The following is a 144,179-nucleotide window of genomic DNA, read 5'->3' on the forward strand; positions in this document are numbered from 1 at the left end:
ACCTGCAAAAACAGGATAAGCACCAACAAACTGACAAATCGGCTGCAAACATAATGTGCGTTAATTTGAACAAGTGGCTATAGAGAAGCAATTTATGGTAGATGTGTCTAAATGGGGAGCAGTACACAACAAGCATGACCACAAAAAAAACCAGGATTACATGTAGCACCCACACTGACAAGTCAGCTGCAAACATGTGGGTTAATTTGTGCACCCGGCTATAGAGAAACAGTTTATGGTTGATGTTTTTAAATGGGGAGCAATACATGTCAAGCATAGCCTCAAAAAACAGGATTAGCACCCACACTGACAAGTCAGCTGCAAACATTATGTGGGTTAATTTGTGCACCCAACTATAGAGAAACAATTTATGGTTGATGTGTCTAAATGGGGAGCAATACATGCCAAGCATGACCTCCAAAACGGGATTAGCACCCACACTGACAAGTCAGCTGCACAAACATTGTGCAGGTTAATTTGTACACCTGGCTACAGAGAAGCAATTTATGGTTGATGTGTTTAAAGGCAGTGCACACTATTGGTAATTACTCAAAATAATTATCAGCATAAAACCTCACTTGGTAACAAGTAATTGGGAGAGGTTGATGGTATAAAACATTGTAAGAAACAGCTCCCTCTGAAGTGGCATAGTTTTCGAGAAAGAAGTAATTTTCCACGAATTTGATTTTGAGACCTCAAGTTTAGAATTTGATGTCTCTAAATCAAGCATCTAAACGCACACAACTTCGAGTGACAAGGGTGTTTTGTTCTTTCATAGTTATCGCGCAACTCCGACGACCGATCGAGCTCAAATTTTCACAGGGTTGTTATTTTATGCATATGTTGATACAATAAGTGAGAAGACTAGTATTTGACAATTACCAATAGTGTCCACTGTCCTTAATTGGAAAACAGTTCACGCAAAGCACGACCTCCAAATACAGGATTTATTCCCCTTGGAGAAGAGAAGCAATTATAGTCAAGCATCTTTCTCAAAGACACAAGTGTCACAACCAGGAATCGAACCCACACTCTGAAGACTTAACCACCGGAAATTTGATGCTCTAGACCACTCAACCATCACACCCTGACCAATCTGAAAATCCAACTTAAATGTTACATACAATTCTATCAACAAAGCCATTTCTGATGAAAGTAATTTTGAAGGATGATAACTCAATCTTTAAATATCGCAAGCTTTCCGATAGAAAGATTAAAGAACAATCTCGTTGGGGTAATTTCCAAAGATAGTACAACCTTACCTTCAAGACAGGAATGATATAGACTTTGAACTATAAGACTCATTCTACACAAAGAACACTATTGTTAACAATGTCTTCTTACCATCTTAATCAATTTATTTCAAATCATCAGTACATTTGTTTTGATACTGACAGTATAGTAAATGGTTAAAGAAATGGACATTATACTAAACTTTCTGGTTTTAAACGCCAGACTGGTCAAAAGTGTAAACAGTACATTCCTCTCACAATGTAAAACAATGTTTACATTTTTTATACTAGTATCAAGAATCAGTCAATGAACTTTGGCTGAAGTTTAATTCATCGGAAAGTTATATCTACATGCCAAACCAGTGAACGTACATGTCCCAACAATACATGACTTACACATGTATGTGTAGTCGCTTGTGGCATTGGAAAATCCAGCAATGCAATTGAAGTGTTGTAAAAAACAAAAATCAAGGGCTTTTAATTACCCTTAAAGATGCAGGAGAGTTTCTAACAATCATGACTTATCCAGTACCATTCAGGTTTGTAAACGTTGGTACATTAGGCCCAACACATCTTAAACACAAACTATGCAGAAGTCATAACAGCAATGATGAGAGGCCATCACCAAGAGGACCACAGGTCCAATATGATCAGAGGTCATTTCCAAGATGATTGGAGGTCAAGTCATTACCAAGATGATCACAGGTTCAAGATAATCAGAGGTTAATCTTACCAATAAGATCAGAGGTCATGACCATGTTGAACACAGGCTATTACTACACTGTACATGTTCATGATCAGAGGTCATTACCTAGACGATCACGGGTCATTTTCTGCAGATGTCATTACCGAGATGACCTTTCTGCTCCAGACAAACGTGTGCATATTATGTACAGTATTTTAACACTTCCACTTTGTTTGAAGAGGCCATAACAAACATGACGACATTTCCACTCCAGACAGACAGTAATTAAACATTTTCACTGTTTTGCAGAGGTTATTACCAGGGAAGACCTCTTTAATTTTGCAGAGGTCCTGTCCGAGCAAGATGATACTTCCACTTCCGCTCCAGACATATAATAAAGCATCTGCAGTACCTGCGCTGTTTTGTGAAGAGGTCATTACCAAGATGACCTCTTCAGTTTTGCAGAGGTCAAGTCCAAGCAAGATGAATATTCAACTCCAGACATATGATTAGCATCTGCAGCACTGTTTTTTGAAGAGGTCATTACCAGGATGACCTCTGCACTCCGGACATATGATTGGCATCAGCAACTTGGCGCCACACGATACGACTGAGTCTCCAGCGGGGCAACACGGAGCGAGGCCTGGAGGTGATAGCACAGCGGTTGCGTTGTCGTATCCAGCAACTGTCCCTCGGAAAGGCCGCAATCTCACGGTCTGCTATCTCCTAGTGGGGTAGGAAAATCATTTGTGGATGAGTATTTTATGTCGCAGAGCAGAGATCTGCATGAAACACTGAAGCAGAAATGCATCCCCAAATATTGGTGGGATTAAATCTATTGTGTTTTTTTTTCTTTTCACAGGACTCGAAAAAGTACAGAGTATACAGTGTTTTAAACACACATCGGTATATGGGTTCAAACAAAAATTAATATTCTTTATCCCCGATGCAAATTTAACATCTCTTATGCAGTACCCACTGCCAAAACATAGGATTCGAACTGCCTCTAACTATCGGGCAACCTCGGTAGTCTAGTTGGTAAGACACTGCTCTAGAATTGCAAGGGTCGTGGGTTCGAATCCCACCCAAGTAACATGCCTGTGATATTTGTTCACAGGACTCGGGAAAGTACTGAGTATACATTGCTAACACACATCGTTGTATGGGTAAAAAAAAAAAAAAAAAATTAATATTGTGTTTTACACAAAATGTATTGTCGTTTTGTGTCTGCTTTGTTATTGTTTACATGTAAATGCTTATCAGGAGGCCTACTTATAATGCAGATGTAACGACTTTTTTATTTTGAGTAACAGTTAAGTCATGTTTGTTTTTCGCAGAGCAAGGTAAATTGGTTTGTGTAAAGCACGGTTTTGTAGTTATAAAGTAGTTTTACTTTATCTTTGAAATCAGCTCAGATTTGTATTTTGTTGTTTTATATTGACAAATAGAGGCACATATTTTTTACAAAGGCACATATTTTTTACAAGGGCCTATTAAACAATTCCTTGAGCTAGGCTTCCCAAACCACTGTTTCATTTATTTTTAACTTGGTGTTTACTATTTCTAGTAATATTATTACTTAGTCGGCAACAAAAAAGTTGAAATACAAACACATACAATGTAAGACATGTCATACATGAAGGACAGTCAAGATGAAAGATAAACTGTAAAACAAGTACCAATCAACATGAATCTTGGAGGTCCCAGTATTTGTAGGTACGAACAAATGGGTGAAGAGAATAAGGTGGGGGTGGGGATGAGGTATGTCAGGAAGAAGGGGAGTGCCGGATGAAAACCCTTAAGTTCAAACAAATCCAAATAATATATCCTACAAGCACATTTTGTTTATTAAACTACGCCAAGGAAAATTCCTTGTACATCTTTAAACTGAAATGTGACCGTACATTTGTATCCTGCACAAAATTGTAGTTTTCCCCTGGCTAACGAACTGAGCATGGATGGTGTACAAACTAAAACTTACAACTGAAGCCAAACTTAGGCAGACAATTTAAAACAGAGCTCTCACAATAATATACGCAATATTCGAACTACACCCAAATTGTGAGCACTTGATCAAAAGGCAGAGGGAAGAGCAAATTAAATGACACTAAATTCACACTTTTTCCAGGCTCAAATTGGAGGGGAAAGACCTCAAGATGACCTGGCTTTGTGGCTCAAAACATTTCAACAAGTTTCATCTCTACCAAAACGGAATCAAACAAGAAACCAATTTACGACACAGTCTAACACCTGAGTTGCTTTTATAGAAAAGACAAGCCCTAGAAAAGACCTCATTACTACTCAACAGAATGTAACGATATTTGTAAGACTCAAAGTCAACAATTAGGCCTAAAGATCATTTTTATTTGTCACGATTTGCTCAAATGAAAAACACAAGACTGTCGAACTTGTCCGTTTTTAAATTTAAAATCACTGGTCTCAGGCCTGCGCTCCAGTGTTTAAGTTTTGAGTCTGCTTTTCCATTTTTGTTTCCATTTTTTAACAGATCTTTACAGCTAGTGAGGTGTGATTTGACAAAAATATGAACCATGTGGTCACTGAGAGTAGCGAGGCAAGCCACCTTATGTTTGAAGGGGACAGGAAAACACCAACATAAGAAAACATGCATCCTGTTTGTACACTGTAATAGTCATTGCTACAAAAGGTTGCTTTTGCATCTCAACATACATGTATGCCTACATTTCTACCTGCATGATACAACATTATGACAGACAGGCAGGTTTCGATTGTTTACAAATTCAAACAAATTGGACCCAGTTGTTACCGATTAACAACATGGTCTTTGGGTGTGTGGCCGCGCGCCGTAGCAAATACTGTTTTACGATTTAAAACAAGTTTGGAGAATAATTGCACATAAATGATAATACATGTGATCTTATCTGTATCACCACCAATACTGCAATATCATAAAATCATTTTTGCTGATTACCACCCAGATAAATACAATCTTTATCTTCCTGGGCCACACTTCAAAAAAACTGTAAGCACAAAAACAAGTTGCTAAACACAAAAAAAGCATTGCTTAACATAAACAGGATACCAGCCAAAATTCCATTAAATTTAGACTGTTGTGACTGGTACCCCGACTCAAATATTGCTTAGAAGTCTGTAATGAAATTTGGTCCTAAACATACACATACCTTAAGCTCATCTGGTAGGATGGTGTTCTTCCGTATGCAGTTGATTCGTCTCCTCTCGACGCCATACTCCTTGAAGAGCCTCCGTCGCTTGACATCGCGGAGCATCTTCCAGTCTGCATAGTAAGGTCTGGATGGCACTCTGTCTGGTTGGGAGAACACACTCAAGACGGGAAGCTGTGAACACTAAGATGTAAACGACAACAACGACATTGAACAGTTAAATGGTTATACCCCTGCAAGCCAGTAGCTTTTTTTAACAACTCAGACACCCTCATCATTTATCAAAATTTTTAATTTTAACTTTGGATAACATTTATTTTGATATTACAGAATGTGAATTGATGTCTCTGTTGCCCCTTGTCTTAGTGCCAGATTCTCTCGTTTTGATTTGTCATAACTTCCACCGCTAGAGAGGGCGCTGTAATTTATCGAAATGAACCGCTCAGAACTTTACCATTAACACCATGCCCTTTTTTTGGCAGAAGTGTAAAAGTGACAAACTAAACAGAGAAGCGCAACAGGACCACCTGACAACACTTGTTTGTGGAAGTCAGTTGAGTTGCTTTATAATGCCTTTGGCGCATGCTCATGTGGTCACAATGTCTAAAACGGAATCACCTGCAATTTGTTTTCCAGAATGATGGATTAAAAAAAAATATATTTTTTACTTTTGGTACATTGAAGGTTGGTCTATTTCACTCCATCTGTCGATGGTTAAACTTTCTAAATTGTCTGCACGTGCCACTGAATTAGGCTACTGATCATGCTACTTTGTAGTTAGAAAATAAACTTTATACCCAGCATGCCCAGCAGCTGATTTCACGAAACGCTATGATTAATCATATCTCGAGTTTGGACGAGTAACTCGTCCTAACTTGTATGATGGGTTCAATGCATCCTACGTCTATGGATACAGAACTTAACTCGTCCTAAGTCCTATTAGAATAAGATTAATCCTAAGTAAGAAAAATTTGGTGAAATCGACGCCAGAACGTCAGGTGGTCAGTGCAGAGAGTGCATGCAACAGACACTGACACCATACATGTACAACCGCAGGGCAAGCCCTGCCCTGGGACTAGCTAGCAATTTTAGTGGAGTTCAACCTGGGCTAGTTATTGGCATGGGCTGCCGCCTTGCCAGCATGCCATTGGTCCTACTAAAAGCCGACAACACACCAACAACAAGTTTTAAACACCTAATAACTAGCAAATAAACCAAGGACTTATTAGAACTAAGTGTGCTTTGTATTAAAATATATAAACAGATATGTAATGTCAAAACTACGCGAAAAGTCTGAATTTTTAACCAGAAAAAAACTTGGCTTTTTTAAATCCACCTTTGCAAAAGGACTGGCTGAGGAGCTTTTCCCAAATCTAATGTGATGCTCTCGGACACTTGTAACCATCTGTTTCATAAAACAGTATTAGTGAATGCGTATACCAGCAAATCTTGTTAGTGTTATCCGACCCTGTTTTTAGTGTTGGCGTTAGTGTTAACACAGGTCCTCATGCAACTAAAAACGGTATAAAATAAGTTTGCGGTTGATTCAAACTGAAGAATTGGTGGCCTGTTTGATTTAAAATACTAAGCAGTGTGCTAAGCGGCAATCTTGAAAAAAAATAGTAAATAGTAAATAATAAGGCCCTCATTCTCCTCTTTTTTTTTTTTATTTGGACAATCAACTGGTATTTTTTTTTGGATAACATTCCGTATGGCGCCACCACTTTTTCACTAATTTTTACAAAAAAGGATATCTCATTGAGGTAAATTAGATACTATATTATTTCATATCGAATGAAAAAGTGGTGGCGCCATACGGAAACTTTTCCTTTTTTTTTATTTGGCCTTATGATGCGGGCAAGATGGACTGGCGCTTACAACTCAATAGAGGGCCGGCATCAACTGTGCACACAGTGTGGTGAAGGTCTTCACATGACGCCCGCCCTCTGTTGTTGGTAAGTGCTAAATCTACCCGTATCGATATTTTATGGACTGGTCGAAAACCGTTTTTTAAGCCAAGATGGCGTCTGAGTTTGGTTTTTTTTTTCTGGTTCAGAATTCAGACTTTTCGTAAGGTTTTGCCATTTTATTTCTGCATAATTTCTGTTTATATAAAGCTTAGTTCTAAAAAATAAAATACTCATTTGGTTTATTTGATTTTGAGGTATTTGAAAGAGAAACTTATGTTTATGACATGTCATATGATATTATAGGATGATAGTGTGTGTTGTTGGCACTCTGGATGGACTTGTTGTCGTCGGCGTGTTGTCGGCACTCTGGATTTACGTTTACGTTGTCGGCTTTTAGTAGTACCCAATGCCATATTGCTTGCCTGTAACAAAAATTGAGCACCGTATGCGTACCACACCAGTCCACAACAACAGCACATGTTCAGCAACTTTTCATTGAGTTGACCAAATCAAAATAAGAAATAATGGTTGCTGCTTGGTCAAAAAAATAATGATTACACAACTTTGAAATGTGCTCAACCCTAAGCTATTGATACACATACATCGACAAACATTGTGTTTAGTTACTAACAACTTAATGAGAGAGAAAAACAATACCTTCTGGCCACTTTCATGGATGATAGACGTTACTTTCCTCAAAAGAGTTGCACAAATTCCGGACGCCATGTTTGCAAGATGAGCTCAGTAAACAACGCCCTCAAGTGTTTGGATTAAATAGTGCATGAGTGCACTTTTGATGAATAGCGCCACCGCTGAACTTTTCATCCTCCATTATTTTGTTTTATTTTTTTATGCAGATCATGTTGGTTCGCCTCATCATAATAGGTTTACCGACTGGCAGAGTGGAATTTAATAAGAGCTAAAAATTTCGTACCGACTGCCATTTTATTCTTTTAATTAAGGTCAACAATTAGTATCCTCGCTGTCTGGAAGTAATTCTGTCTTGCTGCTTAGAATTGCCATCCTCAAAAAAGAAATCTTGGATTTTTTTAAGGGTTCCCTTTTTTATTAAGAAGGAAAAAGACAAATTAATTTCCCCGTTGACTGAGCACAACGAAAGTGCCATTTTTTTAAAATAATGTATAGGTTTTCTTGGTCAATTTCGGAAAATGAGCAGCCAATTAAAATCCATCAAGCTATTCTATTTCGCGCGAAATCGAATGCTAGTGAAAAGGGTCATTCGATTTCGTTTTATGATTAGTCAAAATGTAATGTTGCGTCATTCGATTAAAAAAAAATGTTTTGTTAGTAATTCATCAAAGCAGCGTTCAAATTCGCAGACGCTTCTTGAGGCGTCTGTGTCTTAAAAAAATGTTGATACGCTAAATTGAACAGAGTGCTAAAGGAATTTGTCTCGACTCTAGTCTAAACGAAACTGAATGGCCAAATTCTAAATTTGAAACGCAGTGTCAACTGGAGAAGCAAAACACCTTTAATTCGAACGCATGGAAATGAAATTGACTGCTAATTTGCCGAATTTGACCGAGAAAACCTACACTAAATAGGCCTACAGCCAGAAAACAAGTATTTTGGTGACAATCATGACCTACACCTGGCGTGTGCCTAGTACTTTTAGTAGAAGATGTGGTTGGTCGTGGGTGAGTAGGGCACGGTAATAGTTTGGAATAACAGTAACCTCGTAGTTGTAAAGTGAACAAAGACTCGTCACCTATAGTTTCCTCGAGTGGTCATCAGGAACACTGACATCTAAGTGAGATAGGCCTACTGTGTGCCACCATCCTTGTTGGTCAAAGATAAGAAGAAAAACAAAAAACAAGTGTTTTGAAGGGGGGGGGGGGGGCCGGGGGAATAGTGAGCACTATTGGTAATTACTCAAAATAATTATTAGCATAAAACCTTACTTGATTCTGAGTATAGCTCAATGTGAGAAACAGCTCCCTTTGAAGTAACATAGTTTTCGAGAAAGAAGTAATTTTCCACGAATTTGATTTTGAGACCTCAGAATTTAGAACTTGAGGTCTCGAAATAAGCATCTGAAAGCACACAACTTCGAGTGACAGGGGTGTTTTTTCTTTCGTTATTATCTCGCAACTTCGACGACCGATTGAGCTCAAGTTTTCACAGGGTGTTATTTTGTGCATTATGTTGAGATACACCAAGTGAGAAGACTGTACATTGACAATTACCAACAGTGTCCAATGTCTCAAAACAATAAATACACAATAATGAACTGGACATACCAATTGTTTTTACGTCATTCATTGTGCGATTGATTCATTTTTATTGTGCATGTTTGTGTGCATAGGCTTACTTAAATTCACACACTATTTACAGAAAAGTCTGAGTAAACTCAGGATTTCACAGAAATAAAGTATTATTCAAATTTAAAAAACATTCGAACTCTAAACACTTCCGGGTCACTGGTTGAACCGGATCCATCGGATGTCCAAGGGAAATCTGTCACCGTGGAGATTCCGTCCCCTATAATGGGAAATTAAAACGGGCTGAAGGAGGAAGATCTGGAGGCCTAACAGAAGAAGTTTGTAGGCCTACACAGTTTGGGGGACAGAATCTCCTGCTACACCGGGGCCCGTGGGCGGGGCCTGACCCCAATCTTGGGTCAGAATGAACCGGAATCATCGGTGTGTCAAAAATGACCAAGAAATTGGTCAACTCTGACCCGCGGGTTTTCAGAGTGAAACACAGGTGACCTTTACACAAGATCAACCGTACACATTTCAGAACATTTACAGAAAAAAAAATATTTTGAGTAGTTTATTGAAATTTGTTAAACTCAACAATACATTATTGACTTATCTCACTTAGGTACAATATCAAAAAGCTTCTACGCAATTTTTGTTACACACACCGTTCACACACCATTTTGCACAAAAATTGTGACTTCTGAACTAACAGTGCTCTTATTTAAATGAAACCCGCATTATGTTATAACGAATTGCATCATATCACTGCAATTATCTAATCATAAACAAAACTTGCTAATGAAAACTACGGAGCGAGTACCGAAACTACTTGTCCATATTACAAGATTATCTGAGCCCAAAACAGTGAACCAATACCTAGGAATAAGTTTACTTGCCATGATACATTTTTTCACCAAGACATCTTTCTGATGCTATAGGTCTAGTAGAAGTCGACTTGACCAATACTTTCTTTGCCAAGGTAACCTTATCATTTTAGAAGGTCGACTTGTCTCAATCATTTCTACGAACGGATAAGAGAAACATGGTGCAATTTTTGCCAAAAATGATTCGTTCAGCCTGTTCAACTGTGTGTGAATTCTGATGTTGTTTAACATTAAGTTTACACATTGCTTATTTATACAGGCGTTTGTTATGAAATGAATGGTTGAAAAGAAAAACCCCCAAAACCTAAACGCTAACACCAATACAAGTCCCAAATTTTCACTCTCATAACCATCTGAAAATACGTTATTGTCGTGAAAATAGCATTATTTTCACTGCGGCTTGATTAATTGGCAAAATAGAAAAAGAAAATAAACCAAGACAAAATGTACACAATAGTTCAAAGTTAAATTTAAACAAGGATCAAATTTTCCTTGTTTTCATTTAAAATTTAAATGAAATTGTCACGATTTAGTTGAAAAATGTACAAGAAGATTTAAATGCATTTACTCTTCCGATTTGATTTACTTTAGTAGGCCTATACGTTATTTAGTATTGTGTGTACCGATTTTAGCACGAACTCCTTTAGGGGCAAGTTTACCTTTGGTTCTTGAAACCCTTCGATTGTTTTACTCCAATACAATAAAACTATACTGTTAAAAATTACTTTCAAAAGGTGGTAGCTTGTTTTACATAACCCGCCGAAAATCTGGAGCGGTTATGTCCACGCAAGAATAATAATCGGTAGGTATTCGGAATGAGAAACATTTCTGACGATTATTTATGAATCCCTCTCTCTAAAACCAAATTTCTTTCCATTAAATTGTTTCTAAAAAACTGCCGTGCTTCTTATACGCGTATAAGATTTGTTGTTTGTTTAGATTAGCAAAATGTATACCCTGCCTTTCAGGTCGTATCTGGCTGAAGTTCGGCTACGGCTGCGACTTATGGCTACAGCAACTATTAATACCGTTGGAGAAAATGCCATTTTCAGCAATCTAGAACATTGCATGTCAAAGCCCATGGTTTGGAAACGCAAATTAGATTGCATAATCAACTTTGTTAACAGTGAACGAAATGGTAAAACTATAGAGAGGTAAATGATTAACGGTGTCCCAACTTGACAAATTTAAACCGGAAATAAAATGTGTACACAGACATCCGGACATCTGTGACATCTTTCATTTGTCAGGCTAAATATTACTCTTCTACCGCGAAGGCACCGGACACCTTTGGTAATTATAAAGACAAGTATTCTCACTTGATGTATATCCAAGCATACATGCATAAAATAACAAATCTGTAAACATTATTCGGCTCTATAATTACTCATCGAAGTTGCCAGAGAATAATGAAAGAAAAAAACAACCCTTGCTTGCACATTGTGTGCTTTCAGATGCATATTTTTTAGTGGGAAAATACCCCTTTCTCAAAAACTATGTTACTTCCGAGGTAGCCGTTTCTCACAATGTTTTACACTATCAACAGCTCTCCATTGCTCGCTACCAAGTAAGGTTTTGCTGACAAATCATTGTTTAGGGTAATTACCAATAGTGTCCAGTGCCTCAAGGTGCCACACCGTCGTAACTTTCCTGAGCAATACTTTGAATTGGCAGACAGGTTGATACCGGATGCTCGTGGGGCACGGAGCGCCGCTTGCCCCCACGGGCACTCTGCAACGAGTGGTATCTTGCCTTGCTTGCCTTCTACCTCTCTCTCTCTAGGAACCGGGTTCAAATCCCGCCGGGTTCAAAACCAACTCCACTATGTGGATTGGGTTGTCATGCCCCGACTGAATGCGTGGGTTTCTCATAGATTAATTATCTGTGTGTTCCTCCCACATCCAGAACCGAAACTTCCTTCTTTATTTTCTCTCCTATAAGTTAAGTTCGCTTTTCTGAGCAACCAGAATGCATATGACAGATTTTAATCATTAACGTTTATTTCTGATTTTAATTCATGTGTGCTGTTTTTATCTTTCGTATTTCGCCTGTAAATTGTAATACTTTTCATAAATGTTTATTTATGCGATGTATTTTTGTATAATGGTAAATTTTTAGTGTGTATTTTTATATAACATTATTTTTAGACACGCAAAACCAAAGGGTATTTCACTGTACAAATATTTGTATTTTTACAAATGACAATAAAACATAATTCATATTCATAAATGAAATGAAATACATCAAAGCGACATCTGATGGTCATAATCATGGTCAGAAAGGCAAACTAAAAAAATTGCCTTCAAGTGGCGCAATTTTAAACAACTTTTAAAAATGATAGTAAACATAACTGCACAGCAGTGATATAACCCGAACATTTGACGTCACACTTCGGGTTCGTGAGAAGTACGCCAGAGATCTGTCATTGAGCCCTCGTGATCGTCCATAATCACATTTGACCTTGCGTCATTTCACGGTTCGGGAGATTCCCAGTTAAATTCGACGTACATGGTGTATGCATAGTGAAGCCAACACCTGTCCTTATCCTTATAGGGACCAATCCAGTGATGAGTGACGTCATTAAGTGAGTGAAGTCAAAGGTGTGGCGCCCTTGGCCAGCTTGCTAATTATTTTGTTCAGGGGAAACACAATAATGGGGTGGCCTTTTCGAAACCACGACTTCAGCTCCAGATTCGGCTCAGAGGCAAGCATGGCCCCGCAGTTGTTTTGACAATTGCGTGTGCTTTTCGTACGTGCTCAGGGCTTCAGACGAGAGAACGGAACCTGAAGCCGAATTCAAACCCGAAGCCGTTCGTAACGATAAAAAACTAAGGGGCTTCAATAAACTGTTCATACTTCGGTCTCTCTGTCCTCAGGAACTATTCTCTTCTCATACAGCATGTCATAGTAAGGCTGCGACACCTTTATCGCGTGTTGGAAGTCCGCAGGCAAGGAAAGCACATCAACTGGCTTGGGCTTCCTGTAGCTGAAACAGCTGCTCTTTAGAGCCTTCTCGTAGACCCCGATATGTTGCATCAGTTTCAAGCTGCTGGCCCACGACTGGGTCACATTGACCTGTGGATCCCAGTCGAGCATGCTTGTCTTGAAGGGCACACCGACGGCCTCGCAGTAACGCCTGATCATCTGTTCCGGGTATTTCAGGATGTCCTCAGAGTCCAGCACGACAGGTTCTTTCCCGGTGGTCTCCAGGAGGTACTGGTAGAGATCGTAGAGCTGTTTGAAGGCATAGCCTTCCGGTAGAATGTACTTCAGCATGCTGTAGTGTCTCAGAATCGGCATGTTACAGACGTCGTAGAACGAGGCCATGGATCTCGCCGGGTCCCGGATAAGAATCGTATGGGTGAAGCCAGCGGGTAGCGAGTCGTAGCGCTCGTCGAGAGAGTAAGCATGGTCCTTCCCAAAGACGTACTCTTTCTCGTAGAACTCTCCTTCCATCATCTCCTTGATCTTAGCGTAAGAGTAGTCGTGCTCGACAGGCATGAAGGGTGTGTTGAGGAACACGCGGTCCGGGCCGAAGTAGTAGGCGGCCGTGTACGGCTCGTGGACTAGGGCCACGTTGCCGAGCCCGCTCATGCATCGCTCGAAGGCCGTCGAGACGGAGCGTGGGACGGTCCAGAGGAAAAATCGCTTGGGCTGCGTTGTTTCGGACTCCATTGTTAACCGATGCTTGGTGACGATTTCAATTTGAAGGCAAGAGTTTTACTGGCGATCGAAAAAGAAACAAAACAAAAAACAGGCTATTAATTTTGGTTGTATCCTTCATATTCGGTACCTTCTGGTACCTTCTGCAGGAGACCACGAACAAAACACAAATGGGAAAATAAAGGGACTCCATGTAGGGAAATTCTAAAGACCGGGGTGCTCCATCAAGAGGAATTTTGTGTTAATAATAATAATAATAATATAATCGTATTTATAACGCGCCTTTTGCCAAAGGATACAAAACGCCACTTCAAGGAGTGGGAAGAAGTTTGAGACAAGTGTCATGGTCTATGGGACAATCTTGAGTCCAGTGACAATAGAAGTCTCTAAGGAATGCAAAAAGGGGATGTGTGTGTTTTAATCAGTATTTTCCCGAGTTTTGTAAACAACAAAATCACAGGCATGTTACTCGTGTGGGATTTTGGCCCATTTCCTTTGCAATTATAGAGCAATGTCTTACCAACTACAGACAGACATGCAACCAAAATTGCACAGAAGCTAATCTCTAAAAGCAAACGAGTGAAAATGCACTCTTTGAAGAGCCGTGAACGACAACTCTTTTTCGGGCGGTCTTCCACTCTTTAAAATTGAACTTTGCATCTTTTTGAGTGATTTTTCACTCTGTCCTGGAGTGAAACCCCTCACAAAGAGTGAAATAAACACCACTCCTTTTAAAGGCAGTGGACACCATTGGTAAGTACTCAAAATAATTATTAGCATAAAACCTTACTTTGTAACGAGTAATGGGGAGAGGTTGGTGGTACAAAACATTGTGAGAAACAGCTCCCTCTGAAGTGGAGTAGTTTTCGAGAAAGAAGTAATTTCCCACGAATTTGATTTCGAGACCTCAAGTTTAGAATTAATTTGAGGTCTCGAAATCAAGTATAATCTGAAAGCACACAACTTCGTGTGACAAGGGTGATTTTTTTCTTTCATAGTTATCTCGCAACTCCGACCAATCGAGCTCAAATTTTTACAGGTTTGTTATTATATGCATGTTGAGATACTTTATAAGTGAGAAGACTGGTCTTTGACTTTAACCAATAGAGCCATTTGAGGGATAACTCGAAGAGTATTGTTTTCACTCTTTTACATTTAAAGAGAGAGGCAGTTAATATTCGCTAAGCAAAACAAACTTATGCTAATCAGAATAAGGCTATAACAACCCCCCCCCCCCAAAAAAAAAAAAAAAAAAAAAAAAAAAACATGTCACATGGGCAATTTGTGACTGGTATCTTTTAGTTCATGTCTAATAGTAATAACACGAGTTTTTTTGTTACGGTATATATTCAGCTTCAAGCAGCTCTACGAAACTGAAAGCGTAATCATCATAGTCATCAAATTTATCACTGCATCTCTTTGGAACTCCTTGCCGGGTTCATGTTTCTCTCCATCCTACAATCTAGACTGTTTTGAGAGCAATATCAATTCCTGCCTTCAGCTCCCCTGAGTTCTTTCCACTTGAAATAATTTGTCTTCTATAGCCCCATACCATGAAGAGTGACTTTTAGCCTTGTTTGGGGCGAATTTGTATAAAATAAAAATTCAAAAAATTGAAATGCCCAATGTTGGAAGATTCGTTTATTTGTTGTTCAAAAGTTCACATCAGTATCAATCAATGATTGAAACATATCCCCCACCCCCCCCCCTCAAAAAAAGGAGTCAAAGTTGAGAATTATGGAAACACAAGTCACAATGTACGTACTTTGTCCCACAAAACCAACCAACAAGTTCCCGTGGCGTTGTTTGTTAAAAGGTACCAAAATATAAAGCCAAGTAAACAAAAATACCAGTTGATCGTCTAGTTTTTTTCTCAAAAAGAGGAGAATGAGGGCCTTTTTATTTTTTATTTCGTTCAAAGTGTGGCTGCGAAGCATTTTGATTCAAACTGGCCACCAATGCTTCAGTTTAAATTGTGTGTAGTTACAGGTTCTTAAAATGATAAGTTTACTCCTACAAGTTTATCGAGGGATTCAGAGAATATGTCTTTAATAAAAAGTTAAATAAATAAAAAATATATAAAGGATACGGCCTCAAAAAATGATGAGGAAGGGGACGATTAACTGTTTTTTTTTATTTGGCCTAAGATTTGCATAGTGATAACACTCACGGGCAACACAATACAAAGTTCAACTGCATTGTCAAAAAGTCGTGGTGCGGTACGAAACATCACCATGCTCTAGTCGTGAATAGCATTGTGGCAGTGATCCAGTGAGCTTACTGAACCTTCAACCCCATGCATTTAATGAAGAACAAAGCATACTCAGCAAACAAACATTTCAGAAACAACAACAACATGATTGCAAAGTTTGCTAAAGACATACAAAAAACCTCCTGACATTTAGAAAATCTAAACAACAATGAACGATAATTTTCTGATAACGGCAGCAATAAAGACATCACTGTTCAGAAACAACACCAACATGGTTGCAAAAAAACTCCTATCATAGAAAAACTAAAAAACAATACACAATGAACAAGAAATTTCTGATAACGGCAGCAAAATAAAGGTCACAAGTTCAAATCCCGTTTTAGTAAATTTATCTTTATTCGCCATCTCCCATAAAAATGCATAATTGCCAAATTTCCTATTGTAGCTTTGGCCCTTTTACTTGTTTCTGTTCAGCTAGTGGTCTAAAACAACCTCCTTTCACAGGAAGCAATTAATTGCGAGCTTTCCCTCGAGGTAAATCCGTGTCTACTGGACCTGTTCAAAAAACTTTGAACTAAGTGTTAAAGGCAGCCATAATGTCTAGCCCACACGCCACTGTAGGACGCAACACCGAAAAGGTGTGGCCCTGATATGGGTTTACTACACTAATAAAAACAAACAAAGGGACCAAAATTATTGTTTGTTTTCCAGCCGGTCAGCCCCGATTGCGTAATGCAATTTATAGATGAGTAATGTTATTACAAAATGGCTGCATAGAGATAATAAGAGTCCCTTGTTTAAACCCCTCGTTTACAAATTTGACCCATAAAACGAAAACCACGCAATTTCGAGGCAAATTAATGTGTGGATCATTGTATTCTACTTTTCACAACATCTTTCTAACCAATATGCATTTTATAACTAACGGTTATAAACGCTTTTCAAAGACCAACTCGGCCGATCCAAGGCAACGTGTTCCTTTAAAGTCTGTAAAAAAAGGCGTTGCTAAAAAATGCATCGGGTAGCCTATCCGACAGTGACACGGAGAAAAATGTAAAACGAATATTTTAGGCAAGAGATTTTGGCTACAGTTGCAGAGTTAAAAAATGCATTCAGCGACAAATGGCAATTATTTCATAAACAAAAGTATCTCAGCACAACAAAATGCTTATCAGAATAAGGCTACCGGCTAAACTGCCATGTCACATGATTTTTTTTTTGTGACTGGCATCCTGCTCGTTTCCGCTTGGCAAACAATATCAATGAGCATTATTATCGTCTAAAAATCGCTAAATATTGTGCCATGTGCACAATTTCATAAAGCCTGTAAGCACAAAAACTTGCTAGGTACAGAAAAAATATAGGAAATTTGTCGAGCAGTATTTTAATAACAGTTTTATAAAACTGGGCCCTGGTCATAACAACAGCTCAAGCCATAAATTCTGACAAATCCCTACCTGTTTTATGTAGACTGATGATGACCGGCGGTCCAACCCGAAAAAAAAAAACCTGTGCAGAACGTGTCAGTGATGGCAGCTATAGCCCCGTAATAAAGCCCAACTCGACACACTGATATAGACCCCAGCACTCCCGTCGCAAGCCCATGCAGTAAATGACTCTGGCTTCAAACATCGGCTGTGGGTAAATGTAGCGCATTGATCATTTTAACCGAACAAACATAACAAAAAATGCCACAAATGGGTTTTGCTTTACCCTGTGAGCTCTTGGCAATGTCAGTGTTTTTTTTTAAATTCACGTATAAGTACCCTTTTGTGGTACTTAGCCAATAGCAGTATATGAGCATATCACACCACCTGTGAACTAACCTGAAATGTAGACTTGATTCAAGTCCCGTTTTCGTGTGAGAGGTCCCTATAAGCATGTCGCGCCAACTAACAAGCAGGCCGCACGGTGGGAATTGGGACTTGAAACAAGTCTACATGAAATGCAGAGAGCATGCACAGTGTAAAGGAAGCATGCAAGGACACTGGAGGGACAAGGTCCACGGTATTGTCAGTCTAATATTAATTCTGGCGATGTATTGAACAAACGTCGTCGTGCAGTGCTCTAGCCTTGAGGTTTTAGTGGGAAATACGGCACTGGATGGAATATTATTATCCGAATTAGGCCTACTCTGTAAAAAAAACAAAAAAACAAAAAAAAAACTCCTCACTATTATAGTTCAGTGTAGAGTTGTAAACGTTTGGTTTTGGAGCCCTGAAGTCGGGGCCCCGTGCCGGGCCCCCACTGCAGCCGGGCGAGAGCCCCGCAGCCCTCATCGGCCCTAATTTCAATCCTATATAAATGTATACACATGTTACCGCAAACAAACTGTATTTATAAATTATAGATATACAATAGAAAGAAAAAAAACTACAAAATTTAATTTCAAAAGGTAGTCGTGTTTTTTAGATATCGCCGAAAATCCGGAGTGAATATAGGTTTTCTCGGTCAATTTCGGAAAATGAGCAGCCAATTTTATTTTCAGACGTTCGAATTAAAGCTATTTTGCCTCTCCGGTTTTTACTGCGTTTCAAATTCAGAATTCGGTCATTCAATTTCGTTTTGAGGCATTCAAATCGGCTGCTCATTTTCCGAAATTGATCGAGAACCTATTATTTTGTCCACGCAGGAAGAATGATAACGAATCCGTCCGGCATGGCGCCCATAAAGGCGCATTAAATAATAGAAACTACGGAGTTTTTGAGAATCAGATTTGTCGACATAATATAATAAATAATAAATAATAATAAAGAACACTTAATAGAGTGCCGGTATCCGCCTCAGGAGGGCGCTCATGGCGCTTGAGGAGAGAAAGACAAATTAGGACTGAGGATTGTGTGAGTATGCTTGTTTGAACAGGTGAGATTTTAAGTTTGTCTTGAATGTTGTGATGGATGGAGATGATTTGACAGTCAGTGGGAGTTGGTTCCACACCCGGGCTGATGCTACAGAAAATGATCTATTGCCCCAAAGAGTGGAAGTTCTGGGCTGATGAAGCACCAAGAGCTCATTAGAACGCAGTCCGGTGTGTGATTAGGTACTTCACATGATTCTTTACCAGGTTTATAACATGGAGGTTTTTGAGTAGAAATAAAAACAACGGCAGCCGATTTCACGAAACGCTAGGATTAGTCTTATCTCGAGTTCAACGCGTCGTAAAGTCTTTTGGAACTTAACTCGTTCAAGGTCCTGCCACCATTGGGCCATCCTCTATGCAATATTATCTGGAGGACATTATTGCATGTGCAATAATGTCCGCCGGACGGTTTTGCATATGCAATCGTGTCCGCCCGGACGCTGCTGCATAATGCAATTGTGTCCGCCCGGACACATTCGCATATGCAGTTGTGTCCGCATCCGTGGAAAAACCGTCCTCGCAGGTCGACGGAACACGTTCGCCATTTTTTTTACAAGCATAAGTGCATGTCATGAATGACATGGGAAATGTTCGGCCGTTGGGTATTCGCTGCAATCATAAAATACGTGAATATACATGCTGCGTATACGTAGGTTCAGTGCATGCATGCACGCTCGCTGACGTGCATGTATGTACAGTAATGTACCAGCCCTATGTAGGACTCTACCTCTGTATGTACACTGTAGTACAATACGAAAGTGTAAGGCCGCCAGGGCCAAGTCATGTACATGTACTTGTCGATCCCCGGACGGTTGGTTTACATAGCCCCGGACACGATGCATACGCAAAAGTGTCCGGAGCGGACAGTATTGCATGGCGGACACAATTGCAGCTGACACCGGCAGCCGATTTCACGGGCGGCTAAAAGATTAATTCTTTCTTGGTCGAGTTAGGACGAGGAACTCGTCCTCGTCCTAAAGGATGGGTTCAATGCATCCTAAACGGAACTTACCTCGCCCTAAGTCCTAAGATTAATCCAAAGTTTGGTGAAATCAACGGCTGACCCGTTTCGGGTCAGGGTGACCCGGAACCAGTGTCATTGACCAGAAATGGGTCAAACTGACGTATACAATCGGAGCTGTGGGACATTTTGAAACTGCAGTGCATTTAAACGTTAAGGTGTCAACTGGACACTATTTGTAATCACTCAAAATAATTGTTAGCATAAAAACTTACTTGTTAACGAGCAGTGGAGAGCTGTTGATAGTATAAAACATTGCGATAAACAGCTCCCGCTGAAGTAAAAGTAGTTTTGGAGAAAGTGGTTATTTCTCACTCAAATAATAAACGATTATCAGCTAGCCTTTAAAAGCACACACAGTATATGCAACAAGGGTGTTTTTTCTTCTTTTAGTATTCTCTTTCAGTTACGATGACCAATTGAGCCAAACTTTTCAAAGGTTTGTTACTTAATGCATGTTTAGGGATATATACACCAAGTGAGAACACTGGTCTTTGCCAAGAATACCAAACGTGTCAACTGCCTTTAAATGGGACTGTATACATTCTTAAATGCCCGCCCCACCACCACCCCGAATCGGTGGCCGATACAACTTAATGGTATCTCGTGCATATGCCTTTACCTGCATTGTAAGTTGCAAACGCTTTACTCTGTCATTTTAAAAGGTGACACATTCGATCTGTTTCGATCCTTTATCAGAAAGGAGTAAACAAACATTGAGTACGAAACGAAACCACTGATGCTTCCCAGCTCATTCATGTTGTATAAACACAATATGCCACCATGTTCATGCATGTTTTGAATGCATTGTGTAGTGTGAATATAGTCAATTTTAAGTAAGTACAAAGGACTTTGTATACGCTGTCAAATGATGCACGTTTCACCTCTCAAACTATGGGTGCGTTCGTTCCTGGGTCGACCCCGGTGTGTAGCGGGTTTTTTTCCCAGGACAAATGTGGGTAATTATCTGCACGCGTTCGTCCTTGAAAAAAGACACGCCACACACCGGGGTCGACCAGGGGAAGCTAAACGAACGCACCCAATATCAACAAAACATTTTGAGCTACAAAGAAAAAGAAACAATCCTGGTAACGGTTACGGATAACTCCAAATCGTTTCAAACGTTTGAAACCAGGCTCTTGAGTGAGTTAACAAAACACTCCCTTGGAGTGAGAAAAATTTATCAACCAGACACTGTGTACAAACTCGGGGAAACTGAAGGTATGAGTTGATACTCAGGTTTGGATTCTTTGTGTTACAGATTAAGATAATAGTCGTGAATATATGTTTTATGGTTGCAGAGTTTGTGTTTGGATGACAATAATGGGTAAACATTGCAAAAGGGGCAATATTCCGACCGTGCAAGTGATAAAATGCTTTGAAGGTATTACGTGATGGATCACCTGCTGTCATCATGCACCTGATTCAACAGTTAGCGCTTGCGCAATAGAAATTAACGAAAGAATGTCTATAATTATAAGCTATTTTCAAAAAATTGACCTGGTTTAGACTCACTTACGGACCCAGATATTAGTATAGAACTCTAGCCCTGCCTTGAGCAATGTCAAACATAGCCTCGTTCGAACCGATCAATCTTCCCCCTCCCACAGGACTCATTTAAACTGTGCCATATTTCGGCACATCTAAACCTTAGGTAAAAACAGTTTCAATGGGTTACGCTATGGTATTGCACATTGAGATTGCTACACCCATGTAAACAGTTACGGGAACGAGGTTGTGTCCATTCTGCCCATAGAGCTAGCTCTATGATTCTGCCCCAGTAATATAACGAGCAGACCTATACACACTTATATTGCTTGATATACAAAAAGTATATTTTGGACCACTGAGGTAGGGTTGCCTTGGATAAGACGAGTTGATTTATAAAAAGCGTTTGAAACCGTTTGTTATGAAATGCATATGGTTAGGAAGATGTTTTAATGTAGAATATTATAATGATCCACACAAGTATCACTCAAAATTTCACTGTTTTCCTATACGTCGCGAACTAACAGTAACGCGGTCGGCGCCGTGTTATTCGACGAGGTAAAAAGAAAACCACGCAATTTCGAGGCATATTTGTGTAGATCATTATATTCTAGTTTTACAACATCTTTCTACCCTATGCATTTTATAACAAACGATAACAGAACGTTTTTCAAAGACCAACTCGACCAATCCAAGGCAACGTGTCACAGTGTTTTCTCTTTAATTTTATGCCCACAATGCAGATACAACAGAGGGGGTACCACCACACCCCATATCGAGCATCACCAAATACTACTGTTGGTACATCAAACTGATGGACAAAATTAATATAAAAACATAATTCATGCCACATAATTAGGGGTTCCCTGATGAATAGTACTACTAGAGGGTACAAAACAGTACATACCAGAATTATGAAAAGCACAGACGTGTTTGCAGTGTATTATAAAATCAACTATAATATGCATTATCCGTACCTATAAGTGCACGATCTCATTGCCTAGGGCCGAGTGCGACATCAGCTCTTCCTGTGTGAAATCCACTCCAACGTTTGCAACTGAACTGAGCATAATGAGAACCTATTTATAACCCATGACAACAACAGCGGTTCCACTGTGGCTGCATATCTGGATTAAATATCAATTTAAAGAGCAAATACTTGCAGGTTTTTTAAGTACAGTTTCAGACGTTAAAGGGAATGTACACGTTTGGTAATTGTGAAAGACCAGTCTTCTCACTTGGTGTATCCCAACATAGGCATAAAATAACAAACCTGTTAAAAAATTTGAGCTAAATTGGTCATTGAAGTTGTGAGAAAGAGAGAAAAAGCACCCTTGTTGGACGAATTTGTGTGCTTTCAGATAGAAATAAAAGACTTCTGGCTAGAAGTATTTTATTATTTTAGTGAGAAATAACCCCTCTCTTAAAATCTATGCTACCTCAGGTTCAGAGGGAGTTGCTTCCCAAAATGTTGTATACCATCAACAGCTCTTCAATGCTCGTTACCAAGCAAGTTTTTAAGTTAATGTTTGTTTTGAGTAATTACCAAACGTGTACCTTCCCTTTGAAGAGTAAACACCTAAAGTGCCGGTTGGAGAAAATACTTTTGACAAAAATAGGATGGCCAGCCTGACATTACGCAGACCCCTCATAGCAGATTCGAAATCAAATTCGCGGAAAATTACTTCTTTCTCGAAAACTAAGTCACTTCAGAGGGAGCCGTTTCTCACAATGTTTTATACTTTTAACCTCTCCACATTACTCGTTACCAAGTGAGGTTTCATGCTTATAATTATTTTGAGTCCACGGTCTTTAAAGGAGCTGCTTATACAGCGCAGCGCAGACATATCATTACATCATTGAAAAAAGAGCATAGACAAACTCCCATAATCATTTTTATGGCCACGCCGAACACGCGTGGTTCATTATGATGCACGATTTGCGCCAAGCATAAATTTCACAGTCACAATGGTCGGCCGTGTGCCTGCCGGGAAAAATAAAATATTCCAACATCTGCTATTCTATCAATGTGTGTTATCAATTTATCTATATTATACTCTACCCGTGTTGTTTATGTCAAAAAATAACAATATTGTAGACACACTGCAGAGCCGGCATTGAGAGAAATGGAAATTACAGATTAAATGTAGATATATACAGTCACAATCTAAACCAAACAAAACTATTTGGAATTGCGCTAATAATCTGCATCTTGAGCCATAGTTACTGGACAATGTGTATGTAATTATCAATTTATCTCTATTTAGACTCTGTCCTTTGTTGTGTTCATAAACAGTAATTGTAGAAACACTGCAGCGCCAACATCGAAAGACAATTTGAAACTGCAGAGCAAAGTGTGGATAAGTATTGGTAGTCGCCATTTAATTGCTACGCGAACGTATTTGGAATTGCAGATATGCATTTGCATGTAAATAATGATAAGTGTTCAAATTCTGAAACAATTGTTTATATATGCCAAAGCATAAACCATTTGTAGTTATACTAATGGAATGCATCAAACAATCCGAAGCACTTAAACACTAAAATCAAACTGGCAATCAAAATTGGCAATTAAAAAAAATATAAATTCCATATCATACAAAATCCAACGTCTCAATCAGATATACTTGTAGCCTTATAGCTAACAAGCAAAGACAGTTATTTAGACAAAATTAGCATTAATGTTTCAGTTGGTTGTGTGTTTGTGTTTTTCTCTAATATGCTCCAACGCATTTACCCCGCTAGATACTTAATTTTTCCCATCGTTTATATTATTCGCAATTAATGCATGGCGCCCACTCATCATGTCACTAGCGAACCATGACACATGTCAATACTGGAACAATAAATTTTGATGAGGCATGTTGTGTTTAAAGGCAGTGGACACAATTGGTAATTGTCAAAGTCTAGCCTTCACAGTTGGTGTATCTCAACATATGCATACAAAACAAACCTGTGAATATTTGAGCTCAATTGGTCGTCAAACTTGCGAGATAATAATGAAAGAAAAAAAACACCATTGTCACACAAAGTTGTGTGCGTTTAGATGGTTGATTTCGAGACCTCAAGTTCTAAATATGAGGTCTTGAAATCAAATTCGTGGAAAATTACTTCTTTCTCAAAAACTATGGCACTTCAGAGGGAGCCGTTTCTCACAATGTTTTATACCATCAATCTATCCCCATTACTCGTCACCAAGAAAGGTTTTATGCTAATAATTATTTTGAGTAATTACCAATAGTGTCCACTGCCTTTGAAGGAACTGTACAGCACGTTTGGTAATTATTAAGATCAGTATTCTCAATATTGTATGTGCATAAAATAACAAACCTGAGAAAATAAGGACTCAATTGGTCATTAAAATTGCAAGAGGATAATGAAAGAAAAAAAAAACTTGTTGCATAAATGTGTGTGCTTTCAGATGCCTAATAAAAAGGCTTCAGGCCCGAAGTATTTTGTTGTTTGGGTGAGAAATGACATGATCTTTCTCAAAAACTACGTCACTCCAGAGAGCTGTTCTTCACAATGTTATTTACTCCCAACAGCTACCCATTACTCGTTACCAAGTAAGTTTTTATGCTAACCATTGTTTCGAGTAATTACCAGTAGTGTGAGGAACTTTTATAAAATTCATAAGTAACAGCGTAAATTTTTTCTTAAATGTCTTTATTCATCACTGTTTAAAAAAAAAACATTGAGAGCACAACACCTCTTTTTTTTTTCTATAAACTACGCACATTTTAACAAAGGACTTAGAAATACGGCAAACAAACAGTTATTGTGCAGCTTGTATCATATACTTTAATTTCAATTTACAATACACTGTACATTTTCTCAATAATTATGCAACTATTAAACTAGTCATTTCAATTTAAAAATCTCTCTCTCAAAATATCTCTTTTGAACCGAAGATCCAGGCATTTGTTTTATGAATTAAGCCACAAATTAATATTACATAAAATTACTCGTACTACATTATTTATTTATTTTTCCTTTGGATTTTTTTTTTCGTTGGTACAAATATCAGCTTTACACATTCTTCACATGTAAATTTAAGCCTTTTACATTAATACAATACAGAAAATGCGTTACACGCGCTACCTTGGCTTCACAATCTCTTACTGTCACACAATTTTACCTAAAAACACACTAAGGTCATTTTGAAAGGGCCTTTATGTATAGGATAATGCCCGATGTGCGCGCCATTCGTGGGTACGAGTGGGCCCGAGGGCAAGAAAACTTCTGCAGGCATTTTAAGGCAACCAACTGCAGTGCATGCTACAATACCACTTTGGTAGCACATGAGTCAAACAATATAATTTTTTTTTTATCAACAGGAAAGAAAAAAAGAAAAAGAAAAAAACATAGCATTCGAATGTGAATTCGTTTTCTTCTTGGAGATTGCCCGTAACTGGTTGCATGTAATGGCCTCGCCCGACATGTCTCTTGTGTCTCAAAAATGAGAACAAATTACGAAAGTTTATGGCTGTGTTCTACAAGTTTTCACAATTCCCGGTGCTTTTGTTTATCCCCTAAATGGTTTCAGAGGTCTTCCTTTGGATATACTGTCTCTCTCTTTAAAACGAACTTGTTAACGTCAGGTTTGGCAGTAAAATGTATCTACTTTTTTTTTTTCTTCTTGAAAAGCTTGACTTACTGTGTAAGATTGACGATTAAAATTTGTTAATACTATTGGCAATATACAAGTTGAATTAAAGGCACTGGACACTTGTTGTATCTCATTATATGCATAACAATAACAAACCTGTGAAAATTTTGAATCAATTGGCCATCAGGGTGTAAAAGAAAGATGTGTTCTTTCAGATGGCAAAAAAATTATACCTTTGAGAGAGAAATACCACTTTCTCAAAAGCCGTTTACATTGTTGTATACCATCAACAGCTCTCCATTGCTCGTTACCAAGGTTTTATGCTAACAATTATTTTGAGTAATTACCAATGGTGGCCAGTGGCCTTTAAGTCTTGAAAAAATAAAACTTTACAAAAACAATATTATGGCTGTGTGTTGTACCATGGATGTTTGGTTGTACAGGAGTTTCATGACAAGGCCACAGTTAATGTAGGCCAACATGTTCAAAGACAGATGGTCTACACTGACATTCATTATATTTAAAGCATTGGACACTATTGGTAATTACTCAAAATAATTATTGGCATAAAACCTTACTTGGTAACAAGTAATGGGGAGAGGTTGATAGTATACAACATTGTGAGAAACCGCTCCCTCTGAAGTGACGTAGTTTTCGGGAAAGAAGTAAATTTCCACGAACTTGATTTCGAGACCTCAGATTTAGAACTTGAGGTCTCATAATCAACCATCTAAACGCACACAAATTCGTGTGACAAGGGTTATTTTTCTTTCATTTTAATTATTGTCTTGCAACTTCGATGACTGATTGAGCTCAAATTTTCACAGGGTTGTTATTTTATGCATATATGTTGAGATACACCAACTGTGAAGGCTAGTCTTTGACAGTTACCAATAGTGTCCACTGCCTTAAATGGGCTTTCCCTTTCCAATTTAATATGGCGTCGTCTAGCTGTCCTTATCATTCAATGACCCATGGCAACTCTTTGAGAATATTGCCAATGTTTCTTTCTTCTTAATAGTAAAATATAGTTACAAAATGGCAAGTGATTAAAATGTCTCATTATCAAACAAGAGGCAGTAACAAAAAATATAGCCCATTTACTTTCTATTTGCAGTCATGTGCAGGCTTTACACTTCGTTAACAAAACACTATAAAAAAAGGAAAGAAAATAACACGGAAAGTCTTAAGGTTTGTGCAATATTTTGAACTTCAAGAAAATCTCCACTGCAAAAATTAACTACTTAACTAGTCACACCTCAAACACCTTCGAAACTAGTCGTGCTTAGTTTTTAACCCGTCGCAGGCTCAAAATAGTAAAATTCACGCTAAATGGATTGAAGAATTGTGTCACTGATATCCGATTGTGTTTTGTATGTAAATTATGTTGTCATGAGCGGCACAATAATTGGTTCGCCAAGCAGGTAGTCGCGACTATTTGTGTAGTAGTCGTGGCACACAATTTAATCGAGTAGTTGAAAAACGGTAGTTGCAACTCGATCAAGCAAGTCATGGTCGAGACTTTTGACACTAAGTATCACTAGTCGCACAGGCTTAACCACAAGCATGGCGGTTCAGTTACACTTGATTTATCACTATTCTTACAGATCCGACAGATATCACTATTCGTGTACATGCTAACAGTAACATACATAAGCCTTCCTAAATAATTAAACTATGTCAATTTCAAAGCCCTTGGTTCTTTACATGCAGTCAATTTATGTTTTCAATATATAATCCCTAGTCTGGTTTATAGACTACAATTATTAGACTACAATTAATCGCATATGTTTTTCTAGCTGTCATTTCCCCCCAAAAGTTTTACTGTAAAAGATACTTTCTACTTTCGTACAATCATTCCTTGTTTCCAAAGCAAGACAACTTCACAGTGACATGCAGACTTGTACAGAAAGACAAACACAGCATACACAAAAGCTAATGATTATTAGCATGCGTTTATTTCAAGAGCATGTTCCTGTGGTTTTTGGAATCGAAAAATAACCTGTGAATTTTTGTATTTCAAAAGATGATGTTTTTGAGGTATCGTCAAAAATCCAGAGCTGTTTAGTTCATGTAGGAATTGGGAAAAAACACTGACAGTATCGTTTCTCACATTCAAATCGTGATGCATAAAAGTGATGCATAACCCCATTACTTGGAATGTGAAATATTTCTCAAAGTGCTTTGAGGACGTGTCACACTGCAGCGATAACGAAAACGATAACGATGACAGCGCAAAGAGAACGCATTCTATTGCTTGAATTGCTCCACGCAGAATACACACACGCTCATTCAACCCAAAAAATGGGTTCACTGTGTGTCGTTATCGTTATCGTTTTCGCTATCGTTTTCGCTAGTGTGTGACTCAGACTTTATACTGTTGAAAGCTGCTGCTAGTAAGTAAAGTTGTTTGTTGCCATTGATTTTTAAGAGTGATTACCAAACAATAACTTCCCTAAGAGGGCGTACAACATCTTGTTCAAAAATTTAGGTGATACTCAAAAATCAGACCAATTGTTTAATTTGGAAGGATACCATTTAAAAAGATACTTTCGTAAGGATTCTATCATAACAAAATGAGTGATGCACAAAACTGAATTTGGCGAAAGAGCCCCTCTTTAATCAGTCTGGAATGGTGTACCCAATTATGTTCTACCAATCTCAGGCCTGTATGCTTCGTTTTGGAAACGACAAGGGCACCAAGGCACTGTTTCCCTGGTTGAGGGCACCCTACGAGAAAATTGTAAATTTCTACTGGAGCATTTCAAGGGCACCAAGGCAATGACCAGGGGGCATGGAGCGATCTCCTTTGTTACCTCCGTGAAGTATCTGGCCTGCAATCTTTAAGCTTCTGATTCCCTATAAACCTACAATCAATCAAACTACATGAAACTACAACATCACAACTACCTACATGTAGATCTATCTTTACTGTACAAATACAAAATCTAAACAATGAGTTAATTAAGAGACAATGACTGCATACATTGTACAATAGAACACATGCATAACATGGATTATGATGTTTTAACCTTACAATCATGAGAGGGCAGAAAAATAGATTCATCTTCATTGGAAAATAAATTGACAAGATGCTCCGTTTATAACGAACACAAGCCATTCTACTTGTGGGGGAAAAAATTTATGGTCATGTTCATAAGCCAGCATACATTGTTTGTTAAATTGTTTAAAGGAACACGTTGCCTTAAATCGGTCGAGTTGGTCTTTGAAAAGCGTTTGTAACCGTTTGTTATAAAATGCATATGATTAGAAAGATGATTCAAAAGTAGAATACAATAATCCACACACATTTGCCTCGAAATTGCAGGGTTTTCATTTTACTTTGCCAACTAACACGGTCGGCCATTTATGGGAGTCAAAAATTTTACTCCCATAAATGGCGGACCGTGTTTGTCGACGAGGTAAAAGGAAAACCACGCAATTTCAAGTGATACTTGTGTGGATCATTATATTCTACTTTTAAAATATCTTTCTAGTCATATGCATTTTATAACAAACGGTTACAAACGCTTTTCAAAGACCAACTCGACCGATCCAAGGCAACGTGTTCCTTTAAGTTGTAAGAAAAAGGTATTCATCCATATCTGCCTGACTGGTAAAAGCATTTCACAGTAAACACTATCCCATGCTCATAGTTTTCTTGGTGCAACACATTTTTACGATACTGTTTTCTTTAAAAAAAGACTTATACAATGTACATGTATGTATTCTCGAATGAAATCCTCAGTTAGGCAGAAAGGAGTTTAAACTTTCTCAAACTCAAAAGGTTTGATGAACATAAAATTTTCTATAATTTCTTCATAATTTCATTATGGGAGATTTGTAATACCTTTAATGTTAAACACTGCACCGAGTTGAAAAGCCACAGAGGAATTCAGTCATCTCGGCCCATTTCACTAAACAATCAAAAAGAAAAAGGAAAAGATTTACCCTGTTGTTGATGAATAATATTGAAAGAGTTTTAAATGTACTGGATACTATTGCTAATTACTCAAAATAACTGTTCGCATAAAACCTTACTTGGTAACGAGCAATTGAGAGCGGTTGATAGTATAAAACACTGGGAGAAACTGCTCCCTCTGAAGTAGCGTAGTTTTTGAGAAAGAAGTAATTTCTCTCTAAAATATTTGAATTGAATTTGTGAGGTCCCAGTCCCAAATTCAAAGCATCTTAAAGCACATAATTTGTGCAACAAGGTTTTTTATATATTTTTTATTGAAATGAAGTCTTCCGAGTGGTATCGTGGTTTTAAAAGGAAGGTACTATATTGGTAATTGTCAAAGACCAGTGTTCTCACTTGGTGTATCTCAACAAATGCATAAAATAACAAACCTGTGAAAATTTGAGCTCAATTGGTCATCGGAGTTGGGAGAAAATGAAAAGAAAAAAAACACCCTTGTTACACGAGTTTGTGTGCTTTCAGATAGGAATAAAAGATTCTAGCTAGAAGTCTTTTATTATTTTAGTGAGAAATTACCCCTTTTTTCAAAATCTATGCTAATTCAGAGGGAGCCGTTTCTCACAATGTTTTATACTATAAACAGCTCTCCAATGCTCGTTACCAAGTCATGTTTTAATTTAATAGTAGTTTTGAGTAATTACAAAACGTGTACCTTCCCTTTAAAGGCAGTGGACACTAGTGGTAATTACTCAAAATAATTATTAGCGTAAACTCTTTCTTGGTGGCGAGTAATGGGGAGAGGTTAATGGTATAAAACATTGTGAGAAAGGGCTCCCTCTGAAGTGCCATAGTTTTCGAGAAAGAAGTAATTTTCCACGAACTTGACTTCAAGACCTAAAGTTTAGAAGTTGAGGTCTCGAAGTCAACCGTCTAAACGCACACAACTTCGTGTGATGAGGGTATTTTTCTCTTTCATTATTATCTCGCAAGTTCGATGACCAATTTAGCTCAACTTTTCACAGGTTTGTTATTTTATGCATACGTTGAGATACACAAACTGTGAAGGCTAGTCTTTGACAATTACCAACAGTGTCCACTGCCTTTAAGTACACTGATGTGCATTTTTGAGCATTATAAATGGTTTTTAGCTTGCGCATGGGAGAACCCTTTCTATACTGCCATCGTTATCTTTAATCCATGTAAGTTTAATGTAAATCTGTGGACATGTGTGTGTTTAGTGTCATACAAAGTGTACAAAAACCCTCTAAGTGGATTAAAATCAAAGGGACAGGTTCAAGATAAAATAGTCCAAAGGTTAAGCCGCCATAACGAGACACTAGTTTTCTAATCTTCAGAGCCAGATGACAAAGATTAGCTTAAAGCATGTGTACAACATTGGTAATTATTGTGAAAGACCAGTATCCACATTTGAATGTGGCCAAATATTTACATGAGTTCTAATAAGATTACGTGCAAGGCGGCCTTCTATGGAAAATCATCAACAAACTTTGTTCTGTTTATAAGATCACTTGTGGGTAAAGTGAGGGCGCTTTTTCCATTTCAAAATATCAAAGGCATACTATGTATGGATGTGAATATATCAGGTTCTATCAGCTTCTTTTAACACTTTCGTCAACTTGACTTTTGTTCCGTTGTATGGCAAAAACAACTTGCCCATTCTCAAAATGTAATTTTTTGAGTTATGCTGTTTTGCCACGGAAGGGCCCCAAGGTGTCTGATTGTGAGCTAAAGCATTTCTTTCAAAAGGGGTTCAGGGCATGACAAATTCAAAGATCACTCAATGGCAGACATCACCATAAACTGTTTTAAAACAGTGTTGGTTTTAGAACAAGAAACCTGAATAAAGTACCAATTTAACTGCCTCTGTCTGGGTTGTAATCATTTGGGTCAGTTTCCAGACGGACGTGCCGACTGCCGCTCTGGAACTCTGCTTCGATCTCTTCCAGAGTCTTCCCCTTGGTCTCGGGGACAAAGAGCAGCACGAAGATGATGCTTAAGACGCAGACACCAGAGTACAGCCAGAAGACTCCCTGATCTGTGAGTGCATTCTGAGAGGGCAAGATAACATGTTAATTTAAGAAATTAGCATAATATACTTCCGCCAATCATTTTGATCTGTTTTGTTTGTTTTACTCCTAGGCCTCGTTGATAGTAAATAATAATAATCAATATTTATATTGCGCAATATCCACCTAATAAGGTGATCTGTGAGTGCAGGAAGAAAGGGTAATTACATACTGAACAAAGTAGCAGATTTAAGGAGTAGCGTCAGCAGCGTCATATATTTCCATCAATCATTTTAATTTTGTTTTGTTTGTTTTACTTCTAGGCCTCATTGTGTCCATCTTCGGACTCTATAATAATAAATAATAATAACGAATATATATTTTTATTACACTGTCCACCTAATATGGTGATCTGTCAGTGCGTGCTGAAAGGGCAAAATTAAACAAAGATTAAGATTTAAGATGAATCCGTTAATCGTTTTTTTTTCTTTTTTTACTCCTAGGCCTAACTGTGTCCTTTTATAATCTAGAGGACTCTATGTTGTCTTGTAGGTAATTAATGACTGCTTTTATATTGTATTCTTGTGTACTTTCTTGTTATAAATGTATCCAGCGGTGGATTTCACAAAGAGTAAAGACTAGTCTTATCTAGAGTTAGGACGAGTTACTCGTTCTAACTTAGGACTAGTCTAAAGTCTTTAAGGACGAGTCCCAACTCTTTGTAAAATCGATGCCAGGGCCCACAGGGAGATGATTAATTAACAACTGATTGGGCTAGCGTTTCATGTGAAAAAGAAAGAAACAAAGAAGACGCAATAAACATTAGACGTATGGCTTGACATCCCATCTGAAGGACGCTGCAAAAATAGTCAAGTGTCTTGCTTAAGGACACAAGTATCATGACCGGGACTCGAACCCACACTCTGCCGAACACAAACCCTAGAGCTTGAGTCCTGTCATTTAATCAGCTCAGCCATGAAACGCACATGGCTGATCATGAGCACCGCACGTACCTAGCTGTTTTTTTTCCATTGTTTCATCATCATTTGATCTCTATAAAGATGGCAGTGTGATTGTATCAATGCATAAAAATAAGGCCTATGCACAGTTTCAAAAATAGGGCAATTCAATTGGCCAAGGATACTCCTGTGCTAGTTTAGTTTAGTTTATCCCCTTTATTGCCAAACATACAAATTTGATTCCACGTACATCAAAGAACTTCATCATGGTATAAAAGTGAAACCCTGAACAGGCACCCCGGTAAGCTTGGGCGGTTCCTTCGGTTACCCGGTTCTACCCGGTTCCAAATTGAAAACCGGACCGGCAGTTCCACTCTTCTGTGGAACCCGGTACCCGCTTTTGTCGGTTCCGATTTTAAAAGACCGAGTCCCAACTATAAAAGGCTCTGTGGAGCCGATCCTGCGACGAACTGGCTCTAGAAATTGAGGCTTGATGTTGAAAGCGGTGACCGCAGATACAGTGTGCAAAGGCTTCAAGCCGACATGAGTATCAACTATCACGTGTGGCTGCATACACAGTGCACAGCCCCCTCCAATGCATAGGCATCTATACATGTATATCTCATGCATATACATGTACATGTACAGAGTCCAAAGTCCAAATAGACAGCACGTTGTGATTGGCTGCTGATATATCCATATTCATAAAAGCTTGCCCCATGCACAAAACACACAGTACTGTATGCATGTACAGGCATGTACAGGCATGTACACTTGTATGTACAGAGACGACACACTGCATGCACTACGGACCGACTGCACTACGGACGTACTGCACAACGGACGTACTGCACTACGGACGTACTGCACTACGGACGTACTGCTACACAACGGACGTACTGCCGGCTAAATCAAAGACTTGTTTAAATGCAGGGAGAATAGGTGCTCGGTGGCACGATGTCTGATTGACTTGGGGTGGGTATTCTGGTATTTTCGTTAAAAATAGATCGGCTCCAATTGTGTGTGTGTGAGCTCGGGACTGATGTCTGATTAACTTGGTTATTTTCAGTTAAAATAGATCGGCTCAATTGTGTGTGTGTGAGCTCGGGACGGGCGGCTTATGTTTTATATTGAATTGGAACCGGGTATGTCTCAGAACCGAGCTTTTTTTCGGAACCGGAACCGAGCCCCAAATTTCTGGAACGCCCAAGCTTACACCCCGGCCCACTAAATGGGGACCCTCGATCACACAATAGAATAAAACAAACAGACAGAGACAACATCAAAAATGGAAACACAGCTGTAGAAAATAATGAAGTTTATGAATAGTGAAAAAGGAGAAAAAAGATCACAACCAAAACATACATTGTGTTAACATTATTTATACTGTAAATTTGCTAGACAATTTAAAAATGATAAATAAATAGTTACTTTTTGATAGATTTTAAATTGTTGCAGTACCTGCCGCGCTGCTAACAAAATATAGCTGCCGGGCAATCTCGGTGGTCTAGTTAGTAAGACACTGCTCTAAAATTGCAAAGGTCATGGGTTCGAATCCCACCTGAGTAATATGCCTGTGATTTTGCTTTCAACGAACTCAGGAAATTACTGAACACAGTATGCTCACTACTTTCCCGAGTTCTGTGAAAACAAATCACAGCAAGTTACTGGGCTGGGATTAATGTCAATAATTATAAATAGTTACTGTTGGGTTTTTGCTTTTATTGAAAGCTAACGACGGTCACACTCTTACCTCCATCGACTTAAACGACACGGTGACGATAAAAGCAAACATCCAGTTGGTTGCCGTAGCGATGGCGCTGGCCGCGCCTCTAGCCTTTGACGGGAATATCTCCGACATTAGGAGCCAAGGGATCGGGCCCCAGCCGATGGAGAACCCGATGATGTATACGACGAGGCTGATCAGGGAGAGCCAGCTGAGGTTGGGCTCGTTGCTGCCGCCGTCGAGCATCCCGTCGATGAAGTCACCAGTGAGGTTCGTCCCGTTGTTATGGTTTCCTTGTTTGAGTTGGAAGTAGAGTCCGAATGTTGCGGAACTTATCGCCATGCTGACTCCTGTGAAGATAAGGCAGATGGAAAAGTTTGATTTTACACTTTGTTCAGGCAGAGGTTTCCCTTTACTTTTTGTTTCACACACTGGCCGGACGAGGTAACCAAAATTTTTGCCCAACCGCAAGTTTTTTAACTAGCCAAAATGTAGAAGTGCACACAATTTTTTTGAAGCAGACAGTAACAAAAACACTCTAAAAAACACAAAAACAGAAATGAGTTTTGCAAACTTGCCTTTCTGTGCGAACTTATCACCTTAATTTCTGCCCTTTGGTTGGAAAAAAATTATGGCGCCACAGTGATTGTGTTAACGAGTTTGAGGTTATAATTTAGCATGAAATATAATCGGAAGGAAATTGAGATTAGATTTCGAAACCCATATTCAAATTCGGGAAATTTGAGATGTGTGTTTCCTCATTCGCCAATAATATTGTCAACATGTATAATGAGGAGGAGAGAGAGCCAGACTAATATGTGCATGCATGTTTTAAATGTTTGACCCGCCCGGGGGACTATAACAGAAGGGTCTTGACTTGCCTGTCGCTGTTTTCACTCACATTTGACGATCGCTTATTTTCAACCCTCCCGGTAATAAGAGTGAATGAATCCATAGAACCGTGGTGGAGGCTGTCAAAACCCTGCACCATCAGACACACATCATATCTTTCTTCAGCCATCGATTTCACCAAACTCTTCCTAACTTAGGATTAATCTTAGGACTTATCCAAATATGTAGGACGCATTAAACCCATCCTAAGTTAGGACAGGTTACTCGTCCTAGCTCGAGTTAGGATTAATCCTTGTGTTTTGTGAAATCGGCTGCAGGGGTGCCAGTCAGATGCCATTCAATGCCATGTCTAACCAGAAGTTGTGATTACGCTCCAGTAAATTTAAATTTATTACACACCTAAGTATTAAAAATTTAAGCAGTCAGTGTCTCTTGTGGTCTTTTACTTTTAACACATAAATCATAATGAGCGCTTTAACATTTATAAGAGCTACCATTTTTTTTTCATGAAATGAACCCCCTACCTGCAACAGTCAGCAGAATTCTGCGTCCAGCCACGTCCATGAGCACCACGCTCAGGAAGGTGGCTCCCACCTGCACCGCGGCCAAGATGACGGTGGCCACGTCAGCCGAGATCCCCGTCACTGCCGCGGCCATGATGTCCTTGGCGTTGAACATGACGGCATTGATGCCGCTGCACTGCTGGAAGATCATCAGCGCTATTGAGATGAGTAGGGGCTTGAAGAGCGACGGGTTGGTGAACTCCTTCATGGAAAATTTCTCCTGGAATTACATTTAAAAAAAATTAAAATGGTGTTGGTGACACTTGTTTCCTTAAAGGAACACGTTGCCTTAGATCAGACGAGTTGGTCTATTTTTTAAAGTGCATGTGGTTGGAAAGATGTTTTAAAAGTAGAATACAATGATCCACACAAATTTGCCTCAAAATTGCATGGTTTTCCTGTTACTGTGCGAACTAACAAGGTCGGCCCTTTTGGGGAGTCAAACATTTGACTCCCATAAATGGCCGACTGTGTTAGTCGACGAGGTAAAAGGAAAACCGTCCAATTTTGAGGCATGTTTGTGTGGATCATTGTATTTTACTTTTACAACATCTTTCTACCCATGTGCATTTTATAACAAACCGTTTCAACCGCTTTTCAAAGAACAGCTCGACCGATCCAAGGCAACATGTTTCTTTAAGCAAGAAACTTAACCACTATTGATGCATCCTTCAGATGGGACGTAAAGCAACCAGTCCAGTGTTGTGAAGTGCATGTTAAAGTAACGCGTGCACTTATCGTGAAGACAAGGGGCTTGGCAATTGTTCCTGGCTGAATTGGCAGCATATTGCGCAACAGCACCATATAAACCATTCCTTAGTTATACATGTTTAAGGAGTTGGTCTAATAGCTCCAGAGTGTACCGAGCAGGCAAATACTGAATGTCAATGTCAGCTGAACTGAAAAAAAGATTCTTTAATTTTCATTAAAGAATGTGAACTGCTTTGTTGTTATATAAGAACTGAACCCCCAGCTAAAGGGTGTCACAATTCAGAAAATTGATCTAGGGCATCTTCAACTTCAAAAGATTTTGGGTTCAAATTCCACCGACGCCTTGACTTTTTCCAAAGAACTCTGGAAAGTACAGAGTATACAGTGCTTACACACATCGATATAAAACCAACAATTGCTACTTACATTTGAGTTGTCCAAGGCATCTTCTACTTCACGGCATTCCGCGTCGATGTCAGCGGAAGGTCCTCTCAGCCATCGCAGTATCTCCAATGCTTTCTCTCTCTGATGCCTGATGAGATAGAAGCGAGGAGATTCGGGCATCGGCAACATCAGGACCACCAGTAGAGCCGCAAGGCAGCCCCCAGTGATGGCAAGCCACACGTGGTTAAATGCTATCCCTGTAATGAACAAACATGTCAATTGGTGGTGATTTTCTCAAGTGGTCTGGTATTTGTCAAAGTTGTATGCTATTACCTAGTACATACTTCAGAAATAGATCATTGGTAGAACACCCGCAAGTGTGACATTTTGTTGGTATTTCTGGCATGTCTAGTATATTTATCATTGTTAACAAATTAAACAGAAACATGAAGCCCGTAGGCAAAAATCACTTCAATATCCAAAGTTAAAAGAAAAAAATTGCAATAAAAATTACAAATTTAGATTCCAAAATACGACAAACACAAGTGCACCTGACCCCCTAAGCCACCACACACTATTCTATGCCCCCGAGTCATCGTGCCAAAGTACTGCATCCGGTTTCAAGTAAAACGTCCTCTTACTCACCGAGAGCGTAGACAATCAGTATCCCTGCAGTGATGATGAGCTGAAAGCTGGCACCAAGTAAACCACGAAGTTGAGGACTTGACATCTCAGCAATGTAAACCTATATTTAGAGGGAAGGTAAGCGCTTGGTTATCACTGCTTAAATATAAATGGCAATAATAACTTAGGTTAAGAAAAAAAAAAATTATTCCGGTTTGCAGTTTTCAAGGGCCCGCAAAAGCAATAAAGTTAATCGTAAGACAAATGCTTTCTCCAGAAGACGATCAGAGCACACTGATCGAATCGTCAAGTTGAAACCAACGGTTCTTTTCAGAACCATCCCCAACTCATTAGAGATAGTCATTACATGGTGTTACCACAAACCTTTCTATATCGTACTTCCACCATGCAAAGTTTCAAATCCTACGTAAGACAAATTGTTAGTGATTTGTATTGGGACACAACACTTTGCCTGGCAACTACAATATTGAGTTGCAATTGAAGGGAAGGTACACGATTGGTAATTACTAAAAACAAATATAACTTAAAAACTGACTTTGTAACTAGCATTGGAGAGCTGTTGATAGTATAAAACATTGTGAGAAACAACTCCCTCTGAAGTAACGTAGTTTTTGAGAAAGACTAATACTCACTAAAATAATAAAAGACTTCTAGCTAGAAGTCTTTTATTCCTATCTGAAAGCACAAAAATTCGTCCAACAAGGGTGTTTTTTCTTTCATCATTTTCTAGCAACTTCGATGACCGATTGAGCACAAATTTTCACAGGCTTGTTATTTTATGCTTATGATGGGATACACCAAGTGAGAAGACTGGTCTTTGACAATTCATAAACTTGTACCTTCCCTTTAAGACGCATCTTAGCTTTTTGTGAAAAACAGCCCCGGGGCTTCTGTACTTACCGGAGTGATCAACGATGCCATACCAGCTCCGATACCAGTCAGAATGCGTCCAATGTACAGCGGAGCAACCGTCTCGCAAGCCGCTAGCAACACCCAGCCAGCAACAAACGGCAAAGACACCATCATCAAAGTGATCTTGCGTCCCATCTTGCCAAGGAGGTACCCGGCAATTGGTCCACCCATGACGGCCCCGATGTTCAAAAGAGACTGAAAAGTACATGTCAAAATATTAGAGAGGTTTCGCAAGCGTGCGGATACAGATACATTAAAGATACACTGTCACTTGAACGGGCTCACATTCATGAGTGTTTTCCGACAAACCTGACCTATAGACACTCGTGTTTTATACACTGCATTCTCTCATCATTCTGCTCACAAATGACTCACAATCTTCTATCTACAATGTATATCAAGCACGATACCAGTGAGAGCAATTCCGTTTTTTAAATTTTTTTATCTGGGACATAAAGACGTTTGTACAGTATGACCAGGGGTGGATTTCACAAAGAGTTAAGACTAGTCTTATCTAGAGTTAGAATTCATGAGTTACTCATCCTAACTTAGGACTAGCCATACAGGTTTAACTAGGACTAGTCCTAAGCTAGGACTCGTCCTAACTCTTTCCTGAAATTGACCCCAGGGCCCATTTTCATAGAGGGCTGTTTAAGGGTAAGCAATTTTCGTGCTAAGTTCAGCAAACAGAATTGCACTTCCATGACTTTGATTCCCTTTAATTCAAAACCACAGTGAATGATATTGAATGGTTAAAAAGTAGGAAAATTAAGGTCTATTAAATATGTAGGACTTGAACTACCCTCTAGAGCATGTTGAAGGGGCACAGCAATTTTCCTCTGCTAAGGGGCACTTCTTTTGGGAAAATGTAAGTTTTGAAACCTTGGAGAGGGCACCACAGCAAAAGCACAGGGCACCACGACAATAGACCGTATTGACCATTCAAATACGTGCCCTACAACATGGTGTCTGTAAGCATGTGCGTGAAGTGTACAGGGGTGTGCGTGAAGTGTACAGGGGTGTGCATGTGCTGTAGAAATCAAACCAGGAACATTGTCTGCTGCATATTTCATTGATGTCATGCCTTTAGACGCGGCACACGTCCTGCCCTACAAGATGGCCACTTTCGTAGCAACAAAGGGGTTATTCACCATTCAAATACCTGCCCTACAACAAGGCGTCTGCAAGTGTGCGCGCATGTGCTGTGGAAATCAAACCAAGCGCTGTGTGCTGCGTGCTTCATAATAAATGCGTTTAGACGTGCATACAGACTGCCCTACAAAATGGCCACTTTCATACAATGTAGCAACAAAGGGGTTATTTACAAAAAAGTGAAATTGTCTTACCGAGAACCAAGATGCTTCACTTTCATTCAGTATACCACTCTTTGTTAAATCCACATCAGCAGGAGATGAATAGCCCAGAGCAAAGCCCATACTCAGTGCAGCCAAGAGAGCCACTCCACAACACAAAAACAACGTGCCATTGCTGTTCTGTGGACTAAGGTAAAGAAAGAAAAAGAAACAGGGGGACTTTCGTAAATCAGAGAGTTGCAATTTCTGAGTGATGTAGAATAGTAATTTTACAACCTGAGTGCCGGCCTTGAACTTGCTCTTGAAGGGGCAAATAAATTTTCCTCCAATAAGGAGGGGGCATACATGTATGAGGAAAATGATAGTTTGTATGGGGACTTTGCAAAGGGCACCACAGCAAAAACACAGGGCACCATGACAATTGCTGTGGGTGCCTAATGGTTATTGCAAGGCCTGAGTGTGACTTGAAACTTCACAAGGTGGGGAAACAGTTCATACTCAGGTTGCATGGTGCAGTGACACAATACAGAAATTTCCGATGATCTTTGGGGTCATAACAATTCATACATTTCATTTCTTAATACAAGAGCTTACTTTTATATGAAAATCTTCCTAAGAATATTAGTTTGAAAAACTGCATCAAGTAAGATTTCCTAGTCAGCAAATTAAAAGTCCAGGGACTAAGGACTACATGGTATTTGGTTTGCAATGATAACAAAAGCTAAAATTGAAGGCTACACAAGTAGGCCTACAAGGCAAAATACAAGAAAGTTAAGAGTAAGGAAGTTACATTTTGTATCTGTTTGCATTTCTCTGAAAAATTCTGAATTATTCTGCAAGCTGAAGACAGTGTCGTTCGGCAACTAACCTTCCGAAGGTGAAATGCCATTACAATGTTTATACATGGTTTACACAGACATGCCAGAGGTTGCAAAAGCTTGGCCTTCCTGCAACTGCAAGCCTGGATTCAGAACCACTAAAAGGCTGTCTGAAAATCTCCAGATAAATTGACTGAGGACTTTACATGTCTACTGGCATACGTTAAAGGCAGTAGACACTATTGGTAATTACTCAAAATAGCATAAAACCTCACTTGGTGACGAGTAATGGAGAGAGCTGGATGGTCTAAACCATTGTGAGAAATGGCTCCGTCTAAATTGATGTAGTTTTCGAGAAAGAAGTAATTTTTCATTTTTTAAGAATTTGAGGTCTCGAAATCAACCATCTACATTTGTAAACGCACACAACTTCGTGTGACAAGGGTGTTTTTTCTTTCATTATTATCTCGCAACTTCGACGACCAATTGGTTTGGTTATTTTATGCATACGTGTATGTTGAGATATCACCAAGTGAGAAGACTAGTCTTTGACAATGGACCCTTCCCATGAAATATGCTAATTACATTCACGCATGCATACAGACCCTGTTGGTTGGCAAACACCATTGAGTTGTGCACTAAGCAGACGCGCAATCGCGTCTGCGTCACGCACCCATTAGCCGTGTACTAAACAGAGCGATGTTCCCGCATTTTGCCAACCAAATCGTTAGTGCGCACGCGCTATGTGCAATTAACATATTTCATGGGAAGGGTCTATTACCAATAGTGTCCACTGTCTTTAAAGCCATTGGACCCTTTCGGTTCAGAAAAAAAAAAAAATTTCACAGATTTACAAATAACTTACAGGGTTTACAGAAGGCAATGGTGAAAGACTTCTCTTGAAATATTATTCCATGAAATGCTTTACTTTTTGAGAAAACAGTAAAACAACATCAATTCTCGTTAACGAGAATTACAGATTTATTTTAAACACATGTCATGACACGGCGCAACGCCCGGACACAAGGGTGGGTTTTCCCGTTATTTTCTCCCGACTTCGATGACCGATTAAGCCCAATTTTTCACAGGTTTGTTATTTGATATAGAAGTTGTGATACACGAAGTGTGGGCCTTGGACAATACTGTTTACCGAAAGGGTCCAATGGCTTTAATCATACTATTTTATGGACTCAAATATAATTTTGAGGTAAAAAAATAGTAATTATTTTTTGGGAAATGAAACATCACTCTGAGAGAATAAACTAAGTTTTTGAGGGAATGAACTCAGAGGCCTACATGTACTATGTACATGTATTTTGTGGGACCAAGTTTTCTTTGAGGTATCACGTTGTATTTGAAAGGAACAACATTTAATTTCTAGAGAACTATGAAATGATGTTTCCAGGGCACAAAACATTATTTTTGCTGTTTACAAACTCAACTTTTTATTAATGTATTTTTTTAAATGTTTTGAAAAAGGCCTAATATTTCAAAAATCTTAACAAATAAAAACAAATTGTTAATCTGTCTCTTTAGGGGCTTCATATGACTGACCATTTTTTGGCCAATTACAATGACCTTGATTAAGAAATAAAACCAATGCTAAATTGTTTATATTGCACTGCCAATGTCTAAATTATGCTGGTATAGTGCTGGCACTGTTGTACAATACAACAAATAATATTGCTTGTTGTTGTCACTATTTTCATGATCTGTTCTGTAACGCAGGGTTTTGCCCAGGAATTCTATAGTGGTGGAAAAATGTTTCCCTGGAAACCATTGCATGATGGATCAGTTGGGCCTAAACACACGTACATGGTAGACCAATGTAATGGACTGAAATCGAAGAAGTGCTCAAAATTAATGCCTTCTGATACCATTTTTTGCTGGTAAATACCCACTTTGAAATTTAGATAAAAACTTCTGAAAGGAAATTACAAACTGGAATTTAAATTTGTTTATGTAGGAAACAGAGGAAATTCTTCCAGTGGTGGTTTGGGAATCCTGAGTGTCGCAGGTTTCCCCGGGACCTGAGTAATTTAACATTTTTCGTGACATTGTTTTTTTTTATTTCTCAATAACTACAGCACCTCAGCAAGTAATACTTTAAGGGAGGCCTTCTAATATCACTATCTTCAAACTGTATAGCTATAACTTTTTTTTATAAGATCAATATGTTAAGTAAATCTATGGACATTGGATTTGTTTTGTGTGCAAAAACACGGCATGGATGGGTAGCATGTAGCCCACCTTGTTGAGCTGTAAATGGCTCCGCTTTTAACATCGGTCTCATCACTGTCGCCACTCCAGTGATGAGACCGATGTAAAAAAAAAATAAAAAAGGCTCAACAAGCTGGGCTAGGTAGCATGGAATTTTCAGAATAGTATTTAACAACTTACAGAGTTTCCATTTGGGTGTAATGCATTGCGCCAGATAAAAGTTTCAGTATGCACTCTCAGGCTCACAGTGGATGTACAAAATAGTCCCCAAGAAAGTCAGAAATACATGGAGTACGTAATAGAGCTTCGCGAGTGCAAACCCCAATGTGTTTATTTCCGCTCTAATTTCCCCCGCCAGTGCGGAGAAAGCACCCGTCAAATCAGTGTTGTTGTCGGCTCATAAATGATGAAAGGACGGTCATAAATGGAGTGTAAACGACACTTGACATGAGTTGAATTATTACATTAATTGTAAATGCCGAGTTGAGGAAGGAAATACAATCTAGTTGAACTTTCCTGCAACTGCTCGAACCTTTAATTTCCACTGTGATGGACTGTCAGCGTCACGTGAAACTGAAACTACAAAAACAAGCGCATGCTCTGTATGTTCGCTTTTTGGTGCACGGCTAGCAAGCGATGCATACGGCATGCAGTCTAGTCCAGAGGGGCGAAAATGAAACCAAGAGTGAAAGATTGTATGACAAAAACCCGTGTTACTGGGAGTTTGTCAATAAATATTTGATCATTCACCGTCACCTAGTTAAGAGAACACAATTATTTACCTTCGTGCTCCACTGGCCACGAGTAAACCGCCTTTTTCTCCATCCAGCTGGACGCTTCCCTTCACCATTTTCGCTGCATGCTCGATGAACACATAAATAAAAGTGGATTGTGTGTGTTTTGTATTAGGCCTAAATCTGTGTATATTGACGAAGTCGTCCGATTCGTGTCGACATGTCCAAAAACTCGGGTACTGGATCACAGGTTAACGCCCTCTGTCTGTCACACTCTGCATTGAACCCGTATAATCGCAAGTTGCGAAAAATAATACGGTCGGCTGCTGGTTGTAAACAAAAATAATAAAAAAATTCTGACGTTGACACCTAGTCAGCACAGTATACATGTACAAATAATCAAACAAACAATAAACAACAAAAACAACAACAACAACAGAAGGGAATTAGCCACGTGTAACTTTGGGATGGGGGACACGCCCCCGATTTGAGTCCGGGCCGGCATGAGAGTGCGTGAATATTAATTTAACTTTTTTGATTTGTTTTCCATAGTAGGCGCTTCGAGTTTGTATTCGCTCTATGTGACAATGTCAATGTTTCAAAAACCATTATTCTATTTAACACGCAGAATATACTGTGTTAGTTCATACAAGACAAACGGAAACTTCACAAAAGTGCTAAACCCAGATAAAAATGCACTCCCTTTCTATTGTGCTGAGTAGAGCCGAGTCCTATGCTGAAGTGGGATATGGGCTTGAGCCTACCCGAATTTTGTGGGCGAATGAACAAGTTCGAGGACATCGCGACTTACCAGTCCAGGATTTGAACCCACAATCGAAGTGGAGTCTACCACCCTCTACGGCAGTTTTATGACTCCTGCTTGAGGCCCGGAAATCGGCATTTTACGGAATTAGCATTTCTTTTACAAATCATTCAATATTTATTGTGCTTAGCACGTAACTCAGAAACTCAACGCTCACCCTGCCTGCCTGTCTCAGCAAAGATAAGTTACCGCGGTTTAGGGCAAACATTCCAAAGCAGTCATGACGTTTGGTCGAGACTTTTTTTTACATTTTCCGGAGGTTCTCTGCACCAACAAAGTTAGGCCTCTGTCATGTTTCCCAATGCGAATGTGTTAAAACTCTAAATTTGGTTAAATACCAAGCATTGCTAAGGCCTACTCAGTGTTTTTCGAGTCGTGTGAAAATCCCGCGGCCATCACAGTGATCTAAAGATTGACAACGGTCGTTGGTTCGAATCCACCCAACTAATATGCTTGTGGTTTTTTACTCGCCAAGTACCGATGATACAGAGCCGACTTGTTTATGGATAAAACCAAATAAGATTCAATTAAAGTGTGTTTTTAATTACGAAAAACTTAACTCACACGGCGGAGCTTTTTTGTGGTAAAACCAAAAAATAATTCATTGAATTTTTTAATTTTTTTTGTGCTTAATTTGAGCCTTCTGAGTGACGACCATACAGATGTGACAGCACCTGTATCAAGTTCAGTTCCCTTTTCATTTCTGTCGATACTATTGCCTTTTATAGAGCAATAAATTCCACCTCGGTGTGGAAAGACAGCGTCCTTTCGTTTGGCTTTTCATAGTTGAAGAGAAAACGTAAAAATAAAAGCCTCCACTCCAGTGAACGATTTCTCTTGTATAGCAGAGCAAAATGCAAGTGCGCAAAATGTGTCAGTTCCTCACTTAAAATCACCACTATTTTACTCCACTATTCAATGTGCACACAATATTTGTTCAGTCGAAATGTATTGACATTTTTTTTATACAAAAGTGCTTGCTAAAACCGTTCCCAACTGCAAGCCCTGTCTAGCGCTGTTGATCGAATGATTAATATGGGGGGTGGGGGGGGGGGGGGGGGCGGCTATTAGTAAACTGAGAGTTGTTTGTTTTCTCTGCAAATTCGGAAGGGGCGCAGTTTCATCAACTTTTTTTTCTATTCTTCGCAGAGTGGTTCTACCATGAGAACAATTGATTTTTCGAAGGGTTCTTTTTTACCACATTAAAGGGGAGGTACACGTTTGGTAATTGTCAAAGACCAGTCTTCTCACTTGGTGTATCCCATCATAACCATAAAATAACAAGCCTGTGAAAATTTGGGCTCAATTGGTCATCGAAGTTGCAAGAAAATGATGAAAAAAAAAACACCCTCTTTGGACGAAATTGTGTGCTTTCAGATAAGAATAAAAGACTTCTAAGCTAGGATTATTATATTTTATTACTTTTATTATTTTAGTGAGAAATTATCTCTTTCTCAAAAACTACGTTACTTCAGAGGGAGTCGTTTCCCACAATGTTTTATACTATCTATAGCTATCCAATGCTCGTTATATACCAAGTCAGTTTTTAAGTTAATATTTGTTTTGAGTAATTACCAAACGTGTACCTTCCCTTTAATGACGGTTATAGAGAATTAGATTAATTTAGGCCTATTGAAGGCAGTGGACACTATTGGTAATTGTCAACGACTAGCCTTCACAGTTGGTGTATCTCAACATATGCATAAAATAACAAACCTGTGAAAATTTGAGCTCAATCGGTCATCGAACTTGCGATAATAATGAAAGAAAAAACACCCTTGTCACACGAAATTGTGTGCGTTTAGATGGTTGATTTCGAGACCTCAAGTTCTAAATCTGAGGTCTCGAAATCAAATTCGCGGAAAGAAACTTCTTTCTCGAAAACTATGGCACTTCAGAGGGAGCCGTTTCTCACAATGTTTTATACCATCAACCTGTCCCCATTACTCGTCACCAAGTAAGGTTTTATGATAATAATTATTTTGAGTAATTACCAATAGTGTCCACTGACTTTAACCAGGATCATTACATGAAGAGCTCCTCGACAGTGCAAAACAAGCCAATCATTTTAAAGTATTGGTCACTGTCACCCAGTAGGCACATGGCGACCGACACGTGTCTATATAAGATCATCTTTGCATGCTTTGGACACGAGCGACGCATGCACTAAAAAATGCACACATGAAATTAATGCTTTCCGGACTTTTGATTGACCCAATTAACACCAGTTATACCAGTTATAAAATAGTAATAGATTAGACTTCATAGAACTGTGTTATAACTTGTATCCCATAGTTATGATGTGGTATAAGGCATAATGACATTAAAGACAATGGACACTCTATTGGTAATTGTCTAAGACCAGTCTTCTCACTTACTGTATCTCAACATTTATGCAAAATATAACAAACCTGTGCAAATTTGAGCTCAATTGGTAGTCGAAGCTAGTTGCGAGATAATAATGAAAGAAAAAAACAATTCATAATTTTTTGAGGCAAAGTATACTTCTTTCTGAAACCGTTTGTGTTTTAATCCGATATAAATGTAGATGTATACAATCAAACTATCAACACGTGGAAATTTCATGTAGACGCTTTCTTTAGATAACCGCCGAAAATCTGGAGAGGCCCATTTAAACCAGAAAGAAAAAAAAAATCCACACGGGGAAAACACAATCAGAAAACCTTTCTTAGCCTCAAATTTTGGGCCATAAAAACTGGTATCTTTTTACATAACCACATATACTTCAGTCGACTCCCGTTATAACGAGGTCCGCCGGACTGGCCCATTTTCCTCGTATTATCCGAACCTCGTCTTAAACGCAGCGCGCTAAATATAGATACACACGTCATCATTGTGCATGCACACAACACGTGTACGTGCATATACATTGTACACAACACGTGTACGTGCATATACACTTGTGTTAGCCTGCACGGAGCTGTTTGCTTATCAGAACAGCTATTACGAGCATCTTGTACACAAGAATATCATTGCTAAATGTCTTTTATTGAGTGATTAATCAGGGAAATGTAATATTTTGTACAATTTATGATAACAATATAGCAAAGAGATGTCAACTTGCCGTTTAGAGCGAGTGGATTCTGCCGCGTAGCGCATGGTATGAACATGATGCATGCACTGAACGTTCATTTTCGTTGGTGATCGACATGGAGTATCATGATAACAGCATGTCAAGCGTGGGACACCAGGGAGATGTTTCTGGAGTTCCGTTGCACATGGACTGAAGGGAGTGATGATTGTATAAAGGAGCTTGTTTCAGTTACTTTGCCGTTTCCTTTTTTTAATAATATTATTGTACATGTATTGTTTCATTTTTCAATTTCTCCTTTTAATTCTTATTACAGTATTTAATTCATTAAATCTTTGTGTATCTGTGTCTTTTAAAATAATTTTCTTTTTGATTGATATTATTGATTTAATAAAATTTTTGCGTATCTGTGTCTTTTAAATCATCTTTATCTTTTCATTTGATTGAATTAATTATTCCGGAAGGGCAACCTTTGTTTTTCTCTTGGGGAAGGGCAACCTTTGTTTTTTTCCTTTCTTTTCTTTTTGGAAACGGGGAATCTTTATTCATTTAATCAGGACACGACATTGCATGGAATAAATCTCTTTTGTGTTGTGGTGGCTCTGAAAAGAGCCGGTTTGGTTAAATTTTTCTCCTCTACTTCTGGAAGAAATCGGTGATCTTGCGCTGCGACTTGACTTTATCCATCTTCTGTGCGAGGAAGGCACTCAGAACAGCCTGGGCAGCAAAGACTTCGCTGCTGGTGTCTTTCAGGCTGTACAGGAGGTCTTGCAGTTTGGGCATGGTGGCATGTGCCTCTCGAAGGGACATTGATGGCTGTTGGGCACCATCATCTTGCTCCTTTATCTCCATCTCCTCTTCCTCTTCTTCTCCATTCATCTCCACTGCTACTTGCTCCGCGATTTCAGCATCCGTCGGCTCATCCGTACACATCTCGGCCAGCCGCTCTGCTTTTTCGCGAAGGAGAGGTCCATTGACGGGAAGATTTTTGGCGCGCATCCCTTTAAACCAACGCAGGAGTGCCTCCTCAACATCTTCAAGCAACGCAGTGCGGAATCTTTTTCTTGACGGTTGAAACTTCGACGACTCAAATCTTGACTGGATGTCATCTCGGTTCTTCAAAATGGTTGACAGTGTACTGGAGACGATGGCGTACTGGCGACCGACCTCTGCTTTCTTTGCCCCCGCATCCACAGCCCGGATGATCTCCATCTTGGTATCGAGGGTAAGACACTTACGCTTGATTTTGATGCTAGCCATTTTCTTTTTCGAATGTGGCAGTTACAGTTACGATGAACGTATGAGAGATGGTCCCAAAATGTACCCCTTTTTATAATCACTTGATGCGGTAAATTGTTTGAAGTGCAACTCACCCAGGAGGGGGTTTTAGAAAATCTTTTGTTGGGGCTATTTTTAATTGAAAAAGTGGCTCTACTAAAAAAAAACTCGAACAGCGGTGACGTTTTTGAAGTTTTGCATGGATGATACGAGCAAGGATTAATCATTAGAACCCCCCAAATACTGCCGAGTGCGTTCGCCGACATGAATTTATTAAGTAAGCGGCATGTTTTTGAAATTGAGAAGGATTGTCAGTGACTAAACCGTTGGTGGTTTTGAGCCACGCGCGTGATTTAAGCCCTCTATTGTCTGCTTGGGTAAACCAGTCCGTTGAATAGACTGGTGGCACTCTACGAGCACCATGCAATTATCACCTCTATTGTATTGATCATGGGGTTTAAGGGCTTCATGTCATTTCTCAACCTTGACGAAGGTAAGCTTTTTTTTACTTATTCCAGGCCCTCGCTACAAACGTCTGAAAACAATACATTTTGTCTCCAAGGGACCGCAAAATTACCTCGTTATAACCGTGTTCTCGCTACTTCCGTGCTCGTATAATCCTTATTTAATGCATTGAAACACGCACGGGGCAGTTCGGGACCGGCAAAAAACCTCGTAATAACCGGAACCTCGTAACATGCGAGCTCGTAATAACGGGAGTCGACTGTATTTTTCCCATTGAGCTTCATTGTAGGCTTGTTAACCAAAGTTTTGATTGCCGTTAATTTTAAGAGTGTTTACCAACTGTGAACATTCCCTTTAAAGACACTGGACACTATTGGTAATTGTCAAAGACCAGTCTTCTCACTTGGTGTATCTCAACATATACATAAAATAACCAACCTGTGAACATTTGAGCCCAATCGGTCGTCTAAGTTGCGAGATAATAATGAAAGAAAAAATCACCCTTGTCACACGAAGTTGTGTGCTTTCATAATGCTTGATTTCGAGACCTCAAGTTCTAAACTTGAGGAAATCAAATTCGTGGAAACTTACTTCTTTCTCGAAAACTACGTCACTTCAGAGGGAGCCGTTTCTCACAATGTTTTATACCATCAACCTCTCCCCATTACTCGTTACCAAGTGAGGTTTTATGCTAATAGTTATTTTGAGTAATTACCAATAGTAGCCACTGCCTTTAAAGGCACCGGACACACCTTTGGTAATATTGTCAACGACAAAAATTATATGCCAAGAATTATTTTGAGAAATTACCAATAGTATCCAGTGCCTTTCAAATATCTATAACACACCTCTTGCTTGTTCAGTATTCTGGTTGGCTGAAACACAGTCACGTGGGATGAACTAGTATAGGCTAGTGATCGCGCTCTCTTGTTTTGCGGTAATAGTACCAGAGCGAGCAATAGTCTTTGAATATAGACCTTTTCGCAAATACTGGGGCGCGCGCGTAAAGCTTGGAATAGGTGCATTGTGGTCTAGCTGGTATCCAAATTTGATCCATATCTATCCCACAATGCACCTCATTCAACAGCCTGCGCTTGCGCATTGGTATTTGCGATAAGGTCTATAGTGCCCGCGGTAACAGCGCCCTCTCTTGACTTGAACCATGAACAACAACTACAAAACTCCTTTTCCTGTTCTTATTTGACATTTAAGACCGAGTTGTGTTATAAAACACATATTGACTGGCATAATTCGATAACTATAGTGTGCGTCTATTCCCCCTCGGGCCTGTGAGTGACCAGAAGAGGGGCCTATTTCCCTCGGCGCCTCGATATAGGTCGCTCTTCTGGTCACTCAAAGTCCCTTGTGGGAATAGACGTATATACTAGTTACCTCGTTGCCGGTCAATATGTGTATAATAAGTCATGACTTGAATTACGTTTCTCTCTCAATATCCCTTTGACGCCACCAAAAATAACTCCCTTGTTTTGTGTTCAAAACAAAGCTAGTGATTTTATTAAACTATACTCTGTTGGAAGGTCTTTCCGAAACAAGAATATAATGGTGAGAAAAACGACGTTTGGTCAACCTGAGTCATTTTGACACCCAGGCCCGTCTACCCTCCGCCCTGCCCTGCCCTCTTCCCCTTCTCTCATTTTCTTTGACCTAGAAAAGGGTATGGCATCTGGGAACTGGTTCTACATGTAGGTAATTTCTGACCTAGTTGATTAGATTATGCCATGACATTATACAACAACGTTACGGAAACATACAAGGTTGAGGAAAATAAAAAATAGAATTTAAAAATGCAAAGTAAAAACACCATGACAATGAACAAAATAGAGCCCCCCAAAAATGGAAAACTAAGAAATTGTTTCTTTTTTTGAGAAAATAGAATTAAACTGTTGCAAACTGCTTACCGACCAAAATGACCTATGGATTTTCAATTGGAGTTAGCTTCGTTTTGACCGTTGTGGGTCGTTTCGAAACAGAATCCGGGTTAAACAAATCCCCACTGGACTTGAGTCCGGATCAATTCTCATTCGAATTCCAAATTCATTTCAAGACAAAAAAGGCTTTGAAATACTTTTTTTCTTCAACCTATTAGGCCTATTTGAATCATGATCAAGGGAACAAATTAACCTTTATCAATGTTATAATAACTTACAGTGTCCGACCCAGAGGCAACGTGACCCAGAACTATCATGTTGATCTTTTCCTTCTCCGACACGGCTCTTTCAACAGCTAGTTCCCTTTTTTCCCTCAAGTAAACCCCTAAACCAAAAACAAAACAAAATTAGATTAGATGTACAGTGCATTATTGTGTTTGAAACCAAGTTTCAAGTTTTTAAATGAAATGCATTCATCAATGAAATAATGTTTTTGTTCTACAAAAGTTTAAGGGAAGGTCCATGTCTGGTAATCGCTCTTAAAATTAATGGCAATAAAAACTTTTGGTTTGAAACTGTTAGCAGCTTCCGAGAGAATAAATATTTCTCTTCAAAGAATTGCGGTTATGTAACAACATAGCAGTGTGGATGCACCAAAATTTGAATCTGAAAAACGCTTCCCCTCTTGTGTATTCCTATTTGGATTATTCTTCCTGCGTAGAAAAATTTGCCCCGGATTTTTGTTGATACCTCAAAAATAAGACCACCTTTTGAGTTTATTGTGTACATCTACATTTATATAGGATTAAAGGCAGTGGACACTATTGGTAATTACTCAAAACAATTATTAGCACAAAACCTTACTTGGTAACACGTATAATGGGGAGAGGTTGATAGTATAAAACATTGTAAGAAACAGCTCCCTCTGAAAACGCAGTTTACGAGAAAGAAGTAGTTTTCCATGAATTTGATTTCGAGACCTCAGAATTAGAATTTGAGGCTTCGAAATCAAGCATCTGAAAGCACACAACTTCGTGTGACAAGTGTGTTTTTTCTTTTGTAGTTATCTTGCAACTTCAACGACCAATTGAGCTCAAATTTTCACAGGTTTGTTATTTTATGCATATATTAAGATACACCAAGTGAGAATACTGGTATTTGACAGTTACCAATTGTGTCCATTGCATACTTGAAAGACCTACTTGAACGAAAATGGCAACCAGTGGTCTGAAATTCATTTAAAAATACAGCTCTCAAAATTCATGAGAGCTATATTTTTAAATGAGTTTCAGACCACTGGTTGCCATTTTCAAATGAAAATAAAGTAAACTTCATTTGTGTATGATAAGTTAATTAACATTTAGAGAATACGTTTAAGGTATTTAAGGTATTGCATGAAGAGGTATCAATATATATCTGGTTTGTGTAGCTATTTGCCGTAAGGTAGAGTTTGTTAAATATTCTACTACCGCGGAGTAGATTTTTTTTCTTTTTTTTCGAGAGACTTCTCAGTTCTGAAATACTGTCCTGCTTTTTAACTACTACCTCGGCTGAAGATAGCAAAATTTGCTGGGACTACTACTTTAGCTTATAGGATCGTGATTAACTGCAATACCGCGGAGTGAGTTTTAATTGGTCTCAACGTTTCGACAGCTTGCTCTAGTCATCGTCAGTCGAGTCATTAATGAGATTGGTGAAAAACTGTTTTTTTTTTATATTAAGATACTGGTCAAATTTATGTAAGGGAATGAGAGCTTGTCTTTCTGACATCTGTAAAATGTCTGACACTATCAAAATGAAGAACTGTTTGAAATAATCATCAAAAGTTAATACCTTCACAAACAAATTCTATGATAAATGATACTCTCATCACTTTACTAAGCTTACCAGCACACTATACAAATTATTTATGTCATTAATTTCCGCTGAATATATTTCAAAGTATTAGAAAGACAGCATTTTTTAACAATTTACTTTTTTATTTACCAAAAGTCCTATTATTAGGCCTAACCTGCAAAAAGAATTCATTTCTAAATGCCCGAAATACCAGAATATAGGAATACTAAAAAAGGGCATTTTATGAATTATTGTCAAACAGTTGCAAACCTAATGAAAGTCAACTTCACACATTTCTGCTAAGTGTCAAGCCAATTGTTTATGAAATAGGCCCCTGTCCCTGGAAGGCTAGACTTATTGACAAGACTCATCGAAGCATCAACAAAGTAGAGTGCAATACATGTAGGTGTATTGTGTACTTACATCAGAAGTTGATCAATCATGTCATCTACCAACCCCCGTTTTTCAACAGTCTCTGCATCGGGCAGGTCCGGCTGTGGAGCGCTGAGCGCCTCGGTGCGTTTGACATACACTGGTGGGCGTATCAACATAAGAAGATTGTGGTTAAATACTGGACCAATAGCGTGCAGGAAAACAACCTTGCCCTTGTGATATCATTTTTTTTTTAATTCCCTGTAGGACAAGTTTTATTCAAGCTACTTTAAAGGAACATTACCGAACTGGTTTTTGCTATTCAAACAGTTGCTAGTTGTGTAAGTAATCCACCAAATACATAAACTGACGAACCTGTAGAAGTTTGAGATCGGCCATTTGGGTCACAAGAAAATAGTGAAAAACCGCCAGCACATTTTTGCATGGCATCGATGCAAAAAGAAAAATGAATAAAACGCTCACTGAGCGATAAACTCCAAACACGCAATAAGATTATTCATTTCTCAACAAATATGACATTTCAGACAATTATTTCATTGGATGTTTTCTACCATCATCATCATTATAGACCATGTAAGTTTGATGTAAATCTGTGATCTTCACGATTTTTGTTTCTTACCATTTCTGTAACGTTCCTTTAATGTACAAAGCTACACAAATTACTGGTAAAACCAACTGCTTTTAGAACAACACCTAAAGAGAATTGGCAAATGGCAAAAACAGGACATTTTATGATATGCAAGGCATTAAATTTGGTTTTACCAATATACAAAGTACATTTGTACAGCGCTTCGTATTACATCTAAGCACTGCCCGACTGTATACTCTGTACTTACCCGAGCTATGTGAAAAAAAACCACATAAACATCACTCGGGTGGAATTAGAAGTGCAACGACCCTGCCCTTATTTAAGCAGCGGGTATATGTGAATTTCCAATGCAAATGAATGCGATTAAAGTACCATTGTTATCCTTGGCCTTCAACTTAGCTGTTCAAACTAGTATTAGGAAGAGTAAGGTTAGGTGTGCTCAAGAACGGAGCTCTGAAAGTGCCAACCCACTTAGTCAGAAGGTAAACTCCGGAGCTCTGTAGGGCCTACACTTAAGTTTATAGGAAAGGGCAGATCCAGGGGGGGGGGGGGGCTTTTTTGGATCTTTCTCCTTCATTATTTATGCCTCTAATTGACCCAAGATTGCACCACAGAGCATAATGCATCATGGGCAGATTTAGGTCTGGATCCGCCCTTCTACATGTACAAATGTATGTAGGTAGATTTGGAGTGTGGATAAAGTATGGGTCGGAACATAACTTTCTCCTATTTTGGAATACCAAGAATATTTTGAGAGGATTCTAAAACTAATTTACAGAACAACTTATGTAAAGTAATGATTTGATAGCCTAATTTTGTATATGAAAAAACTCAGAGATATTGCCCATACCATCACAAGCACAACCTACTCCTGGGGCTGAAACGGGATGATTACACCCTTCACAATCCCGTCAGGCAAAAAAATGTGTAATCTTTTTTCCCACTATTTTCTCGTGCTTACACCAACAGCAACTGTTTTAATAAAATTTGCATCGGAGATATCATTTTGTTTTACACACTGATGTGCGTCAGCACTTATGGGAGTTCTGTGAAAAAAAATCACAGGCATATTACTCGGGAGGGACCGTTTTGTTAGTGAAAACCAATTCTGTATGTAATTCTTTTAAAATAAAACCAATGAAACTACAAAGATTTGTCGTATAGATGTGTTTGACTTACCCAACGCACAAGTCAATGCAATACAGATGAATACAGACTGCATGGTTTTTCCTTAGTCAGCTATACCTCTTACTGACTGCCTTCATGAACTGTAGAAAAACATCAGAGCTCCGGTCTTTAAACATATACCTTGCAACCTTGAAAATAGACATGTACAATTAAACTAACTCAGTTGAATCAGCCCTTGTTAATTGTGCAATCGAAGGGAAAGCCATTTGACCATGAATTTAATCCATGTACTATGTGCCTGGTTGCATATTATGGTCAGTGGTTTCACGAAGTAGCACTCGCCGCTATATACCAGCAAAAAACATTAATCAGAGAAAACGGCCTCTGAAATTTAACACTTTTTAGAAACCTGCCTCCGTTAAAATCCTTAAAGTATTTCCATTTAAATTTCTCAATGTAGATACTTTAATTTATCAACTTATCTTATTTTGACTTATTTGCATAATTAATTATGAAACTAGACACGAGAGAAGATCCGTGCTACTTCGTTAAACCAAAAAAGTGCAAAATATGTCTTTTTACGTTTTCACGAAGTAGCACTCGCCTATGCTACAACGCAGCATTTTGTGTTACTTTATGAAACTAGTTCAGCGCGCACAGTGCATTACAATGGTAAACAGAGGTCCGGGTGCTACTTTGTGAAAACAAAAAATGCCACAACGGGCAAAAGTTTAAAACACTCATTAGCTTAATTAAAAAAGTAAAGCTGTCTGAACTTTGAAACTTTATGGAATTGTAGGTCTCCATGAATTATCAACAAAAATGTTTAAAAAAATAAAAAATGTAAAAAAAAAGTCCTTAAAAAAGTCCTTAAACACGTAGAGTGCTACTTCGTGAAACCACTGACGATATGCTTTCATTGAAGGTCTTTGCAAAGGTTTGTTATAGATTCCAGGGCCTTTCCTGGCTGGCAAGATATACTGCACTGGTGGAAAACTGAATGTTTTTTTTTTTTGGGGGGGGGGGGGAATGTTCATGATTTTAATCCTAAGTACTTTTGTTTTTATTTTAATCTCACTTGGCGCTTGTACATTCATTACTGCACTGGTGGAAAACTAACAGTTTTGAAGCAAAGTTTTGATGACTTTAATCTCAAGTACTTGGTGCCTGGTTGCACATTAATTTCATGACAAGAATTTGCAAAGATTCCTTGAGGCCAAAAAAGACTTTTGGCCTATACATCCATGGCTTTTCCTGGCTGGCAAGACACTGCACCGGTGGAAAACTGTCAATTTTGAAGCAAAATGTTGATGATGTCCCAAGTACTTGGCGCTTGGTTGCACATCACGTACTCTGAGACCTTGGACCTACATGTATACATGTACATTCTAGGGCTTTTTCCTGGCTGGCAAAGGTGGTGGTGGGATAAGGTTGTGTGGCAAAACTTACACATAAATTCAAGATTTACACAAAATAACGGCTGAAAGTTTTGAGATGTGTCCTCTTGCTTCATATTAAAAGTTGATACAAATCAGACAGAACCACCTCCAGACAATAGGGAGGTTTAGCTGCACGTTCCGCGTGACAAGAGAAAATTGTGTTGTTAAAATCTCACAGTTTTAACATACCTGAAGTTACCATTTGTCATGTCATGGTACTGTATGTACATGCACGCAGACGTCATACGTGAGCATGAAATAAGCTCAAAGTAGCGACGTCACCCAGAAACAACACAATTTGTTGACGTTGACGTTCACAGTGTTGCCCGCAAAACGTGCAGCTAAACCTTGCTTTTATCAAATTTAATTTCAATTCAGGTACCGTATTTCAGACATATACTTGTTTGTTTGTCGACTTCAAGAGACAAATTCTTAAAAAAAAAAATGTGTGCCAACTGTTATGCAACAAGGTGTTTAGTTTCGGGCCTCTGATGGCACTAATAAGCAACCCTGAGAGAGCTGCCGAGTCGTTTTATTTGGATGCCTGGGTTAATGGACTGTGAGGTTTGAAAAACTGGGCACCAAGAATTTTGGCTCTTAGCAACACATGTACTTACTTTTGGACTGTAATGATGTTTTCTATGCCACCGCAATGATATCGAAGTCTTGTATAGCGCACGTATCAACCAAACAAGGTACTCAAGGCACTGAGTATATAAAAACTTTCAGAAAGATAGATTATTGCAGTGATGAATTCTGAGACCCATTTATTTAGCACCTTTTAGGGTTTACAAGGTGCAATGGCATACAGCAGCCACAGTCAGGAGTGACACCGGGGCGAACCCCTTCTCTTTTTCGATAAGTCGCTGGGTTCTTTTACATGCGTTACACAACACATGGGACCAACGGCTTTACGTCCCATCCGAAGGAGGAAGCAATGGTTAAGTCTTGCTTAAGGACACGAGTGTCACGGCTGGGGGTTCGAACCCACACTCTGCTGATCAGAAATACCAGTGTTTGAATTCGGTGCTCTGAACCGCTCGGCCACGACACTTCCACAATGATGTATGTTCCATAAATAGGGCATACTTCAACTGCAGATGTGCCAGTATTCTTCATTCATAAATACCTCAGACAGTTTCGCTATTCCTATTGGTGGAGAGCGTGTCACGAGGGTGTGTATAAACCTTTGTTTATGACCAGTAAAAAGTGTTGAAACATGGGCGTGACACACGAGCTTGCACCTGTTCTTATTATAAGACAGTTTCTTAATTCCTATTGGTCAAGAGCAACGGCTGAAACAGTTGTGCCACATCACGCGATACGCGTGACGCGCACAGCATTCCCTCATAAGGAGTTGTTTACCCAAGGGCGGCAGAGGGCTTGTTGTGTTGAAAGAAATCATTGAACAATTATAATTTTTGCATTTATTTTACTTTTTGACCAAAAAGTGTTGATATTTTTGACCGAAAAGGTATTTATGAATGGGAATCAAAGTGTGTTGAATCGGTTTTCACTAGTGGTTTAAACCCGCCGAGGCCTGGTTCTTGATAATTTACCTTGACTTCGTCTCGGTAAAATTATCAAGAACCAGGCCTCGTTGGGATTAAACCACTAGTTGAAAACCTCTTCACCACACATTGATTCCCTTATTTTTTTAATGTGTGCCTGTGTTTATAGCTGAACATTGGTGGGTACAAAATGACAGCTACAAATCTTGGCAGGAAAGTTAATTCAACTCACTTGAAATCATCACCACAATCATCATATGATTGCGCCATTTAGGGAGTTGGCGTTCCAACGCACCTCTACCATTTGCATCAGTTTAGGAGTCAATTCACTACAGGGAAACACTACAGGGACGCTGAGGTCAAGTGCATGTTTTTCTGCACATAGATGCAACGATTTGCCTTCTTTGGCCTCAGTGAGGGCGTGATGTCATGCAAGGGTCTATACAGTGTAGTACATATTTCTGGCAATGCAATATTTACACGCTTACCATTAAAGTAATGTGGCAGTGTGTGACGTTAGTTCTAGGGGTCAATACAGTGTGTTAAAGATGCTATGTCAGATTTTTGGCCGATTTGACCCAAAAATTTTGATTTAAAATTCAATAGGTATTTTGATGGGGGTCAAGAAAGTTACAAGCTTTCATTTGAGCCATTGCTCGAAAAAGTCCACCAATTATTAGTAGCAGTGAAATAAAGTGCTCAAAATTAGTTTTTGTCGGGATCCCGACAATATATCACGTGACCAATTCTTATGTGTTTTATAAGAACGTTTTAAAGTTTTGTCATGGTCCTGACCATTAAAAGTAAAAGTTAAACTTGTTTTCGTTAGAGCGGGTGATGCTCTTTGAAATACCATTCACTCAAAAAAAATCTATTTTTTTAATGTTTGGGGCCAAAAATCTGACATAGCATCTTTAAGTTACTCCAAATATGACACTCTACATACATGACATAAGACAACATTGATGCAAGATGAGTATGATTTGACAAAGAGTGTATTTGTATTATAGAAAACAAAATCTTCACAGACAATTGTACTGGTGTTGCCAAAGGTCAATGACCTTAGCGACCCGTTTGACTTGACCCAGGTCAGCATGATCCATGTACAGGGGTCTAACTGATGAATAATAATGGCCAGCGTCGTGTGCCCGGCAAAAGGGCGTAAGGCCTTACGCCCTTTTGCCGGGAACATAAAGTAGTTCGTCCCAGTAACAAAAGGACGTAAGCAACAAAATGGCTCCTGACATGAAAAATATGTCATTTTTGTTTGTTCTTTTGCTAGAATTACCCTGAAGACATGTTTCCCCATTCCCCATGCAGAATTTAACCTTTCTAGAATGACTTTTGCATGGCAACAAATTTACCAAACTTTCCCGCTCATAATTCTTGAAACACAAATTTTAACATAAATTGCTTACGTCCTTCTGCCGGGAACTTTCACTTACGTCCTTTTGCCGGGCACACGACGAATTATGGCCTTACATGTACAGTACCTGTCACTTTCAACTTTTAAGCTATATGACTTAGTGAAGGTGTGTTAAAGGAACATGTTGCCTTGGATCGGTCGGGTTGGTCTTTGAAAAGCGTTTGTAACCGTTTGTTATAAAATGCATATGATAAGAAAGATATTTTAAAAGCAGAATATAATGATCTGCACAAGTATTACTCGAAATTGCGTGGTTTTCCTTTTACCTCGTCGACTAACACGGTTGGCCATTTATGGGAGTCAAATTTTGGGCCATCTTTCTAACCATATGCATTTAATAACAAACGGTTACAAACGCTTTTCAATGACCAACTCGACCGATCAAAGGCAACGTGTCCCTTTAAACTTGAATACCAGGGCCCAATTTCATAAAGCCTGTAAGCATAAAAACTTGCTAGGCAAACAAAAAACCTCTTGCTTACCAGAAAGTGGGTACCAGCCAAAATTCAATAAATTTTACATTGTTGCAACTGGTGCCTCACTCGGTTTTTGCTTAGCAACTTTGCTGTAAGCTGTATTTTCTGTTTAACAGATTTATGACATTTGGCCTTGGTCACCTTGACCAAGAAAATGGTCACCTTGACCCAGAAAATGGTCACCTCGACCCAGAACATGGTCAACATCATTCATTTCCGGGGTCAAACTGAATAGGGATCCGGTCAATAGCAAGAAACAGACTACTGCTCTGATATAGAATAAATGAAGAGCTTGAAAAAAAGTACCAAATTGAAAAGGTCAAAATGAATGAATTTATGTGTTACAAATCTTCACATTAACGTAGAGTACTTTTTTAAATTGTCGTAAATTTAAAGCAAATGTTACGTAGAGTATACTGTACAATATTGCCCCCACATCAAACACAAATAATATTAATCACTAAAGGCAAACCTATAAATTTCATTCAACTACAAAATTTAAACTTTGCATAATATTTTCTAGTTCTTCGAATTCATAGAGTACTACACAAAAATTCTACACTTGTACAAGAAACAAATAGGGATACTCATCTAAAAGATGTTAAATAATTTGCATCAAGGATAAAGAATATTATTTGATTTTACCCCCAAACCGATGTGTGTTAGCACTGTATACTTGGTACTTTCTCAAGTTCTGTGAAAAATAAATCACTAGCATATTATTGGTCGGGTGGGATTCGAACCAACAACCTTGCCAATCTAGAGCAGATGTATTACCAACTACGGTAGACCATCGAGATTGCCTGTACTGGTAGTTCGAGGGAGTCGAATCCTATGTTTAAGCAGCAGGTGCCGCAACAATTTAATAGATATTGAAATAGCATCTGGGACAAAGAATATTGTTTGGTTCTACCATGGAGCAAGATCTATAGTTTTACTGTTACACCTAACTCATCTAACCATGCAACTGTTTCACAATAGAGACTTTAAAGTTCTCTCTTGCTAGCCTTTATCTATACGCTTTGGTGCATGCTTGTGGTAACCTTTGACCTGCAGTAAAGCGATATGAATAGGCTATGCTCTGCTAGCCTGAACACCTGACATCACACTTCAAAGCTTGTGAATAATGCCTGAAATTTGGGTTAGAAGTTTCCCTTGTTGTTTTTCAGTTGATGAATAACTACTCATTTAAAATTATCGTTACATGGTTTAAACCCAACCCACCTACATTAAAATCAACCCCAAAACCACCACTAAATAATTCCCTTATTATTCCACACCCTTCCTTACATTATTAAAATTACAACATATAATAGCTTATGAGCTACATAATAATTAGTCTTGACCCAAGATGTCAGTGATCGACTTAAATGCGAGCCAGTCAAGTTGGTTAAATCATACCGTATGAGGGTGTGCTATAGCGATTTACAACTGAGCGCAGTACACTATCGATCACCAACGTCTTGGGCCAATACTACATAATAAATTGTTCCATGAATATTTTGTAAATCTCTGAATGCTTTTTAAGAAGCAAATAGATTGCAAAAGGATGAGGGGTCTGTTTCACAAGGAGTTAGGACTATCATCCTATCTCGAGTTAGGATGAGTTACTTAAGACTAGCCGTAAGTTTTTAATATCTCTTAGGCAGGACTAGTCGTAACTCTTTGTAAAATCGACCCCTGGACAATTCAAAATTGCACCTGATTCGAGGCAAGACTTCAGTCATTCCCTCAAAAGGTTTTGACTCAACTTTGTACCTTATCTTAAAACTGCGAGTATAAAACCTTTAAATATGCAAATAGTACAAAAACATGTATATTGTAGGTCTTTTCTAGATACAAAATTTGAACATGCTGAAGACTACATAGAAGTGGCAAGTAATAGGATCCACTAAAAACCACTGATATTTAAAAAGAGAAATTTAATGTAAAATTTGTGTGATTGATAGTATCAGACACAACTCCTATAATAAATATTCTACTTTTTAAGCCAATTTCAGAGAGGAGCTTTAAAGAGACTAATGTTGCTTAGAAGAAAAGGGTTACAAGCTAAAACACAAGGAGATGCACAGTTCAATTTTGTACTCCTTTCTTTATGTTCTGCAGCGTTAATTTATTTTTAAATGTACAAAGTACCCAGACAATTTCCATGGGGGTTTATAAATTGAGAACAAATTGCATCTTTGTAGCTGGTCATTAACCAATTTCATAGAGCTGCTTTAGCACAAAAAGAGGTAAGCCCAACACATATATACTAGATAGAAAAAGGTTACCAGCCAAACTACTATTTGGACTGGTGCATTGATCATTTCTGCTTAGCAGATGACTGTTGGGCAATATTTTCTGCTCAAGAAGCTCTATGAAAGTGGGTACAGAATGGAAAAAACGTCAAGTTGAGTACAAAATACATTAAGATATTATAAAACCCATTTCAAGATTAAGTGTATAAAATATTGATAATAAATACTTAGAGATTGCAAATACCACTAACACCTACATGTAATCCACACACAAAATATAATAATAAAAGATAAATAAACTAAAGGGCAATTAAGAGTAACCAATGTTTAACAATTTCAAATTCAAAACAAAATTTGTGTTAAATTGAAAAATTAACTTTGTTCAATTTAACTTTGATTTTCAGTTTATTTCCTTGAACCAAATCACCCACAGTTTAATATTAAGACATATGTGGAAATACATAGTTTAATGATTTTAAAGCTTTTGTGATGTATTTTGTAATTTTTTTTATTTTTTTATAATGAATCAAACCGTATGTGGTTGCAAATAAAATGAACCTTACCTTACCTTTCCTGAAGTTGAAACTTTCAAATGTTGGTTCGTCTGCATTGCCCTTAAAAAAAGTACTGTTTCACATTCTGAGAAACATTGCAGCAGCAGACCACAAAGTAGCAGTAAAATATAAATAAAAACAATTCTGAAAAATATAACTTTTTGGTACAGAGAAAACGGAGCTATGTATTCAAGGGTTAAATGGGCGTTGACTATCAAGGCTAGTCCATATAAGATTCAAATCATGCCTTCAGCACTGGGTTCAATTTCACAAGGGTTAATATTGATCTTAAGCGCAAACCCATCTTAATTGCTTAGCAAATTGTTATGTCACAAAACAAATCTCTATAAGATTGAAAACTCATCTCAAGATGAATTAGGTGCTTTGTGAAATGGAGTCCAGGTAACAGCGCGACAAGGGCCCAATTTCATAAAGCCTGTAAGCACAAAAAACTTGCTAAGCACATAACAGTCTGGCTAATCAGAAACAGGTTACCAGCCAAAGTTACACTAATTGTGCATTTTGTTGACTGGTACCCACTCAATATTTGCTTATCAAAGAAATTTGTCAAGCAGTATTTTCTGCTTAAAGGCTTTATGAAATTGGAACAAAAATTTCTGAAGACAAACTTCATCAAGTATGGACAAGCATTAAGCAATAACTATTTGTGTAACGATGACGTACTATGAGCAGTTTGATCCAACGGGGATAGCCTACCAGATTGTTTAATAAGGGACTCCTTGTCTTCCGCCCTCGCTTGACCCCTGCTTCGCAGACCGTCATCATCATCATCAAGATAACTGCTCCCCGCGTCGGAATCTTCTAAGAATTCGGTGTCTTGCATCGTGGACGCAGCTACTGCATCGTACGAGGGCGGCATTTCGATATGTCTGGACTTGCCTCGGCTGAGAGTCGGCTTGGCGATTGGGACTAACGGCGGCAACTTAGTTGGGACGGCGCGTGAATTGTTTGTGTTTTGGGTCGGTTCTAGGACTGGGTTTACGCTGATGTGCTTGGTGACAGAGATGGATGAGTCTTTGTCGGTGTGGTCTGTTTTCTCTGCTTCGCCGCTGCTGCAACGTTTCTTCTTTCTCGGATCTCGGCAACCCCTTGGACCTGTCAAGCATAACAAAAATATTGAAAAAGTTATGATTGGTTTGAAAGGTATGTTATTGGCCCAAAGACCAGAGCACTAATGTAAAGTGCATTCAGAGGGTTATTGTGAAATGCGCTCTATAAGAATTTGTTACTATTATTATTAGTACTATTCTTATTTGAAGATTTTATTAAATACTTGTTCAATAAGTGATTTGTGCATTTGATAGTTTCTTTAATACCAGGATGTCTGGCAATTTCTAGCCAACAAAACCTAATGTTTTGTTTACTCTCCAAAAAAAAAAAATTAGTGCTGAGCACTGCCAGCAATAGACCTTTATCATGGTGTGGTCATCTTGATTTTACTCCATTCCAACTCATTGTAACCAAACTGAGGCAGGACAAAATAATAGTCTAGTACCATGTGCAATGAATGTTAGCATTCATTCATGTTGTTGGAAACAGGGAACATGACCAAGATGGTGACAGCGGGATAAAGGTCTATAAGAGAGATGGAGCTTCCAATCTCTCTCAGGACAAGCTGAAAGTATCATAATCTCATAAGGCACAATATTGACAGCATATAAGCACAGTTAGAGCACAAATGGATTTTGCAACCCACCCTCTCCAGGGGTGGATTTCACAAAGAGCTATCTGGAGGTAGGATAAGTTACTCGACCTAACTTAGGACTAAGCCTTGAGTTTTTAAAATATCCTATGAAAAGTCATAAGTTAGGACTAGTCCTACAGGTAACTCTTTGTGAAATCGACCCCAGGACAGCAGCAATGCTTGAAGAAAAGTAACAGAATTTAAGATTCAAGAACCTAGCAGAGTCTTTCTCATCAGCCTTCGAGAAAAAGACTTGCTTGGGTCAAAATGTCAGGCCTAGTAATCTATTACATGTATATAACTTGTGGGCATTTAAAATACTTTAGATTAGGGACTAGTAAGGAGATGTGAATGTAAAGGCATTCATAATTAATTCAAAACACGATGTATATCACAGGATCACATAGACTTGCTCTAAGTAATAGCGTTGGGTGCAGCATTTACAGGAGAGACTATGACAAGTTTAGGGCATTGTTAATTATGCATGCGTGACTATTATGCTAAAAACATGGGCAATGATGAGATAATGAGGCCATGCAGTTGGGTGTAGACTAGCCGCAACAGTCTTTACAGCATGTATACTTCCATGCAATACCTGTTTGAAGGTTGAGACATTTGCAAGACAGACTATGACAAGTTTATGGAATATGGTAAATGATGCGTGTGTTTTGGCAATCATGAGGAAATGAGTGGACAATCAGCAATACATATTTAGTAACTAATCGGGGCCCGATTGCACAAAGCCTGCAAGCCTATAAAAAACTTGCTGGTAACCAGCCAAAATTCCATTAAGTTTGCATTGATGCACTGATGCCATGCTATTGTTTTGCTTAGCAGTATTCTCTGCTGAACAGTTTCATGAAATGGGGCCCTGATAATCTTACACAGACCGTCTTGTGCTTAGATAAAATATATGGAGAATTTGCAAGACAGACAAGTTTGTGAATAAAATTATGAATGCCTCATTACAAGGGATTAGAATGGGTAGTTATGAGGAAATAAAGCACTTTGCCTGGTTGTTAAAGTCATTGCTACATTGTTACATTTTTGCTTTTGGAAGAATAGATCCATCTTGAGATGAGTTGTCAATATCACCATGGTGATTTCTATTGTGACATCACACTTTGCTTAGCAACTGAGATTTATACACAGTTAAGATAAACCTTAGCTCTCAGATTTACCTCAGTAGGTTTTACAATGTTCATTGTATATTGAGCCCTGTTCATACATCCCCCCACCCCACCCACAAAAAACATGCTTTTTAAAATAAATACAACACCAACATATCCACAGTCCATGCTTTTTAAAGGCAGTGGACACTATTTGTAATTACCCAAAATAATTATTAGCATGAAACCTTTCTTGGTGACGAGTAATGGGGAGAGGTTGATGGTATAAAACAATGTGAGAAACGGCTCCCTCTGAAGTGCCATAGTTTTCGAGAAAGAAGTAATTTTCCACGAATTTGATTTCGAGACCTCAGGTTTAGAACTTGAGGTCTCAAAATCAACCATCGAAACGCACACAACTTCGTGTGACAAGGGTTTTTTTTCTTTCATTATTATCTCGCAACTTCGATGACCGATTGGGCTCAAATTTTCACAGGTTTGTTATTTTATGCCTATGTTGAGATACACCAACTGTGAAGGCTAGTCTTTGACAATAACCAATAGTGTCCACTGCCTTTAAAAGTATCAATTAAACAAACATAATTACTATTATTATTATTATATATAAACGCAACCAAGCATGCAAAGCACAAATGTGTACAGCAGGATGATGTGCAAGGAAATGTCAGCAAGTACACGCATATGACTTCATTATTAAAAACAGTAAAAAACTTTTGAAAAAGCAATTGCAAAATTTCATTAAGTGAGAAATGGACAATGGTTAGCAGTTGAAAGCTCCAAGGGGCCGATTTCACAAAGAGTTAAGACTTGTCTTATTTCGAGACGCGTCCTCGGAACGATCTTACGGCTTGGACTCGTCCTAAATCTTAGGATGGATCTTAATAAAGCCTGGTTCATACTTCATGCAAATACGAAGCGTGAATTTGACGTGAATTTGACGTCACAACTCTCTTGCGCGTCTGCTTAGTGCACAACTCTATGGCGTTTGCCAACCAACAGGGTCTGTACGCATGCGTGAATGTGATTAACATATTTCATGGGAAGGGTCCATTGCTTACTGACGTTTGTGCTGCCCTAATAGTTTCCATGAAATTAGTTTATCCACTCCCTCTTAACCCACTGCCATGCAACTGCTAATTTCAACACAAATCATTATAAACCTAACTATTACCAAAACTTAAAGTTTTAGAGCTATGTTTAACAGACATGACTGGTCTTCCCTCAAGGCAGGATACATGCAACACATCACTAGGCCTATGCCAAGTTAAATCGACAAATTCAACAAAATACGACTGCTCCTTTAAGCACAGTAAGGCTCATTGCAATTTCCACTGACAAGATTATAATTGAAGAAAATGCACTGCTAATCTACCTACTAAGGCCTATTCAAAACTTGTACGATTCATGCATAATTTACCAATGCTCTTTCAAGATGGGAATTTATATGTATTAAAACAAGAATGCAGATGCACTACCACAAAGCCCCCAATGGCCATGGTAAAAAAAAAACTACTGCTGTATTAGCTGACAGAAATACTAAACAAACAAAGCTACCATAATTTAAATGGACACTACTTCTCATTTAAGAGAAAGGCTGCAAATGACAGAAATACTAAACAAACAAAGCTACCATGATTTAAATGGACACTACTTCTCATTTAAGAGAAAGGCTGCAACTGACAAAAATACTAAACAAACAAAGCTACCATGATTTAAATGGACACTGCTGCTTCTTTAAGAGAAAGGCTGCAACTGACAAAAATACTAAACAAACAAAGCTACCATGATTTAAATGGACACTGCTGCTTCTTTAAGAGAAAGGCTGCAACTGACAGAAACACTAAACAAACAAAGCTACCATGATTTAAATGTAAATGCTGCTCCTTTAAAGATATGCTGTTACACATACTAAACAAACAGCCCTACGTGGTTCAAATACACACTACTGCTTCTTTAAGAGAAAGGCTGCAACTGACATAAATACTAAACAGAGATAGCTACCACTCATCTAAGACAAGTGCAATTTATACACTACTGCCTTCAAATGGTACAATCACTCTCAGGTTAACCTTGCGATGACACAAAAACAGTCGGTGATTGACTTTTCAGGATGAAAATGCGCCTGAGCCAAGACCCTCACGAACATATCAATTTATTTTGCTTACACCAATGTGTGTTAGCATTGTATACTTGGGATTTGAACCCAATCAAGAAAATACTGAGTATACAGTGCTTACACACATCGGTAAAAGAACAAAACCGAAGTTAATATTCTTTATCTTTGATGCAAATTCAACATTTACTAAAACGAACATATCAGTCGCCGGTTCTCTACGATGATATAAAGACAATGCGTAAAATCATCAGTCGCAAGAGAAGAAAAATTTCTTCTAGTTCCAAACAGAAAGGAATTAATGGACCAATTTTTACATTGAGTACGGAGATTGCATTACAAATGATTAGTGTTCTCCATAGAAATAGAACCCGGAGAACGCTGAGTGTCTCATTGTGCGTGCGGTTTCGTTGTGAGACCATTTTTATGGACGCGCATACGCCATTTTCGTAACGCGTGTATGGCAAAATATTTTGCCATACAATTTTGCCATACGATGACATCATCATTGACCAATGAAAACACTAGAAATGGTCTATGTGCGCTGACATCTTGCCATTTTGCCATTTGCGCGTGTCACACGATGATAATTTTGCCATACGCGCGTATTGCGCGGTATTGATACGGCGCGTCCCCAGACGACACAGAGGGTGGTCGAGCTCAGCGTTCTCCGGGTTCTATTTCTATGGTGTTCTCATAAGCTTGCGCACTAACATGTGTAGGGCTATTAACTTCAAACGCACTTTTAGAAAACCGGTCTTTAATCATGAGTGTTATGTTAGCATGGTTATTAATTTAATAAATTTTATTTATTATTCATTTTTTGTTTTCAATAATTATTTTTCTTGACCAGTTCTTTGACTTAAGTTGTTGTACTTGTTAATTATTCTCCTTTTTTTCACCAAATTGGAAATAAACTTTGATTTGAGTTTGAATAGTTTTGTTTGGGTGAGGCTTGTTGTTGCACAAATTCCACACGATTTTTTCATTAACAATGATGCGAGTGTTAATCTGTTTGATACCGACAGTTCTGTTGCAGCACCACAAGGAAAACAAAAGCTGACATGAGGGCAGCTTTAAAGTACAGTTAATGCACCACTAATGCGCCACTACAGCCTATTAGCTGACATGCTTCAACAGGCAGCTGCTCCTAACTTACTACATATACAATGACCATGTACAATCATAGGGAATGTATACTGTAAATTTGAGATATATAAACTTATATATAATTTTCTATAACCACATCAAAGGATTTGGGTACACAAAACACAATGTTCAAAGATTGACATTAAACTTACACCGTTTGAAGATAATGAGAGTAGAAAGCGTACCTTAAAATATTATTTGCTGAAGTGCTGTAGTTTTTGAGAAATGAGTAAAACAATGTCATGAAAATACGATTTTACTTTTCGTCTCATGATCACTGAGATGAAAATTATTTTCTTAATATTTCTTTACTCATTTCTCAAAAACTACAGCACCTCAGCAAGTAATACTTTCAGGGAAGCTTTCTACCATCGTTATCTTCAAACTGTGTAAGTTTAGTGTAAATCTTGGGACATTGTGTTTTTTTGTCCTACAAAAAGTACCCAAACCCTTTAACTCAAAGTTAAATGCCTCTGGCCAATGGGCAACTACTAACTCGGTACTCTAGTGGTAAAAATTGATAGCAATGTCCAGTGAGTTGCCTGTTGATTTTTGGACAGAACTTGGGAAAGTACTGAGTATTGACCCCTTGCACGCACGTCGCACGTGGCGACTGTGCCATACTCACCGTGGGCAATAGGTTTACGTGTAAAACTTAACGCACAGTGACATTGCCCACCAACTGGCACATCCCAGATAATATTGATGATGGCGTAGGGTGAACTGGGTCAATACAGTGCTAAGTACACACTGGTGGGACTGTAACAAAATAAACATCTGAACGGCTTTCATTACCATTAGTTTTATGTGTGATTACCAAAAGTATATCTTCCCTTTAAAACATTAGTTTTGTAAACAAACTAACAAAACAATACACCTACATGTAGTGCAATAATTATAATACCTGGACTGCGTGTAGGGCATGCACTCAGCCATATTGTACTACCAGGTAATCACAGTTTACCTTCAAGCCCATCATCTACTTCAACGGGTGAAGCAGCTAGTAGCAATGAATCGTGCAACAACCAAACCCACGGGTACGACCAGGCAGGCAGACAGAGGGGGTGGGGAAGAGGTTGTGTTGGTGGTAGGTTGTGGTGATGGGAAATGCAACAGTTGTCAGTTGTAGGAGGAGAGAAAAAAATAAATAAAAGCAGGATGATGATAAGCAATGTTATTGTTTTTATCAATGAGGCATCGTTGTGTCAGTTTGGGGCTATTAGGCAAGACGGTACTGGTTTGGTTTTTTCGGCGTCTCCAACGCTCTCAAGAAAACAGTTTTTATAACTCAAAAGCTTAACTTTCAGCAATTGTCATACACATATTGACCATCAGTGAGAATTCAGCTAGTGCCATCTTTTACAACAAATCTTCACAAAGTGTACATTGGCCCTTCTATGGCAAAGTAACCCAAGTATAGGATCCTTTCTGTGTAAATTGAAAGCACTTTTCCATTTCAAAGTTTTAAATGCATAATTGCTTTGTATGGTTTTAAAAATAACGTGTCTTATCTCGGCCTGTTTTAATATTTTCGTCTATTTTTTTTATGGCAAAACAGCTAACATAGACACATGTCTGTACTGTTAATGCTTCTCAAGATGTAATTTTTAACCAAATGACATACATGTACAATCTCTTGAAAAAAGACATTTACTCTAGAAAAAACAAAACAGCAAAGTTTAATTCCCTTTTCACTGTGGTTCGGAGTTCGTTTTCATTTTACGACCTGCAACTACATACGGTACATGAATAACTGTGCATGGCTTATTATAAAACCATCGTTAAATTTATTATAAATTTATCGCCCAGTCTCCAGTATTTTTCTTATCGCTTTTTAGTGGTTTTTATGGTAATTGTAACCCACACTCCGCTGATCAGAAACACCCGAGTTTGAATTCGGTGCATGGGGGCCTTACCTGTTTTTTAATGTTTTTAATGTGTCAATGTTTTTTACTGTATGCGATTATTTGAACTACCCTTTTTGGGATCTAATAAAGATTATTGTATTGTATTGTATCATATTGTATATTGACTGCGAAATGATAACTGCTGTTTCCAATACAAAAATTAAGTACAACCATACTCAATTATTTGCCCAAGAAAATAACGCCCATCAATAATTTGCCTCACTGATGGTCAATAAAACATGAGAACACCAAACGTTTGAAAAATATCCATGCGTTCCAAACTTTCCATGCGTTCATTTTCTTGCATCATGCCTTCTCTTTAGCCTTTAGCCCGACACTGACACAACGGTTTTATCAATACCCTATATTTCTATCACGTGAGGGCGCTCTCAAACATTATTGTATAACTTCGGGGGGTATATTCACTCATATCCAAAACAGTTTTTAACGACTGGATCACCACAGACATCATATCCATCAGGACAGTATGACCTTTTTCAAGGAGCCGTTTTATTCTACCTCCAAAGTAACTTAAAATTCAACGCAAGAAAAGTGACAGTCGTTGATTAAAACTGTGCAGGACGAATCGCATATAAATACCCCCCGGAAGTGATACAAATACTAATGAGAGTGCCCTCACGCGGTAAAAAATACAGCGCATTTGTAAAGTGAGGTTCATTTTTACGGATACCTGTATTAAAACAAAGTTATAGAAAGTTGACGGACCTCGTTAATGATTACCTAGACGGCGGGGTTGTCATCTTCATCTGAAGTTGCGGCGCCCGGAGACGAAAAAAAGGAGGAAAACAGAGAAAAGAGATGAAAAGGAAACGGGTTTATGGGGGAAGGAAATGAAGAGAAAACATGTATTAAAAGATCATGTACGTACACTGCATAAAGAGAAGTACGTGTTATTTATAATGAGGACTACTACATTATGAAAACAAACAGTAGCACATAATAAAACATTTTAAAGAATTTATATAAACAGTTTTTTAAGAACATTATGAACATGATGAAAAAGATAAAGGCTAAAGAATATATTTTATGAGCATCCTGTATTTGCAATTAACATTGTTTATAGACCAACCTGACAAATTATCATCAGATTGGGTGGTCACATTTTCAACAAATCATGGTTAATTTTTCATAAACTTACAGGGTCAAGAAATCATCGTTACCTGATAACATTCTGGAAAATAAACAGAGGCTTTTTAATGAGCAGCAAAGCTGCATTATGCTAGCAAATGGTGTCCAAGAATATGGTCCAATAGCAAGACCACCGTGTGGCAAATACCAAACCATGTGGGTACAGCCAGGCCTTGAAGTAACCCACGATATCCACAGCAATTGTCGTGGTGCCCAGTGCTTTGCTGTGGTGCCCTGTGCAAAGTTCCAGTACAAAATTGACAATTTCCTCACAAGGTTTATCGCGATTCAGAAATGCAATGCATTGTGGGAAGGAATATGGTGCGGTTTGAATGCAGTTTCTACGACTTGCGCACGCAAAGCCTATACATTGTACCTTTGTGTGGGTTCAAACGCGCCCTCTCTTGATATTTTGCTATTCACGATAAACCTTATGGAGGTACGTGCCCGTTACAAGACCAGAGGGAAATTGCTGTGCCCCCTCAAGAGGAAAGATTCCGTGCTAAACAATGTACAGTATGCACATGTTTAAAACACACTACTCATACATTAATAGAGACAAATGAAAACCTGGCTACATGTAACACTAGGCATTCCCATGGTAAGAGACCACTAACTCCCCTGAAATAAAAATAATTGGGAGGCCAAATACCAATTTTGTGTAGTAAATTGTCGGGAGGCCAATGATAACTAAGTGTCAAACCTTGGACGCCAGGGGTCAAATGGCACACTGACAGGCCTCAAAATAACCCACCTCAATTGTCGTGGTGTGTTACAACTAAGGTTTGGGTAAATGTGTGTGTATATACAATACACCCAAACCAAACAGTACACTCCTATTACGTCCGCCGTACCTCAAAAAGGCTTTATTGCTGTGGTGCCCTCTGCAAGATCCAAATACAAAGTGACACTTCCCCGTAGAAGAGCCTCTTACATGTACCAAAGAAAATTGCTGTGCCCCTTCAGGAGCGAAGCTCAAGGTCACAGGATTATATTATAATAATAATAACAATTTGGGGGGCTAATCATCCTTACTCGCAGCTAGAGCTGAATTGCGAAGGACGCGGCTACAACGTGTTAGAGAAGCAGGCATGCAAGGGCGCATTCAGCTGCCAGCCACATCAACCCATTATGACCACGGAGCACAGCCAAGATCGAAAGTGTTTGATTTTTTCATGAGAGAGGAAAACCGGATAGTCTGGAAAACCCTCGTAGCACAGCAGAAAACCAATGCACAACTCAACTCACATATGGCCCCGACCGGGAATCTAACCGGGGTCACCTTGGTGAGAGGCGGGCGCTTTACGCACAAGGAAACAATAGAAATAAACTACGTACAAGTACATGTAGGAAGCCGATATTTGAAAATGGCATAGACTAGGGCCATAGTAGCAAATACAGGAAGCCCACGACCAAGTGGCATGTACTGATGATCACACCACATATCAAGTTAAACCAAAGCCATCATGGAGGCCAACAACTACTAAAGGTGGTCATGCCGTTAGCAGGCCTGTATGCTTCGTTTTTGAAAGGGCAAGGGCACCAAGGCATTTTCTCCTTGGTAAAGGGCACCCTCATGTATAAGGAAATTGTAAATTTCTACTGGAGCATTTCAAGGGCATTAAGACAATGACCAGGGGGCGCAGAGACAATCGCCTTCGTTGCCTTTGTGAAGTATCAGGCCTGCGTAGAACGCCAAAGACTACAAGTGAACCCCCTATAAGCCCAAGTTGGCCAAGCAGCATGCATGAAATGCTAATGACCAAGTGCCTCACTAGAAAAAGGACCAATGGGCATGCACTTTTAGAAAGCCACGGTAATTGGCTTGACTGGATATCCAAAGACTATTCTGCATGCTCCAAATTGACCCCAAAAATGTCATGCACTTGAAAGCAATAAGGCCAAATGAAATGGCCATTTGAGCTAATGGTTTAGTGAATAGTAACTTGAAAACTAAAGCGTATGGGACAAGATGCAATTTAAGGAGGCCTATGACTTAGTTGCAAACACCTGGAAGCCACAACCGAAAAGATACAGACCCCATAAAATGACCATTGGCATATCTTTTAGGAAATTCTTGACTACTTGGGCGCGCCAATTCAAGAAGTCTTACAAGTGAAGTATGAATGAATGTTAATCCAATTGCATATTGTAAAGTCGTAAACTTTGTGTGGCACCTGATTTAAAGTATCTCTCCGAAACCATGCATTGTGAATCATAACTTTCAAAATGTGTAAAGTCTGGGTACCAGACAAGTGGAATTGAATGCACAAAATGTGACCATGCAGGCATGCTACTGTAACTGTTTGCCTTAAATCGGAATCCGTAACCCTATGTTTATGAATATCTGGGCTGAAGAACTGAAGGCCTAGAATTACACAGAGACAATACTTTGTGTAAAGGTCTTTGAGCACAATATAGTGAATGTCTCTATTGGTAATTACTCAAAATAATTATAAGCATAAAACCTTCCTTGATAACAAGTACAGTAATGGGGAGAGGTTGATAGTACTCGTATAAAACATTGTGAGAAACGGCTCCCTCTGAAGTAATGTAGTTGTGCGAAAGAAGTAATTTTCTTTTCCTTTGAGAAAGACTCTGCTAGGGTCGAAACGTCAGGCAATTAACTATTTTTTGCAGAAGTAATTTTCCACAAATTTGACTTCAAGACCTCAAGTTTAGAATTTGAGGTCTCAAAATCAAGCATCTAAAAGCACACAACTTCGTGAGACAAGGGTGTTTTTTTCTTTCATTATTATCTCGCAACTTCGACGACCGATTGAGCTCAAATTCTCACAGGTTTGTTATTTTATGCATGTTGAGATACACCAACTGTCAAAGGGTAATCTTTGACAATTACCAACAGTGTCCACTACTGTCTTTAAAGGCATTGACACATCATAGCTTTTTCTACTGAATATCTAGGAAAGAATTTGCAAAGAAGGCACTAAATGATCAATAATTGCGCTTGGGTTTTGAAATAGGAATCTGGGTACATGTACTTTGTCACAACACAGCACTATGAATTTGAGCAGACTATTTCTAGAGATTGGGGGTGAGATATAGGTGACACGACTTGGGTTTTATTAGAAATAGGAATATGTGTACTTGATTATCACAGCACAGCGTTATGAATTTGAGAAGACTAGATGTACGTATGTCTAACATGTCTACAGACTTTGTATGAATTTGAGCAGACTATTTCTGGAGTTTGGGTGTGAGATATAGGTGACACGACTTGGGTTTTATTAGAAATAGGAATATGTGTATTTTATTATCACAACACAGCAGATGAGAGGAATGGGTTTTTGAAATAGGAATCTGGGTGCTATGTCACAACACAACACTATGAATTTGAGCAGACTATTTCTAGATATTTGGTGTGAGAATAGATGACAAGACTTGGGTTTTAGAAACAGGAATAATTTTATGGGTACTTGATTAGGAATAGGAATATGGGTACTTCACAACATAGCGCTAGAAAATTGAAGAAGACTAGCTGTACATGACTAGCATGTCTAGAGACTTTGTGTACTGTGAGATGAGAATAACGGGTTTTTGAAAAAAGAATCTGGGTGCTTTGTCACAACACAGCACTTTGAATTTGAGAAGGGTTTTTTTCTTGAGTGTGGGTGTGAAATATGTAGATGAATAGCTTATGTTTTTGAAATAAGAATTTGACACATCACTGACACATCGTTATGAATTTGAGAAAAAAAATTCTAGAGATTGGGTGTGACATGTGATAATAGATGACAAGACTTGGGTTTTAGAAATAGGAATATTGCTAAGTGAAAATCACAACACAGCGCTATGATTTTGAGCAGACTACATGTATTTCTAGAGATTTGGTGTGAAATATAGATGACTAGATTGAACTTTTGAGATAGGAACCGTGGTACTTTGTCACAAGACAGGACCATGAACTTGAGAAAACTATTTCTAGAGATTGGGTGTGAGAATAGACGACTAGATTGAACTTTTGAAATAGGAACCTGGATTTATTGTCACAACACAGCACTATGAATTTGGGAAGGATATGTCTAATTATTTAGTTTTTGTGGTTCAAATTTTTGTTGTTGTAAAGCGCCTGGGAGCATTTTTAATGGATTTGGCGCTACATAATTTTTTTTATTATTATTATTATTATTAGAGATTGGGTGTGAGATTAGATTGGGGTTTTAAAATAGAAATCTGTGCACTCGGTTGTCACAACACAGGGCTATGAATTTGAGAAGACCGTTTCTAAATTGGGTGTGAGATAAAGATTTATAATCGGAATGGGGTTTTTGAAATAGAAATTTAGGTACTTTGTCACAACACAGCGCTATGAATTTGAGAAGACTATTTCTAGAGACTGAGTGTAAGATATAGATAACCAGATTGATTTGTAGGTACAGTCACAACACAGGACCATGAATTTGAGAAGACATCGAGAGTTTGGGTGTGAGATATACGCCCAGGAAGGAATACAATCTCATACTTGTGTTTGCCTCTGTGAACATTTCAAGGGACTATAACAGAACCTGATGGTGTCTTGCAATGTGGGGGGGATTCCAAGATAAAGTGCGCCCTCTACAGTTCACCAAAGAAAGGACATTTTACCCACTACGCACCGAATGCGACCATACATTCACCAAATTACCATCTTATAAACAAAGACATTTACAACCTTGCTGCTTTTAAAACCATGAGCAAACTTTAAACAATGGACATTTTTGAACACTAGGTGGCAGCAGACTTAAAGGCACTGCACACTATTGGTTTTTACTCGAAACTATTGCTGGCATAAAAGCTTACTTTGAAACAAGCAATGGAGAGCTGCTGATAGTACAAAACATTGTGAAAAAAAGGCTCCCTCTGAAGTAACATAGTTTTTGTGAAAGTGGTAATTTCTCACTCAAATATTAAAATGCTTCTGAAACTTTTTTTTAGGAATCTGATGATAGCACACAAATTGATATCAGATAACAAACAAATAGGATATATTTTCTTTCATTGTTCTCTTGCAACTTCGATGAAAATTTCACACATTTGTTATTTTATGCATATGTTGGGATAAACCAAGAGAGAATACTGGGCTTTTACAGCTACAAAAGGTGTCCAGTGCCTTTAACAGGGGTGCGTTCCACTCGCGCAAACGACCCGCAACTGTTCCCGCAATCGAGTTTTATCTTTTGAACGATTGGTGCGTATACGCGATGTCAATATGGCGGCGCCCTGAAATGAAGATGGCACGCACCATACGTAGTTTGTTTTTCCTGCAATAGTCCTCTTTTATGACATCATTACACCAACTAATTAACTTTGTTATTCCAAATCTGCATTATTATCCACCGAAAATACAATGTAATTAAATGTTTGTGACAAAGAAATAATAACGTATGCTTGTCCGCAATTTTAAAAACCACTCGCAAACTCCTAAGAAGTATGTTCGCCTAAAGTTGCCAACGTTCGCCAACGTTGGCAGCGAACAACTCGTTCCACTTGAAATTGTTGGCGAACGTGCACAACTGTTTGCAACGTTTGCGCGAGAGGAACGCACCCCAGGTAACTTTCCATTGTTTGCCTAGCTCTGAGCATGCCCATATTACCAAGAATATCCCATAAGTCCCCGATTACCACCTTGCAGTGGGTGCTGCAAGACAACTACAAAATTGTTCAACCTTTTTCCCAGGGTGCACTTTTAGATCGCCGTCTCTGTGGCAAACGGTAGAGGGTGCCCTTTATCATGAGCCGCTGCAATGGATGAAAGTTCATGTTCGTTATAAGCGTGAAGCCTGATTAATGAATTTGATATTTGGACAACCCACACTGCAGGGCAGATTTTTCGCTAATTTGGGCAGTTTACGGACTTAATGTTGTAGCGATAGTGTGAATATATGCAAAACATCACAGGAAAGAAAGATTCCAGATTAAAACATCCTTTTCCTCTAGCGCCTCACACCTGTTATCTCCAAGTAATTCCTATTCTAAACAGTGGACTTAACTGGATCATTGCACAAACCAGTAGGATTGCTGAATGCCCAACCAGATTAACTGCTTAGCCATTAAGTTAAATGACTCAAATATATTACATTAAGATAACAGGTGTGAGTTGCTAGAGAAAAAGGATGTTTTACTATGACCTCTTTCTTTAATGGAGCTTTCCCATAATGCTAAAAAAACTAAATGTTTTTCTTGTCTCGGTAGCTCATGACAATTATAGAAATGCATGGGTTTCTTTATGATTAAAACAGTCAACAGTAAAGAAAAGATCGTTAAAATGTATGAAATGAAAAGAAGAAAAAAAATAAGTTTTCTTTTGAGGTAGAGGATCAAAATCTAGTAATTAAATGCAAGTTTGCAGCTGGTCCTAATCAATGCATGTGAGTGCCAGCTTAAACCAATCACGACCTTAGGGTTCTCCCAATAAACAAGGTAGCGCATTGGGGTGGCCAGATACACACGAATTGCATACAATACAATGTCTGCCGATATGCGCACATTTCGGCGGATTAACGAAAAACGCCCACAATATTTTTTTGTATTATATCAGAACAACAATCAAGAGCAAACCACATAGAGTGCTCCAGATTGCATAGTACGGCTTTTAAAACCTAGATATACACCAAGTAGAAAAATATTCCAAAGACCAATTCTTTGTGCTTCGGCCAACCATCCACAAGTTTATTTACAGAATGCCCGAGTTTTGAAAAAATCCTTGTGACGATGACCTTCGACCCTGCACCTCGTGAATATTTAAACAAAATCAACCACAAAGCGTGGCCCCCCATGCTCTAAAAACATCTGAAAAATGCAAGTGATAGTCCACGAGCAAAGCAAGACCATTCCTAGACCAAGACTGTGATCATTGTGAATACATACTTTTGTTATTGGTTTGCTGTTGAGGCGCAACTGAAAGAAAGAGGATTTAAGTTTGAAGAAGAAAAAAAATAGCATCAATAAACTCAGAAAGAGACCATGAAAGTCAACAGAGCATTGTTAATGATATTTATTACTACGATATGACTTAAGGCTACGCATGGTGGGAAATACTAAGTAAGTAAGGTTTGCAGCAACACCATGTAAAAATCTCTTTGTGAGTAGTGGTGGCTCTGAAAAAGAGCTGGTTGAGGTACATGTACTGCTTGACGTTTCGGTCAGTGTGCTCGGACCGTCTTATTATTGTTACTACATTATACATGTAATTGTTTCTGAAATAGAAACTTTGATTGATTATAATTCTCCCGCTTTTTTTCTTCACAATCCTTCCCTTCCCTTATCTCTGTAAATGGATGTGTATTATTGTTTGTACTTGTTTATATGCCTCTGAAGAAGGTCCGGTTTAGAATCGAAAGCTAAGGCTTCCTTTAATCACTGTAAATGTAGCTCGCAAGCCTGAGCCTTAAGATCAGAGATATAGGAGTCAATCCCTACTCTTCCACATACCGTCAATTTCACCTAACTCTTCCTTAACTTAGGATTAATCTTAGGGCTTAGGAAGAGTTCAGTTCTGTATCCAAAGACGACATAGGACGCATTGAACCCATCCTAAGTGAAGACGGGTTACTCATCCTAAAGTCAAGGATTAATCCTAGCGTTTCGTGAAATCGGATGCAGAGCTCTTTTACCTGCACTACCAATCTGCAGGACCTAGAGCTTAATGACCTACCCAAAGGACATAGAAGCAAAGTATCTTGCTCAAAGACAAAAGTGTAGCCAGGGATTTGAACCCACACTCTGCTGATAAAGAAACACCTGGGCCCAATTTTTCCATTTAATAGCGCTGCTGACCGTAAGCACACACCACGGCACTCTAACTTTCCGGTGCAATGCGTGGTGGAGTATGAATATTGACAATTGACTTCCAAAGCATTGAAGTCACACAATGAAAACTGTTAACTGTAACTGCTGCGAATACATGTTTAGAGCAGACAAGATACAGCCATTTGAAAAACAGTGCAACTTCAATTGCGATTTTCTCCAAACACATTTGTTTATACTGTGAACAAGATAGATCAGTTCGTGGTTTGAGCGACGACTGGTTTATTAGGTAAAACAGTCTAAACAAATTTGTGGATTATCAGGATTCTTACCTCCGGAGGATCCCTTGTTCAGTGCGGTCAGCACTACTCCCTCACCGTGAGCATCTTCAACCGGTATCTCAGCACGCTTTTTACCTGATGCGAATCCTGCGGCTTTGTCATTCCTATTCCTATTTACAATTGGTCGGAAAGGTATCAGTTAATGCGCATAATACTAATAAAAAATACACAATTGCTTTTTTTACAGTCTTTACATCATCATCTTGGAAATCTGGACAAAAATGTCAAACAGCTTTTTCTACGTTTTTCACAACTCTGTATACAAATCCATAATAGTCTTTCTTACCAGACAAAAATATTTCTTGCTGATTTGTGTTCCTTTGAGCAGTACCTTGTGATACAGTATGTATATTGTGGGCCGAACATGTACGATTGATAACACTTTTCGAGTACATAAAATAAATTGTACACAAGTACGAAAGAGTTTAAAAAAAATCCAAAGTCCTTGGCTGGTTAAACACAGTAGGAGGGTTGACTGTGTACTGTTGTAGATGAGTTCACCACATGAAATCACATCGCAGACTGGCATAGTTTCTCTATCATTCAAGATTTGATGGGAAATAGTTTGCTTTAATGAATTTACCTTTGCAGCCAAAGGCATGTAAAGGCTGAAAAATTACAGAAGAAATTAAGAAAATACCATTCACAAAAGAATCTAGATAGACCCTTCCCACAATATGCTATTTACATTCACGCATGCGTATACAGACCCTATTGGTTGACAAACGCTACAGAGATGTGAAATCAGCAGGATGCACAGTCGCGTCTGGGTCAGCAGCCATTAGCCGCATACAAAACAGAGCGATGCTCCCCCATTTTGCCAACCAAAATGTTAGTCAGTGCGCACGGGCTATTACAATTTATCTATAGAAAGGGTCTATTACAACCCAGGCCTGGAATTACAGGCTGGCCACGGAGGCCATGGCGCTCCATTGCCCCTGGTCTTGGCCTTGGTGCCCCTTTAAAAGTTTCCAATTGACCTTAAGATTTTCCAATGGAAGTACCTTTTGTAAAATGAAAATGGCCATGCCCTTTTTAAGATGAAATTCCAGGCCTGCAACTAAATTAAAACCTAATTACAGATCGCAACTACATGTTCAACCAAAATATTAAAAAAAAAAAGTTGATTGGTCCAACAGTAGGAGGGTTAAGATTACTGAACTTACTCTCTGCAGTTGAGGCAGCACGTAATGAGGATGAGGAAAACCAGCACAGCAATGGTCAGAGGTATCATGACCATATTCATGGTTCCATCCAGGGGTGAACCAACACGCTCATCCCCGATGAACACCACTTCGTATCCAACGGCACTGGAAATATTGCTCTGGCTCTCTTTCAAGATTGCTGTAAGAAATTTATACAACAAGTAGGATTTGAAACTTCGCATGGTGGAAAAACGATACAGTAAGGTTTGCTGTAGCCTGAACATCTGATGTCACACTTCGAGAGACACTTCTGAGTAACACCAGAGACCGGCCACCAGCGGCATATGCACCTTTGACCTACATTCACTACACATAGAGATACGCAGTCAAATTCTATGGCGGACGTGAAAGGAGTGTACTGTTTGGCCGTCTATGGAAAGCTCATGTCACTGCACGTTTATCCAATGATATCATTGTATCCAATGGAATCACTGGATCCGAGTAGCAGGTACATGTACCTGTCTTTATCCTTGTGGATAAAGACAGGAGCCCAGTCTAGGTTTGCGGTTCCACCAAGGAATGATAATCTCTTATTGAGTTGGGATGGTTCTCAGAGTTTAAACTTACATGGTATTGAGTTGGGATGGTTCTGAGAGTTTAAACCTGCAGTTCTTTTTCGAACCACCCCAACTCAATTAGAGATAATCATTACATGTTGTTGTTACGGCAAACCTTACTATACTGAATGTGCAACAGTCAACTTGAGTTAAAGGCAGTGAACACTATTGGTAATTACTCAAAATAATTTTTAGCATAAAACCTTTCTTGGTGACGAGTAATGGGGAGAGATTGATGGTATAAAACATTGTGAGAAACGGCTCCCTCTGAAGTGCCATAGTTTTCGAGAAAAAAGAAATTTTCCACGAATTTGATTTCAAGACCTCAGATTTAGACCTTGAGGTCTCGAAATCAACCATCTAAATGCACACAACTTCGTGTGACAAGTGTGTTTTTTCTTTCATTATTATCTCGCAAGTTCGATGACCGTTTGAGCTCAAATTTTCACAGGTTTGTTATTGTATGCCTATGTTGAGATACACCAACTGTGAAGGCTAGTCTGTGACAATTACCAATAGTGTCCACTGCCTTTAAAGGGTTTGGGTACTTTTTGTACGACACATAACACGATGTCCACAGATTTACAATAAACCCGTACAGTTTGAAGATAATGCTGCTAGAAAGCTTCCCTGAAAATATTACTTGTTGAGGTGCTTAAGTTTTTGAGAAATACGTAAAACAATGTCACACCAATAATTTTGGTCTCAGGAGACAAAACAATTTTAGCATGTACAGGTACAACGTAACAGTACTGATATTTACGCGACTCTCCTGAAAATATAGCTCTGTAGTTTTCACTTTTTCTAACAAATTTGATGACTAATTACACGAATGAAGCTGAAAATTCTGCAGATAATCTACATTACATAGTCATCTTCATTCACAGTGAGTATAGGGATTCATGTCTTGGCCAAAAAGATTAACTACAAAAGCCCTTTTTAAGACCATGAAGACAGACAAACAAACAGACAGACTTACCTTCAAGAACACTTCTCTGGAGTGCATACTGATTCTCATCTTCTGGTTTGGGTTGATCGACAATGGAGAGGTAGAACACAACTTGCACGTCTAAGTTCTCATTCTTAGGATAACCAGTCTGAATCATAACATCACTCTCAGTGAAGGCATTACTGGAAATGAAGAGTACAGGAGAGAATGAGACATTTGCGGGTTATAGACCTTTTCTTTTGCCACTGTAGGCGGTGCTGGGCGGGCTTGCCCAGGACTCACAGTTTTGTTGCCCTGCACTCTGAGCATAATACATTTTGCAACCCAGCACAGATTTCAAAATATTATCCACTGTGTATTCTGAGACACAGCTATTGATAAGAAGCATCAAACGTCACAGAGAAAGAACAAATTCAACATATTGCATGGCCCCATAACATGAACAGTTTGGAAACCTGGTAATCTAAACATGCTAAATCTACTTTATAGGTACTGAGGTACTGGGGTGGATTTCACAAAGAGTTAGAGCTAGTCTTATCTCAAGTTAGGACCAGTTACTCGCGTCACCCATGCAATTTGTATATTTCCTAGGACTAGTCCTAAGTTCGGACTAGTCCTAACTCTTTGTGAAATCGACCCCTGCACATATAATCAACATACCTTGCTGTACCACTAGTACCGATCTTGCATAGGGATTCAGAACCCATTGAACCTTGGCAGTAGGATGTAGCACTCTCTGCAATGATCTTAGGAAACTCATCATTCGCAATTATGTTTGTGTCCGCTTGTGCCATCTCCCACTGCAAAATAAATAATAAAAATGGGCAAACTTAAAATGTAGTCTTGGTTAAAGCCATTGAACACTTTCGGAACAGAAAAAAAAAATAAAAAATCACAGATTTACACATAACTTACCAAGGGTTTAGAGAAGGTAATGTTGAAAGACTTCTCTTGAAATGTTCTTCCATGAATTGCTTTACTTTTTGAGAAAACATTAAAACAATTATCAAGTCTCGATATAGGCCTATATCGAGAATAACGGATTTACAAAAAACACATGTCCTGACACGGCGAAACGTGCTGAAACAAGGGTGGGTTTTCCCGTTATTTTCTCTCGACTCCGATGACCGATTGAGCCTAAATTTTCACAGGTTTGTTATTTTTTATATAAGTTGTGATACACGAAAAGTTGGCCTTTGGACATAGTTTACCGAAAGTGTCCAATGGCTTTAAAGACCCTCCTTTTTATTGATATCCCACACAATCCTGTTATGAATACCCACGATCCATTGCCCCTGGAGGGCGCTCTCTTAGCAAGAAAAGAAAAAAGTGCAAACCATGGTTTTGGTCGAAGTAGTGTCTGCAATTTATAACCAATTATTTCATAACCAGTTATTTTTCTGCGTATCAGCCTGCAATTTGTGCATACATCAGCCTACAAATAATGTAGATTGGCCCGATACCCTAATTTGTTAAGGGGTGAGGGGTGGGGGGGGGAACCTGCCTACTATATCCATCTCTAAAAACTCTTTTATAGTATACCTGCTCTAGAGTGACTGAATCAAACCGGATGGATATCTCATTGTCCATACCCTCTGTTGGAAGAGAACAAAATAAAAATAATTTTAAACATCATTTTAAATAATGAACTTGTAGGAAGATTCGTTTGACAGTGACAAAGTGACAAGAAGTTCATGCGATAGTACATGGTCTACAATGCAAGTACCGATACATAATCTTTTTTTTTTTTTTATAATACACACACATGTAGAAATGGACGATTCACATACATAACCTTGAAATTGTGTTATTTTTTTTTATCATTGTGGGATAATTGTGTGAATCATTTTCATGATTGTGTTCTACTTAAAGGCAGTAGATACTATTGGCAATTACTTGAAATCATTGTTTTAGCATTAAAACTTACTTGGTAACAAGCAATGGAGAGCTGTTGATAATATAAAAATTAAATGAGAAACGGCTCCCTCTGAAGTAACGCAGTTTTCGAGAAAGAAGTAATTTTCTATGAATTTGATTTCAAGACCTCAGAATTAGATTTTGAGGTCCCAAATCAAGCATCTGAAAACACACAACTTTGTGTGACAAGGGTGTTTTTTCTCTCATTATTACATATCTCGCAACTTTGATGACCAAATGAGTTCAAATTTTCACAGATATGTTATTTTATGCAAGAGGCCTATGTTGCGATACACCAAGAGAGAGACTGGTCTCTGACAATAACCAATAGTGTCCAGTGTCTTCGAGGTAAGTTCCAACAATCATTTAAAACCACATGGCATTTGGCCAGCGAACCACTGTCAAGGGAGAATGCTGATAGACATGGTTTTAATCATTTATTACCTTATAATAGATGTTAAATTTGCATCGGGGATAAAGAATATTAATTTTGGTTTTTTACCCATACACCGATGTGTGTTAATAGCACTGTATACTCAGTACTTTCCCGAGTCCTGTGAAAAAATATCACAGGCATATTACTCGGGTGGGATTCGAACCCATGACCCTTGCAATTCCAGAGCAGTGTCTCACCAACTAGACTACCGAGGTTGCCCGGTAGCTAGAGGCAGTTCGAATCCTATGTTTTGGCAGCGGGTACCGCAACGATATAATAGATGTTAAATTTGCATCGGGGATAAAGAATATTAATTTTGGTTTTTTACCCATACACCGATGTGTGTTAATAGCACTGTATACACTTTATTACCTTGTTTTTTTATCACCAGCCTACATGGCATAAGCCAATTTTTATGATGCTGTATACATAAACATTAACAGTGTAATTCCATATAAGCCCCAAGTCACTGTACATAGTCAGCTGGTCAGAAAGTAACCCGTATTACATGCACCACTCTTATTCTACGAAAACTATACACCATTCCGTATTGACTGTACACATAAATACGTACATACGTATTTGTACAGTACTCCATTCCGTATTGACTGTACACATAAATACGTACATACGTATTTGTACAGTACTCCAAACTGTTGTACTCTATAGTCGCCTCTCTTTTATGCACGAGTACACGTACATCGCAATTCTAACCCAAACCGAGGCTATAGGCGCAGCCACTGCAAGTGGTGGTGGATGTGCACATATTGCCTCATTTCGGGTAAGAATTCTGACGTCATGCATATCAAGAGAGACCTACAATGTACATGTATTGAGGCGGTCCTTGCCTACATGTAATGTACACTGTATCAGCGCATTCCGCGTACTCTCATCTTTGGCGTACTAAGATTGAATTTTTGCAAATGTGCAGGCCCGATACTTCATTTTTGAAAGGGAAGGAACACAAAGCATTTTCTCATTAGTAAAAAGGCATTGTATGAAATTGTTAATTTCTATTGGAACATAGTATGTAAGTCTATCACTTTGCAATCTCCGCCCTCACTTTCGGTTGAAGAGGATCTCAATTATCTATACAGGCCATGAAAGAGGTAGCTGGTAAGAGGTTCTATACATGGGGAAGATGTAAGTTTGTCTTGGAACCTTGCAGAGGGCACAAAGGCTGTTGCATAGGGTGCTGTGAGGGTTATTTCGAGGCCAGACCTTATTCCCTTTGGTGCACAAGGCGGTCGCTAGCAACCACAACAAAAAACCATGCCAAATTTGCTTTTTATAAACAGTCAATACGTGTAACTTAAAAACTACAACCCCCAAATACACTGCCCTCATTTGATTGTTTAGAGCGAGCGTTGAGCTACCGTTTGGTGAGATGTTCAACAGGGGATGCTATTGAAAATTTTGAGAAAAACAACCATTGAACATGTTTCTTTTTTTCCTTTTCAAAAATTAATCTGTGCAACAAAGGGATGTCTAGTTCAAGGACACATGCGCCGGAATTCAAACAAAACCAACACCCTGTGACTTAGCAACCAGGACTTGTTTATTCCGGCAATAGTGGTGTGTAGAGCTCACGACGCATTACATCAAGACTAAAACCAATACAGAAAAGAAAGACCATGTATCAAGCATGTCACGTACACCATTTGTAATGGTGTATGATTTTTTCACACAGCTCATTTGATGTAAACATTAATGATATTTATATTATGGAGACTGCACTTTCTATGTAATCTTTATCAAATTGTCACGTGAACAGGGGGGGGGGAGGCTCATCTCTAAACATGTTCAAGCCACTCTTGTTGATTTTTTGTAAAAACTATCACAAAACGTAAGATTGTCCAATGACCAGACCAGTTTATCATTACAATTTGTCATTACAATAAATTACACCTACCCCGCCCAAATAAGTCATCAGTCTACATGGTCTAGAGCTGCATTTTCTCAAAAAGTTTTTTTTTCTTCAAGTTAGTAGCCTACATGTACTGATCTACACTTTTCTTTTGGACTCAAATCCACTAAACGAATACATACTGGTTTACTATGGAAGTGCTGAGCAGTACAAGAAATGAAAAACTTAAGCATGTATCGCTACAAAATTATATAGCCTGGCTTCCACACCCCAATACACACCTTCCATCATTCTCATGGGTGAACAAGTGACATGAGCTGCCGCAAAAAGCACTGCAATACAAGCTACCTGACACCACTTCATGGCTGCCATCACTGCTAAAGGGTCTTCAGGTGAACGAGCTGTAAAAAGAGAAAGGAGGAATTACTACACGGACAAGGTTTCAAAAAAGTCTCAAATTGGGAATGAAGTCAGGCCTGATATTCGATATAATCGCGATTAATTAAATTTGACATCATCAGTCTTCAAACTCCCAGTGAAAGTTGTTGAAGAGACAGTCATAGCATAAGAGAGGTGTTATAATGACCTATTCTTCTGGTTTTACTCCAAACCTATGGGGTGCAAGATGTCTCAGCTAGGAAATACATCCCGATATTGCGATACTTAATCGATATTGCGATATATCGATATTTCGATTAACACCAAATCGAACCGATATGGAAATCGTTTCCAAATTAATATCGCGATATTCCATAATATCCAAAAAATGGAATGTTAAGTCAACAAAATGGTTAATATTTGGTATGGGATTTTTGGGGGACAAATTTCAGTATCCCACCACCGGTCCACTCTTTCACGAATTTTACCAAAAAGGAAATCTCATTTTAGTAAACTAGGCACTAATTTATTTAACATGTATGAATGAAAAATTTTCCCATGACATTGATTGACATTGATTAACACAACACTGTTTTCTATTCAATTTCCTTTCTGGATTTTGATGCACTAAACATGTCATAACTGTGTACACCCCGGCCCCCACCCACACAAATCCGGTCCTACTACATGAAAGCCAACAACAAGTCCAGAGTGCCGAAAAACACGCCAACAACAAGTTTAAAATACCTCTAAAACAGCAAATAAACCAAATACTTATTAGAACTGTCTGCTTTTTATAAATTATATGGTATATAAAACAGAAATTGAATGGCAAAACTTAACAAACAGTCTGAATTTTTAACCATTATTTTAAAATTTCAGTTCATAATTCGTTAATCTCTGGGGTACTGTATGTAGTGTAGCACAATATTTATATTTTAGATTGAGCCTGAGCATTGTTTCAGTGAGCGAGAGTGTACCTACACTCCAGGCCAAGTGGACACTGGACTGAGCTAAATAATTTGATTTTTTTATAAACAATGATAATATTTTTTCCACTTATAATGGGAGACTTTCTGGGACAATAGAGGGCAGCAGACTTACCGGGTAAATCCATTGTTCTCAGAATTATGCGCATGTTCAGAACTACGTAAACAATGGAAATTTACCCGGTATGTCTGCTGCCACCTAGTGTTGGAAAGTCTCCTATTATTAACTGTTAACATTATTAAATTCATATTGAGTTAGACCCAGTAACTGGGGCGCTGTACTCCTTTTTTCGAATTTTGACATCATCGGTCGTACCTAGTACGAGAGAGAATGTCAAAATTCGAAAAAAAAGGAGTACAGCGCCCCCAGTTACTGGGTCAATATTGAGTAGCATTTTGCTTAGCCCAATAATAAATATTGCCAATACACAGGACTCCCTCTACTTTAATTCTAATCTATGGGGCTACAAAAACACATGGGAAATGGTTCATACTGCATTTAAAAAAATATTTTTTATTAAGAATTACCTTCGCATGCAATGCAATGCAGGTCATCACACACAAGACGTGTGTACACACTGTACATGTACACACGCCGAAATTCCCATACAAAATAAAATACATGAAAACAACAACACGATCATTTTCTGCAACTATATTCATCTCATCTTCCTATATTGTAAATTTACTTACCAAAAAGCAGCGTTATGGGCTTCAAATATTCCCAGATAGCTCGTGAGGGCACCCGTCAATATTCCGAGGATTGTCTACCACCAGAATATGAATAAATAAGTGGAAATACGAACACAATTCGCGGGAGAAAGTCTTCCATCCACTTACCTAGGTTGCTATTTGGATTGGATTTATTTTGTATTGATTAATACGGACGATTCTATTGTATAAATGGGGGTATTGGCTCACGGGGGTTTTGACAGTTTTACTACCTCCATGGTTTTATTAAGTAAATAATGTTTACTGCTTCATATGTGGTAATAAAAGAGATTGTATAACTTATATTTCTATCCATTGGAGTATTCTTGTAAACATGAAGAAATTACTCTGTTTTTCCCTCTTCCATGATTTTATAGACCCGTTTCAAGTAGAATAGTTGACCAACCTGGATTGTGCGTGGGATACTCATTAGCAGGCGTGGTTGTTGAGTCAAATGCGGCGGCGGCGTGAACCTTGAAAAAATAAACTTGCACAAAGCTTCCGAGCTCTCATGGCAGTGCATACAATCAAAATCAATAATTAATGGTAACTGGTCAGAATTAATGTAGTGTTTTCATATTTAATCCATATCCCATATCAACAGCTGCAACATTTTAATTAATGAGGAAATCAATAGAGGGCGCTGTGCTGTGTTTCAGGTTGAGCTTTTCAGCAGTGTCCCCAACCTATTTTTTATGGCTAAGAACAATTTTGATGGCTCATGTGTTTCTAGTCTCAAATTCAATGTACTGGCTTAGTTTTTAGTTTTTAGTTATAAAGAATTTCTGTTTGGGGGAAAACAGCCGCTAAAAATATTCACTTTGCATGAAATTATAAGCCACAAAACTATACCGCAAAATGACTCCGAAACACGAGAAATCAAAACAGTAGATCATTTTTACTACAATTTTTAGCATTATGTATATACATATATTTAATGTTTAATTGAGAATATTTTGTAAATTGCCCCATGAGTGTACTTTGTCTTTAAAGCCATTGGACCCTTTCGGTAAACAGTATTGTCCAAGGCCCACACTTCGTGTATCACAACTTTTATATCAAATAACAAACCTGTGAAATTGGGCTTAATCGGTCATCGGAGTCGGGAGAAAATAACGGGAAAACCCACCCTTGTTTCCGCGCGTTTCGCCGTGTCATGACATGTGTTTAAAATAAATCCGTAATTCTCGTTAACGAGAATTGATATTGTTTTACTGTTTTCTCAAAAAGTAAAGCATTTAATGGAATAATATTTCAAGAGAAGTATTTCACCACTACCTTCTGTAAACCCTGTAAGTTATTTGTAAATCTGTGATTTTGTTTTTTTTCTGTACCAAAAGTGTCCAATGGCTTTAACGTCAGAAGTAAACTGAAGGGTGCTGCATCCTGAAGTAACACGGATGCCACGGCTCGAGGCCATGCATGCCATGGCGCCCTCTCAATGCATGCCCTGGTCTTGGCCTTGCAGGTGCCCCTTCAAAAGTTTCCCATTAAGTTTTTTTTCCAATGGAAGTGATCTATACAAATTGAAAATGGCCTTGCATCCTCGAAGATGAAATTCAAGGCCTGGGTATCAGAGAATAATTAGTGGCAGGACTGTACTGGTGGCCTAGCTGTTGTAGATAATATCGCAACATTGACTAAGAAATTAGCTTTATTTATACCGACCATTAGGCCTACCCCTGAAAATTTCTGGAACAATTATTCTCTGTAAAAATCAACAAAACGCCATACAAACAATCTTTGTTGAATCACGAGTTTCAACTGATAACATTTCTGAAAGACATTGTACACTATTGGTAATTGTCTAATACCAGTCTTTTCACTTGGTGTATCTCAACATATGCATAAAATAACAAACCTGTGAAAATTTGAGCTCGATTGGTCGTCGGAGTTGCGAGATAACTATGAAAGAAAAAAACACGAAGTTGTGTGCTTTCAGATGCTTGATTTCGAGACCTCAAATTCTAAACTTGAGGTCTCGAAATCAAATTTGTAGAAAATTACTTCTTTCTTGAAAACTACGTCACTACAGAGGTAGCTGTTTCTCACAATGTTTTTGTACTATCAACCTCTCCCCATTACTCGTTACCAAGTGAGGTTTTATGCTGATAATTATTTTGAGTAATTACCAATAGTGCCCACTTCCTTTAATGTTCAGTGTCAATGCCATACAAACAATGGTTGTTAAATCGTGAAGCTTGCATGGGGTGACAAGAGTTCAAGAGAAGTGATAACAATGGAGCCAATTTCTTTTTTCTTTTCACAAGGCCGTATGGCAATTTCAAGGTGTGGGCTACACTTACAGATTTTGGCTATCGCATCGACTCAGATCAACTGTCACCAGGGAACCAGGGACACGGTTATCTCCTGGGCTGAAACTGGGTTACCATTTTCACAGAAGGATGTAGGCAAGGGTATCATCCACTATAGGAGCCTGATTGGTAGAGCAGAATTAACTACCGCGGGTACCTTGACTTGCAGGGTAATAAAATTAAAATGTGCAGGATGGCCAACTTCGGTTTCTTCACATTACAAGGAAACTAGACCATTCATGGAGGCATCGAATACGATTGCTTCTGTGCCCCCTAGTCATTGCCTTGGTGCCCTTAAAATGCTCTAGTAGAAATAGGGTTCCCTTTATCAAGGATCGAGGAACTGCCTCGGTGCCCTTGTCGTTTCAAAAACGAAGCATATATATAGGCTTGTAGTTGTTGTATTTTTCTCCCAAAAGTGGATTTGTGGGGTAGGATTTAATTAATATGCAATGTTGTTCCATTGAACCTGTTTACAAAATTTCAAGTTCTTGTTGTTTAGTCATCAGGGTATGGGTTCGAATCCCGGTCATGACACTTGTGTCCTTAAGTAAGACATTCCACAAAAATTGCTTCTCTTCACCGAGGGGCATAAATAGAGACCTGCGAGGGTAGAGGTTGATACTGTCTTTGAAAAAGCCACTGGAGCGCCACGGCAGCCCAGGGCTGTATACCCCCACGGAACCGAGAAAGATAACAGGAATGTTATTGGCCCAATGACTGGGGTGGATTTCACATAGAGTAGTGATAACACTATAGTCTTATCTCGGGTTAGGGCGACAAAATATTATGTGTAAATATTTGTTAGCCATTGCAGCTAAACAATATTTTGTTTAGGATATTTCCTGATTTCGAGATTTTCTCTAAATCTCCTTGAGCCTACCAATTTTATTGTAAATAAATAAAGCAATCACTAAAGAGAGAATGAAACAGTCCAAAACTGTTTAAGTTTTTAGTTTTTCTTCTGTTTTTTTTCCGGTGATGCATCATCATAGAGTGTGTAAACTTGCTGAATTGTAGCATTCCTGGGGTTCTTGGTCTAGAATGAGAGAATAATGGGGAACCCTTAAGTAAAGTTTCATCCATATCGGTGGTTTTCTCTTTTGGGACTATAGTCCTAAGTTGGGACTATAGTCCTAACTCTTTGTGAAATCGACCCCAGGGCACTAATGTAATGTGCATAGATCTGTTATTGTAAAATGCGCAATGTAAGAATAAGAACTTGAACAATCACACAGACGAGGAGCCTTGCATAATTTAGGTTCATCAAAGACTTTGAGCATTTTACTTCAAACTTGTACAAAAATTACAAATGCGTTAACTTACTAAATGTAAAGAACATTAAATGATTGCAATACAAAAAATGGTCATTTAATAATCAGATGGTTAGCACTATCGGCGAGCCTCAACACAAGAGTAGAATACTATCAAAACCAAAACTAAACAAAATTGTTTATTTTACCCTGTTATTTTGCGGTTCTCAGTGGGGAGGGGGGTGAGGGAACCCAAGGAGGGAGGCATACTTCACCCCAACCTTCCCAGAAATATTTGGTGTTCAGTTTTTCGTCCTTATCATCTTTCTGTTCACAAACACACCCATAATAATAGTAGTAATAATCATAACAAGTATTTAGAACGCTCCCCATAGAAAACTATATGACAGCGTTTACACAAAATGAAAAAAATGGAAATGCACAACAACAAACTATTAAATAGCTGTGTTGCATTCACTGTTTTGGACATTTCTTGGTTCTACACAACGAAAATCATACTTTTCAACAATGTACATGTAAACAACACTGTGTGAAGGTGTGCATGTCCACATAGTGTTTTGAGTCCCTACATTATGCGGACCCCTTTTGTTTTTAGGTCCACACTTCGTTTGTAGCGTAACAACAATATAACTAACTGATACAGTTTTTTATAGACTTTTTTTTTTGCAAAATAAACATTGTATTGCCACCAAATAATTTCTTAGGCTTAATCCAAGTGGGCACAACCCTATCGGAATGTTTGATGAATTCTAACTGACAAACGTTCCTGTTTGTCGTATTGTTATTACTAATTACTAAATCAGTAAATAAAATTATTAGGTGATGTTCAATTTATTTTATTGATTTGTTGGTTTACAAAAAATGTATAGGATCTGTGCTTTACTACAATGTGTCAAGGTGTCAAATAAATAATAAATAAATCAGCTGGAAATACTTATAAGGCTCCCTGTGAACTCCCACAAAACAGAAATAGTATTTCAATTTTTATTTTTAGGACCTCAGTAAACATTTTGAGCAAGAAGCCCTTTGGTCTTATGGATTCTTCACCAAATTCGAGCCCTGAAGGTTGTCAGCACACATCCTATGGGACAATTTCAAAATATGTTGTACCCCAAAACAAGATAGCTTTATCTTTATAAATAAAAAAAACAACACAAAATATATCAATTGCTTTAAAATGAGAATATCTTCATAGGCCGTGTCCGAAACGGCGACTTCAGCTACAGCTACGGCTAGATCGCGCGCGTCTGCCTATTCTACAACACTGGTAGACGAGCCGATCTAGACGTAGCTGTAGCCGAAGTCGTCGTTTCGGACACGGCCATATTCTAGAATACTATGCATTTAATTGGTACCATTGGTGGAACAGAGCCTGCCAACATTTGGATCTTGCAATCAGGGAGATTTTGTACAGCAGTCCGGGTATTGAGTTACTGAATGGTGTTGGACTGAGGACTGCACTCTGGTTATGCTCTACATGGGATCAGGCATACCACCATAGTCAGAGTCCAACCGTTATGGTGTTGAGTTACTGAATGGTTTTGGGCTGAGGACTGCACTAGTAAACTGGTTATGCTCTACATGGGATCAGGCATACCACCATAGTCAGAGTCCAACCGTTATGGTGTTGAGTTACTGTATGGTGTTGGACTGAGGACTGCACTAGTAAACTGGTTATGCTCTACATGGGATCAGGCATACCACCATAGTCAGAGTCCAACCGTTATGGTGTTGAGTTACTGTATGGTGTTGGACTGAGGACTGCACTAGTAAACTGGTTATGCTCTACATGGGATCAGGCATACCACCATAGTCAGAGTCCAACCGTTATGGTGTTGAGTTACTGAATGGTGTTGGACTGAGGACTGCATTAGTAAACTGATTATGCTCTACATGGGATCAGGCATACCACCATAGTCAGAGTCCAACAGTTTGGGTGTTGAGTTACTTTATGGTGGTGGACTGCACTAGTAAACTGATTATGCTTTTGGGGCAGGCATATACCAGCATAATCAGACTCCAACAGCTTGGATGTTGAGTTACCGTTTGGATTTGTTTAGAGTGGGGAAGGGTCCCAATAAATTACTCTTATAAGTTAGGGCGACACTTATTCTCTCCATTCGCTTATAAACAGAAAATCATACTTGTACATTTTCCTCGTTGTCGTCTTGTTTGAGTCGCATCCAGTTTTCCCCCTCCCTCTTTTCACCCGCATCAGAATCCACCCCCTCTTTCTCCCGGTCTAGCGTCTGCCTCTCACATGGACACTGGCCCTCTTTCCAGCATGCCACTTTCCTCTGAAGGGGTTCCGGAACCAGCATGATGAAAAAGGCGACCATGATGAATGCAGCTCCCAGAATTTTCACCCATCCAAACTGTGTGTCTCTGAATAGTGAGTCCACAACTGGGGAAAATATACAAAATTACATAACAATAAATAAATGAGTAGAATTTGAAAAGCCTGTGCATGGTGTATAACTGTTCAGGGTGTATAACTACAAGAGGTTTGCGTAACACGATGTGAATATCTTATTTGAGAGTGTTGGTTCCGAAAAGAACTGGTGGTCAATTGACCTTAAACAGCTACTTGACTGAAATGTTTTTAACACGATTGCTATTATCATTTAATAGTAATTTTTGTTTTTTTACGCTTTTTAATTGCGATCAAAACTTGGCCCCAGCCTAAAGACACTTCTGCCATTGGTGTGCATCAGAATGATAGTTTGACGCTATTTGTGAGAGGCCGATATGTTATACCACCATGTTGCAACAAAGCTCCCACATATGCATTAACATGGCTGTTGATGGAACACAGCTTACTAATCTTTCTTTTATACAAACAGAGAAGGGTATTCCAAATTTTGAGATTTTTTTCTTAATTAAAATCTTTTTCATCTCTTGTGAACTCAATTTACTCAAACTGATTGAAAACATTTAAAAAATGAATTTCAAAAGGCACTGGACACTCTTGGTAATTACTCAAAATAATTATTAGCATAAAATCTTGCTACTTGGTAACGAGTATTGGAGAGCTGTTGATAGCATAAAACATTGTGAGAAACGGCTCCCTCTGAAGTGATGTAGTTTTCAAGACTATGAATTCATTTCCATGAATTTGATTTTGATACCTCAGAATTGAATTTTGAGGTCATGAAACCAAGCATCTTCCATTATTATCTCGCAGCTTCGACGACAAATTGAAATCACATTCAAATTTTCACAGGTTTGTACATGTTGAGATACACCAAGTGAGAAGACCATTACCAGTAGTGTCCAGTGTCTTTAAAATAAATATTGTCTTACCTCCGTTGAGGGGAATTCCTATGACTGTACCAAGGGCAATGAACAAGGGGAAGGTCACCGCTATACCGAAGTTGACCAAGAAATTAAAAACTGTAAAGGAAAAAAAAAAGATCAAGATGAGCTACAAAGGGAATAGCCCTCCTAAGTTATGAGATCACAGGTTGCCTTATACTGAGTCATGCTCCTCTAAAGGCAAAGTGGGATATCGTTGGTTTTTTGGGAACCAGCCAATTGTTTTAAAGGCACCTGACACCTTTACTCAAAAATAATTGTTAGCATAAAAACTTATTTGGTAACGAGCAATGGAAAGCTGTTGATAGTATAAAACATTGTGAGAAACGGCTCGCCCTGAGGTAACCTAGTTTAAGAGAAAGGATGTAGGCATGGGTATCATCCACCAGGAGCCATCATGTACTTTCCCACCTTTTTACAAAGCAATTATGGAAAGTGCATTGCTCAAGTGTCACGACAAGGATTTGAAGCCACACTCTGCTGCTGACAATAGCGAGGTTTAGCTGCACGTTACGGGAGCAAATACGTGAACATGAACGTCAAAATCTTGTGTTCTTTCTGTGTGACGTCGCCCCTTTGGGTTTATTGCATGCTCACGTATGATGACTGCGCTCATGTATGTACTTGACGTGAAAAATGGTAATTTCACGTATGCAAAAAACATCAGATTTTATCAACACAATTTTCTGGCGTTCACATTCAAATTCTGAGGAACTTGCAGCTAAACCCTTCCTATTACCAGAGCTTGCTTACCCAGTCCCAAGGCTGCTTTCCCGCACAGGAAGGCCCCCGGTAGGTTGCCCCAGTCTATTTTCTCGACGCCAGTGAAGTACAGGGTCACCATGATGGGGCAGAAGAATACGAGGTTAAACACACCGAGTAGGGACAAGAAGAGAGACACTTGTCCATAGGTGGCCTTGCCGACCACCCTGAAGAATAGTACCTGCACAAGTCACCAAAATAATAACAATTAATAACAGTTAAAATTTATATTGCGACTGTTACACACAAATGATCAAAAGCACATAACACATCTTAAAATGCACAAAATGAAAGAAAAAGGAAATATTGTCAATGAATTGTTTTAGTTGCCACAATTATTTTGCCTTGCAACAATCATTTTGAGTTTGACACAGCAAAAGTGGGACGTTTAGCACAGGCCTAACACAAGAATCATGTAATTTCTTAACTAGATAGAGAACAGGGCCGAATTTATGGCTCTGCTTACCATAAGCACAAAATCCGCCCTTACGGAAGCAGGGAATTCTGTGGTATGTCAAGCGTATTTCACGAGTTAGCAGCGAATTTTGGCTTCTACGCGTACGTACTCAACAGGACTAGGCATTAGGCCTGGGCGAATTATTCGAATATCCGGTTAATGGCGAATAGGTTTTCCTATCCGTAACCGCGAATGCCTTTTTTTTCTTAACCAGATATCCGCATAGGGCGCGAATAGCTATTTATAAACCGGATAGTTCTGTAATTACAACCAAGTAACCGGATATTCTTTTAATATCCGAATATCCGCGGACGTCGGGCGACAACTGATATGACTGTTTTGTCTGAATCCTTATGATACTTCTATTAAGACAGCATAAAACAGCATAAATTAAGTATTTAACTATGCTCACCTCCGTGAAGAGTTAAAACAATGACATTTCTGACGTATTTTGTTCAAAGATTACGAAAGTTTTCCTTCACGTAGAGTCAATCACGATCAAAAGAAAAAGCAAATCGCCATCTTTAAATTAGATCCGGTTATTTTTATGAATGAACCGAGTGACACTGTCTATAACTAATATCAATCCGCCCATACGATCTCATTCACAAACGAACAGCGCCCTCTAGCGGCAAAAAAACTATTCAAATATCCGGTTAATTTCGGATAGTTGGCCAGCGGTATCCGAATATCAAAATTTCACTATTCACCCAGCACTACTAGGCATACTACGCTAGCGCAGAAATTCGGCACTTGCACGTAGGCGGGGAACCGTGATCATAAGCGCGTAATTCGGCGGTAAGCACAGCCATGAAATGAGGCCCAGCTCACAAGGCTGCTTCAAAAGCCAACATTACTCCCACTGCCCTCATTCACCACAACAACACTACCATGTACACTTTACCTTATAAAGAGCTGCACCCAAAGCTGCTCCAAGAGCTAACACCACTCCCTCCGCTCGACCCCCTCCAAAGCCATCGGAATAGCACATCAGCACCGTGCCCATAATACACATCAGGACAGAAAAACTCTGCAAGGAACAGGAGGACGTACAGAAGGGTGATTCTCACGTAATTTTCCACTTTTTTAACCAAGGGCAAATTATCAAGCTGTTGTTAAAGGCAAAATACACCTTTGATTTTTAGATCCTTTCAGTTGTTTTATTCCTATGAACTGTAGGTAATTCAATCCGATTGGCTGCATAGTTGCACCACAGCACCTTGTAAAGCATTACATGGTGCTATGTTAAGGTAAAAGGTATCATACTTCAAACGTAGTGGCATATACCTTACAAGAGAAGAACTGAACGTTGAAGCGCCGTAAGCTACACCGAGTGACGGATATGAGTGCTGCCACTATTATTATTATTTTAAGTTGGTTTTTAATGTTTTATCAACTCATTGGAAAAAGCTACCAAGCACAAGAGGGTTAAACAATTAATGTGCAAAGAATTCCCTGCATTTTGACTTTTCCATTTTTGCTGTTATTATTACATTTCAGGTAAATCCATTGTTATCATTAACTGTGCGCAGGTTCCGAACTGCATAAACAATAAGTAGGATTTGAAACTTTGCACGGTGGAAATACGGTACAGTAAGGTTTGCGGTAACACCAGGTAATGACTATCTCTAATGAGTTGGGGGTGGTTCTGAAAAGAACCGTTGGTTTCAACTCTGTACAGTTCTTTTCAGAACCACCCCAACTCATTAGAGATAGTTAATACATGGTGTTACCGCAAACCTATCTATATTGCATAAACAATGAAAAGTTGCTGGTAAGTTTGCTGCCACCAAGTATCTTAAAGTCTCCTATTGTTATAAGAAAACTAATATACAGGCAGTCAAAATGAGATAAAAATTGCTTAATGGGGATGTAAGAAAAGTCACAGTTTAAAAAGTGCCCTCAGTCGATAAAAAGTACGGTCAATCAAACGAGTCCTCGCCCTTTATTTAAGGGAATCTTTGTACCATCATTCAAACCGTGTAAGTTTAATGTAAATCTGTGGACACTATTGAGTTTTGTGTCGTACAAAAAGTACCCAAACACCCGGCAATCGTGACGTAAGGAAACTCGCAGTTTCCCTCATGCGATCAAATACTGTCAATCGAACGAAGTCCTCACCCTTGCCGGAATAAGAATGTATTTCTCTTTCAGCCAGATCCAAGAGCAGATGTAGACAAATGCTGTGTTTGTAGTAAAGAGAGCCGTAGCGTCGGTGACGTGTATGCTCCCCAGGGCGCGAATATACATGTAGTTTGTGGCCTCCCAACAGATGGTGAACGGGCCGATATACTTGAAGTAGGTCAGGATCGTCAGACCGCTGTCTCCGTAAATTTTTTGATCTTCCCTGAAAGAATTAAAGTATTTTAAGGGTGAACTGACTAGACTAGAGCTGGATTTCAACCTGCGACCTCTGAATCAGCATTAGGCTGGTGAAAAGAAAACTGAACTATGAGCGCGAAGTGTAAAGCTTGCAAGCGCAAAGCCTGAAAACATGCGAGCGCAAAGCGTGAAAGCTTGCGAGAGCAAAGCGTGAAAGCTTGCGAGCGAAAAGCATACAAACCTGCGAGAAAAAAGCGTGAAAGCTTGCGGGTGCAAATCATGAAAACTTGCAAGCGCAAAGCGTGAAAGCTTGCGAGAGCAAAGTTTAAAAACTTGCGAGCACAAAGCCTGAATGCTTGCGAGCGCAAAGCATGAAAACTTGCGAACGCAAAGCATGAGAGCTTGCGACCACAAAAGCTTGGGGATAGGATTGTTAGATCGCTGTCTCCAAATATGTTGCGGTGAACAAAGCAGTGATGTGATAGGCTGTTGTAAAAAAAAACTAAACTTTGAGCACAACGCTTGAAAGCTTGCAAGTGCGAAAGCTTGCGGGGAGGATCGTTAGACCACTGTCTCAATAGATTCTTTGATCTTCCCTGAAAGAATGAAAATATTTCGGGGTGAGCAAAGACAAACAAAGACAAACTGACTAGAACGAAATTTGAAGCTGCGACCTCCAGATTAACGGGCCTCCCCTCCACTAACTGAGCTATCTAGCCCTAATTGGTGGTTTCGCTATATTGTCTAAATTTTAATCGGGGGTACCAGTCAGAAGCTACTCAAGCTGTAAATGCGGAATGACCAGGGATCACAATTGTGTCCTTAAAGACTTTGGACACTTTCGGTAAACAGTGTTGTCCAAGGCCCACACTTCCTGTATCACAACTTGTATATAAAAACAGTATTGTCCAAGGCCCACACTTCGGGTATCACAACTTATATATAAAATAACAAACCTGTGAAAATTTAGGCTCAATTGGTCATCGGAGTCAGGAGAAAATAACGGGAAAACCCACCCTTGTTTACGCACGTTTCGCCGTGTACTAATGACATGTAATTCTCGATATACATAGAGAATTGATATTGTTTGAATGTTTTCTCAAGAGAAGTCTTTCACCATTACCTTCTGTAAACCCTGTAAGTTATTTGTAAATCTGTGAACTTTTAATTTTTTTTTCTGTTCCGAAAGCGTCCAATGGCTTTAAGCAAGACACTAGACCATTATTGCTGCGTCCTGCGGATGGGTCGTCAAGCAGTAGGTTTTGTTTTTGAGTGTAATGTACATAAAATAATCCAGTGCACTTATCGTAAAGGGGAAGGAGTTCGCCCTGGGCTTCCTGGTCTGATCGGCAGCATATGGCACCACAGCACCTTGTACAAACCATAACACGGTTCTATAAAGGAAAAGGCCTCATACTAAAAATGTCTTTTTAGCTCCACGTACCTTGCAGGCAAAATACTGAGCACTTTGGGGTGTGCTAAAGCGCTTCATAAGAGCCTAGAATACTTTTGTTTTTATTAAAATTGTTTTGAATTATTCACAGTATCTTAAAGTCTCATCTCACCTGAAAAGAGAGCGTATGCCAGCTTTCCTCTTTTCTTTAAAGAGTATGAAGGATCCAACCACATACACGGGATAACACACCATCATCCAGACCGTGCTGAACCAGATGACGAAAAAAGGAGCATTAAATGTGGCCGAGTACGTGCTCTTAGCAAACTGCGTGGCGCTGACCCACGACAGGGCAATGCCGATCACTAGAAGCAAGCCGTAGATGACCTTTTTGGCGTTGTCCGACAAACATCCGTCATCCCCGGGTTTCTTTTCTTTTGGTTGCATGGTGATCTCTACTTTGCCGTTGGAGAGTTGCACTGTATTTAGAATAGAAAAAAGGAAGGAAATCAACAGGAAGAAGTTTGGCTGAGCAACTAGACTTGACTACACCGAACTAGACTAACCAGAAACCTTAGAGCACAGGGAGATTGACTTTATCGAACCATGCACTGGAGCATGGTCGGTATGGTCAACTCGAGAGCTACTCACAGTTTCTGGTCATTCTAGTCCATCTAGTTGCTCACTCGAACTTGCTCAGGCTTGAAGATAGGCAAATTTTAGTGGTTGGCAATAAATCAAATTTTCTCAAAGTCCACCAAGCGCGAGCGGATCAACAAACTTAAATCCATGTTTAATTATGGGGCCATTATTGCTGAAGTGGGTCCAGGTTTACAAACTGTCCATGTTATGGGGCCATGCAATAAGTTGAATGGCCTTTCGACTGTGTTCTTTCTCTGTGACGTTTGACACTGTTTCTGATATAATTATTAGAACTTTTTGTACATAGTTCAAGTTCCATTTTGATGATTCATTGTGTTTACTGTTGGTTTTATAACCAGCAGTGGAAACAAGTCAAGTAAGTGTGTGGAACCCCACAACCACAAGTGCTTTTACCCTGGTTTATGAGAACACAGAAATTTCAATTTCATTTGTGTGATGTCGAAAGGTTATTGGGCCCTCGTGATTGTTGCTCAAATGCTGAAAACTTATCTGCGGCAATAAATTGTGTTTGTACAAGAACATGAGTGATAGCAGAAAAAGATACCAACAATAAACATGATAAATCCAGGGTACAATTCAATTCAGCATTTTAAACACCAGACTGTAAACCTCTTACTCTAGCAATAGGCCTATAGGCTACTGTTCAGAGCAGAGCCATCTTTAAAGGCACCGGACACATTTGGCAAGTGTCGTGGCCGCAAGGTTATGACCAAATTCAAACTCTGGTGTTTCTGATCAGCAGAGTGTGGGTTCGTCCTTGCATGTGTAGTATACTTGCATAATATAGTCATGCATATATTCATTAAACCACTGGAGCGTGCCACTGGGCGCCTTCCGGGCTGCCAAGTGGTTTGCTCGTCAGTCTTGAGAAGTAACCAACTGCGTGCAGTCTATTTTCCTGTTATCTGTTTCCTTGAAGACTCAGGTAAATACAACACATGGGACGTAAAGCCGATGGTCCCACGTGTTGTGTAACGCATGTAAAAGAACCCAGTGCGTGCACTAATCGAAAAGAGAAGGGGTTCGCCCCGGTCTTTCTGGCTGTGGCTGCTGTATGCGCCGTAGCACCTTGTACAGTTGTAAACCCTGATAAGGTGCTAAATAATTGGGTCTCAGAATTCATCACTGCAATAACCTATCTTTCTGAAAGTTTGTAATATACTCAGTGCCTTGAGTACCTTGTTTGGTAGTACGTGCGCTATCCATAAGACTTTGATATTATTCATGTTATTAATATTATTAATGGTCAGTGATTTCACAAAGATAGTCCTAACTTTAGAGGACTAGTCCTAGGACTCTTTAGGAGTTATTCACAACTAAAGGCTTGCCAGAAGAAAGGGTTGTTTGAACACAGGGTTTTATAAACAAAGGGTGTTTGGAACATAGAGATGTCAGAACTAGGGTGCCGAAACATCTAATGTTTGGGACATACATGTAGGGTTATTGGAACATAGGGGTCTCAGAATATAGGGGTGCCGAAACAAAGAGATGTTGGGACTTCGGGTTGTTGGAACATAGGGGTCTCAGAACATAAGGGTGCCGAAACAGAGATGTTGGGACTTGGGGTTGTTGGAACATAGGGGTCTCAGAACATATGGGTGCCGAAACAGAGATGTTGGGACATGGTTGTTGGAACATAGGGGTCTCAGAACATAAGGGTGCCGAAACAGAGATGTTGGGACTTGGGGTTGTTGGAACATAGGGGTCTCAGAACATATGGGTGCCGAAACAGAGATGTTGGGACATGGTTGTTGGAACATAGGGGTCTCAGAATATAGGGGTGCTGAAACATAGAGATGTTGGGACATGGTGGTTGGAACAAAGGGGTCTCAGAACATAGGGTTGTCGAAACTTACTGTTGTAGGAACATCACATGTAGTGAAGTATTGGAACATAGGGTTGTTGGAATAACTATGGGGTTGTCACATAGAGTTATGTATAAGAACTAGAGGGCGCACTGGTGATGCTTCTTGCACAATCGCGACGGGACCGCAAGGAGACACGCGCGCCATTCTGCATGCGCATTGAATATGAAGTACACGTTGAAGTTTGTGTTTATTGAACGCTGTCGCGGTGCCGTTCGTCAACTTAAATGGCCGCACGCGCGCATGCCGGGTTGCATATAACAACCCTTTTCAACACATAGGGATGTCAGATCAGTGGGATGTCGAAATAAAATATAGGGTTGTCGGAACTTGTAGTGGTGGATGGCATCGAAACATAGGGGTATTCATACACTACTCTGAATTCCTTACCTTTACTTTCTGTGTTGTCTTCCAACATTTCATTCTCCTGTTTTCCATTCACGGCTGTACTTTCCATTGTGCTGCTGGAGTCGTAGCTCAAGATAACCAATTGGGAAGGCAGCCAAAGTTAGAATCTACCAAGACAAAAATATCAGAAAACAATGAGGAAAGTTAAATTCAGCCTCACTAACATCTAAACATTACTGATTGAGAATGGAGCCCAAATTGGAATAGTGTGGGCTTGTAGTATTGTAATCATATGGGTATGAACTTTGTCTAATTGTAAATTCAATTTAATTCAATTATTAATCTTTATTATTAGGCCTAGATCCCAAAAAGCATAACTAAAATGCCTGCATATGCGCATATTAATTAATATATTATACAGAAAAACTTGTAAGAAATTCTCTGGTCCATTAAAAAAGTGATGACAATGACATACAACAAGCAACCTGTTCTTGCAAGCAAGCCCTGCACTGCAGCATAAGGTTAATTCAGAACCGCAGATGGAGCATTTGCTACCGCGGTGTATGCGATGTGCGCATGCATGGCTATATATGTTTATGTGGGTTCAACAGCGCCCTCTCTTGATATTTTGCTATTCGCTATAAACCTTATCATTTTATTAATGAGAAAATAGAATTAGCTGTTGCAAACAACTTACCAACCAAATGGACCGAGAGTATAAATGCAAAAAATAGTTAATGGCCTGACGTTTCGACCCTAGCAGAGTCTTTCTCGAAGGCTATTTTATTAATGGTGATTCTTTTCACAAAAATTTGGGATAACTTTCCGTATGGCGCCACCACTTTTTCACTCATTTTTACAAAAAGGGATATATCAATCAGGTAAATTAGATACTATACTATTTTATTTCGAATGAAAAAGTGGTGGCGACATACGGAAACTTTTCCAAAATTTGACCCCTGTGACTATTGAGCTGCCCTGACTTGTGTAAGTTATATACCGACTTTCGTTATTGTATGTAGCCCCTCCTTACTAACCTAAGGACCTTCACGGTGGACCTTCTTTATAGGTTAGTAAAGATGACAATCATATATTCATAACTTCATATTCATAAATCATACAAAGGCTTTACATACATGTCCTCGAATGAGCGTGCTACTGCTACCCGTCGTTTATTTTATTCATAAAATTTATACTTACATTTTACAATTACAATACAAAATTACAAGTACTTTTTACCGCGGTGCAGTTCTCTCTACGGATATTCCTCTCTACAGTAGTACTAGTTGTAGTAGTAGTACAATTGGTCATATACTGTGTCTTGAGTGAGCCGAGTGTGTACAAACCATGGAGCAAGAAAACACATACACACGCACGACATTTGTAAACACAATAAACTGATAATAACCGTCCGTGCGTGTGCGGTAAGTGGTCAGTTCAGTGGTCTTGTAAGTTGTACTTTTTTTTGTAGTGAACAAAAAATGTCTCTTTACTGAGAAAAGCAAGTCTTAACGTCTTCTAAAGAGTGTCGTCACCAATTTATCTCATGATTTGGTTCACTTACCTTAGAAATAACAACAAAAACACGGATGTGGTGGCGACCGGATTCCTTTTTCTTTATTCAATAATTTTTCACATGTTTCGGAATTCCTTTTAGTTTACGACACACCGCGGCCCGGTCAAGAATATTTGTCTTATGTATGGAAAGGCCACGTGTACAAACCTATACAGTCCTAGCATAAAAATAATGGCATACCATAAATGCGTATGGTACCTTGAGTTCCACGTAACAAAGAAGCATACCTCATAGGTGAACAGACTAAAACTAAATGATGGTACCGGCAAAAAATACATTAAAATGAAAATAGGCCTCATTATTTTATGGAAGGCACTAAAAACTTACCTCTACAGCTAGCGGTTCGGAACTTTTCCTGTGCTCTCAGAACATTCCGGCACGGTTCGCGACGATCCCCTACGCAGCAGGTTTGGGGAGTTGTTACATAAGAGTGGACTAACCACTGGGACCTGGTTGTTTATATTTTCATGTTTAAAAGATGGGAAAAGTTTCCGTATGGCGCCACCACTTTTTCATTCGAAATAAAATAATATAGTATCTAATTTACCTGATTGATATATCCCTTTTTGTAAAAATGAGTGAAAAAGTGGTGGCGCCATATGGAAAGTTATCCAAAGGATGCAAGCACTGCTTCAGACCTCTTTATTCAAGTACATTTGTAGCAGCAGGTTTAGGGAGTTGTTACATAAGAGTGGACTAACCACTGGAACCTGGTCGTTTATATTTTCATGTCTAAAAGATCAGTACTGCTTCAGACCTCTATATTAAAGTACATTTGTAGCAGCAGGTTTGGGGAGTTGTTACATAAGAGTGGACTAACCACTGGGACCTGGTTGTTTATATTTTCATGTTTAAAAGATGCAAGCACTGCTTCAGACCTCTTTATTCAAGTACAATAGGCTAAATAGCAACTACTGAATTACAGATGTAAAAAAATCGTAAGACTAACTGTTTTTATGGTGGATACTTTGTGAAAATTAAATATTCTTTCGGTAATGGCTTAATTATTGTATTGGAAAGAATATAAGTTAAAGTCTGCTTGAGGAAAAAAGTCATCAATAATAATAAACTTCATGCACAAAATTCAAATTTTTGGTAAATGATTTTATTAACGTCGCTCAATTTAAATTTTAACACCAAACAAATACTTAATCTGTTTTGGTTTTTTTAACAAAAATAATATTAATAGGCTAAATAGAAATTACTGAATTACAGATGTAACATTTTACAACAAATCGTAGACTAACTGTTTCTATAGTGGATACTTGGTGGAAAGCTTAATAATGAGTTTCTAAGTGCAAAACTAAAATAACAATGAGAATGATTTTTGGACATTATCTCAGAAGTTAATAATAATCACCGTTTAAAAAAGACATCTTTCTAAAGCATAATTCAGGTGAACTGAAACAAAATGTTAGAAAATGAACTTTCCTTTGCAGTTTGTGTAAGAAAATTTCTACTATTTATTATAGGGGAATTTTACTTGTATCACCTCTTTTTTAAATATAATGATAGCCCAAACATAATTTTTATGAAATATTTCTCATTATAAGTATTGCTTTACTTGATTGGCTTCGCCTCGGATTCCATTTCCCCCCTCGGGTGTACAAAACGCCATGGACCCGTCACAGCTTGCAACAACTGTATAATGTACCCAATTCAATTAGAAGGTCAGGTTCAGTACACATATCAAAATTTGTCTTTGTAAAAATTCATCACATCTCAATTTTCAACAATAATATTATTTATTAAAACCTTTAATAAACACATTGCTTTTATATTTGGCTCTTTGGACTGTGAAGTGTTTGTGGACATAAATCTAATTGGGAAACATGTTTTAAAATTATCATTCACACTATTTGCCTCAAAACTGCAAAGTTTTCCATTTACTTTGTGAACTAAAATGTCTGCTAATTTGAGGAGTCCAGAATAATCTTCAACAAAATGGCAGACTGTACTGTTAGCTCAAGAAAGGTATAACAAGAAAACCAAACAATTTTAAGGTATATTTATGTGTGGGTCATTTTTTTTCAAAAATCGAAAAATCTTTCCAACCATGTAGGCCTATTCTTTCCATAGCAAGAACTTCCTATAGCACAAAACACCAAACCCAAATGCAACATGTCCCTTTAAGCATGTGAGGTAATTCAACATTAAAAAGTCAGGCTCAGTACTTATTATCAATCCTTGTTGAAAATTCATCACATCTCAAATTTCGATCACATTGTCATCAAAACCTTCTCCAAGAGAAACATTGCTGTTAGATTTAACGCTTTGGACTATGACATTATTTGTTACATGTACATGGGCAATTATATCCACACTAATGGGCAAAAAAGTGCGACATGGAAAGGGAATGTTGGATAGTCACAAAATTAAGTTTGTTGTCATGTATTTTGGTCTGTGTACATTCAGAAGCAGATGAGGATTGTGGTTAACAAAAAAAAGGTGCCTGTCTTACAAAGTTATCCCTTTGGTCCATTAGTGTGGAATTGCCCACATGTATGATATGAATATGGGCCCAGTTAAATAAAGCATAAAAGCAAAACAACTTGCTCAGCACAGAAAAGTATTGCTTAACAGAAACAGGTTTCCACCCAAAATAACATAGCAAATAAGTTTGTCAAGAAGTGTTTTCTGCATGCCTAACAGCTTTATGAAATAGGGCCTTGGTTGGAAACATGTTTTGGAAGTAGTGTATAATTATCAACACTAAAAGGTGCCTTAAATCTGTGTGGTTTTCCTTATACTTTGTGTTTTGTGGAGTCAAAAATTCTTTTTACTTTGTGAACTAAAATAGTCCGCCATTTTTAGGAGTCCACAATTTGCTTCAACAAAATGACAGACTATGTTACTTCAAGAGAGTATAAAAAGAAAACCAAACAATTTCCAGGTACATGTTAATCTGTGTGGATCATTTATTTATTTATTTTAAAACATATTTTCAACCATATCCATTTCACAGCAAGCACTTTCTAAAGCCCAAAACAGTAACACCCCCATTTGAAAGCGACGTGTCCCCTTTAGGCATGTGGGATAATTCAACAATAAAAAGTCGTACTCGGTACTTTTTATCAAACCTTGTTGAAAATTCATCACATCTCAAATTTCAACAATTTCAATCACATAGTCATCAAAACCTTCTTCAAGAGACACATTGCTTTTAGATTTGTGTGTAATTATCAACACCAAGGTGCCTCAAAACTGTGTGGTTTTCCTTTTACTTTGTGTTTTGTGGAGTCAAAAATTCCATAATACTTATACTGTGCACTAAAATAGTCTGCCATTTTGAGGAGTCATGAATTTGCTTCAACAAAAATGGCAGGTTGTGTTATAGTTCAGAAGGGTTACAAGAAAATACAAACGATTTCCAGGTATATTTTTGTGGAAAATTATTTTCTAATTTCAATCATATTGTCAGCAATTTCCCGAAGGGCCAAAAAAGCAGCTAAATATGTCTTTTTCGAGAAATCCACGTTTTAAGTTTAGCTAGTTTTGAAACTACTAGTTGGTAGACTATTCAAAATTTAATCTCAGAATTTTTTACATGTCAGGGAAGAAGTGATCCTAAAAACTGTGAGGTTTTCCAAATACTTTGTGAACTATGATGGTCTGCCATTTTGGGGAGTCAAACTACTGCTTCAACAAAATGGCAGATCATGTTAGTTCAAGACGGCCAAGGAAAACCAAACAATTTCCAGGTGTATTTGTGTGGATCATTATTTTCTAAATTTAAAACATCTTTGGATGACAGTAATTTAAGAGCGGCATATAGGGTAGAGACATGGGCCTTCAGTGATACATGTAGATGTTCATCCATGACTGCACAGAGATTTCTGGCTTTCGTTGAGTGGTTTCACATCACCATATGTGATGGAAATGACTGGCAGTGGCTGTTGTGAAAATCTTGATGTAAAATGAAGAACCAATGCTTTGCAGCATTAAGCATCATCTTGTTTGCAGTGGCTCTTTGGTGAATGTCCTTGATGCATGCATTGAGTTTCATTAGAACAGTGTTGCAGTCTGGCATAAACATGTGTCCGTGGTCGCCTCATGCTCACATTGTAATGGGGCCGCATTCCTGGAGTCACCCTCCTCATCACCTGTTCTCTTTCAATCTCTCCCAATGTGGAGAAGATGTTATCAAAGTACTGCAAGATAATAAAAAAATCAAAGAAAAACAAATAACTAGTAGAAATAATTATTGGTTACCTCACCTCTGTAGGTAATCGAGACTTTCCACCCCCTCAGCTTTATTATGGAAACATAATGAACTTACTTCTGTTTTGTGTTTTAAAAAAAAGGTATGAGTTCACTCTTAATCGTAAAACCTTGGCCAAGGCTAAGGGTGATAATCTAATACTAATAATTTACCATTCGGACAACCTCTCATTGAGCCAAATACAGTGATGGCAACCTGCTCCATCATTTGTAAATAAAGGACAAAAGGTCTGGAATCCGGAATTACACAATATCCCCCAGAAAGGGAGATTAAAGTACCCTACATATATTTTCATGAGGGATTCAAAGCATAGCACGGTATAGGTGCCTGCCTAGCCTGTGCATGCAGCACAATAGATTTCCCGGTTCAAATAATATGGTCAACTGACCATAAAAAAAATGGATACTCTGAGTTGTTCCGGGCGTTTATAAGTCGGCCAACATAAGCTAGTTTGAATAAGATTTTACTTTTTTTTTTATACACCATCAGACATGGTTAAAATAACGAGAATGTATGGACAAAATTGCACAGTTTTCGCATGGGGCACTTTCGTAATATTTGCAGGATCTACATGCAGATTTGACATGGTTGTTCTGATGCAATTAACTTTGATCAAAGGTTTTATATAAACACCATCAAAATACCTTCCCTATAGCATCTGCACTCAGGCCTGGAATAACATGCTTGCTACGGAGACCATCGATCTCCATTGCCCCATGTATTGGCCTTGGTGCCTTCAAAAGTTTCCCACTGAAGTGCCCTTTGCAAAATGCAAATGGCCTTGCCCTTCCAACATGAAATTCCAGGCCTGCTCATGAGTCGGTCTACACTGCTGCCCCTTTCAATGTTCGATTTATCTTTTACATAAGGATTTGTTGTGATAATAATTCTGAGCAGTATTACCTGAGCATCCCTTGTCTCTAGGCAACATCTGAGCAGAACACAAACAACTAAAGAGGTTTTCCATCATCTCATTTTCTTATGTGCTTGTCTTGTCATTTCTCTTTTAGACCTGTAAAGAAAACAATTTTGGGTTGAAAAACAAAATTGAGTAGAGTGGGACTCGAACTAACCACCTCCAGATTCTACCAACTGTGTCATATATGATCCCTGGCTACACGACAGTTTAAAACGATGTATGTACAAAATAGGGACACCGACATAGGTCTAGATAGCTCAGTTGGTATAGAGTGCTGTCACATTAAAGGAACACGTTGCCTTGGATCGGACGAGTGGGTCTATAAAAAGCGTTTGTAACCATTTGTTATAAAATGCATATTGTTGGAAAGATGTTTTAAGAGTAGAATACAATGATCCACACATATTTGCGTCGAAGTTGCATGGTTTTCCTTTTACTTTGTGAACTTACACGGTCGGCCATTTATGGGAGTCCAAAATTTGACTCCCATAAATGGCCGATGGTGTTTGTCGACGAGGTATGAAGAAAACTACGAAATTTCGAGGCAACTTTGTGTGTATCATTATATTCTACTTTTAAAACATCTTTCTGATCAATGCATTTTATAACAAACGGTTACAACACTTTTCAAAAACCAGCTCGACCGATCCAAGGCAACGTGCTCCTTTAATCCATTTATTAAAAACATTTATGTTTAAAGTACATGGGTGTCAAATTGCCTGTGTTTCGATGCAAAACATTTCAAATGAATCATGCTTTTATATGATGACCTAAAACTGTATGCAATTAGCATTCCGCAAGATCGAAAAACATTGAGAGGGGACCAGTAGCTCTATCTTGATGCATCTTTTTACAGTACGCTCTGTATAGTCTTCACCATAAGATGGATCAATCACAGGATTAACTTAAATATGCAATATAGGATATTTCAAAGTTACACTTCAAGGGGTGTGTTTTGGCGACAGTAACCAATACAAATTTTGATTATTGGCCTGTGATTAACAGTTGGCTAATTCAACCAAAAAAATTATTGGTTACAACCGCCAAAACGCACCGCTGGGGTTATGATCGCACAAGGCATTCTGATAAAGAAAAACAGTGAAATCATTCAATTGGTGACAATGAAACACCCTGAATATATTCATGCATACCTACAGACATTATTGGTTGGCACACACCATAAAGTTGGGCACTAGCCAGTCGCAGAAACGTGGCCATAACATGCCACAACAAAATCATTAAAATGAAAACTGTTTTAATTCTGGACGCAAATCTCAAATACAGGAGTTCAGTAAAACTTTTTTGTTAGCGGTACTGGGCCCAATTTCATGGCTCTACTTACTGCAGAATTCTGTGCTAACGATCACGATTCTCTGCTTACGAGCAAGCGCCGAGTTTCTGCCCTAGCCTTGTAAGTGTAGAATGCCTAGTAACAGGGCGTACGCACGCGCAGAAGCCAAAATTCACCGCTAACCCGTGAAATACGCGTGTCGTAACCTCCGTAACCTTGATTCTGTCCTTACAGTAAGCAGAGCCATAAAATTGGGCCCTGTCGTAAGCTAATTTATTTAAAGATAGAATAACAACAAACTTGACTGCAACTTACCATGTGTGTATTGCAGGATGATGGCAAATATTTCACTACAGTAAAGCTTCTATGGCACTTTATGTAGTACGTGTCTCTTCAGCAGCCATTTCAGGGGAGGCCTTGCAGGTGGGCTGCCTCCCCACACATCTTCCTGCACATCTCAGAGTGTCATCTTCTCAAGGATTCCTACAAGTAAAACAAAACAAATATTGGGATTGAGCAAAGAAAAAAATGCCCAGTCTGTTTACCTTGAGGTTTATTATTTGATAAGTAAAATAAATAAAGAATACAACACATGATAAAACAACTTATTGACCCAAACGACATGATGTCATAATAATATTTGTAGTAATAACTAGTTCTTATATAGAGCACATTTCACGATAACCGTCTCAAGGCGCTTTACATTATTGCATTGGTCAATTGGCCATAACATTCTTTTAATCTGTCTCAGCTCCCTTGGGGGTATACAACCTGGGCAACCCTATGCTCTAAGGGCTTTTCATACACAGTATCAACCTCTACCCTAGCTGGTACCCACTTATAGTGTCCCGACCGGAATTTGAATACACACTCCGATGACCTAACCACCAGAACTTAAATTTGATGATCAGGAAAATCTTTGTTGCGCCATTTTGAGAGTGTTGTACAATGAATTTCTCCATGATTGTGCAGTTAGTGAACATATTAGGTGACACTCAATCCATTAAACAGATTTTTAAATGCCTACCATAAAATTCATATGCAATTTTACTCCCATAATGGCAAATGCTGCAATCAGCAGCCTTAAATGACAATGACGCAGTGGGTCAAATACTCATTTTCATTACTAAAATTATTTGAAATTTTTGGCAATTTCAAATATTAGTGAAATGTTTTTCAAGTAACAGAGCCTTATCCCAAGCCCAGGCGGGTTGCTGGCAAAAAATTAATGTCCACATAAAAACATTCTGACTTTCTCAAACAGATACTTTCTTCCTATTCAAGGTATTAAACCTGCCTTGCTAACACAAAAAATAAACTTGGAGGGGGTTGGGGGGACATCAAACCTTTTTCAATTCTTCTTCCTCAAGCCGCAACCTCTCATCTGCTTCTCGCTTTTTTCTCTCCGACTCTTTTTTACTCATCTCTAAGACTTTTTTGTTCTCGTCACCGTCTGAGTCTGTGTTACTTTCCAGGAGAATGGTTTGCCTTGGTTGTTTACTGCCACAAAGAGTGAGGAGAAAAAAAAATCAATTAACAAATTGTCACATGTTTTGTTCTCAATTTATATTTGGTTTACCGTAACACCATGTGTATAATCTACTTACTGGTTACATGATTACATTAAGTTGAGAAATTGTCTTGCTATATATTCTACTACCGCAATTGTTTGCATATTGTCAGGTAAGGGTTGAAAACAAATATATTAAACTCCATATTATACATATTTAACCTATTTATCATTTACAAAGCGGCAATAAATTCACCAACAGTGACACCACAGGCCAAAAACAAAAATCGGATATAGTATAAAGGTATTAAAAGTGAAGAAAACTTAATAAGCAGTGGTATCAATGTAATGTGACGTCTAACCTTACACTCTAACTAGGCCTAATTGCGGGATAATGATGTAAAAGCTCCTATTCTAATCTAATTGATGAGCTAATACACTCAAACTATAGTATCAATAATAATACCAGACATTTATATGGCAACATTTGCGCAACACAAAACATAAAACAATAAACAAATATACACAAAGCAATTGTTACAATAGAAAGCAAACTACGTATACGAGTCTCAAAACAACATTGATAAAGAGGCACAAGACATACCAGCCGTCGATTTCACAAAACTCTTCCTAACTTAAGACTAATCCTAGGACTTAGGACGAGTCCCAAACCTGCACTGTAGCATGCAGACCTTTACATTTATCCTAAGTTAGGACGAGTTTCGTACTAACTCGAGATAAGACGAGTCCTAACTCTTTGTGAAATCAACCCCAGGCATGTTAGTATTAACTATCCATGACAAAAATGAGGAAAAGAGAAAACCAGGCAAGAAAAACAGAAGAAAAGATAATATTCCTGTACTTTTGTACACAGAAAGTGAAATATAAAGGAGGAAAATCAAAACCCAAAAAGAGGAAGTCATCTGAAAGGACAAAACTTAAACATATAAGAAGTCTGCAATGGGTTTTGAATTATAAAAATCATCTGGAAGATAACAATGAATGAAAAAATGCATACATGTTTCAATATGAGGGTGACAGATAAAAGCATCCATTTAAATAGTATTGAGGGAAAAATATGTTTATAAATTTACAAACCAAAATAAGAAACATTTTATAAACAAGAAATCAAATGACATGTGCAGGCATTTTACATAAATTAATGCCTTATCAACGTTCAACAATATTCAAACAAAAGTATACAATATGAACAACGATCAATTAAAACCACAATTTTAAGTCTTGTAATGTACATGTATAATATCAAATAATAAACCACAAGGGAAACCGATCAGGTAAATTTTTTAATGATTCCGGGAGCAGGATTTGAACCAACGAACTCCAAATTAACGTGCCAGCACTCAAGGCCTTATACTTCACGAAAGGTAACGAGGGCGATTGCCCCTCTGGTCATTGCCTTTGAAATGCTCCAGTAATTTACAATTTCCACATAAGGTGCACCATTACCAAGGGAAAAATGCCTTGGTGCCGGTGCCCTTTCACAAACAAAGCATACAGGCCTGCTAACCCTGTGTTGGCGGGCTCTCCATTTTGTCAATATCTTAGTTCAGGGTGCCATGTATTATTGTTTCTACTATATTACCTTCCAGTATGCACTAATAATCCAATCAAACCAGAATGTGATATCAGGCGATAACCCAATCACAGTTTTCATATTGCACTCTGAGTATTGTGAGTGTCAATGTATCACGCTTCGCATACGGTCAGTGCAAAAGTTACATTCTGAACTTTGCATGGCAACACCAAAAACAAAAACCCAACCTAACCTCATTGACTTGATTAGGCTGGTAGATAAATAGTTATTGAGTGACATGAAATCACATCGATGATGAGAAAATATTTAAGTACCTGTTGTCGTCATAGTTCAGCCTCTTCCTTGAGGGCGCAAAACTGAAGCGCGAGGGCTTAAACGACTCGCTCCTTGCAGACCAATTAGATTCCCTCGTCGACGGGGCTGTGAGGGACAACCTTTGAGTTCTCTCGGCATTGAGTTGTTGTGGCCTTGGAGATGACGTCCCGTTGACTAATGACTTTGGGAGAGAGGTTGGACTCTGGGTTTCCTTGGTGCAGTGGTAGTGGACGGACAAGTACCTGGGTATGAGGATGCGGCGACGGAGCTTGGAGTACTGGAAGGCGTCAGGCGTCAAATTTGTAGCGCTTAAGATGAATGATAATTACCCTGAAAGAACAAGATAAATTGCCCCACTATCAAGTCCAGAAAACTCATTTGGTTTGACAGGTCGGACAGAGGTGATGAATGATCAAATAATCAAACAAGGACAGGAGAATACATGTTGGGAAAATGTTTTCTGTAAGCTGATTGGTTTGCTCTGCGATTTATTGGAAAACAATCAGTCACCACTTATAATTTATAACGGTTGCAGAAATTAAGAATGACTCGAACATAGTTCTTGCGATCTTCAGTGTCCGCTTGTAAGGTTGCGGTTTTTGGAAAGGCGAGAATGAAAGACATAACATGTCTGATTGAAAACCATTGGACCAATTTGCATTCGAAAGCTTTGTAAGTGACAATGATGAATTTAAACAGGTTTACGAAGACAAATTTATCAATTCTTTAGAAAAAAAAGTGAAAATGAAAGACAGCACTACCTTTGATTGAGCACCATTGGACCAATTTGCCATCAAAAGCTTTGCAATTGATGATAAATTGAAAAAGGTTTTCTGAAGACAACTCTTATACCAATTTATCATTACTATTGACAACATGAAATTCTCAGCAAGGAGGAAAATGAAGGTAAAAAAAACAGGGTTTGCTGTTCTGTTACTTCGATTACCTAGGATTATACTAGGATAATTGCACAGTGGTAACAGTTGGTGATAAAAAACAGTACACAGATGGACATCAGGGCATGAAAAAACATGCACAAACACCAATGAACAAAGGTATTTAAAAAGGCAAGACATATATATACATAAATCCTCAATCTAGGTACAAAATAGGGCTACTATAACCCAATATAAAAACAATATTTTGTAAATGACAAAAATAAATAATTCTTCAATATTATCAATCTTTAAAGACACTGGCACTCATATTGGGTTTTGTCCATTAAATGCTGATTTATAGGCAAAATTATAAAGAAATATACATTATAAGTCACATGTAAAAGTTCAGCTGAATGCACTGCCTAGTTGTTAAGAAAACAGCAACAAACAGCTTCCAATCAGCATCACAAAAAACACATCCCAACAAAAACTTCTATTACCTTGGTAGCTTAGTGAACTTATGCGTGACTATAGCCTGCTTGCAGTCACATTCTCCGCAGGCATACTCTATACCCTCCTCTCTGAAGAACTGCTCCAGCGCCGTCTGGATCGACCCGATCGGGTTAGAATGACTGAAACATGGACAAATTATAACAATCGTTAATAGGAGTCCCTAACCACCGGTTCTTTTCGGAACCAACACTAGTCACATAGAGATATTCACATGTTGTCACCGCAAACCTCTCTAAGTTAGGCCACGTTCGAATTGGCGACTTCGGCTACAGCTACGGCCATTCTTCAACACTGACAGACGCGCTGATCTAGCCGTAGCTGTAGCCAAAGTCGCCAATTTGGACACGGCATTATACCTCAACCTGGATCGACCCGATAGGGTTAGAAATACTGAAATATGGAAAAGTTTAAAACAATTGATACAAATATTGAATTGTGACAATTAACATTTTAAAATTGAAAAAGTATGGCAATGAATTTACTTTTATAGAGAAGGAAACTTCTCCAAAAATCACATTATTTTTGTTTCCTTTTGGTTTTATTAAAAAATACCAAACAACAAGTCCGGTAACAATTATTAAGTTTACAAAAAGTGACATCAAGAGTTTATGATGTATATTAGAATAATTTAAAGATAAAACATTAGTCATTAACAATTAAAAATTATAGAAAAAGTGATAGATAAGATATATAAATGCATTCGCTAACACAGAGTTATTGAGGTGCAGTCGAGTCTGAGTGAAGTCCAGTCTACCTTGTCATGTGGGGACAAAAATTCTGACATTTGAGAACTTTGAGGAAGAGCCGAAAGTAATCCAAAAAGGAGAACATTCTCAATACATGTACAGATTACAATAGATATTGCCTTGGATCTCGTGCTTAAAAAGACATTCAAAATACACAATATATCGTTCAAAATTAGGGAATACATTATGACATTAACAAGATCTCCTGTACTGTTTTTAACACTCCAGTAACATAGCACACAATCATAAAAATACAATGCACAATACAGGACACAATAAAACAGTCACTTAAAGACTAAAGGAAACAAATGTCAGCACAACACCCGCACTAGAAGCAGCCCAACAAATCACATCGTCTCAGGAATAAAATAAAGGTTTATATACAAGATACGAGAGTATCTTATATACAAGAGTTCTAGAATAATATCATAGCATAAAATCAGAACCCTCCCAACTGAATGTTATGTGGCCACAAAACGTGGAATACAAAACGGAAACAATATTTTAGAACTTTGTTGAGCCAGAGCCGAATTTAAAAAAAAAAAGAAGAGTATTCTCAAGAGAGAAAAAATAATTGCCAAACCTCCTTCTGGGCATGTCCAGCGAGAGATCGTAGAGTGCATGACTTCAAATTCAAAGTTCTTGACAATCGGGCAGTCGTGCGGATAGCGAAACCTCAGTTTAATTTTATCATCATCCGTCCCTGGGGTCTCGTCCAAGGGGGAGTTTAGCGCCCTCTTGTTGGCCCTTTCGGTGTCGTCTTTGAGTTGATCCAGGCACTGACAGAGGAACTCTTGCGCATCCTAGAAATGCAGAGGTTTAAAGACAATGGACACTATTGGTAATTGTCAAAGACCAGTCTTCTCACTTGGTGTATCTCAACATATGGATAAAATAACAAACCTGCGAAAATTTGAGCTTTATTGGTCGTCGGAGTTGCGAGATAACTATGAAAGAACAAAACACCCCTGCCATACGTAGTTGTGTGCTTTCAGATGCTTGATTTCAAGACCTCAAATTCTAAACTTGAGGTCTCGAAATCAAATTCGTGGAAAATTACTTCTTTCCTCGAAAACTACGTCACTTCAAAGGGAGCCGTTCCTCACAATGTTTTATACTATCAACCTCTCCCCATTACTCTTTAGCAAGTGAGGTTATATGCTGATAATTATTTGGAGTAATTACCAATAGTGTCCACTGCCTTTAAGAGTTAGTTGGATTACTTTGTTGTAGTGCATTTCCTTTTGACAATATTCTATTGTCACGCAAAAGTTTTGAGGCAGTTAAGTATGGCACCACTGCTCATTTAACAACAATATGGCAAGATGCATTTCGCAAATACCACTGCGCAAGCGCAGACTGTTGAATGAGGTGCATCAGTGGGATAGATATGGATACAATTTGATCACCAGCTAGACCACTATGCACCTAATTCCAAGCTTTACGCACGCACCCCAGTATTTGCGAAAAGGTGTTTTACTCTGATATTCGTATCGACACTCCGGCAACCAAATGTACTCTGAGATATTAACAACACTCTAGCAAGAAACAATGTAATACTCAGTAATATTAATGGCTCTTTAATATTAGCCTTTCATAAGCAACCTTTACAAAAAATCAATACAAGTGGGAGTGGAATTCATATACCTTATTAATAAAAAATGGACAAGGTTGGACTATATCTGCTCTTCAATAACCTTGCCGGCTAATCTGGATTATACAAAGTAGGTGGAACCTGATAGAGCTTGATTGATTGATTGATTGATTGATTGATTGATTGATTGATTGATTGATTGATTGATTGAATGATTGGCTGATTGATTGATTGATTGATTGATTGTACAATAACCCAGGTCAGCTTGATTTTCTCTGAAGCAGCACCATTAACATAATGCAGATTTGATAACTTACGTGTTGCATAAATCCAGAGAATCGAGCTGCCGTTGTGGAGATAGCTTGCTTCACTTTACGTAGATACACCCCAATGCTCTCCGCTGAGTGATTGCTCTGCTTGGCGCATAGCAATTGAGCCAAGGCCCTGTAACAGTAATCGATATATCAATACTTATGAGCAAGATCACAACACCTAAAACAAAAGAATTTTGACAGGGAGATTCATACAGTCACAAAACTTTTCACAAAACTGTCCGTGTTAACTGCTTTGCAGAGCAAACAGGGGTTGCCCTCAACTTTTTTTTCAACTGGCCAGCAGGACCAGTTGGCTTGATTTTTCACTGGTCCGCCAGGTTTTTGACTGGTCCATCAATTTTTTTATGTTATTTTTTTTCAAGGCGATTGAAGCTAGTTTTGTAAGCTATCGCGTACTTTCACCAATAGAGGGCGTCTATTCCCACGCTATCGAATATTCTGAAACGCCCTCTAGCGTTCAGTATTTCTTACACTTTCTGCCACACGTGAACTAATGCGAAGACTACAAGCCTTTGCGTTGCATGATGGGATTTTGCGCTGTGTATATGCGTGATCGTCGGAAGTCTGCCAGCGTTCAGCGGCACTTCGAGTAATTTTTATTACGTTTTACCCAAACCTTGACTCCTTGAGTGAATGTTTTTACGTTTTATTCGAGCCTGAAAATAGTAAAAAAAATACTCATAGTTCTGTAGTACCGCTGCCGACATTTTTGACTGGTCAGCCGGACCAGTTGGCAAGGTGTTTCAGCTGGTCCGCCGCGATTTCTACTGGCATTTGGCCAACGGACCTGCGTTAAGGTCGAACGCTGGCAAATGCAGCATTACTATTTGATTTGTTGTCTTGTATGTCCCATATTAAGCAGAACAATACCATCTAGTGGGAGGGGGAGGGGGACACGGCGGAAATGTGCTAACTAATAAACATCAGGGTGTCCAAATGGAACCAATAAGACCTGGGCAACATTTCATAAAGCCTGTTAGCACAAAAATATGCTTAGCACAGACCAATCTTGCTCAGCAGAAATTGGGTACCAGCCAAAATTCAATCAAGTTAGGATTGTTGCAACTGACGCCCCACTCAATTTTTGCTCATCAAATAAACTTGCTAAGCAGTATTTTCTGCTTAACAGCTTTATGAAATTGCGACCACTTTTAACATTGATTTAGAAGTATCATGGCTGAGCAGTATAGTGCACCGAACTCAAGCTCTGGTGTTCATTGTGAGAGAGTGGGTTAGAGCCTCGGATGTGACGATAAGCCATATTGAACCCTTGCAAGCGCGTCACATGCAGCAACTGATGCCACGCGACACCATGTTGGTGGTCAATAGGTTTACGTGTAAATGCCGCGTCGCCTAAAATGCGCACTTCACTGAATAACACACGTTTACATTGACCACCAAAATGGTGCATCCAAGATTATTCTGATGATGACGTTAGGTGAATTGGGTTAAAACTCATGTACACTACATAACAAGAGTGGACCTGATAACAAAAGTCCACATAATGTAGGGGATTGAAACACTGTGTGAACTTGCACACATTCACACAGTGTTATTTGAAAGTGTTGAAGAATATGATGCACCAACCCACCCACCCCAGTTATGCCAGTGTTTACGCCACATCTTCTCTGACAAGTCTCAATCGTGAGGGGCCCAAAATGTCTTACCAGTAGAGACTTGATTTCTGCATGAGTGGAATGATGTCTTGATTCTGCATGTCTGCAGTGAAGCATTCCAGACAGAATAGCGACTGGAGAATGGCGTTCATGTAACACGTATTACCAAGATTTGAGAATCTGGCGGAAAAAGTGCACAAATCAGACAAATCGTCACCAACATTACAAACGGACACACACAAATACAAGTAAAAAGTAGCAATCCGGGAAAACAGCAATGAACATTTTTAAAATCAAGCTCTGTAAAAAAAGTTATGGGTATTTTCAACTAGCTTTCTAACAATGGTTTCTTGATGCTTTGAACTTTATACATGCGTCGAAGATTGCAAAAAGGCATTTTCCGTTTTCACAAACTGACACCAGATAATACAACAATAATAAGCAAAAAATAAAAAGCACATTGCACATTGAGACATTTGAGATAAAAACTAATTAATGTTATTATTGTTATAGATGGTAATGTTACATTGGTGCTAAAGAAGATTAATGCAGTACCCGTATTGGCAGTTCGAATCCTATGTTAACATCTATTATATCGTTGTGGTACCCGCTGCCAATAGGATTCAAACTGCCTCTAGCTACTGGCAGTCACGGTAGTCTTATTGGTAAGACACTGCTCTAGAATTGCAAGGGTTGTGGGTTCGAATCCCACCCGAGTAACATGCTGGTGATATTTTTCCACAGCAATCGGGAAAGTACTGAGTATACAGTGCTTTACACACATCGGTGAAAGGGTAAAAAAGTAATAATAATACTTTTTTTTTAAGTGTGTGAATGACCTACCCTTGTAGACTGATCTGAGACGTCTTGACTGCTGTGGGGATGCTCTTCTGCCTCCAGCCAGGTAGCTTGTGATCGGGTACAACCTCTTTGAGTTAGAGACGCTCAGGAATCCAGGGGTACGCTTTACCGTGATGTTAGAGTTGGTTTGCCTGAGGGGACAAACAACATTAAGAATATGGGACTTGAGGCATTGCACGGTGGGGTATCAATAACATAGGTATCAATGTTAGCGATAACAACATGCGTATCTACTTGCTAGGTAGATTTCCTACCTTCTGCCTAGGTAGTATTTAAGATTGAATAAGAAGCAGGACAGTTCTTTTCAGAACTGAGAAGTCTCCCCAATAGACCCTTTCCATGAAATATGTAAATTGCACATAGCGTGTGCGCACTAACGTTTTGGTTGGCAAAATGAGGGAGCATCGCGCTGTTTTTTTAAACGGCTAATGGGTGCGTGACGCAGACGCGATTGCGCGTCTGCAACCAACAGGGTCTGTACGCATGCATGAATGTAATTGGCATATTTCATGGGTAGGGTCCATTCAGAGAATCTAATCTGAGGTAGTAGAAAAGTCTCCCGAATTAAAAAAAAGTTGTTGTGCTCTAAAGAAATCAACATCAGGTTGTGAGGACAAATAGAACTAATGCCATATAAAAAATAACATGTTTTTTTAAGGCCCCTCTTTAAAAAACCAATAAACTCACCTTGATTGTAGCAATGCATCCGTGGCAGAGTAACCAGCAATCTGGCGCCCTCTACTGTAGAAAGCTGATGCATTGGAAACCGGCTTGGGGGCAGCTGCAAGTCAGGGTTTAAAAAAAGAATTCACTAGTATTCTCATACTTTGTATTGTTACTAAAAATGACACTTCATCTAAGCCCTAAGCGGATATAGGCACGGGAAAATTCTGCATTTTAGATGCTCTGTGGTGCAATCTTTGGTAAATTTTGAGGGGGGACATTTGATAATAGTGCCCCCCACCCTTCTAAAAAGTTGTGTCATCCTTAGCCCCCAGGATTAATGCCCATGGCGAGACACAGGGTTGGTCTTACACAGTGCAATACTTGGGCTTCATGATTAAGGTGGTCAAAAAGATGGGGGGACATTTGATATTGTGCCCCCCTCCCCTTGTCCCCCCCCCCCCCCCACCCCCACCTATTTGATGCCCACCACCATTAGTAGGAGTTGAAACTTTGTATGGTGGAATTATAACTATATAAGAACATTTTGCGATAACACTATGTGAATCTCTTTATGAGTAGTGTTGGTTCGGAAAAGAACTATTGGTTAAAGACTCATGTTTCTATTAATATACGCTGATCATCTACAGGAGAAAAATCATAAGAAAGACTGTACTTACTGTTTGTCTAGACGCTACTGCTCGTCGAAAGTACTTCAGTAGGGTTCTCTACGCAACCTAAAATAAACGACAAATATCGGACAAATTTACATCAGCTGTGTAGTTGCACGTTTTGTGTGCATTTGATCACTAGGCATAGTTAATTTTTTACAGTATTACATTTGAGAACCACCAGTTCCTTAAAAGCTCAGATATGCCTAGTTCATTTTGATGGGTCATAATAAATAATTTGCAGAAAATAATTAACTATTTGTCTTTTTAACGACAAATAAAGCATCAAAGTCTTTTGGGAAAAAAAATTACACACAAATTTCACAAGTACCTACATGTGAGGTGAAACTAAACATGGATTGGAAATCACTAACAAGGCAATTATTTTTTTAGAAACCTCTTTCATCAGTGAAAGGGTACAAAAGAATTTAGGCATTGCATGGTGAGGTATCAATATATATTTGGTTTGCGGTAACACCATGTGTCTTTCTACTTGCCAGGTAGAGTTTGTTCTTAGAGAACTGTCTTTCTTTATTCTACTACCACAAAGAGTAGATTATCAGATTTTTTAGAGACTTGTTCTGAAAAGAACTGTCCTGCTTTGTAACTATACCCGGGCGGAAGGTATAGAAAATTGGCTGGGACAACTACTTTAGCTTTATAGGATCATAATTAACTGCACTACCGCGGAGTAAATCTCTTGACGATGACTAGAGCAAGCTAGTCAAAACGTTGAGACCAATTCAAGAACTGGATAGTGATTTGGTTCCCTATTGGGCAATCCCTATAGGCTTCTGCTTGCTTTTTGTTGATATGTCTCTAATTATTTTACTAATAATGTAAAAATTACACATTTCTACTTATTGTTGCTGTGTGTTTTGAAGTTTTTAAAGCCTAAGTGAATAAATAAATAAACAAATAAATAAATAAATTACTTGATGGATTGGAATTGGACCAAAATTAAGTACAGTTTCAAGAAAAAGGACAAAGCTTTATGGAAAGATTTCTCCAAACTGTAATAACCTGGTTGTCTCTTCGTCTTTTATCCATATGCTTCAAGTCCTCTGCATTCTTCTCACTCAGCCTCTTCCTTGATTCAACCTCTTCCCTGCAAACAGTCAATCAAAACAAACAAAGCTCGGTAAATAACACCAAATTCACAAATCTCAACTCATGTTAATCCGGCATGGGTAGGCCTATCGTCTTCTTGATACTCCAAGAGTTTATGAAGACGCACCAAAAATTCAATCCATACTCAGTGATACCGCCTCTTGAAATACATAATTCTAAAAACTCCCCCTTTCTGGAGCTCCAGCCCTGGCCCCACGCGTCGACCTGGTATTCTTTTAAAACGTAAGAGCCCATAATTTAATAACAACAAGTATGCTAGTAGTAGTACAATAATTTCGCTGCATTGGCCTGCAACCCCCCCCCCCCCTCCACCTGGGTTAAACAACAGAGGAACTGCAGTTGAAATGACCAGATAGAGAAAGGACCAATAATACTATAATTAATACCAGTATCAGCCGCCAGACTTGAGATTTGCTGAATTGGGCCCGCCAGACACCCCCCCCCCTTCCTGGGTTAAACATCTGAGGAACCACCTAAAACCAAGTTGAAATGACCACTGATGACACTATTCCCAATACGCTTGCCCTATACACAGAATTCACTGCTTCCGTAAGCGCTGATTCTTTGCTCACGGTAAGCAGTGCCATGAAATTGGGACCAGCTGGAGCTGTTTATAACCGGCTTTCTGTGCTAGCCTTTCAAGCGTAGAATGCCTAGAAACATGCAGTAGGCACGCACAAAAGCCAAAATTCGCCGCTAACCCATGAAATACGCTTGCCGTATACACAGAATTCCCTGCTTCCGCAAGCGCCGATTCTTTGCTCACGGTAAGCAGTGCCATGAAATTGGGCCCTGCTGGAGCTGTTTATAACCGGCTTTCTGAGCTAGCCTTTCAAGCGTAGAATGCCTAGAAACGTGGAGTAGGCACGCGCAAAAGCCAAAATTCGCCGCTAACCCATGAAATACGCTTGCCGTATACACAGAATTCCCTGCTTCCGTAAGCGCTGATTTTTTGCTTACGGTAAGCAGAACCATGAAATTGGGCCCAGCTGGAGCTGTTTATAACCGGCCGGCTTCCGCGTGTCAGGCCTACGTACGCCAATATACTCATGCCGAACGCGCAATTCATAGCTTTTAGTAACAGGGCGTAATCTATTTCTAAGCGCGCGCGAATATCTATTTAAATTTCTAAGCGCGCTTTTTAACAAAAGGGCATTTATGAATGGGAATAAAAGAGTAGTGACTTGTTCTTAAACGTATGTTGCCGTGCGATATAAACCCTCGCCTTCTGCTCGGGCCTTTATCACCTGGCAACGACCCTGCTGGTTTTAAATGGCCAATAAAGAACTCGTCGCTTCCCTCTTGTTCCCCTATCAAATGTCCATCAATTGAACAGATAAACAGTTCTTGAACTTGGTTCATGAACTGCTCTAATGAACATGTTGTGAACTGTTTGAGGCATGTTCATGGACTGATCATGAACATTCTTGAAAGTTCATCGAGTCAAATTCCATCTTACCTGATGGGGTAGATTGGTTAGCTGCATAGAGCTATATATACATACGTATATACAGCTGATGACAATTAGTTAACAACAGGGTGGACCACGTGAAGGTTGTCATCTCCCACCCCACAAAAGGGATCGTAATACATCTGAGAGTGTAACCATTACAACAATTGCTTCTTTGTAATGTTACCCCCCTCTAATTATTATTTATTATTATTATTATTTTATGTTATTATTATATTATAAAACCTTGTTCATGAGTACTCTATACAGCTAAGACAATGGCATGACCTTTGTATACATACAACCTTGTTAATGAGTACTCTATACAGCTAAGACAATGTCATGACCTTTGTAATTATAAACCTTGTTAATGAGTACTCTATACAGATAAGATAATGTCATGACCTTTGTAATTATAAAACCTTGTTAATGAGTACTCTTTACAGCTAAGACAATGTCATGACCTTTGTAATGATAAAACCTTGTTAATGAGTACTCTTTACAGCTAAGACAATGTCATGGCCTTGTATTTATAAAACCTTGTTAATGAGTACTCTAAACAGCTAAGACAATGTCATGACCTTTGTAATTATAAAACCTTGTTAATGAGTACTCTATACAGCTAAGACAATGTCATGACCTTTGTAATTATAAAAGCTTTTAATGAGTACTCTATACAGCTAAGACAATGTCATGACCTTTGTAATTATAAAACCTTGTTAATGAGTATACTCTATACAGCTAAGACAATGTCATGACCTTTGTAATTATAAAACCTTGTTAATGAGTACTCTATACAGCTAAGACAATGTCATGACCTTTGTAATTATAAAACCTTGTTAATGAGTACTCTATACAGCTAAGACAATGTCATGACCTTTGTAATAATAAAACCTTGTTAATGAGTACTCTATACAGCTAAGACAATGTCATGACCTTTGTTGTTATAAAACCTTGTTAATGAGTACTCTATACAGCTAAGACAATGTCATGACCTTTGTAATTATAAAACCTTGTTAATGAGTACTCTATACAGATAAGATAATGTCATGACCTTTGTAATTATAAAACCTTGTTAATGAGTACTCTTTACAGCTAAGACAATGTCATGGCATTGTATTTATAAAACCTTGTTATGAGTACTCTATACAGCTAAGACAATGTCATGACCTTTGTTATTATAAAACCTTGTTAATGAGTACTCTATACAGCTAAGACAATGTCATGACCTTTGTAATTATAAAACCTTGTTAATGAGTACTCTATACAGCTAAGACAATATCATGACCTTTGTTATTATAAAACCTTGTTAATGAGTACTCTATACAGCTAAGACAATGTCATTACCTTTGTAATGATAAAACCTTGTTAATGAGTACTCTTTACAGCTAAGACAATGTCATGACCTTTGTAATAATAAAACCTTGTTAATGAGTACTCTATACAGCTAAAACAATGTCATGACCTTTGTAATTATAAAACCTTGTTAATGAGTACTCTATACAGCTAAGACAATGTCATGACCTTTATAATTATAATTATATTAACCTATTAATGAGTACTCTATACAGCTAAGACAATGTCAAGACCTTTGTAATTAAATCACCTCGTTAATGAGTACTCTATGACATTGTCATGACCTTTATAATTGAAATAACCTCGTTAATGAGTACTCTATGACATTGTCATGACCTTTGTAATTACATCACCTCATTAATGAGTACTCTTTGACATTGTCATGACCTTTGTAATTAAATCACCTCGTTAATGAGGACTCTATGACATTGTCATGACCTTTGTAATTAAATAACCTCGGTAATGAGTACTCTTAAACAACCTCCATATTCACACAACACAATGTCATGACCTTTCACATTAAAAGCTTTAAGAGTTACCAACAAAACAACATGGTGGCCACCATGTAAGCTACCCCAGAACAAATACCATGTAAACAATTAGACTAATAAATAATTGAAAGACAAATTAAGTAGTAACAATACAAAACTAAATGTCTAATAAACACTTAAACACACTCCTTAAACATATTGTTCTCTTTTTATTTGTTATGAATTTACTACAAATAAACTTATGTTGTTTCGTATTTTGTAATGAGCAAACTGCATTACAAATTAACTTAACTTGTTTCACGGTTGTGATGCGGTACTTCATTACGCACATGAAACGTTTACATACTTGCAATAAGGTACTTCATTGCAAGCATGTTATAATTACATGATTGTAATGAAGTACCTCATTACAAACATGCAGTTTTTGTATGTGAATACATGAACTTGTATAGTACCTCGATACAAGTTTAACATGTATTCTGTCTACATACTTGTAATGAAGTACCTCATTTCAAGTATGTTGACAACAAATCGAAAAGCACATATACTTCCAAGAATGCATTAAACAGGCCAACGAAATGTGAAATCTTCACAAATCTTGTTGTGGCTTGTAGTCAGGCACCCTCTGGGATGTAGCTTGTAGTCAGGCACCCTCTGCGATGTGGCTTGTAGTCAGGCACCCTCTGGGATGTGGCTTGTAGTCAGGCACCCTCTGGGATGTAGCTCGTAGCCAGGCACCCTCTGGGATGTTGTCAGCAGCAGGTAGCACCACATCCCCAGCAGAACTGCAGACTCCTGAAATATATACCAATCGAGTCAAATCAACAAGTGTAACACTGCATGTCTCTATGTGGGTCTGTACATAAGCCCTTTTGATTAATTATGATCAGAATTTGGAAATTTACCCATGTTTGGTGCGCTTCAATCACATGGGATGATGTCCTCTAGGCAGGCACCCTCTGGGATGTGGCTTGTAGTCAGGCACCATATGGGATGTGGCTTGTAGTCAGGCACCCTCTGGGATGTAGCTCGTAGCCAGGCACCCTCTGGGATGTTGTCAGCAGCAGGTAGCACCCATCCCCAGCAGAACTGCAGACTCCTGAAATATATACCAATCGAGTCAAATCAACAAGTGTAACACTGCATGTCTCTATGTGGGTCTGTACATAAGCCCTTTTGATTAATTATGATCAGAATTTGGAAATTTATCTATGTTTGGTGCGCTTCAATCACATGGGATGATGTCCTCTAGAAGGCACTCTCTGGGATGTAGCTTGTAGTCAGGCACCCTCTGGGATATGGCTTGAAGTCATGCACCCTCTTGGATGTGGCTTGTAGTCAGGCACCCTCTGGGATGTGGCTTGTAGTCAGGCACCCTCTGGGATGTGGCTTGTAGTCAGGCACCCTCTGGGATGTGGCTTGTAGTCAGGCACCCTCTGGGATGTGGCTCGTAGTCAGGCACCCTCTGGTATGTAGCTCGTAGCCAGGCCCCCCTCTGGGATGTTGTCAGCAGCAGGTAGCACCACATCCCCAGCAGAACTGCAGACTCCTGAAATATATACCAATCGAGTCAAATCAACAAGTGTAACACTGCATGTCTCTATGTGGGTCTGTACATCAGCCCGTTCGATTAATTATGATCAGAATTTGGAAATTTACCCATGTTTGGTGCGCTTCAATCACATGGGATGATGTCCTCTAGGCAGGCACCCTCTGGGATGTGGCTTGTAGTCAGGCACCCTCTGGGATGTGGCTTGTAGTCAGGCACCCTCTGGGATGTGGCTTGTAGTCAAGCACCCTCTGGGATGTAGCTTGTAGTCAGGCACCCTCTGGGATGTGGCTCGTTGTCAGGCACCCTCTGGTATGTAGCTCGTAGCCAGGCACCCTCTGGGATGTTGTCAGCAGCAGGTAGCACCACATCCCCAGCAGAACTGCAGACTCCTGAAATATTTACCAATCGAGTCAAATCAACAAGTGTAACACTGCATGTCTCTATGTGGGTCTGTACATAAGCCCTTTTGATTAATTATGATCAGAATTTGGAAATTTACCTATGTTTGGTGCGCTACAATCACATGGGATGAAGTCCTCTAGGCAGGCACCCTCTGGGATGTGGCTTGTAGTCAGGCACCCTCTGGGATGTGGCTTGTAGTCAGGCACCCTCTGGGATGTGGCTTGTAGTCAGGCACCCTCTGGGATGTGGCTCGTAGTCAGGCACCCTCTGGTATGTAGCTCGTAGCCAGGCACCCTCTGGGATGTTGTCAGCAGCAGGTAGCACCACATCCCCAGCAGAACTGCAGACTCCTAAAATATATACCAATCGAGTCATATCAACAAGTGTAACACTGCATGTCTCTATGTGGGTCTGTACGTAAGCCCTTTTGATTAATTATGATCAGAATTTGGAAATTTACCTATGTTTTGTGCGCTTCAATCACATGGGATGATGTCCTCTAGGCAGGCACCCTCTGGGATGTGGCTTGTAGTCAGGCACCCTCTGGGATGTGGCTTGTAGTCAGGCACCCTCTGGGATGTGGCTTGTAGTCAGGCACCCTCTGGGATGTGGCTTGTAGTCAGGCACCCTCTGGGATGTGGCTTGTAGTCAGGCACCCTCTGGGATGTGGCTTGTAGTCAGGCACCCTCTGGGATGTGGCTTGTAGTCAGGCACCCTCTGGGATGTGGCTCGTAGTCAGGCACCCTCTGGTATGTAGCTCGTAGCCAGGCACCCTCTGGGATGTTGTAAGCAGCAGGTAGCACCACATCCCCAGCAGAACTGCAGACTCCTGAAATATATACAAATCGAGTCAAATCAACAAGTGTAACACTGCATGTCTCTATGTGGGTCTGTACATAAGCCCTTTTGATTAATTATGATCAGAGTTTGGAAATTTATCTATGTTTGGTGCGCTTCAATCACATGGGATGATGTCCTCTAGTCAGGCACTCTCTGGGATGTAGCTTGTAGTCAGGCACCCTCTGGGATGTGGCTTGTAGTCAGGCACCCTCTTGGATGTGGCTTGTAGTCAGGCACCCTCTGGGATATGGCCTGTTGTCAGGCACCCTCTGGGACGTGGCTTGTAGTCAGGCACCCTCTGGGATGTGGCTTTTAGTCAAGCACCCTCTGGGATGTAGCTTGTAGTCAGGCACCCTCTGGGATGTGGCTCGTTCTCAGGCACCCTCTGGGATGTAGCTCGTAGCCAGGCACCCTCTAGGATGTTGTCAGCAGCAGGTAGCACCACATCCCCAGCAGAACTGCAGACTCCTGAAATATTTACCAATCGAGTCAAATCAACAAGTGTAACACTGCATGTCTCTATGTGGGTCTGTACATAAGCCCTTTTGATTAATTATGATCAGAATTTGGAAATTTACCTATGTTTGGTGCGCTACAATCACATGGGATGATGTCCTCTAGGCAGGCACCCTCTGGGATGTGGCTTGTAGTCAGGCATCCTCTGGGATGTGGCTTGTAGTCAGGCACCCTCTGGGATGTGGCTTGTAGTCAGGCACCCTCTGGGATGTGGCTTGTAGTCAGGCACCCTCTGGGATGTGGCTTGTAGTCAGGCACCCTCTGGGATGTGGCTTGTAGTCAGGCACCCTCTGGGATGTGGCTTGTAGTCAGGCACCCTCTGGGATGTGGCTTGTAGTCAGGCACCCTCTGGGATGTGGCTTGTAGTCAGGCACCCTCTGGGATGTGGCTTGTAGTCAGGCACCCTCTGGGATGTGGCTTGTAGTCAGGCACCCTCTGGGATATGGCTGTAGTCAGGCACCCTCTGGGATGTGGCTTGTAGTCAGGCACCCTCTGGGATGTGGCTTGTAGTCAGGCACCCTCTGGGATGTGGCTTGTAGTCAGGCACCCTCTGGGATGTGGCTTGTAGTCAGGCACCCTCTGGGATGTGGCTTGTAGTCAGGCACCCTCTGGGATGTGGCTCGTAGTCAGGCACCCTCTGGGATGTGGCTTGTAGTCAGGCACCCTCTGGGATGTGGCTCGTAGTCAGGCACCCTCTGGTATGTGGCTTGTAGTCAGGCACCCTCTGGGATGTGGCTTGTAGTCAGGCACCCTCTGGGATGTGGCTTGTAGTCAGGCACCCTCTGGGATGTGGCTTGTAGTCAGGCACCCTCTGGGATGTGGCTTGTAGTCAGGCACCCTCTGGGATGTGGCTTGTAGTCAGGCACCCTCTGGGATGTGGCTCGTAGTCAGGCACCCTCTGGTATGTAGCTCGTAGCCAGGCAACCTCTGGGATGTTGTCAGCAGCAGGTAGCACCACATCCCCAGCAGAACTGCAGACTCCTAAAATATATACCAATCGAGTCAAATCAACAAGTGTAACACTGCATGTCTCTATGTGGGTCTGTACGTAAGCCCTTTTGATTAATTATGATCAGAATTTGGAAATTTACCTATGTTTTGTGCGCTTCAATCACATGGGATGATGTCCTCTAGGCAGGCACCCTCTGGGATGTGGCTTGTAGTCAGGCACCCTCTGGGATGTGGCTTGTAGTCAGGCACCCTCTGATACTACAACTGATACTGCAACTGATGCTACAACTGATGCTACAACTGGTGCTACAACTGGTGCTACAACTGGTGCTACAACTGGTACTACAACTGATACTACAACTGATACTACAACTGATACTACAACTGATACTACAACTGATACTACAACTGATACTACAACTGATGCTACAACTGGTGCTACAACTGATGCTACAACTGATGCTACAACTGATGCTACAACTGATGCTACAACTGATGCTACAACTGATGCTACAACTGATGCTACAACTGATGCTACAACTGATGCTACAACTGATGCTACAACTGATGCTACAACTGATGCTACAACTGATGCTACAACTGGTACTACAACTGGTGCTACAACTGATGCTACAACTGATGCTACAACTGATGCTACATCTGATACTACAACTGATGCTACAACTGATGCTACAACTGGTGCTACAACTGGTGCTACAACTGGTGCTACAACTGATGCTACAACTGATGCTACAACTGATGCTACAACTGATGCTACAACTGATGCTACAACTGATGCTACAACTGATGCTACAACTGATGCTACAACTGATGCTACAACTGATGCTACAACTGATGCTACAACTGATACTACAACTGATGCTACAACTGATGCTACAACTGATGCTACAACTGATGCTACAACTGATGCTACAACTGATGCTACAACTGATGCTACAACTGATGCTACAACTGATGCTACAACTGGTGCTACAACTGGTGCTACAACTGGTGCTACAACTGGTGCTACAACTGATGCTACAACTGGTACTACAACTGGTACTACAACTGGTGCTACAACTGGTGCTACAACTGATGCTACAACTGATGCTACAACTGATGCTACAACTGATGCTACAACTGATGCTACAACTGATGCTACAACTGATGCTACAACTGATACTACAACTGATACTACAACTGATGCTACAACTGATGCAACAACTGATGCTACAACTGGTGCTACAACTGATGCTACAACTGATGCTACAACTGATGCTACAACTGATGCTACAACTGATGCTACAACTGATGCTACAACTGATGCTACAACTGATGCTACAACTGATGCTACAACTGATGCTACAACTGATGCTACAACTGATGCTACAACTGATGCTACAACTGATGCTACAACTGATGCTACAACTGATGCTACAACTGATGCTACAACTGATGCTACAACTGATGCTACAACTGATGCTACAACTGATGCTACAACTGATGCTACAACTGATGCTACAACTGATGCTACAACTGATGCTACAACTGATGCTACAACTGATGCTACAACTGATGCTACAACTGATGCTACAACTGATGCTACAACTGATGCTACAACTGATACTACAACTGATACTACAACTGATACTACAACTGATGCTACAACTGATGCTACAACTGATGCTACAACTGATGCTACAACTGATGCTACAACTGATGCTACAACTGATGCTACAACTGATGCTACAACTGATGCTACAACTGATGCTACAACTGGTACTACAACTGGTGCTACAACTGATGCTACAACTGATGCTACAACTGATGCTACATCTGATACTACAACTGATGCTACAACTGATGCTACAACTGGTGCTACAACTGGTGCTACAACTGGTGCTACAACTGATGCTACAACTGATGCTACAACTGATGCTACAACTGATGCTACAACTGATGCTACAACTGATGCTACAACTGATGCTACAACTGATGCTACAACTGATGCTACAACTGATGCTACAACTGATGCTACAACTGATACTACAACTGATGCTACAACTGATGCTACAACTGATGCTACAACTGATGCTACAACTGATGCTACAACTGATGCTACAACTGATGCTACAACTGATGCTACAACTGATGCTACAACTGGTGCTACAACTGGTGCTACAACTGGTGCTACAACTGGTGCTACAACTGATGCTACAACTGGTACTACAACTGGTGCTACAACTGGTGCTACAACTGATGCTACAACTGATGCTACAACTGATGCTACAACTGATGCTACAACTGATGCTACAACTGATGCTACAACTGATGCTACAACTGATACTACAACTGATACTACAACTGATGCTACAACTGATGCAACAACTGATGCTACAACTGGTACTACAACTGGTACTACAACTGGTACTACAACTGATGCTACAACTGATGCTACAACTGATGCTACAACTGATGCTACAACTGATGCTACAACTGGTGCTACAACTGGTGCTACAACTGATGCTACAACTGATGCTACAACTGATGCTACAACTGATGCTACAACTGATGCTACAACTGATGCTACAACTGATGCTACAACTGGTGCTACAACTGGTGCTACAACTGATGCTACAACTGATGCTACAACTGATGCTACAACTGATGCTACAACTGATGCTACAACTGGTGCTACAACTGGTGCTACAACTGGTGCTACAACTGGTGCTACAACTGGTGCTACAACTGGTGCTACAACTGGTGCTACAACTGATGCTACAACTGATGCTACAACTGATGCTACAACTGATGCTACAACTGATGCTACAACTGATGCTACAACTGATGCTACAACTGATGCTACAACTGATGCTACAACTGATGCTACAACTGATGCTACAACTGATGCTACAACTGATGCCACAACTGATGCCACAACTGATGCCACAACTGATGCCACAACTGATGCCACAACTGATGCCACAACTGATGCCACAACTGATGCCACAACTGATGCCACAACTGATGCCACAACTGATGCCACAACTGATGCCACAACTGATGCTACAAATGATGCTACAACTGATGCTACAACTGATGCTACAACTGATGCTACAACTGATGCTACAACTGATGCTACAACTGGTGCTACAACTGGTGCTACAACTGGTGCTACAACTGGTGCTACAACTGTGCTACAACTGATGCTACAACTGATGCTACAACTGATGCTACAACTGATGCTACAACTGATGCTACAACTGATGCTACAACTGATGCTACAACTGATGCTACAACTGGTGCTACAACTGGTGCTACAACTGGTGCTACAACTGGTGCTACAACTGGTGCTACAACTGGTGCTACAACTGATGCTACAACTGATGCTACAACTGATGCTACAACTGATGCTACAACTGGTGCTACAACTGGTGCTACAACTGGTGCTACAACTGGTGCTACAACTGGTGCTACAACTGGTGCTACAACTGGTGCTACAACTGATGCTACAACTGATGCTACAACTGATGCTACAACTGATGCTACAACTGATGCCACAACTGATGCCACAACTGATGCCACAACTGATGCCACAACTGATGCCACAACTGATGCCACAACTGATGCCACAACTGATGCCACAACTGATGCCACAACTGATGCCACAACTGATGCCACAACTGATGCCACAACTGATGCCACAACTGATGCCACAACTGATGCCACAACTGATGCCACAACTGATACTACTACTACAACAGCAACAGCAACAGCAACAGCTGTAATAAATAATAATAATTAATAATAATAATAATAATTAATAATAATAACCGAATTTATAAAGCGCCTTTTCCAAAGGATGCAAAGCGCTAAAATGCGTAAACCGCGGATCGGCGGAAGAGTTGCATGCCTGGAGCGCTATGTTTGAAATGTGAGACCCAAGGACGCCTCTCATTGAACAGACTTATAAGAAACCTCAAATATTTCCACACAGTTTTAAATTGAAATGGATGTCCACAGGCCAATAATGAAATTGTAAGATACAACAGACTTTTATTATGGTGTGGCCATCTTGATTTTCTTCCATGGAAATCAATGTAACCAAACCAAGGCTGGAAGATTAATGGTCTGGTTCCTTTTTGTACAATGAGTGTAGCATTCAATACTGTTATTGGATACATTGAACATGACCGATATGATGGCAGTATGATGCAGGTCTCTACTTACTGTTTTCTTTCCTCTCCTCAAGTAGCAGTTGTTTCTCTTGGAATGAGGCCATGAAGACCGACCCCCCTTCCTCCTTGCGCATCTGGAAGGCGCTCTTTTGCCGTTCACTGTACTTTGGAATCCTTTACGAAAAAGAGCAGGACAAAACAAAAGATGGAGAGATGAACTAAGTACATGAAGGGGCATTGCTTGGCAACCAGACCATTGCTGTGCACTAGCGGGTCGTGTGCAGGCGGCAGCGAATAAACCCGAAGAAACCACACGTCCAGACACGTCACTATTTTTGGCAATATGTTTGCTGCCACCATCGGTGAAAGGTGCTCGTGTTTGGGGAAGCCCTTATGTTGCGAATTTTGTTTTTTTCTCAAATACAAGATGAGTGTAAAAATCTAGGAATAAGGTAAGGTACTAAAATACAGATCTTTTAAATGTAGATGGCTGAAGGGGGGTATTTTGTATGGTCTTTAAGCACAAATTATTATGCTAACTGGACTCTGGTTACCAGCTAAAATACCATGTCACATGAACAAATTGTGACTGGTTTCCTGCTCATTTCTGCTTAGCCCCTTAGCAGAAAAATTTTTCAGCAATATTTTCTGCTTAAGCAGCTCTCTCTATGAAATTGGGCCGTGGTCTGGTAAGGGTCACTTCTATGGGGAAAATGTACTTTTGTATTGGAACCTTGAAGAGTGAGGGCACCACAACAAAAGCACAGGGCACCATAGCCCTAATTAGGACTCTTCCTCTGTACACAGATACAGAGTCCTAATTATTAAGGCCCGTTTCTGGGGCGGAAAATTTTCAAAGCTTCATAACTAAAAATCTTACCTGCAACAAGCCATTTATTTCAACAGATTTACATTCCATTGCAGCATATTTCATATCGAATGAAAAAGTGGTGGCACCATACGGAAACTTGTATGTATAGTGCCAGTGCCACTGCCACAACAACTTGTGCCAGCACTTATTAAATTTTACCCTCATGATAATTTTCCGCATGTCCCCACTGGGCAATTTGTTACCGATTACCGAGATTACCGGATATTACCGGTAATATCAGCCCAAAATTTGACTAAGTCCAAATATTACCAATATTACCATGTTATTACCCAAATGATATTACCTGTGTTATAATGAAAGTGTTATAAATTCCTTAATATTTGATATTTTGAGGATAAGGATAACATATGAATGATCCTCGAGGCCAATGGTCTGTTTCTGATGAGGAAAACAATTGGAAAATGGTGCACCATCGTACCACAATTTCCAAGTCCAAAATATTACCGTTATCACCCTGTTGAAACCGATATTTTACCCAGTTACAACAGGGTGATGAGAAGTAATATCGGTAAGGTTTAATGGCGGAGTTGGTTATAACATTGCGAACTTGAGTAATAACAGTAAACTCCCCGCGAAATGTTGAAGTCCAAAATATTACCGTATCACCCTGTTGAAACCGACATTTTACCCAGTTACAACAGGGTGATGAGAAGTAATATCGGTAAGGTTTAATGGCGGAGTTGGTTATAACATTGCGAACTTGAGTAATAACAGTAAACTCCCCGCGAAAAGTTGAAGTCCAAAATATTACCGTTATCACCCTGTTGAAACCGACATTTTACCCAGTTACAACAGGGTGATGAGAAGTAATATCGGTAAGGTTTAATGGCGGAGTTGGTTATAACATTGCGAACTTGAGTAATAACAGTAAACTGGTGCGAAATGTTGAAGTCCAAAATATTACTGTTATCACCCTGTTGACACCGACATTTTACCCAGTTACAACAAGGTGATGAGAAGTAATATGGGTAATGTTGAATGGCTGAATTGGTTATAACATTGCCAACTTGAGTAATAACAGTAAACTAATAGCAATCCACGTAACATTTTCAAGTCCAAAATATTACTGTTATCACCCTGTTGAAACCGACATTTTACCCAGTTACAACAAGGTGATGAGAAGTAATATCGGTAAGGTTTAATGGCGGAGTTGGTTATAACATTGCGAACTGGAGTAATAACAGTAAACTCTCAGCGAAATGTTGAAGTCCAAAATGTTACTAATATCACCCTGTTGAAACCAACATTTTACCCAGTTACAACAGGGTGATGAGAAGTAATATCGGTAAGGTTTAATGGCAGAATTGGTTATAACATTGCCAACTTGAGTAATAACAGTAAACTGGCGCGAAAAGTTGAAGTCCAAAATATTACTGTTATCACCCTGTTGAAACCGACATTTTACCCAGTTACAACAGGGTGATGAGAATTAATATCGGTAATGTTGAATGGCTGAATTGGTTATAACAATGCCAACTTGAGTAATAACAGTAAACTAATAGCAATCCACGTAACATTTTCAAGTCCAAAATATTACTGTTATCACCCTGTTGAAACCGACATTTTACCCAGTTACAACAAGGTGATGAGAAGTAATATCGGTAAGGTTTAATGGCGGAGTTGGTTATAACATTGCGAACTGGAGTAATAACAGTAAACTCTCAGCGAAATGTTGAAGTCCAAAATGTTACTATTATCACCCTGTTGAAACCAACATTTTACCCAGTTACAACAGGGTGATGAGAAGTAATATCGGTAAGGTTTAATGGCAGAATTGGTTATAACATTGCCAACTTGAGTAATAACAGTAAACTGGCGCGAAATGTTGAAGTCCAAAATATTACTGTTATCACCCTGTTGAAACCGACATTTTACCCAGTTACAACAGGGTGATGAGAAGTAATATCGGTAAGGTTTAATGGCGGAGTTGGTTATAACATTGCGAACTTGAGTAATAACAGTAAACTCCCAGCGAAATGTTGAAGTCCAAAATATTACTGTTATCACCCTGTTGAAACCAACATTTTACCCAGTTACAACAGGGTGATGAGAAGTAATATCGGTAAGGTTTAATGGCAGAATTGGTTATAACATTGCGATACTGGAGTAATAACAGTAAACTCCCCGCGAAATGTTGAAGTCCAAAATATTACCGTTATCACCCTGTTGAAACCGACATTTTACCCAGTTACAACAGGGTGATGAGAAGTAATATCGGTAAGGTTTAATGGCAGAATTGGTTATAACATTGCGATACTGGAGTAATAACAGTAAACTCCCCGCGAAATGTTGAAGTCCAAAATATTACTGCTATCACCCTGTTGAAACCGAAATTTTACCCAGTTACAACAGTTATAATTTGTATAGTTATGCTCTTTGGAAAAAGGGTGATTTTTGAGTAAGAAAAGTTAGGAAAGTGAAAGTTATTATTGTGTAATCTGCATTGTGTAATACATTTTGTGAAGTCACATGTATGAGCCAAGTTATGCACATGACCCCATTGGGACTATGCATTGGAATTCGGGAGAAGTTAATTTGAAGATAATTAAGGGAAGATATTTGAGATTAGTAGTAATTAAGATGACTTTGTCATACCTTTACTTATTATCGACAAACTTTTGGCATTTTTGGGGGGTATTATGTAAGTGTGAATTGTGTGTGTGTGAAGGTGTTTTTCCTGTGTAGCGCTAACAAAAGTATAGTGTCAGTGAGCTCATGCCTTTTGTCATCTATTGTTGGGTTTATATCTGTGTGACATTGTCATAATAATGGTTTTAAGAGATTTGTAGATTCAAAGTCATGATTTGATATTCTGTGATTTAAAGTGTTTAGATTAGAATTGAATGAGGTAGTTTTTGAGTAAGGAAATAGACCACGCAGGATGGAAATGTGCAACAATCAGATTTAGTCCTCATGTTGTCAGTGTAGAGTCGACATATCCAAAGTGTGTTTACTTAATTGATTATTGGCAGTGACTTTTACTAGACTTGAGTAGTGATCTATATGTGATAGGGTCACACACTTCCGAAGTTAGCTGGTTGTATTTTCAATTGTATTTTAGGAATTGCCCCCGATCAAGGTAGTTTATTATTTACTTCATTTTTTATGGTAATTACGTATACGTGTTTACTAAATCAGCTTTCTCTACGTTATTTTATACCTCTCCTGCACAATCTTTAACAGACTTGTGCAGGATAGGTCCCTCATGCCACCCTCCTTAAAATACGAATTTGCGTCCAAACTAAATATTGTAATGCCTTCGGCCCCCTTACAGTAACAAGACATATTTTAAAAGAGAGCCATACCGCTATGTTGTAGGGCAATAATTTTCCTGAAGACTTGATCCAGCCTGCATGAATCCTGATGTCATTTTTTTGCGGATTTGAATCGGAAAACTGGATTATTTTTAAAGAAATTTATAATAATACAAATTTGGGCGTTATACTTGTAGACCTACATTTTTTTTTTAAAGATTTCTAGACATGTTCATGTCAGGACTTGTACAACTAGATTTCCAGATACGGTACATGTACATTTCATTATTGTTAAAGAATATATATTGTAAATTAATTACTTCATAATGCAAAACTCATGCAGTATAATATCACAGACTTACATGTACAACAGGTATAGGAAAGCATATTGTGACCATTGGCATGACCGGTTGATGCCTATGATGATATTTAACCTATATTGTCATGTGTACATGTAGTGTACCAGTACATGTAACAATTTCTCATGTCAGTTTTAGATTGGGTTGGTAAATTGTCCTCCATTTCCCCCACATTTTCAGGTTCCCTTGGTGGAGTTGTGCTGTACGTGCCTGTGGTTTTCTTCTGTGCAATATGCCTGGTGTTGGTAAGTAATGATTACCCTTGTATTTCTTGACCAGCAAGGAACCATTTTGGCAGGGCCAACTCTTCATAATTTTTTCAATTACTTTAATTATGAAATCACTGCCAAAACAATGTGGATTTTAGAGAAAATAAAACTAAGAATTTGTCGCCGAAAAACTTTTGATTTTGACACCCCCCACCCCCAAACAGGGAAAAAAAGTTGCATTTTGTAATTATAAGAACGCTTAATTAATTACTTGGCGCGGACCGATTCCCCTTCTTTTTATGTGTGCAATGTCTCATTCGAAAGATGAAAACAAATACAATGCTACAAAATTATAAATTCAATTAAAAAACAAAAATTAATTTTCAGGGTGACACACCAACTTAGGCATAGACCAATTCGTAAAGATGGATGAGGACGAATATATCCGGAAGGAAAAGCGGCGTGAACAGAAAGCAAAATGGGCCAAGAAGAAAAGAGATGCACTGAGAATTGTTTCTGTCCTAGAAGAAGTGAGGAGAAGGCCAATCTGTGCTGATGCCCCTGGAACTAGTGCTCCCGGCCCCTCTAATCCTGTCAATGGTGTATCCAGTCCAGTAAACCTTGATTCAAGTGATGGCACTTCTGATGAAGAGGGCAGTACTGATCATGCCGTACATGTGGTAGTTGATGAAGATACTCCTGGTCCCGTGAGCCCTGGTTACGACACTCCGGGTCCTGCGAGCCCTGGTTACGACACTCCGGGTCCTGCAAGCCCTGGTTACGACAATCTCGGTCCTGCGAGCCCTGGTTACGACACTCCAGGTCCCGCGAGCCCCGGTTACGACACTCCCGATCCCTTGAGCCCTGGTTACGATGATCCCAGTCCTGCGAGCTCTGGTTACGACAATCTCGGTCCTGCTAGCCCTGGTTACGACGATCCTGGTCCTGCGAGCCCTGGTCACGACGATCCCGGTTCTGCGAGCCCTGGTTACGACGATCCCGGTCCTGCGAGCCCTGGTTACGACGATCCCGGTTCTGCAAGCCCTGATTACGACGATCTCGGTCGTGCGAGCCCTGGTTCTGACCCTTCCGGTCCTGCGAGCCCTGGTTACGACAATCCCGGTCCTGCGAGCCCTGGTTCCGCGAGCCCTGGTTACAATACACATGATGGCAGTTCTGATGAAGAGGCTGATGACAATCGTGTTGTGTATGTCAAGGAGGTTGATGTTGAAGAAGCAGCGACTGAGGCCGAGTTCTTCAAGAGGTCATTGCGTGAATTGTTTGGGAGAACATCACTTTCACGGACTGAGCAGCAGTACCTACTCGGGCTTTTCAACCGTGCTGGTGTCCAGGGTTTGCCAAAGGATCCGCGCACTCTACTTTGCACACCAGGCTCTGTTAACATAAATCCATCCTACTTTGGTGTAGAGTACCACTGGTTTGGCATTGATGACCAGTTAACACGTGCTCTGGACTATTTGGTTCGCCCACTTCGTCTTGATGAAGAGATCAAACTTATGATTGGGGTCGATGGTGTACTGATTTTTGATTCGTCAAACGTTAACTCGTGGCCAGTACTGGTGTCTGTAGAGAATGACCAGTCACTGAACAAAATCTTTCCATTATGTGCAACAATGGGTGGCAAGCCAAGCTGTGTGTCATATGTGCACCAGTGCGTCGATGAGTTGTCTAGTCTACTCCGCAATGGCTTCGTTTACAGGGGCAACCACCACCAAGTGTGTCTAATGTGTATAGTATGCGATGCACCAGCCCGGGCCTTCATAAAAAGCATCATGGGACACATGGCTGGACATTCTTGTGAGCGCTGCCGAGCCAAAGCAATCAAGGTGGATGGTAGGATGGTGTTCTACAGGACTGAGAATTTTGACCTGCAAAGTGACGACACATTCCGCAGGAAAGACTACACTGACCATCATAATTCTCGCTGCATCGACAGCCCATGGCTGAACATTCCAGGCTTTGACATGATACATGGGTTTGCATTGGATTACATGCACATGGTCTGCCTCGGTGTGGTTAAGCGGCTTACAGATTTCTGGATGAACAGGCAATTTAATCGGACAGCCTTTCATATAGACCAGGTTGCAGTGGCTGACATTAACAGGAAATTAATGAGGATGAAGGTAACAATGCCATTCAACTTTGCCCGCAAACCAAGGTCACTGGAAAAGATCAGTAGATATAAGGCTACTGAATACAGGACACTTCTGCTGTACACTGGCCCAGTTGCCTTCAAAGGTGTCCTGAGGCCTACTTACTACAATCATTTTCTTCTCTTGTCAGTGGCCATCGGTCTTTTAGTGAGTGAGAGGACAGCTCGTCTGCAGATAGATTATGCGAGGGATTTGTTGACTCTGTTTGTAAAGAAAGCGTTTAGGCTCTACGGCGATACTTTTGTTGTATACAATGTACACCATCTCCTACATTTGGCAGACGTCGCTGAGAAGCATGGAAGTTTGGAAAACTGTTCAGCTTTTAAGTTTGAAAACTTTCTCGGCCAGCTAAAAAAGAAGGTTAGGCCTGGTCACAAGCCTCTCGTGCAGCTGGCAAAGCGGCTCAGGGAAAACCCCATAAAATCAAATACATGGAAACAGGAAAAACTTAGCGTAAAAGCCCCGAACAATGTATATCTGACTGCTACTGGGGAAATTATTGAACTTGCTGAGAAGGCTGATGATGGCACCTACATCTACCGTCGATACACACGGTTACGGCCTGCTGTCGCTGCCCCAGTGGACACCACCTTGGTGGGATTCCTTGAGTGCCCCAATGGGAACTTGTTCCTCTCATTCCCAACAGACATGGGTGACACCAAGATAGTTGCCAAAGTATGGAAGCATACAGTTCCTGGGGTCAACCGAGTGTTGTTTATGGTTCTAAATCACTGCTCTGCTTTCGCACATAACACTTAGCTGGATATCGACTGGATTGACTCTTGACCCCGACTGCCTTCAATTCTTAAAAATACATGTAGTCCCTTTTGTTTTGAGGCTTAATGCATAAACATGGAGGGTCAAATGATATATATACAGGTTTGTTAAAGAATGTTCTGCTCTTTTATTCACTTTAACTCCCACAGTTTTGAAGTGTGTGCTTAAACAAAAGGGACGGCTAAAAAGTTTGTGGGCTAACACTAACTTAACGGTGCGTTTGCACATTTTTGATGGATTATACACATGGATGTACATATGTTGAACATTAAGGCACAATAATGAATCTGTCAATTTAAATTACTTGCAAGTGTGAAATTGGATGGTTCCTTTCCAGAAGTCTTGAGTGGGGCCGTTTTTAGTAAATGTTTATTGTTTTTCATGTTTTTTGGTTTATTTCCTTTTTGGCAGGCTGTAATCCCGACGAGAGCTGGACGCTTGTCAAGTACCTGCTAGATGCAACATATGACCTCATCCCGTTCCACTGGGTCCGAAAGAGGCATGGTGAAGACTGCCAACGTGCCTGGTTCCCAGTTAAAGGGACGGTTAAGGCGCCAGAGTACACTCGACTCAAGGAAACCTGT

At 39.3% G+C, this 144,179-nt stretch overlaps 7 protein-coding genes and 2 long non-coding RNA genes across 23 annotated transcripts in view; 1 reads left to right on the forward strand and 8 right to left on the reverse strand.

Annotated features, from left to right (window-relative positions):
- Nucleotides 1-1,322: 1,322 nt before the first annotated feature.
- LOC117300601 (28S ribosomal protein S14, mitochondrial-like) lies at nucleotides 1,323-7,727 on the reverse strand. Its single transcript, XM_033784262.1, has 3 exons — nucleotides 7,646-7,727; nucleotides 5,079-5,261; nucleotides 1,323-2,643 (listed from the first exon to the last, which is right to left on the reverse strand). The coding sequence occupies exons 1-3, from the start codon at nucleotides 7,712-7,714 to the stop codon at nucleotides 2,461-2,463; spliced, it is 435 nt and encodes a 144-aa protein (XP_033640153.1). The 5' UTR covers nucleotides 7,715-7,727; the 3' UTR covers nucleotides 1,323-2,460.
- A 4,536-nt stretch (nucleotides 7,728-12,263) lies between these two features.
- LOC117300580 lies at nucleotides 12,264-22,395 on the reverse strand. 4 transcript variants are annotated; one of them, XM_033784239.1, is made up of 3 exons: nucleotides 22,319-22,395; nucleotides 17,430-17,607; nucleotides 12,264-13,820 (listed from the first exon to the last, which is right to left on the reverse strand). In XM_033784239.1, exon 3 carries the CDS (start codon nucleotides 13,770-13,772, stop codon nucleotides 12,948-12,950), a length of 825 nt encoding a protein of 274 aa, XP_033640130.1. In that variant the 5' UTR covers nucleotides 13,773-13,820; nucleotides 17,430-17,607; nucleotides 22,319-22,395; the 3' UTR covers nucleotides 12,264-12,947. The 4 variants fall into 4 exon arrangements, with proteins under 4 accessions (XP_033640130.1, XP_033640132.1, XP_033640133.1 ...); XM_033784241.1 differs by lacking the exon at nucleotides 22,319-22,395 and adding an exon at nucleotides 22,249-22,305; XM_033784242.1 differs by lacking the exon at nucleotides 17,430-17,607 and having other exon boundaries at nucleotides 22,319-22,384.
- A 7,061-nt stretch (nucleotides 22,396-29,456) lies between these two features.
- On the reverse strand, nucleotides 29,457-43,893 carry LOC117300944 (solute carrier family 2, facilitated glucose transporter member 8-like). Of its 2 annotated transcripts, none has more exons than XM_033784813.1 (9): nucleotides 43,785-43,893; nucleotides 39,998-40,151; nucleotides 38,640-38,846; nucleotides 37,740-37,839; nucleotides 37,137-37,351; nucleotides 35,961-36,219; nucleotides 34,612-34,934; nucleotides 31,743-31,941; nucleotides 29,457-29,867 (listed from the first exon to the last, which is right to left on the reverse strand). In XM_033784813.1, the coding sequence occupies exons 1-8, from the start codon at nucleotides 43,850-43,852 to the stop codon at nucleotides 31,747-31,749; spliced, it is 1,521 nt and encodes a 506-aa protein (XP_033640704.1). In that variant the 5' UTR covers nucleotides 43,853-43,893; the 3' UTR covers nucleotides 29,457-29,867; nucleotides 31,743-31,746. The 2 variants fall into 2 exon arrangements, with proteins under 2 accessions (XP_033640704.1, XP_033640705.1); XM_033784814.1 differs by lacking the exon at nucleotides 43,785-43,893 and adding an exon at nucleotides 43,183-43,538.
- A 7,649-nt stretch (nucleotides 43,894-51,542) lies between these two features.
- On the reverse strand, nucleotides 51,543-55,402 carry LOC117300607. The gene is made up of 3 exons (XR_004520185.1): nucleotides 55,241-55,402; nucleotides 53,503-53,611; nucleotides 51,543-51,628 (listed from the first exon to the last, which is right to left on the reverse strand). It is a non-coding gene; the product is annotated as an uncharacterized LOC117300607 (long non-coding RNA).
- A 5,657-nt stretch (nucleotides 55,403-61,059) lies between these two features.
- Nucleotides 61,060-89,219, reverse strand: LOC117300702. Of its 6 annotated transcripts, none has more exons than XM_033784448.1 (10): nucleotides 89,067-89,219; nucleotides 87,288-87,407; nucleotides 84,329-84,381; nucleotides 83,447-83,586; nucleotides 82,817-82,968; nucleotides 81,242-81,419; nucleotides 80,067-80,185; nucleotides 78,856-78,885; nucleotides 71,581-71,606; nucleotides 61,060-63,951 (listed from the first exon to the last, which is right to left on the reverse strand). In XM_033784448.1, the coding sequence occupies exons 2-9, from the start codon at nucleotides 87,376-87,378 to the stop codon at nucleotides 71,581-71,583; spliced, it is 789 nt and encodes a 262-aa protein (XP_033640339.1). In that variant the 5' UTR covers nucleotides 87,379-87,407; nucleotides 89,067-89,219; the 3' UTR covers nucleotides 61,060-63,951. The 6 variants fall into 6 exon arrangements, with proteins under 6 accessions (XP_033640339.1, XP_033640338.1, XP_033640340.1 ...); XM_033784447.1 differs by having other exon boundaries at nucleotides 71,566-71,606; XM_033784449.1 differs by lacking the exons at nucleotides 71,581-71,606; nucleotides 78,856-78,885 and adding an exon at nucleotides 69,837-69,932.
- A 5,460-nt stretch (nucleotides 89,220-94,679) lies between these two features.
- LOC117301004 (putative thiamine transporter SLC35F3) lies at nucleotides 94,680-105,789 on the reverse strand. Of its 5 annotated transcripts, none has more exons than XM_033784882.1 (8): nucleotides 105,702-105,789; nucleotides 103,841-103,965; nucleotides 101,095-101,401; nucleotides 99,329-99,554; nucleotides 98,112-98,237; nucleotides 96,742-96,931; nucleotides 95,977-96,066; nucleotides 94,680-95,077 (listed from the first exon to the last, which is right to left on the reverse strand). In XM_033784882.1, exons 2-8 carry the CDS (start codon nucleotides 103,905-103,907, stop codon nucleotides 94,812-94,814), a joined length of 1,272 nt encoding a protein of 423 aa, XP_033640773.1. In that variant the 5' UTR covers nucleotides 103,908-103,965; nucleotides 105,702-105,789; the 3' UTR covers nucleotides 94,680-94,811. The 5 variants fall into 5 exon arrangements, with proteins under 5 accessions (XP_033640773.1, XP_033640772.1, XP_033640776.1 ...); XM_033784881.1 differs by lacking the exon at nucleotides 105,702-105,789 and adding an exon at nucleotides 105,363-105,481; XM_033784885.1 differs by lacking the exon at nucleotides 105,702-105,789 and adding an exon at nucleotides 105,038-105,323.
- A 4,772-nt stretch (nucleotides 105,790-110,561) lies between these two features.
- On the reverse strand, nucleotides 110,562-121,763 carry LOC117300864 (ubiquitin carboxyl-terminal hydrolase 37-like). Its single transcript, XM_033784717.1, has 9 exons — nucleotides 121,712-121,763; nucleotides 120,920-121,048; nucleotides 119,235-119,361; nucleotides 117,907-118,126; nucleotides 116,565-116,696; nucleotides 115,186-115,516; nucleotides 113,153-113,306; nucleotides 112,122-112,289; nucleotides 110,562-110,608 (listed from the first exon to the last, which is right to left on the reverse strand). Exons 2-5 carry the CDS (start codon nucleotides 121,018-121,020, stop codon nucleotides 116,632-116,634), a joined length of 513 nt encoding a protein of 170 aa, XP_033640608.1. The 5' UTR covers nucleotides 121,021-121,048; nucleotides 121,712-121,763; the 3' UTR covers nucleotides 110,562-110,608; nucleotides 112,122-112,289; nucleotides 113,153-113,306; nucleotides 115,186-115,516; nucleotides 116,565-116,631.
- Nucleotides 121,764-121,831: 68 nt separating this feature from the next.
- On the reverse strand, nucleotides 121,832-124,128 carry LOC117300628. The gene is made up of 4 exons (XR_004520192.1): nucleotides 124,087-124,128; nucleotides 123,073-123,129; nucleotides 122,417-122,510; nucleotides 121,832-121,860 (listed from the first exon to the last, which is right to left on the reverse strand). It is a non-coding gene; the product is annotated as an uncharacterized LOC117300628 (long non-coding RNA).
- A 16,501-nt stretch (nucleotides 124,129-140,629) lies between these two features.
- Nucleotides 140,630-144,179, forward strand: part of LOC117300605 — a 5,704-nt gene continuing 2,154 nt past the window's right edge. Inside the window, exons 1-2 of one of the 2 annotated variants that reach the window (XM_033784267.1) lie at nucleotides 140,630-140,680; nucleotides 144,007-144,179. The exon at nucleotides 144,007-144,179 is cut by the window's right edge and continues 61 nt beyond it. In XM_033784267.1, the coding sequence (XP_033640158.1) occupies nucleotides 140,668-140,680; nucleotides 144,007-144,179 (186 nt within the window). In that variant the 5' untranslated portion in view covers nucleotides 140,630-140,667. Of the gene's footprint in view, nucleotides 140,681-143,658 lie in introns of those variants that run through there. The other variant, XM_033784265.1, reaches the window with a different exon arrangement.

Source organism: Asterias rubens, chromosome 16, assembly GCF_902459465.1.
Source record: "Asterias rubens chromosome 16, eAstRub1.3, whole genome shotgun sequence".
Lineage (NCBI taxonomy): Eukaryota > Metazoa > Echinodermata > Asteroidea > Forcipulatida > Asteriidae > Asterias > Asterias rubens.

Excerpts from the sequence above, each read along its gene's own strand:
- LOC117300601 (XM_033784262.1), bottom strand. The coding sequence starts at position 7,714 with ATGGCGTCCGGAATTTGTGCAACTCTTTTGAGGAAAGTAACGTCTATC. Across the intron at positions 5,262-7,645 it reads TCCATGAAAGTGGCCAGAAG|TGTTCACAGCTTCCCGTCTT; the intron begins GTATTGTTTTTC and ends TTTACATCTTAG. Across the intron at positions 2,644-5,078 it reads TCCTACCAGATGAGCTTAAG|GAGATAGCAGACCGTGAGAT; the intron begins GTATGTGTATGT and ends CTACCCCACTAG.
- LOC117300580 (XM_033784239.1), bottom strand. The coding sequence starts at position 13,772 with ATGGAGTCCGAAACAACGCAGCCCAAGCGATTTTTCCTCTGGACCGTC.
- LOC117300944 (XM_033784813.1), bottom strand. The coding sequence starts at position 43,852 with ATGGTGAAGGGAAGCGTCCAGCTGGATGGAGAAAAAGGCGGTTTACTC. Across the intron at positions 37,840-38,639 it reads TGGCATCGTTGATCACTCCG|GTTTACATTGCTGAGATGTC; the intron begins GTAAGTACAGAA and ends CTCTAAATATAG. Across the intron at positions 37,352-37,739 it reads ACTGATTGTCTACGCTCTCG|GGATAGCATTTAACCACGTG; the intron begins GTGAGTAAGAGG and ends TGTTCATTACAG.
- LOC117300702 (XM_033784446.1), bottom strand. The coding sequence starts at position 87,378 with ATGGCAGCCATGAAGTGGTGTCAGGTAGCTTGTATTGCAGTGCTTTTT. Across the intron at positions 81,420-82,816 it reads CCAGAGAAGTGTTCTTGAAG|CAATCTTGAAAGAGAGCCAG; the intron begins GTAAGTCTGTCT and ends AATTTCTTACAG. Across the intron at positions 77,728-78,855 it reads ACAGCAAACCAATAACAAAA|CGGCTCATGATAAAGGGCAC; the intron begins GTATGTATTCAC and ends CATCCATTGCAG.
- LOC117301004 (XM_033784882.1), bottom strand. The coding sequence starts at position 103,907 with ATGGAAAGTACAGCCGTGAATGGAAAACAGGAGAATGAAATGTTGGAA. Across the intron at positions 98,238-99,328 it reads ACATTCTTATTCCGGCAAGG|AGTTTTTCTGTCCTGATGTG; the intron begins GTGAGGACTTCG and ends TGTTCCTTGCAG. Across the intron at positions 96,932-98,111 it reads TGGGTGCAGCTCTTTATAAG|GTACTATTCTTCAGGGTGGT; the intron begins GTAAAGTGTACA and ends TGACTTGTGCAG.
- LOC117300864 (XM_033784717.1), bottom strand. The coding sequence starts at position 121,020 with ATGAACGCCATTCTCCAGTCGCTATTCTGTCTGGAATGCTTCACTGCA. Across the intron at positions 119,362-120,919 it reads CAGAAATCAAGTCTCTACTG|GGCCTTGGCTCAATTGCTAT; the intron begins GTAAGACATTTT and ends TTACTGTTACAG. Across the intron at positions 116,697-117,906 it reads CTGGACATGCCCAGAAGGAG|TCATTCTAACCCGATCGGGT; the intron begins GTTTGGCAATTA and ends TCCATGTTTCAG.